This window comes from Lepidochelys kempii, chromosome 6, assembly GCF_965140285.1.
Source record: "Lepidochelys kempii isolate rLepKem1 chromosome 6, rLepKem1.hap1, whole genome shotgun sequence".
NCBI classification, from domain to species: Eukaryota; Metazoa; Chordata; order Testudines; family Cheloniidae; genus Lepidochelys; species Lepidochelys kempii.
The window spans coordinates 37,037,849-37,182,027 of record NC_136385.1 but is presented as its reverse complement, the minus strand read 5'-3'; the positions used below and the strand labels follow the sequence as shown (position 1 = coordinate 37,182,027).

The window sequence follows — 144,179 nt, the reverse complement described above, 5'->3', positions numbered from 1 at the left end:
AGCACCCGTTGGGTTGGCCATTTAAAAGGAGGGGCTGTGGTTTTTGGGTTAACGTGCAGCACAAACCCACCTAAGCCCCCTCCCCCCAGTTCTCTGGGATGATCGCTTCACCCCTCCTCCCACTGCATGACTAGTATCAGGGAAGATCCCTACCAGCCAGACGCGAACAGCTCAGCGTGAACCCACCACCACCACCACGTGACTAAAAGTGGGGATGATTTCTTTTCAGCCACAGGCAAACAGCCCAGCAGGAACAGCCACCTCTGAATGTCCCCTTAATAATGTCCCTGGAGGATTTCTGATCCATCCCTAGACACGTTAACAGACTTTTCCAGTAGCTGTACTGGCCGCGAATGCATCCCACGTCTTCAGGGCAAATTAATCATTAAACACACTTGCTTTTAAACCATGTATTATATTTACAAAAGGTACACTCACCAGAGGTGCCTTCTCCGACTTCATGGTCCGGGAGTCCGCCTTGGGAGGGTATTAGCTCCAGGGTGATAAACAGTTCCTGGCTGTCAGGGAGAACAGTTTCTCCACTTGCCTGTTGTGCACTAGCCTCCTTCTCCTCCTCCTCTTCCTTGTCCCCAAAATCCTCATCCCTGTTGCATGAGACTCCCCCCTTACAGGTGTCCATGGACAGGGGTGGGGTAGTGGTAGGGGCCCCCCCTAGAATTGTATGCAGCTCATAGAAGCGGCATGTCTGGGGCTCTGACCCAGAGTGGCCATTTGCCTCTTTGGTAGGCTTGCCTGAGCTCCTTAATTTTCATGCAGGACTGCTGCGGGTCCCTATTATAGCCTCTGTCCATCATGCCCTTGGAAATTTTTTTTCCAAATATATTGGCATTTCAACTTTTGGAATGGAGTTCTGATAGCACGGATTCGTCTCCCCATACAGCAATCAGATCCAGTTTGGTCCATGCTGGAGCTCTTTTGCGATTCTGGGACTGCATGGTCACCTGTGCTGATGAGCTCACCATGCTGGCCAAACGAAATGAAATTCAAAAATTCCTGGTCCTTTTCCTATGTACCTGGCTAGTGCATCGGAGTTGAAAGTGCTGTCCAGAGCAGTCACAATGGAGCATTCTGGGATGGCTCCCGGAGGCCAATACCATCGAATTGCATCCACACTACCCCAAATTTGACCCGGCGAGGTCTATTTCAGTGCTAATCCCCTCGTCGGGGAGGAGTACAGAAGTTGATTTTAGTGCCCTTTAAGTCAACAAAAATGGCTTTGTCATGTGGATGGGAGCAGGGTTAAATTGATCTAACTCTGCTAAATTGATCTAACTCGACCTAAACTCGTAGTGTAGACCAGGGGCTGAGTCAAAAGAAGCATATGTAAATGAACATAGCCTGACACACTTCTGCATATAAATATTTTAGTTATTATTACAAAGGCTGTTCCTCTTTGAGGGTGGAATTTACCTCTCCCCTCATCTTTGTAAGTGATCCAAACTTAGTTTTGTGCAGGGTACTGATCTCCACTCGGAATTTCAGACAGTGGTGACCAATCACCAGTCCTAACTGCACTAGGATAGACAAAGCATCTGATATGATTTGTACCAGAGCCGTTTACCCCTGCTTACTACTAGCTGGCTGTAACTGAGGCAAATACACAGTCTAAACAAGATCTGAGTGACAGGAGCAGTAAAAATGGAATTCATCCCCCCTCTAAGCTGTTACGAATTTTTTTTATAGATTGGTACCCAAACAAGAATATTAATCTAAGAGTTACTAGAATTTAAATGAGAGCAATTTGGTAAAGCTGCTAGTGATGGACAAACCTCTAAATGTTTGGAGGTTCATTTAAGATAATCACTGAAGAGTTAGAATGTGTATCTGAATCTTATCCAGGCTACCCAAAATTCACTGGCCTGTAAAACTGGGCTGAAAATCTACCCAACAATAAGTCATAACACTTTTCCCTGCTTCCTTTTGCTGATCTGATCAGATAGGAAATACCATGAACAGAGTCTTTCTTGCAGTATTACAGCTCTACTGACTCAATGAAAAAGAAAATATGATAATAAAGCAAACACTATTTTCCTCCACATATTTATTTTTTTAAAGGGAAAAGAAAACAAAAGAAAAAAATTTTCCCTGTGGGTAAGTAGAATTTTACAAGACTGATTTTTCAAATACGCTTGTTCAGGAAGGGAAGGCAAGGAAAAAAGGAAGGAGGTGTTGCATTATACATCAAGAGTATATACACTTGTTCTGAGGTCCAGAAGGAGCTGAGCGGGAGACAAGTTGAAAGTCTCTGGGTGAAGATAAAGGGCGGGGAATAAGGGTACATCATGGGAGAGGTCTACTATAGACCACGAAGTCAGGAGGAGAAAATGAATGAGACATTTCTAGAACAAGTAACAGAAATATTACCAGAACTTGTTTTGGATAATGGGGGACTTTTCCAACAGATGTCTGGGTAGTTAAAGTAATATGGCAAAACACAATTTCCAGTAATTTCTCGGAATGTATTAGGGGACAACTCTTTGTTCCAGAAAGTAGAGGAAGTAACGGGGGGGGGGGGGGAAGCCATTTTAGACTTGATTCTGACCAACAGGAAGGAATTGGTTGTGAATCAGAAGGTGGAAGGCAATTTGGGTGAAAGTGATCATGAAATGATAGATTTCATGATTCTAAGGAATGAAATCAGTAGAATAAGGACAATGGACTTAAAAAAAGCAGACTTTAACAAACTGAGAACGGTGGGTAAATGGGAAGAAAATCTCAGAGACAAAGGAGTTCAGGAGAGCTGGCAGCTTCTGAAGGAGATTAATGTTAAGGCAAAACTGCAAACTAGAAGAAAGATAGGAAGCATCGTAAGAGGCCAATATGCTCTATTAGGCTCTCTTTACCTAAAAATCAAAAAGGAATCCTAGAAAAAGTGGAAACATGGACGTATTGCTAAGGAGGAGTACAAAAGATTAGCATAAGCATGTAGGGACAAAATCAGATATACATAAGACTAAGGCACAAAATGAGTTACACCTACTATGGGACATAAAAGGCAATATTTTCTGCAAATACATTAAAAGCAAGAGAAAGATAAAGGGAAGCGTAGGTCCTCTACTTAGCAGAGAAGGAGATTTAATAACTGATGGCAGTAAGAAGGTTAAAGTGTTTACTATCTGTTTTGCTTCAGTCTTCACTAACAAGGTACTAACAAGGGGAAGCAGTGGGGGCAAAAGATCTATCTGGCTTTAAAATTAAACTCGATAAGTTTATAGAGGAGATGGTATGATGGGATAACATGGTTTTGGTAATTAAATATTCATGGTAAATAGGCCCAATGGCCTGTGATGGGATATTAGATGGGGTGGGATCTGAGTTACCCAAGAAAGAAGTTTCTGTAGTATCTGGCTGGTGAATCTTGCCCATATGCTCAGGGTTTAGCTGATCACCATATTTGGGGTCGGGAAGGAATTTTCCTCCAGGGCAGATTGGAAGAGGCCCTGGAGGTTTTTTGCCCTCCTCTGTAGCATGGGGCACGGGTCACTTGCTGGAGGATTCTCTGCTCCTTGAAGTCTTTAAACCATGATTTGAGGACTTCAATAGCTCAGACATAGGTGAGAGGTTTTTCGCAGGAGTGGGTGGGTGAAATTCTGTGGCCTGCGTTGTGCAGGAGGTCAGACTAGATGATCATAATGGTCCATTCTGACCTTAGTATCTAAGAATCTAAACAACTGAATCAAAACAAAAAAATGGAAATTCGATGAAAACTAATCATTTGTGCATCCTGTCTCTCTTTGATCTCTGCACATTGCCTCAAGCCTTTGCTCATCCATTTCCTAGGTGAAACCATCAAGAGGCAGCAAAAAAAAACCAAACAAACAACCCAGTAACTGTGTCAATTACTTCAGGCTGTTAGAGTAGGGGCAGACTGCTGCCTTGGGCAACAGAACCCCCTAGAGCCAGTCCTATCTGCAACAGCACAAAAAGGCTGCAAGCAATGCATTAACATTTTAATCTCTGTGGGTGGGGGTGGGGAGTTAAAGAAACAAACAAATTTTTAGAACCTTGAGGACATTTGTCACCAAGCCAAGCAACAAAAGATTTCCTGTGATGGACTACTCTGTGTGCCAGGGGGGAAAAGGAGTTTACTGAATGGGTTTTCATTCTCACCTGAGAAATTGTTCCTGTTTTGTCCAGCCAGAAGTCAAGATAAAGAGCAAAAAGAAGAAACAAATTTCTTCACCACGCTGCCCAGACAGCAGGGAAAAGGCTTCTATCAGCCAACATCCAAAATAAACCAAGATCCGGTTTCTTCAAACTCAGTTACACAGGACAGGCATTAGAGACAAGACACCCTCCTGCCATTCTTAGATCTCCTAATTTCCTCCAGGCTACTGATTTACATCCCCCATCTGCTTAATCATGTCCCTGCTGCCAATTAGACTTGTTAACATTGCCCCAAGGAACACCTGTTGTAATTTCTGGAGCCCAAAACCTCAGGAGACAGCTGTCCTCTATAATCTCAGCAGTATCTTGAAGGGGCTTCTGGCTGCCTGAAACAGGATTTTACTGTCTTGCTAGGTAAATATATATATATATATATATATATATATATATATATATATATATATATCTTGCTAGGTAGATATATTGCAGGGTTTCTTCATCACCACAGTTCTTTTTTGAAGTTTGTTCGGTAATCAGGTAAAATACTTTTGAAGTGTCTGGGGTGGTATGTATTTGGGGGTTTACATTTAGTCAATATCTACCCCACAAATGGAAACATACTGGCATCTATAGAGTAAGCAGGCTGCCTTAACATTTCATGGAAGACTCAACATCTGAACTGGGCTGATAGATGGTCACCATTCCAAAGGAGTCCTTGCACACCACTGAGGAAAATGTCCACATCCTTCTCTGTCGTTTATACAAGCATAAGAGTGTATGTGTGGATAACATAGAGTGACATAAGCAATTTGGAAAATATAGTCTTTCAGTGGAGTTATTTATACAGAATATGAGTTTAAAATTATATTTGTTTGAAAGAAAAAGAATGAATATGTCCAAACTTTGGAGAAGTTTCTCACTAAAATCTGAATTTCATGGCAGCCTGTTATGATAGGAAACAAACAGAAGTCCCTGATGTAAACGCTGACAAACTTTCACATTCAGATCTGGATCTAACCTTTGCAGTTCAGGTTTATCTCTATTTTGTCTGTAATTAAAAAGTGTTGTTAAGGTGTTAGAAAATGAGAAAAAGACAATTACACCAATTCTTTGTTTCATAAACATGACCTGCTCTGCCTGGCTGTATGCAAGTGGATGTCCCCACTAATTCCCTTCATTACTTTCTCTAGTGTCACAGTTAATAATGGCACTAGAGCAGTAGTTCTCAAACTTTTGTACTGGTGACCCCTTTCACATAGCAAGCCTCTGACTGCGACCCCCAAAATAAATTAAAAACACTTTTTTATATATTTAACACCATTATCAATGCTCAAGGCAAAGCGAGGTTTGGGGTGGAGGCTGACAGCTCATAACCCCCCAGGTAATAACCTCATGACCCCTGAGGGGTCCCAACCTCCAGTTTGAGAACCCCTGCACTAGTGCTTGAGTTGAAGAAAATTCTGGGCATGTTGAATCACAGCTATGTAGGGCTATGTCACCCTGAGAGTCAGCAAGTCCAGTCCCTTGTGCTGAGGCAGGACCAAGTAAATCTAGACTAGTAATACTCAGTTTTCAGTGGTTCAGGAGCCAAATTAGCAATCAGCATTACCCAAAAGAGCCACAGTAGTGTGAATGCATTTGATTCATTTACTATAATACTATATAGTCATATTTAAACAGTATGACATGGGAAATATTTAGTTTGTATTATTCTCACAGAAAAATGACTGACCACGTATTTTATGAACTATAATTGGTTAATAACATAGTAGAAGCATCCTAATTGATTAATAACTCAGATTGGTTAATAATAAATCACGCAGCATTTTAATATGTGCTGCAAAGAACCGCAGGAGACACATTAAAGAGCCACATGTGACTCAAGAACCACAGTCAGAGTATCACTGATCTAGACCATCCCTGAAAGCTGTCTGTCCAACTTATTCTTAACTTCCACTGTTAGGGATTCTAGACGCTTAACTACCCTTACAGATTCTTTCTATTTAATGTTTAGATTAGATTGTGTCAGATGATAGCAAATCACTCCAGATAATTAAATCCAAAGAAGACTGAGACAAATTAGAGAAGTGGTCTGAAATCAACAAGATTAATTTTGAGAAAGACAAATGCAAACTACTACACCTAGGAAGGAAAAATTATACATACAGCTACAATATCAATAATAACTGGCAAGGTGGTAGTACTGCTGAAAAGGAACTGGGGACTGTAGTAGATTGTTTAATAACTTGTTCCAGTATCTTTGCAGGTATCAAAGTTACATTGACTTGTCTATAATTCTCTGGATTGTTTTTGTTCCCCCTTTTAAGATAAGTAATATGTGTTCCCTTTTCTAGTTCTCTGGGACCTCTTCTGTACTCCATGAGTTCTCGGAAATAATTGCTAACTGTTCTGAGATTTCTTCAGCTAAGTATCCAAGGATGAATTTTATCAGGTGCTGCTGATTTGACTGCATCTAATTTATCTAAATTTTCTTTAACCAGTTCTTACCCAATTTTGGCTGACATTCCTTCCCCCTTGACATTATGTTGGCGTAATACATTCTGTTTCTAAGAGAAAATTTATGGTCAGACTTAAATTATAATAGTCCAATTTTATCACAAGTCACGTGAGGGGGAAGGACCTGGTATTTTGGCCTTGGAGAGCCTTTTGTCAATTATTTTTGAGAGATCAAGGTCTCAAAAACACTCTGTAAATTCATAGTGGTGTTATTAGGCCATATGTATGTCAAAAGATGTTGTTCTATTAATTTTCTCTTGGTGGTTTTTTGTTTTTGTTTTTTTTACTGATTATTTCTGGGTGTATAATATACCTATATGTAAATTGTATATATTATAACACACAAGTCTATATATGTTAAATATTTAACCTATACACTGCCATCTTCTGGACCACCACTTTTTGAAAATATTTGCTAAAGAACTCTTATAAACCATTATTGATTATGCACTTTGAAAATGATTTTTATTGTTTTTGCAAAATTAATTTGTTATGCAGGCTCTTCGATTTGACAAATGGCATATACCACCTTGGGTAGGGGAGAGAGAGAAATGACATCTTATTTTCAGAGTAAGTAATCAAACAAACAGAATTTTTGCTCTTCGCATTTTTTCCATCAGAATGTTTCCATCCATAACTGTCGCCTCCAGTCATTTTGTAAAACTTCAATAAAAGGACTTATTAGCATAAGCTAATATTTTCAAACATGGGTTAGAAGTTTAAACATGGATGTAGAGAGCCTAACTATCAGTGGCCTGATTTCCAGAAGTGCCAAGCGCCTGCAGCTCCTGTTGACTTTAAATGGTGGTGTGGAGGCTCAGCATTTCTAAATATCAGGCTCAAACCTGTTTGAGTTTGGGCACCCAAAATCGGTGGCTATTTTGTAACTTGCCCAAAGTCACACCAAGAAGAAAAAGCAGAGACAGAAACAGAACCCAGATCTCATAAAGCCCCAGCCCTAGCTATAAAATGTTTTCTCTTTCACAGCAATTTGAACTTACCTACACTATCCATGTATATTTCATATGACTCCATTTTGCTTCAGATACATCCATGCAATCACTGATGTCATTTTATATTGCATGTGTATCTGAGGATAGAACAATGCATGCTGCATTATAGGTGGGACACCTATAGTTAATGTTACCTGACACTTCCTGTTAAATTTAAACCATTTGGGCTGAAATTTTCCATGCCCTTGTGTCTTCCCCAGGATGATTTTAAGTTTCAGCTAAAACAGTTCTGCTGCTTCTCAGAATGAGATTAATGGAAAATGTTAATTTAGAAGCAAAAGCCAAGAGTGGGGAGCCAAGGGCAGGATCTGGGGTGGGGGGAGAGATATGGGAGGGGTTAGAAGTAGAGGGAAGGAGCTGGGGGCAGGAACTGGGGAAGGATTAGATCTAAACTGGAGGAGGACAATGACAGGAGCTGGGGAGGGGGGTATAGGAGCAGAAGGGGACAGGGAGAGGCTGGACAGGGGCAGGAGTGTGTATATATAATGACTAGAGAACAATGATTAGAGTCTCAACATTCCTTCGCTGCCTAGCAAATATCTGTGAAACCCACTGGCAAAGTGTGTGTCTATCCCCTCTAGCAACAGATCCACACAGAAGAGAGAGCCTTCTATTGCTACCAGTTTCTCTGTTTGCTTAAATGGTGGAAGACTGTGCTGTGGATCTAAAGATCCCTACCCTGCCACTGACACATGTGGGCATCAATATAATTACATAAGATAAAATTTTTCTTTCAATTTTTAAAAACATGTGAAAGTACATCCAAAACACAATCTTAAAAGAATGTTAAGGTTGAAAAGTCAAATCCTGTGGGGGGAAATAGCATGTGATCATGTAATTAAAGACTGTATCTATCTATAGTCATACAACAGACTTTTGAAGTCAGTAGGGGTTTCATGGATGTAAATGAGTAGAACATGACTCTGGAGTTGGTCCAATTAACACTTATACACAGGAGTAACTTCACTCACCCAAGTATCACAGTGAATTCTATGGAACCACTTACTGAGTAAGTATTTGCATGGCTGTGTCCTACTTATATTATGTCATGCTCTCTCTTAGTTTCTTGTTAAAAGCTCTTTTTATCTTCTGCCTTTTCACTCATTTTTGCTCACTAACTGAATGCCAAGGTAATGAAAATTGTGTTGCTTTACCACTTGGGTTCAAAATGTAAATTAAACCACCACTGACTTCACTAGCAAACTTGGCCCACAGACTCTCATAGGAGCTCCATCTATTTTCAGCAGAGTTTAACCCTCCACCTTGAAAAGCAGTGTTGTTCCAGTCTTATATGCACCAATTTCCAGGGATTTTAGCATTCTGCTTAATAGTGGTTCTTGCCTATTGTACAACAAAAGAGGCTTCTTTCGCAATATTAGTTTAACCTTCATTCCAACCAATAATAATGTACAAAGCTAACATGAGACAAATAAGTTGAATATTTGTTTTAACAGGCCTTACTTTATAGTTAAAATATTTTATTGTGAGAGTGAATCTCCCTGTAACTTGCAGTTAGCTAGTGTTTTTGTTTGGTGGTTTTTTGTTGTTGTTTTTGACACAGACATATTAAATGTAATGGCTTAGCTGCTGAATATATGTGATATAATGATCACGTGGAAAGATACAGGAAATCAGACTGGGAGTTGATGAGACTGCAAAGAACTGCAGGGAATTAATTAAACTCTTAGATACACTGTAAGCTTTTTCCCCCTTCCCTTTACAAACAACCTTGTGGAACTGGCTGGTAACTAGTAATCGGACAATTGTTAGAATTAAAGTAAGGCCAAAAGCATGATAAACTAGGTTGTTACAATAAGATGCTTAGAGTTCAAATACTACAGGCTTTCCTCTGGCAAAACTCACATTGACTTGAGTAGGAATTTTGACTAAGGACTGCAGAACTAGCCTATGCGGTACCATGTGTGTTATACCAGTACACCTACACTGGTTCTGTATTGTGTGAGATAAACTTGTGCTTGGAGAACTGTGATTTCTACAAATGGATGGAAGGTTTCAGAGACTGACTGACTGATGACACTAGTATAAAGCAGATAACCTTTATTTTTACTGTGAAATATACAGTACAGGTATCTGGGAATGCCTGTGAGAACTCTGATAAGATTTCCTCATGCTTCACTATCTCAATTCTCTTGATTGGTCTAGTTTTATCAAAAGTCTAGGTAAAAAAGCAAGATGGCCTGTCCTTGCTCTTTCATTTACCTGTGCATTACCTATTATGGTAGCAATGATAGTACGCACTTGTCAAGGTTCCTCCCCCACTCTGAACTCTAGGGTACAGATGTGGGGACCTGCATGAAAAACCTCCTAAGCTTATCTTTACCAGCTTAGGTCAAAACTTCCCCAAGGTAACAAATATTACCCCCGTTATCCTTGGAATGGCCGCTACCACCACCAAACTAATACTGGTTACTGGGGAAGAGCTGTTTGGACGCGTCCTTCCCCCCAAAATACTTCCCAAAACCTTGCACCCCACTTCCTGGACAAGGTTTGGTAAAAAGCCTCACCAATTTGCCTAGGTGACTACAGACCCAGACCCTTGGATCTTAAGAACAATGAACAATCCTCCCAACACTTGCACTCCCCCTTTCCTGGGAAATGTTGGATAAAAAGCCTCACCAATTTGCATAGGTGACCACAGACCCAAACCCTTGGATCTGAGAACAATGAAAAAGCATTCAGTGTTTTACAAGAAGACTTTTAATAAAAAATAGAAGTAAATAGAAATAAAGAAATCCCCCCTGTAAAATCAGGATGGTATATATCTTACAGGGTAATTAGATTCAAAAACATAGAGAACCCCTCTAGGCAAAACCTTAAGTTACAAAAAAGATACACAGACAGAAATAGTTATTCTATTCAGCACAATTCTTTTCTCAGCCATTTAAAGAAATCATAATCTAACACATACCTAGCTAGATTACTTACTAAAAGTTCTAAGACTCCATTCCTGTTCTGTCCCCGGCCAAGACGACTACAGACAGACACACAAACCCTTTGTTTCTCTCCCTCCTCCCAGCTTTTGAAAGTATCTTGTCTCCTCATTGGTCATTTTGGTCAGGTGCCAGCGAGGTTACCTTTAGCTTCTTAACCCTTTACAGGTGAGAGGAGCTTTCCCCTGGCCAGGAGGGATTTCAAAGGGTTTTACCCTTCCCTTTATATTTATGACAGCACTGTAAACAGAAAATATATGTTGGGTCTCATTCTGCAATCCCTGTGCAGGCAGAACTCCCATTGAAACAAATTGCCATGGGAACTTTGCCTGCCTAAGAGCTACAGGATTAAGTTCCTGATTTTCAAAAAGTGTATCTTGCTTCTGTCTGAATTAAAAGGCATCCAATATCCTTCTGAAGACCAGTGTTAAAACAATCACAGGCTGAGCTGTCTGCCTGCACTTTTTGGAATAACTGTATAGCCTTAGATGCTTGGCATTATAGAAACACAAACATCTTGTAATTAGATCTTCTCTCATTAATACTGGATGACTGTTTGTTTGCTTTTCCATGCTCCCACAGTATGCTATGAACTTGCCTTCAGAACCTGTTGAAGACAGAATCAAATGTGAGCACACCAGAGTACCATGAATTTGGTTAATCTAAAGTGAGTTTGAACTTTGAAGGAGATGGGCTCAGTTCTGTAAATGTCACTCCTTGATAATTAATTACTATTAAACAGATGTTCCAAGGAACTCAGTGCGTCTTGTGGTGTACGTAAGCCCTACGTAAGCTGAGTAAAAGTTGCAGAATTAGGCTCCCAGGTGCTGGCCATTCCTACTGAAGTCTGCTAAACTACAGTAAGCAGCAGCAGTATCGAAAGACCCACCTTTTGAGAGAGATCCTAATTTCATCAGCATTTGGATCCTGAAGATTGTTTCAGAACCATCTATTTATTGCATGCCTGCCATACTTATAAACATTTACATTCTACAATAATTATTCAAAAATTTCAGCTAATAGTGTTATTACATTATTTGCAACTGATGCTGTAGGATTATGTAGTCTGTGTTAAAAGGAGAGCCCACAAGGTCTTAAACCTTACCTAGTGTTCACTGTTGCATATTATGGAGTGTGGGAAGTACGGGGAAATTTGAAATCTATCTAAACTCTATTTAAAATCCATACTTCTCCAAATATTCACTCCCTATAATTATAGCTTTTTAAAAAGGAAATGATTGGTGGTAGTCTTTTAGTTTAAAATATGTTGTTTGTATTATCTCCCTAATGGTCATGAACCAAATTCTGTTTAATTTACTTATGCAAGTAGTCCCTTTTAAGTGAATAGGATCACTGGCATGAGTAAGGCAACCTGGATTGTGAGCACCCATATTCTGTATTATCTCCCCTTCTCTGTGCACCTAGGGCCTAATATATGCAGTTGCATAAATCCTTTTATACATAAGTGAAGTTAGGGATATTTCATTCAGACAGAGATGGTATTGCGCCCTTTTTGACCAGAGTGGTTCACCAGTATTCAGAGTCTTGTGGATTGTTTGCGCTGGAGGAGAAACTGATGATGGAGTCAGGTAATACTTTGATGTAATCCTATTTATTTACAAAGAATGTACAAAGAGGAGACGGTTTCTTTGCTCAAAGTTCCAGTACGCTTTCAGGCAGCATTCTACCCAAAAATGTTTCTCTTGTTTTTTACTCAGACCCATGTTCCCAATGCTTGTTCTGTTTGTCGTCTTGGTTTCTGCTGCTTTTCTCAGATTCTCAGGTGTTTCTGAGGTCTCCCCACCCGCCCACTCAACTTTGTCTTCACCCAGAACAATACCCAGTCTCCCTATATGGTGGTATGGGGCAGGAATGCAAGGATGATGTGATTGGTGGGGCACAGTTAACAGTTTTTTTTGTTTTTTTTGCGTGTGCGTGCGCTGTGGTGGCTTAATATAAAACACTTCCCTGGCTTGGATGTAAAACTCTTGATTGTGAGTTCACTCCTTCAGGGGTCCATTTAGGGATCCTGGGCAAAAATTGGGGATTGGTCCTGCTTTGAGCAGGGGGTTGGACTAGATGGCCTCCTGAGGTCCCTTCCAACCCTGATAGTCTATGATTCTATGATATAATGGCTATTCCTTTTAAAGCACTGTCAAGGGAAAGGCTATGGAGGACTGGATGGTCACATATTGAAAGACCTGAAGTGCTTTCTGTAAGGTAATGCATACACTAGACTGTGTCAAACTAGACTGAACTATAAATGTCCAAACTTGAAGAGCATACTGCTCTATATTCTTTAGCCATACAAAGAATAGATACCAGTATTTACAATCTAAATCATAGAATATCAGGGTTGGAAGGGACCTCAGGAGGTCATCTAGTCCAACCCCCTGCTCAAAGCAGGACCAATCCCCAATTTTTGCCCCAGATCCCTAAATGCCCCCCTCAAGGATTGAACTCACAACCCTGGGTTTAGCAGGCCAAAGCTCAAACCCCTGAGCTATTATGCCTCCCCCCGTGATGCTGTGATGACTAGGGAGAAAACTGTCTTTCACAAAGCTCAGTAGGTTCAGTGAAACCACGCCTAGCTCACCAAATTGTAGGATTCTGCGCAGCATAAACACTTAACCCTTCTGTAAATATTAATGCTGCTTCTGTCTCTTGTGTTTATTTGATAAACTATTGGTTTTTCAATAGCCTTTCATCTGTGAAATAACTGAGAATCAGTTCTCTATTGCAGAGAACATCTACTGTAAAAGTGTAAGAGACTGATGAGAATTAATAAGAGGATATTTCTCGTCTCCTTAATATTTACAGGTTTCAGAGTAGCAGCCATGTTAGTCTGTATTCGCACAAAGAAAAGGAGTACTTGTGGCACCTTAGAGACTAACACATTTATTTGAGCATAAGTTGCATCCGATGAAGTGAGCTGTAGCTCACGAAAGATTATGCTCAAATAAATTGGTTAGTCTCTAAGGTGCCACAAGTACTCCTTTTCTTTTTAATATTTACAGGAGATCTATCCAAATCCCATAAAGCACTCAGAGATTTTCCCTTGCAATTTCTAATTTATTACATTTTGTAATATGAATTAACTTTGTTTTGTGGAGGACTGGACAGCTTGGGTGATTAGTAATGGGAAGAAGAGCCTTTCACTCATATTGCATGTCTGAATCCAGGCTTGGAGGGTATTACTCAAAGCTTTTCAGTGGCCTATGTCAACTGAACCTGGTGATGTCAGTCCAGTCCACATCATTAAAACAGTCCTCTATCATAGCTGGCTCTAGCTGTCAACTTTTGTTCAGGCTCAGCAAAGAGGTCAAGAACTGGAGGGGCACTGGGGACTGAACTATCAACTCCTCCATAGAAGTGCTTCCTCCAACTCAGGATTGGCAGAGCAGTATGGAGAAGCTTACACAACATGTAGTGACAGTGCATCTATTCTGGGCCCAGTTCTCCATTTCGTGCATGCTCCAAGCACCACTTATTGCAGTGCTTCTGCCCTGATGCCTACAAAAATTTGTCAATGGTTAGGCAATTAGCATGCTATGACCACTGCTTAACAAGCTGATTACTTGTCTCATTGTTACCTTGTGCTCCATCACCTGTTTGTTCTAACCACCTGTTCTCTCCCATTTTATACTTGGATTGCAAGCTATTCAGGATAGGAACTGTCTTTGTTATGTGTTTGCACAGGGCTAAGCATAATGAGGCCTTGATAGATGAGTGGGGCCCCTAAACACTAAAAGGATTCAGTACTATTTTTCCAAGCTGATGAACTGTTTGACAACTCAGTTTTCAAGACACATTGAAAATATTAATATACAATGTAATATACATTCTACTAATATACAATACATCTATATTTTGCGTTTATGAAGTTGGTGAATGCAGGGTCAGGCATGGATACAATAAATGAGCAAAACAAGGATTTTTTTTGTTTTGTTGCTTAGCAATACAATATGACTCCTGCAAGCCAGCAGACAGACACTGTTAAGGGAATGGAATATAAGCTACTTAAAAACAACACAGTGCACAACCTTCTGTACTATACCAAAAAGATATAATGGAGACTACTACAGAGCAGGTAATGTCAGCAGGCCAAAATAAGTCAACTCAGTCCAGCAAAATCTATCCAGAGTGTGTGAGATGCAAAGCACATATAGTACATAATATTACGAAGTGCCTAAATCTGTTCAGTCAGTCAAATGATTACATTTTTTCTTTGTCCCTCCCCTATTAGTAGAATGGCTGCATCTCTCTGGGCCAACTGGCCTGGCTTTAATTGTTGTTTTTTAACTTTGTACAGCCCCACAGCTTGGGTGCTATATATACACAAATAAAGAAAATTAAACTGGCTGAACATTCTGGCACGTCTTTCCTTGGAAAATATTGCATCATATAATGGAATGTTCAGCTAGCATTCATTGCACTGCTGAGGGGGGAGAACTTTGGGTTGATTTTTTTTTTATTTAATATAAACTTTTTTTAATTTCACTGATGCCTTTTAATGTATTTAAGGTCTCTTCTGTTCGTGTCATCCTGGAAGAACAAAGTGTTTTTCTTCAGTGTTTAAGGGGTGTACTGGCAAGATCACAAGTCAGGATCCTACAAGCATAAATCACAGTGGTGATGTCTCCTTTTCAGAGCAGAACCTGCACTGGCCTTTTTTATTATCCCATTGTAAATAGCCTGTATTCTTGCCTGACTGGGTAGAAAGTGGGTCCAGCCAGGCAAGAATAAATGCCATTTTCATGACAGTCTGTCAGCATCACAAGCACCCTGGGCTAGTCTACTGCTGCCCTGTTTATTCCAAAGGTAAGGTCAGCAACCCTTCTCGTGCCTTTGTCCAGTCCTTCCTTAAACCACTCTTCTTTCAACACTTCCAACACTTTCAAAGTCTTCCAACACTGACCTCATCACTACCAACATCTGCTTCTGCCCGTGTCTGAACTCTTGCCTAGTGTATCGTATTTTATTAATATTCATGGAGCAGACACCTTGGGTCAGATTATTCTCAGCTGCAACAGTATAAATCCAGAGTAACTCCATAGACTTCCTGTGTGACCATGGGCAATTCACTTAATCTCTCTGTGCTTCCATTTCACATTTGTTAAATGGAAAATATTATGGCCATGTCTATACTACGGGCTCTACAAGCAGCACAACTGCAGCTATTCCACTTTAGCACCCGTAGTGTAGACTCTTTGTACATCAGTGAAAGGATGTTTCCCATCTATGTAGATGATCCACTTCCCTGAGCAGCAGTAGGTAGGTTGACAGAAGAATTCTAGTCACCTCTACTCCCTGGGTTAGTTTGACTTAAATGTGTGTTAACAGGCTGTGAATTTTTCATACCCCTGAATGACCTAACTAGGTTGATCTAAAATTTTAAAGATAGATTAGGCCTCAATCTCTTTCTCACAAGGATGTGTCTGTGGATAATTACATTCGGGCCTGATTCTCATACATACTAAGAGCAGCGTAAAGGGGCTTTACATTGGATGTAAATGTAACTTACAATGTAAAAGGACCTGGGATGTCAGGTCACTAATGTTTGTGAGTTGCTTAGATACGATAGTAATAGCAGCTATATAATTACCTACAACGATAGAAGATTAGACTAGAGTAGACCTGAGTAAGGACTCTGAGATCTAAGTCATGGTAAATATCTGAACTTGCTTTTGTGTGTTGCAGTATAAATATAATGGTAGTAGTTTTCATGCCTGTTTTACTGCACTACTTATTGCATAATATTCACTAATTTACTTATCCCTAATAGTGGGAGCATAGATGGTCCTATTATGTGTGTTGACTCATTGTAACAGTATTTACACCCACACTCAACCAGAGTCCTTAGGCCTTGCAGAGAGCACTTCATGTACCCAGAGATCTAAAAACAGGGAATGGGTGGGCTGGGGTCAAGTGCCTTGTCCCCACTCACACTTGCCACATGGAAATTCCACAGAAAAGCTAATATGACTCTAAGTTATATCAATTTTCTACACACTCACCCCTAACATAGATCCCCCAAGGCAGCTGCCGGCTGGGGAAACCCTAGTATATTGGCCCCACTGGCTCCATGTTGTCAGAAAACATGGAGGGACTGGGAACACAGAACTGGCACAAATGCACACAGCCTTTGGACAGATTGGCCTGGCCTCCTCCTGATTCTCATAGCATAAGTTCTACACATGTCTAGGGGATCTGCATGATTCAGGAGCAGACTCTCCCAAAGGGAACAATATGAGGGGAAACCTCAAAGATTTCCTCTCCTGTAGCTTTCTCCTTTGGGGCAGGGTGGTGGTGACTGGGCCCAATAACACGTTAATACAGGCAGAATCCATAGTTTTACTTCCCCTCTCCCCTACCCACCCTGTGAAATACCTCAATAAATAATATTTCTTGGGCCATTATTCTCATGACTACATGTGCCTGTGATGATTATGGGTTTCAGAGTGGTAGTCTGTATCAGCAAGAAGAACGAGGAGTACTTGTGGCATCTTAGAGACTAACAGATCTATTTGAGCATAAGCTTTTGTGGGCTAAAGCCCACTTCATCAGATGCATACAGTGGAAAATACAGTAGGAAGATATAGATAGATACAGAGAACATGAAAAAATGGGGGTTGCCATACCAACTCTAACGAGATTAATCAATTAAGGTGGGCTATTATCAGCAGGAGGAAAAAAAACTTTTGTAGTGATAATCAGGATGCCCCATTTCAAACCGTTTACAAGAAGGTGTGACATTAGCATGGGGAAATAGTTTTTAGTTTGTATAATGACTCATTCACACCCAGTCTTTATTCAAGTTGTGATACAGGAAGGCCAGGGAGTAGTGGGAGAGTGCTAGAGGGGAAATATATAAGCTCAAGGCTAATTAAGGCGTGGTTCCCTGTAGACTAGGGAAAGTGGCTGCAGGTTAACTGGAGCACCTGCAGTCAATTAAGGCCCTGTTAGGAACCTAATAAAACCCCCTGTGCCAGGCAGACAGAGAAGGAAGGAGAAAGGACTAGAGCTTGGAGGCATGGTGAGTGATTTAGAAGACCTGAGAATTGAAGTAAGGGAGACCTGTCCCCCAGCATCTAAGGACTGAGGGTAACCCCACCTAAGGGGGATGAGGGTAAGAAACCCACAGGGGTTGAGAGGGGCTGGGACTTGGACTGAGGAGCAAAACCAGACCTCTTCCTTTCTCTACCACCTTCCTGGGCTAGTAGCGGGGCCCTCGGCACCCAAGAGCAGGGGAAAAGGGTAGTATCTTAGCTCCCTGCCAAGAAAAGTGCAGGACCCATCAGACTAAAATCAATCATCTTGCCACAAAGCCTAATTTAATGGTGTCCAGTTTGCAAATTAATTCCAGTTCTGCAGATTATGGCACTGAAACACTTTAAAGATGCTTTTTAAAATTTAGCATGTTTAGAAGAAATGTTACAAGTTTTAATGCATTGTGTAACTCCTTGTATAAGTAAAATATCTCTATTCATTATTTTTGTCCTGTACAACATCACTCAGAGCTCTGCCACAAGTTACATCACAAAGGCCATGGTTGATTTGTAAAAATGTATTGAAACAACTGGTATTTACAAGTGTGTGTGTATATATTTTACTCCATGATACTCACCCTTTGTTGCCTCATGCTGAGCCATGTGAGCCATGTTTCAGGTGAATGATTCAGATTAAAGATTGAACTAGTGAAATTCAAATTCAATATAAATCTCCTATTCTCTTGCCATTAACTTGCTGAGGAGCCTGAAAAACCTGACAAAGATGACAGAATAATAAAACAATTTTAATGTCACTTTATAAGAAAAGAAAACTGTCAAACATTAATACTCCCAAAATTGCTAGTCCTTTTAAAAGCAATTTTCCTTGCAAACAGAAATATACCCTTGGTATTTTTAATCAGGGCAGTAGCTAGATGTGGACATGCTTTTAGACTTAGCCTATCACAGCAACTTGTTGTCATGATACATCAGGTATACTGCATCTGACATGGGCCAATGCTTGATGCAGCATAGGAAGGCAAAACATTTCACCACCCAGCCTCCACAGTGCACCTGGCTGGTTACATAGGGGAAGATGGTTTTTTTGCTTCTACAGCAAGCAATCTTCTCGTGCCCTGATAAAGAGAATTTACACCTAATGCAACTTTTTGATCTAGATCTTGCAACAGCAAAAATTCAGAAAGCTATTTAACTTGCTAATATCCTATGAATATATTCCCTGGATTGAATATATACTGCTGAAAATAAGTACTTTCTTATCTGGCCTAAAACTAAAAGTCAGCAAACTGAATAAGTGCCTAATTCTTACTGTGCCATAGAGAAGACACATATACACCTCCCTCCCTGATTAGATTCCATCATATTGTGCATTACTTTGTAAAGTGTTCCCCTTCTTCCTCTATTTTTCTTTGAGACCTGCTTTCAACTAAAATGCTTGCATAAATCCTTCATCTGAACATCCACACAGGCATTTCAGTGCACACTTACTCATTCTGTGTACCTGTTTGCCCATTTTGTCTGCACAAATTTTGGGATCTGTGTTCAGTCTAGAGGACAATATTTAAAAATTACAGGGGGATATCCTCTTTCATCATGTGCAAGGCACCTCTGTCCCATTCCTTGGTTTTTGATTCCTCTTTTTAAAAGTCATTTTAGTCTTAGCTGTAACAGATATGGCAATTTCCTGCAAGATCCTTGAAAAACCTTATCAAATTAAGTTTAAGTATCTTTGGACTCCACAGTATTAAATGCAAAGGTTATGCATTATTGTGGCCCTGGATGATTAAAGGACTAGACTGAATAAAGTGCAGGCAAGAATGGTCTTTTGGGACAATATGTGTAAAGTGGATTTTTTGGGAAATACATAAGGGCAGTGAATGCAAATTCCCCACCCCAGGTTATACAAATGCCCAACCTTTTGAAGCTATGACCTGAGGAGTGGGCCTTTGACTGATGATCACCTGTTACATGAGGCCGAGATCAAAGGCCCAATCTGTATAAAGGAATGACTGAACTATTCATGGTTATTCTGGTTCTGAGCTGAGTGTGTTGTAACCATAGAAAACCCCCTTTGTGGGGTTTGAAGAACTGACTCCTAACCAGAGCCCTTCTTTGAGCTGGAGGGTGATCTCTGGTAAGTTCATTGGCATGCGTATAGGCCCTTTTATTGTGTGTGAATGTTTACTCCGTCATGCTTTCACCTTAAGAATAAATGCTCGCTTATAAAGAACAGTGCGGTAACTCATCATTGCTGACAACGACATAGTACGTAGCTTTCAAAGAAAACAAAATGCAGGAGCTGGCCTCTTTAGGCAGTCTGGCTTGCTGGGAATATCACAGTATATTCAGGGAACTGTGCAGCCAGGAAAAACACAGTCAAGAGAGACACAGGTCTCTAACCAAGGGAGGTGGTTGCTGAGGAGCCTAGAATGAGCACCCTTGGTCCTTTTGAGTGAGTTCTATGCCCCTCTCATGAAACTGTATTTTTCCATATTGGTGTACTTTTGCAGACAATCACTTAATCATAAATTCTTACTGGTAGCAATTACAATTTTGTCATTTGTTAATGAATAGGTTGTAGCATCTGACAGATGGCACCTCTTAAGGCTAGATTGCATCATTCAACATCTGAAGGGTGCCAACGGAATTGCTCAAAAGTGTTTCCTCCAGGCCAACCCTGTTGCTATTAGCAATGAACCCCCTTCAGTAGCAGCAGTGAAGCAACTCTGAGGGGAGACAAGCAGCAGTGACAGCTTCTCCTCCTCTTTTACCAAAAAAAAGAAAAGAGGGGGCAGGGGGCAGAGTAGTTTGAAATATCCGTGCCAAGCTGTTTAAGATCAAGTGGTACCAACAGTAAAAAGACCATTATCTCTCTCTTTTAAAAATAGATAAAGAAAAGTAATGGGTGTAGGACTTTCTGATAGCTGTATTTTATATTTAGTAGCCAACAAACCTTTGTGGCGTGAAGTTATCTTTTTGAATTGTGTTCTGATTGAGACCATGCCTGCATAGACCACAGATACTAAACTAGTTTATTCTCCTCCTCCTTGATAGCTAAATAGACCTAAAGAAAATAACGTTCCTTGTTACTATTTGCATGGATCATGTGAAAATGATTTTAAATTATGACATAAAAATTAATTCTGTCACTACTTTAATGAACAATATATTATTTTGGAACTATCAAGCTGTTTAATTTAGCAGCTCTGATAAAGAATATTCTGGATGTGGCTTCACATCTGGAAACACAGAATTGTGCTAATGATTGTTTTTAACAGAGAAGTTTGAAGACTAGACTTAATTCTTGCTGCCAAAAACTTTTAAATCCGTGAAATAACATTTGGAATAGGTCTGGAAAATTATCCCAGCTACACAAGTAATCTAACTTCCAAAAACTGGATGGTATATGATCTTTGAAATTTTCCTGGGTGTGTAGAATAGCTCAATCATCTCTTGGGAAACATCTGTTGAATAGAAATTCCCTGGAATGAGATACAATCATGGAGGAGTCACTAATTAGTTAAATATATCGGAGCCACAAATAGCAGAACTTGAGGCACTGTAAATTTCTCAGAATTTCTGCTAAACATATTGGGAATAGGCTAGTTGGTGCCACAAGCACTCCTGTTCATATTGGGAATACGGTCAGCATGAAATCACAGCTCTGTTTAAAAGTCTTTGTGCCTGTAATCCCTGTGACAAGATACAGAAGCTGTATTTGATTTGTAGCAAGCAGAGTTAATGTTTGGCTCTGATCTCTCACACAGGTGTTGTAAACTGAAGTAATGAGGCAGGATTGGGGCCTAGAGGCCCAATCAGGTACTCCGAGGAAGCCCAGGAGATTTTATGTAAACTTGGTAATCAGAGGAGAGAGGCTTTTGGAGGAGGCAAAGCATCCAGTGCCCAGATGCTAGCAGGCAGAGGTATGACTTCAGGTAGGTTTTTCTGTTTTTGAACTACCATATGTTTGAGGAACAACATTTTCTTTCAGCTTGGACACAAAAGGCTTGATAGTGATGGAAAAAAATCTCACTTTCACAAGTTAACCTTCTCTATCAATTTGCAATCCAATTTAGAACATACCAAAGAAAAAAGGATGGAGGGGAACATATATTGTACACAGAATTCCCTTCTTTTCAATACAGAGACTATAACCCCACCCCCACATTTCTCTGAATATCTGGTTGAAAAAACCTTTTCTCTTCCTTTTTGTATGGTTGCCAAAACATACAAAACCTGGCAAGATACTAAATGTTGGTCACAGAGTAACAGCCGTGTTAGTCTGTATTCGCAAAAAGAAAAGGAGTACTTGTGGCACCTTAGAGACTAACCAATTTATTAGAGCATAAGCTTTCGTGAGCTACAGCTCACTTCAAAGCTTATGCTCTAATAAATTGGTTAGTCTCTAAGGTGCCACAAGTACTCCTTTTCTTTTTGTAAATGTTGGTCAGTCTTTTAAACCGTATCCTTCCTGAGGCTATTTTCTTTTCTGGAGTTGAGCCTCTGTGCAAAGTATCACCTGTGGAGTTTTCTGTATTTTTTAAATATGAATAGTATTGCTCCTTTCGTCAAGAAACAACAAAAGCTGAAGCAATACTTATGATAGGATAACCAGTACCAAGCCAGTTTTTCTTTTGTTCAGCTGAGCTCTGTTGTGTCTAACAAACCTGATTTGTGCTCCCTGCAAATGGCATTTGAACAGAAGGAATCCATTGTACTAGATCTCATTATAGGGATACCTTTATCCATTCTGATAAACTGCTCTTATGGAAAGAAGGGTCTTTAGCCCTTTGTTTTTAAGGGCAAAAACCTAAAAATAGGGTAACCATTTTGTAACTTTTTTAAGCGAAAGGCAACAAGCCAAGTAAACAGCAGAAACCATAGGAAATGTATCTCACAACATTAAATTAATACACAAATAGTGAAAATCTATAGTTCAGTGGTTATCACACTTTTGTACTGATAACACCTTTCAATAACAAGCATCTAGTACGAAACCCACCTACCCCCCCATATATATTTTTGAAACGTATAACACCGTTACAAATGCTGGAGACAAAGCAGAGTTTGGGGTGGAGGCTGATAGTTCATGACCTCTTCTCTCCTCCCCCCCCCCCCCCAAGTAATAACCTCTTGACCCTTTCAGGTGTCCCAACCCCCACTTTGAGAACCCCTGCTATAGTTAAAGTAGAAACATTCTTCACTCTGTGTAGTAAGATTGAAACATTGTCATCTATAAGGTCATTCATGTTGAGTATATCCAAGGAAAGATTCCTTTTTCCCCTCCACTGAACATTAAAAAACAGTATTTAAAAATAAATTTTTTTGTTGTGCACAGCTGTTTCTACTTGAAATCAGCTTCTCCAGCCTCCACTCGATTAAAGACTAATAAAATAACTGGCTCTGGAAACCATTACTTGGTGCTCCAAAACTATGTCAGCTAAAATAACATGATGTATCCCAATGGGCTTGCAGATGCAGAAAACAATGAGAGGGGGAAAATGAAAAGGTAGGACCTAAATGGGGATGGGAAATGCTGAAAAGGGAAAAGGAAGGCTTTAGAATGCCACTCTCATAAGAGCTAAATATTAATAATATGCAAACTCCAGCACTCTACCCATAAATTTTTAAAGCACTTAAAATAGCATCACCACTTGGTAGATGAGCAAGCTGGGGCACAGATAAGTGAAGTGACTTGCCCCAAATTTACTTTCAGATCAGTGGCAGAACCAGAAATAGAACTCAACTTTTCTCAGTCCCAGTCTAGTGCCTTACCTGATGGGCCACACTGCCTTGCTCTTAAGGAAACCTGATGATGATCAGTTGAGAAGTAAAGTCCCGTCATGGTTATACAACTGTTAGAAGACAGGGAACACACTGTGTGTATATACATGGCCAATTCTCATTGAGAAAAGAGGTTGATAGACTGCCCTGGGAATTAGTACTACAGTGACTGCTAAATATAGTAACAATCTGGAAGAGGAATAAGTGGTGATTTGGCTGACGACATACAACTCTTATTTAAGGAAGACAAGACTAGGGAAACCAGTGTGAGGAACTCCAGAAAGACCTTTCCAAATTGCCTAATTGGGCATAGTAAACTCAAGTCAGGACTAATATAAGTAATCTATATACACATCTAAGTTAATTACTGTAACCACTGGGTGGAGGGTAGAAGTGGAAATCTGGATGCTGTTGTGGACAGTTCTATTTTACATCTTACTCACTGCAGCGGTGGTCAAACCAGACTGTCTCCTTTCATCTGATGGGACTTTAACGTCAATCACCTGCTCCATCATCCTAAATCTTCCCCAAATACAGTTAGTTGGCAACAGCAACTTATCTTCTAAAGGAGCTAGATAAACCATCCAACTGCAGTTTTTGAAACTGCTTCACTTTACTCTGAACAATCAGGTTCCTCTTCACACCACTTTCATTTCATTTTCCGTTTGAGAACTGCTATGTTTCAGGATTCAATAAACTCAATAAATGAGTCAATGTAAATTGTATAGTATGTGTAATGTACTGTGGTCCAAATTAATCCCTGGTGTAACTCTAGTGAAGTCAGTAGTTACACAAGGGATGAATCTGGTCCTGTGTGTTCAGAGCTTAAAAGGAGAGGGATAGGGTCCTATTTACCCTCCAATATAGATATTGGTATGTAGGAAGAGGGGACAGAAGGAAAGACTATTTCCCACCATTAAATGTGTAGAGATGAGCTAAGGAGTCTGTTTGGATCTGGATTAGGTTTAACGTTAGAGGTTTGGGTATCTTATTCAAAAAAAGCCAGTGTATAGATTCAAATATGTCAGTAACAAAATTTTATGAGGCAGGTCTTCAGAGATGTCAGCCCAATTAATTGAAATCTTGCAAGGTCAGTTGTTCCCATGAGCTCTGAGCCACTTAAGCCTACATTTTAGTTGGATCTGGAAAAATAGGCTCCTTCCAGTTTTGAATTCAATCTGCAACCAACTCTAATCCCAGACCCAGGTACTCAAATATGAAACGCACAACACATGCCTAATTCCAAAATGAGAGGTTCCTGTGAAGGCCCATCTGGTCTAAAAGTTACGCCTCATAAAATCTGAATCTTATAACATTTGCAACAAAACATTTGCATTAACCACAATAACTCTACTAGTTTACAGTGCAATTAGTACAGCTCCTTGGTTTTAAAACAAATAAAAGGGGGAGACATTTTGCAGCCAATTCTCTTTTCTCTGTACAATTTATGCAAGGCAAAGGGCACAGAAACTAGACACAGTTCCCCAGCAAGAGGTTCCCCCCACTGTAAGGCAAGCCACAGCAGGCATATATAGCTAGCTCAGTCCTCCCCCTCTTACCCCAACTTGCATCCCCAGCATGGGAATGTGTTGTGGGTGGAGAAGTGTGCTGTGCTCCTGCAAGCTGCAGCTGGTGGATAGTTTTGCAGGACTGTTGCCAGCTGGCAAGGCTTAGCTGGCTCAGAACTGGCCAGAGAATCAGGTAACTATAACTATCTCCCTTTCAGGTCCTCCCTCTCGTCCTGAATGGAAACAGGACAGGAGAGAATGTGGGCCAACAATTCATAGAACTTAAATACACATCTATAGTCCTTTATTACAACTGTTAAATTTATCTTAAATTCATGAAACATAAGAAAACAGTCTTATCATTCGAGTAAATTTCATGCTGCTGAAATAAACCCAACATTGAGAAATGGAGTATTTTTAATTTGCAGAATAAATACAGTGCAAATTTCCCCACCAAGGTACCCCTAAACTACTTGGATTGAAAGAGTTCAGAAAATACACTTCAATAATAATAATAATAATTAATAATACCTAGCTTTTTTATAGCTCTTTTCATCAGTAGCTCTCCAGATCCTTTATAAAGGAGGTCAGTATGATTATTAATTTATTTTGTATGATCATAGTACCTAGGCATCCCAGAGGCGGACCAGGACCCCACTGTGCTAGGCTCTAAACAAATACAGAACAAAAAGACCTGCTCCAAACAGCTTACTACCTAAGCATAAGGCAAGAAACAACAAACAGATATAGACAAAGCAGGGAGGAGTACAAGGAACAATGAGACAATATTTGTCCTTGTGATAGGCAGTACTCTCAGCACTCCAGCCGCCTACCCATTGTCAAAATTTTTTGCAGTCTTCAGAGCAAAGTAGAACTCAGAAGAGGTCTCCGAAAGAAGATAATGTTAGTTTTGCAAATATTTACAGGGGGCTTCTTCCAAGCCTGAGAGGCAGAATGGGAGAAAGCACAAAAGTGCTTGTCTGAAAATTTAACAAGTGGGTGATGGAAGCTGATGACATAAGCTGATCAGAGGCAGCAGCTGACTTTTCAATACTGAATAAGAGATAAGTGGGTGAGGGGAGATTAAAGTTGAGCAGCTTCTCTGATGTGAGGGGAAAAAAGAGGGGAATCCCAGTGAAGGGATCCAAAAAGAGGGGTGATGTGGCCAAAGCAATGGGCTATGAAAATTCTTTGCGACAGCATTCTAAATGGAGATCTGCTATCAAAGCCAGAGAAAAGGAAGTTGCAGTAATCAGGATGAGAACTTTAGGAAAGGCTGTATCTTAGATGTTATTCAGAAATAATCTGCAAGACTTAAATGTTGGCTGGATGTGACTATGTGAAGACCTGGAGAGAGGTCCAAATTCAAGATTATGGTTATGGGCCTGAGGGACATGTAGAATGGTAGTGTTGTCCATGGGGATTGAGAAAGGAGGTAGTGAGGATGGTTTTGTGGGATTTAGATTAAGAGCTCTATTTTAGCCATGTTGAACTTGAGCTGATGGCCAGATGTCCACGAGAAAATGTCAGGGAGACAAATTGAGGGGAGGCCTATATTGCAGACCTCCAGTATAGACACTACCTATGCTGATGGGAGGGGTCAGCACAAAACCCGTTCTGCTTTAGCAAGGGCATACTCAGCGGAATTAATGTAACCCATTTAAAACTGATAAAAGAAATATTTTATACAATGCATAAACTGTGGAACTCACTGAGACATAATGTTGGGGCCAAAGGCTTAAGTCTCAGATTATTTTTTTTAATGGAAAATTATAACATTGACCATTGCATTACGTATTATGCAAACTGATGAGGGATATACACCCATGTGCATGTACCCTTGTGCTTTAGGGCATAAGTCAAGCATTAAGTGACTGAAGGTGGGGGGGGAAGGGAAAGCTTCTCCTGTGGGCAGGTACTGTGTAATTTTAAAATCGCACCTTATTTTAAATAAATTGGTCCTGGCCATTGGCAAAAACAGGATACTGAACTAAATTGCCCCAGTATAGCAATTTCTCTGATAATAAATATTATAAAAATGCTGTCACTTTAACAAGATGGTAAATCTAAGCATTCTGTGGGTCCTGTATACCAGTAGACAACATTTAATAAAGGGCCACCATTTTTCCCCCGCAAGAGTACAAACTATACTGAGGACATATATGCACTATTTTAGCCTTTAAAAAGATTAGCAAATTTAAATATTTGTATTACTATAGTTATGTTTTGGCTCAGAATATGCACTATTTTTAAACACGATTGTGGAAACGAAGAGCATACTGGTAGGCTATTGAACTGTATAGACAGAACTATGCATAAGATCTTGTGTCCTACTAATTAAAGCAGGACTGGCTCAAGTTCTACCATTAAGCAAATTAGTAAATGCCCACCTATAACAGCCCACAGTCATCCACACAAACAGTTATTGCTGTAGCATCAATACCCCTAATATTTGGTCTAGTGATTGCCTGCCCATGTGGTAAAGCTGGGCCATAGTTTGTCATTAGCCAGTGAAATAATGAGGTGGTAAGTTTTTTGCCTTCTTTGGTCTCTTAAGGCAAGTGCAACAAGCTGAAAAGCATGGCAAGCTCCTGGGTAAACAATGACATTTTGGGTTCCACGTTTTTACAAAGAACCCCACTAAAATCTCACACAATCCTGACTGTAAGATCCGAGGAATCCAGTGACTATTAGTTGCCCATATATGATAGAGAATTAAGTGGGTAGTAGCAGCAGCAGGCAATCCAGATGCTGATCTAATTTATATAGAGTTTGATTTTCAGAAGCTGACAAGATAAAGCAAAACTCTGGCTCAGACACATCTGAGCCAGATGTGACACTTGAGAAGTGTAAAGAGTTCCAATGACTACATTGAAATGTTGTTTGCAGTGTTGTAGCCATGTTTCCAGGACGAGAGAGAGACAAGGTAGGTTTAGTCAACTTTTATTGGACCAACTTCTGTTAGTGGAAGGGACAAACTTTCAAGCTTCACAAAATTATTCCTCAGTTTGGCAGAAGGTAACCAAAGTGTCTAAACCAGGGGTCGGCAACCTGGGGCACGCAAGCTGATTTTTTTTTTTTTTTTTTTTTAAACTGGCACGCTGCTGCCAGCCAGAGTCCAGGCTGCCAGCCCCGCTCAGCCCACTGCCTGCCTGGGTGAACAGAACCCCAGACCGGCAGCGGGCTGAGCGGGGCCTGCGGCCAGGACCCCGGCTGGCAGAAGCCAGCGGACAGAACCCCAGACTGGCAGTGCGCTGAGCTGCTCAGCCCGCTGACAGGCTGGGTTTCTGGCCGCCGGCCCCTTGCCAGCCGAGGTCCTGGCCATTGGCCCCACTCAGCCTGCTTCCAGCCTGGGATACCAGCCGCCGGCCCCACTTACCTCGCTGCTGGTCTAAGGTTCCAGCTGCCTGGCCCCCTGCCAGCTGGGGTCCTGGCCACCGGCCCCACTCAGCCCACTGCCAGTCTGGGGTTCTGTCAGGGGCCTCTGTAAATGTAAAATTTATTACTGGGACATACCTTAAATTAATGAAGACTTGGCATGCCACTTCTCAAAGGTTGCCGGCCCCTTGTCTTAACTATATATAAGATGGGACAGATTGTTAACCATAAGAGGTTAACACATGCTGTAGGAGACCACTTAAAACAGTGGTCACCAACTGGTCAATCGCAATCTACTGGTCAATCCTAGTGGATCTCCTAGACAATCATGATCTCCGGTGGTGCAGTGTGGCTGCCACTAAGGCAGACTCCCTGCTTACCCTGGCCCCATGCCGCTCCTGGAAGCAGCCAGTGCAGCCCCGGGGCCAGGAGGGCAGGGGGTCTCCCTCTGTGCACTGCTCTTGCCTGCAAGCACCACTCCCACAGCTTCCATTGGCCAGGAGATCTGTGGGGGCAGTGCTTGCAGAGAGGGGCAGTGCACAGAGCCACATGCCCCCTGCCTGACCCCAGGGGGTGTGTTGTTCCCTTCTGGGAGCAGTGTGGGGCTGGGATAGGCAGGGAGCCTGCCTTAGCCTCCCTGTGCCTGCTGCCCACCAGGAGCTGCCAGAGGTAAGTGCTGCCCAGAAGGATGCTGAGCCCCCTCCCAGAGCCAGCACCCCATCACTCTGCCCCAGCCCAGAGCCTCCTCCTGCACCCTAACTCCCTCCTAGAGCTTGGACCCCTCACCCCCTCCTTCACTCCAACCCACTGCCCCAAGCTCAGTCCAGAGCCCCCTTCCACACTGGGAACCCCTCAGTCCCAGTCCAGAGCCTGCATTCCCTCCTCAACCCCAACCCTCTGTCCCAGCCTGGTGAAAGTGAGTGAGGGTGGGGGAGAGTAAGCAATGGAGGGGGGGATGGAGTGAGCAGGGCGGAGCTTTGGGGAAGGGGAGGGGCCTCAGGGAAGGGGCAGGGTAGATCCTGGGGTGCCCCTAGATTCAAAAAGTGATCTTGGGTGTTAAAAGGTTGGAGACCACAGACTTAAAATGAAGTGAGCAGTTAAGGGTTAGCAGGCAGTAGGGTGTGTTATACATTGTAATGAACCATAAACCTAATGTCTCTAACTTCATAGTGTCCAACAAAGTTATGAATTTAAGTTCCCAGATTTGTCTTTTGAAGGTGTTTGTGCAGATTTCCTTTGACGTCAGGGACTGCATGGTCAGCTATGGAATGATTGCTTTGTGAAATGTGTTCATCTCTGGGTGATAGGATGTCTTTGTCATTTATCAGTTTTCTGTGTGAGTTCATTTGAGACCGGAGTGATTGTCTGGTTTCACCCACATAGTCGTGGCATTTGATGCACTGGATGAGGTACACCACATGTTGCTGTGAAAGGCATGTAGGACCCAGGGATCTTGAAAGGTGTGTTGAGGGGTATTGATCTTCATAGTAGTGGAGATATGTTTGCAGGTTTTTCATCTGTTCTGAAAAGGTTTGGTCTGTGGGTTGATGAGCTTGGTGAAGCTGGGGGGGTGTTTGAAGGTCAGAAGGCGGGGGGGTTGAAATTTTTGAACGTGCCAGACAAGCACGGATTTTTGAGACAGTACATGTTAAATGGATTTTTCTGGGGAGTGGGTAATGCCACAATACTGGTTATGCCCCCAAAAAAACCAACACCCAAAAACCAGCTTCTTGAAGCTACACCTGGAGGAGTGAGCCATTGGCTGGTTATTACTTGTTCCTGGAAACTAGAGATCAAAGGCCTGAGCTGCATAAAGAAATAGCTGATCTGTCTAGTTCTGGTTCCTGATCTGAACTTGTAACAACAAGGAAACCCAGTTGTGGGGTTTGAAGGACTGATGCTACCACAGCCTTAGGCTGTAGTAGCAGTGACCTCTGGTAAAGTTTTTTTATTCTCATTGTTTTCACTATAATGCTTTTATTTTAGGGAAACACATTCTTTCTTAGAGAGAATTGTGTGGTAACTTCAGTAACCATAGCCCCTGCAGAGAGCGAAGAACAGGCACTGGCCTTCTAGGCAAACTAACTTGCTGAGGATAGTGCAGGGAGTTGTGCTGCCTTACAACCATGGTCAGGAGGAAGTGAGAGAGGTCTCTACCCAGGATTGGTGACAGCTGGGAGCCAGAAATCTTTCAGCAGGTGCTCTTGAGGGACCACAGAGGGGGGAAATACAGATGCAGTTACCCTGAAACTGTGACGACATAAAAAGATATTCCTGAATATTCAGTGATGAGCTGGAAGGGGCTCTTGGGAGGAGGGAAGGGGGGTGCTCTCAGAAACCCCTTGTTAAAACTTCACCCCTTAACTAGAGGGAGGATTGGGTTGATTTCCCTGAGTCTTTGGAGTCACCCCTCTCTGGAAATAGCAACTCTGGGGCTCATACAATCCTTCTGAAAAGGAAATCGGTTTGTACCAAATAAGCATTTTCAAGCAAATGTCCTAAGGCAGGATGTCCCCAGAGCCCCCTAAAACATCTCCACCCCTAACCCTGTCACATTACCCAAGCTAAGACTTGTGATATGCTCTCAATGCACTAGTACATTTTTCATAAAGACGGTATAAACATTTCTAGTAAAAGTGCAAGTGCCCGATATAAATTTGTTTGTTTGCCAAATGATGATGTGTTCCTCTTTGGCTGGAAGTGAGGAGAGGACTTTTGTTTAAAGTGAAAAACAAATGAATAGATTCTTCAATCCCACAGCACAGATGTCTCCAATTCAGAGTTTATCACAGGCTCAGAAGGAAGAACTAGTGAGATCCCTTGACAGCATTTAATTGATTACAACAGCTACATGTGATGGGGCAGAGACACAAACTGGTTTTAGCAAACAAGGAGTTAAGTTCAGCTTTTCCATCACTTTGCACAGCTTAGAGGACAGCATATAACAATAGGCACTTGAGAAGCAGGGAGGGGTGGATTGTTTTTGTGAAGATAGTTCCATTTACAGAAATATCATACAGTCCCACACGTTCTGATGGCAAACACTTTTTATTCCAAGTGTATAACAATTATCAGTTGAGGAAAATAACTTGTTAATTGCAATTGTCCTGCTATTCCAGCAGATTATATTGGATAAATATTAATTGTTGGCTGTTAAATGTATGTTCATGTAGACAGAAAAATATATCTCAAGTCCTTTAATTGATGGGTTCCCCACAATCCAGTTAACTCTCACTTAAGACATTTTCACTTGTTGATGTAGCTGTCTACATTTATAGATATTTTTATAACCAATTTATTCCACTGCATTTTCTGAACTGACATATTAGATGCTACTATTGTTGTGTGTGCCTAAACTGATCTGCTGGAGACGAGTATGTGAAGGTAGAGAGTAGAGCTGAGCAAATCCCATGACAGTTTTACACTGTTCAGACTGCTTCTTGGATTTTCAGGATTTGTTAAAATTTGCATGCTACTTTTCTATTGTTTTTTCAAGGGAGTTGGAACAAATACAAGGTCTCCTCAGCTAGGAAAACACCTTTGCTGTGTATGGATTAAAGGACTACCCCCAAACAAATAGATGACCCTATACAGTACTGTACATATAATCACTGATTTTTGGTTATATACTGTTCTTTCCTTCTTTCTGGTCCTTTTTGTAATGCCTTTGTAAATGGTTTTTCTCTCCACTACCTTTTCTCCTATTTTTTTCCCCCTGGAGGTTTGTATTTTTTTGTTTTTAAATCTTCCGCTTCTGCTGTATGCCCCAGCCCCTGCCTTTCCTAAACAGAACACCAAATAAAATAATGTTCCAGTTCAAGTCAAACAGTTTAACTTCTGCTGTTAGTGGGTTTGAGATTTGACAAAGTAAATTCACTCTTCCTAGTAAAGCCTGTGTGCTTTCTTATGTGATTTTTAAATTTTCTCCCAAATTGAAATGTTTTCCTTCTTTGATACCCACAAATCTATGTAGCCCTCACAAGATTATTTTCTGTGCATTAGTGACACACGAACTTCAAATGGGATTGTTTTAATAGCAATTATAATTGCATCCACCTAAAACAAAAATCTGTCCATTTCCCTAATCTTGCAACTGTTCCATGCCCATCAATGGGGATGTACACTGACATTAGTGGGGTTCTGAATGAGTGTAAGGGTACACCCACACAACATTTTTCAGGGTCTTAGCTTCCTTGATTAGTCACCAAGTCACAATGTGCAGGTACTGAAATTGGATTTAGATTCTAGAGGACCAGACTGAAGTTTTTACTTTTGGAGTTAGCAGTCCATGTTAAAACTGTGTTTTAGATATAGGGTGAAGGAAGGATGTTGAGGCTTCTTTTAAACGTTTTTCTTTCTTTACCAAAAAAATAAAAAGGCAGTGAACCCCACCTTAAGGAACAACCCAGGTGCCAATGAACAGCAGCAGCAAGAGGAAACCATGTCACAGAGATGGCACAAAACATGGAACAAACATGATGATCACAAAGATTATAGATACTGTAGTTATAACTATTTGTTAAAGAGGCAACTTATTCCATACCCACAGAGACAACTGATGCAGAGAGGTATAGCTAGACCAGTCCTGGCCTTGGATTCTTCCAGACATTGAGTAGCTGATGTTCAGTATAAGTGACATTATGAAAAAAGATATTTAAAGGGGTGAAGATAGGGTAGTTTGGAGAAGCCTAGCTTATGATAAAGATATCAGGACCACAGATGACAGTCAAAAGGGGTAATAAAACTGATTTAACATATTGCTGATTGCCTGGAGGAAAGTGGGATAATATAGAAACCCCTTCAAGTTAAGATATGTGCTGGATACTGTACTAGTGATTGGGCTATGCAGCTCTCGGATGTGAGCAATGGTGTGCCTTCACTGTTGATTGGTGGTACTAATAAGATGGGCAATATATGTGACACTGGTATTTCAAAGCCTAATTTGTCCTGCCAACATTTTTAGCAGTACTAAAGAGGAAGGGGAAACCAACTCTCTCCAGAGATGCTCAACACCTTTCAGGCTCACCTTAATGGCACACTTCAAACACTTATGCACTTGAATAGTCTCATTCAAGTCAACGGGACTACTTATGTACACAGCTACTTACATGCATATTTGCAATGTCAGGACCTAAGAGAACAAGCACACTTTAAAAAGTAAGGATCATGCACCATGAGATGTATTGTTAGTTTATTTAGCAAATGTAGTTTTAACATTCATTGTTTACTATAATATAGAAATATTTTGTAGTGTAGTTTTCTTAAAAAAAACCCAAAAACTAACAAGGTTGATACAATGGTCTGCTAATCAACACCTGCATAATTTGCTTACAAAAATAAATAGTAGTTTCTACCCACTTCCCAACAAAGACTTATTAGAGAAAGTCAAATGATCAAGCTTCTACTTCACTTCCACTTTGGGATCCTTTGTGCCCTAACACAGTGCTGGAATAGTTGTGCTGGAATAGTTGTGCTGCAAACTCTGTAGGGGAATGTCCTGTACTTCAAAGCAAAACACAATCCCTCATTTCAATTTGGTTTCCAAAAATTTTGAGTACTGCTTTTTAACCCCAAGAACACAAATTTTTGGATCTCTTCTGTACTACAGGTCAAAACCTTCTTCTTGACAGCAGCCTGGTACCAACATTAATAATTGCTTTAATATCTTGAGCCTTGATCTCGCAATGGCCTCTGTGCACGCAGACCCTACATCCACATAGAACCCCACTGAAGTTAGTGGAGCTGTGAACAGGTGTGAAGGTCTGCCTGTGTGAATCCTATGCAAGCTCAATGTTGTTGCTGTATAGCTCCTTGGGGAAACTGCCTTTTGACACAAAACAAGTCAGGGGAAAAAATATTCCTTTACCCCTCGCCCCCCCTCCCCCCCATCATAAAGAAATCTTGACCTTCCTTGTTTTTTTGTTTTTGTTTAAAAAGACAGTCCCTACATGTGTTTACCTACATACAGCATATGTGTCTGTGCATGAAATTTATTTTTAAATAGTCTGTTCAGGTTTTTTCATATAGAATTTTGTAGATTAAACTGTTAATGCTTATTGTTATTAGAGGAAAATACCTTGGATTAATGTCGTCCTACTGAAGAGGAACACACAAAGGCTTATATCGGTGCACCACGGTAGGCCTCCCATAAATTTTTGGACAGCAATATAAGGTGTTGAGAGCCTACTGCAAGGTATGAAGAACCAGAGTTGGTTCTGGAAAATTAGAGGCTTTCAGTAAAGCCATTTGTTTGGACCTCCCAGCTGCAGGGTGCAAGAGTTAGTGTGTCACTTTCTCAGTCACTTGCCCTACACTTCTGTCATGCCAGCTAAAAAAAAGAAAGGCACAGTGGGTGATGTGTCCAGAGCTAATGTGGGTGTTTGTGGAAGTTTAGTGTTAAGGAAAACCTCTGGCATGACCCGTCCAGGACTGTGATAAAAAGGAAGATATTTTGATTCTTTTAGGAGGTTAAAGTTAGCAGTATCACCATAAAGCTCCCGTGGTAAAGGGACATGACCCATATCAGTCTAGCATTTTATTCTGTAGCTGCTAGGGATCCTGCATGACCTAGGAATCCACCTAAGGCTGCATCTGTGGCAGTATTATTTGAACTAATATACATGAGCACACTCCTATTGACTTCAACGAGAGGAGTGAGCCTTCCTATGACTGGTTTAAATGACACACCGTGCCTGACGTGGGCACTCCGTGTAGGGGTAAATTTTATTCAGTACAAATTAAAAGCCTCATCCCCATCAAAACACCAAACTGCAAGCTATAATTGTATTACGGCTTGTCTACACTACAAAATTAAGTCGATTTTAATTTAGGTTGACCTACAGCCACCGCAGTAAGTCAATTGACTGTTGGTGTTCATACTACCCTACTTCTGCCCATAGTGCACATCATAGGTGGTGGGTGAACCCTCCTGCACTTCGGGAAGGCTAGCCCACCTACTTGGCCCCTCACCCGCCAGAGCCCTGGGGGCCCCTCCCAGCCGGAGAAGCCCTGGCCAAACCACTCCAACCTCTCAGCCATGGGCTTGCCCGAGCCACCCCTGGCTGCCAGCCAGCTGAGTCATCCCTGGCCACCGGGGGCCTGTGGGCTGGCCCAAGTTGCCCCTGGCCACCAGCAGGCTTGGGGACCAGGCAGGCCAAAGCACTGGCCCAACCCTCAGGCTGGCTTGCGCTGCTCAGGGCTGCCAGCCAGACAAGCCTTGAGCTCCAGGCTGCCAGCCCAAGTTCAGCCCCTGCCGGCTTTGGGGGAGCAAGGGCGGGACCTTGGAGCAAAGCATAGGCGAGGCCATGGCCTGGGTTAGGCGAGGCCATGGCCTGGGTTAGGAGAGGCTTAGCCTCCCCGACCTATTGTACCTGCCACTGATGGTGCACATCCTCACCAAGAGCACTTGCATGACTGAAGTGGGGCATTGTGGGACACTGACAGCAGTGCAGAGCTCATAGTGGAGTAACCCACCCTCCCCAGAGTGACAGCCTGAGCTGTGAGCCAAGCAGGGCTCAATTTCACTGCTGGAAACCTACCAGCAGTGAAATTGACATTCGTGTCAGTTTCACAGCTTCCTCCTGCTAAGAGCAGCAGCCTGGGGCTCACAGCTGGAGCCATGAAACTGACAAGAATGACAACCAACAGCAGATCTAAGTAAGGCAGAGTCTATGCAGCCACTACACTACGCTGCCTTAATCACACTGAAATAAGCACTATACCTCTTGCAGAGGTGGAGTTATGTCAGTGTAGCAGGCCACTTGCTTTGGCAGAAGCAGCATTCTGGTGTAGACATTGACATGATTAGGTTGAGGTAAGCTGCCTTACATTCACTTACCTCTGTAGGGTAGACTAAGCCTTAGAAAATGATATTGTTATGGCACACATCATGAGGTGGTGCTGTTACAGTCTTCCAAGTTCGCCTTCTAGTGTGCAAGCAAATGTTTAGCTTTGGTATAGCACACGTTGTTGTTGTTGTTGTTGGTAGTTAGTTAGTTTGGGGTTATGCAAGTTCTGCATGGAAGTCAGTGGTCAAGGAAGAAATGGCTGTGTGAGCTGTGGGAGAGTTTGCTCTCTGCCTTGTCTCTGTTAGAGTTGTTCTCTGGGAACCAGGCCTTGAAGTTGGGCTATTATTCCTGGGGAAAAAAAGATTACCCTTAATGTCATCTAACCACCACTTTTCTAAAACAAGTGTATTGTGTATCCACTAGGTAGAGTACAGGAGTATACTCAGTCAATGCTGGGCACTGACCTGCAAAGCCCTTGGCCTCGACCTCTGCTACCATTTGCCAGATTGTTGAGACTAATATCAGAAAAAGGAGCAACACTATTGCTAAGCAGAGTTTACCATGCTTCACAACTTTTAACATGGTCATAGCTGTAGATGACAGTTTAGGGCTCTGTTCTTTACTTTGTGATTAGAGTATGCTCCCTCCATGATCAGGCTGCATATATAAAATATTTATTTAATCTTTAAATCTTTATAACATGCACTTTGGAACAATTCAGTAGGTAGAACTCTCCTATTACCCCCCAACTAAGACTCTCCCATAACCATCCTCATATCTACTCAAACCTGTCACTTTATTTTTGCCACCACCCTCTGAAAAGTGAGGAAAAAACAACAGTTTGAGAGAACAGCCATATTTTGAAGCATATCCTGCAAGCTGAACAATCACGGTTCTGGGCAAAAGCCTGTGACTAGATTTCCCCCAGTGTGCAGTCTGGGACTAGCATGGGCCCGCTGTGCACCCCGACTCTTCCCCCCTGCTGCTTGCTGGGAGCTGATCCAAAAAAAAAGGAAGCAATAAGATGCAACAAGCCAAAAACTAGCTAATAAGCAATTCACAAGCTAATTAAGCAAAAAACAAGCCCCATTTCTGGGTGTGGGTTTTTTTGTTTTTTGTTTTGTTTTGTTTTTTTTGAGAGTTTGGCATGTCTGATAATGATGGTTTACTGTTGACAAGACTGTACTCTAAAATAATGTGCAAAAACATATCAATTAAGAGGAGGAAAGAACTGTGATTTATACTCTAAGGAAAATCTTTCATCTGCCTAATAGCTGCATTGTGAAATGTGCATGTGCTCTCAGTCATAGCAGCAGCAAAGGTCCTTCCATGGCAAAGCATCCCACTGTGCTACCATAGCTACAACCATGTTCAAGAACGATTGTTAAACATTATAAACCATGCAAGTCAGAACCGGCCTCACGAATCATCCTCAACCATCAGTCAGGTCCATGATGCCATGCAATGGACTGAACAGCTCTACCAGCTGAACCCCTCTACTGCACCCTAGGTGGCCTCTAAGGAGCGAATGCAACCCTAGAATTGGATGCAGGGGACTAGACCCCTGCAGCCACCATGGCAAGGTCCTTCATGCAGCTGTTTTCAGGCTCAGATCACAATGTATAACCGTGTAGTGTGTAGTAACGATATGTGGGGTGTGTACGTGTGTTTTCAACCTGGTCAGAGAGACTGAGTAGTAGTATACAGTAGTAGGTAAAACGTCCCCTCCCCTTGCTCGCTGTGAGCCAGGCAGCCCGATGTAATGCACGGGGACAGCTCCTTCGCCCTCCTGAAGCAGGAGCCTGCCTGATGGGAGAAACATAAGAACAAACAGCAAAGAAGAGAGACAGGCAGGCAGCCCCCATTGAATGGGTGCGCCGCTTGCGCAACCGCCCCCTTTACACCCAGTCAGCTACGCATTCCCGTTGGCGTAAATGCCTTCGCGCATACCGGTGCTGCACTGCGGAGGTGCTGCTCCTCAACCAAGCTTTCCTTGCTCGCTCCTCCCCCATCTTTGCTCTATCCCCGCCCCCTTCCTCTGTCGTGATTGGCGGGCGTGGGCGGAGTCTCCGGCGGCGATTGGCCGTTGGTGTGCTGAGGCGGAGGTAGGTTGCGCGCAGGGTAATAAAGTTAGTGGGGCTGTCTCAGTGCGCGTTAGAAGCGGCCGCGAGTTGGATCTCTATGGAGGTGGTTGACGGAAGCTTTTGGCTGCTCCTGCTTGGGTGACTCGGAGGCTCGTCCTGCGTCGCACGCTCTCCCCCCCCCACCCCGCTCCCCGGCTCCCTTTTTCCCCCTCCCTTCTCTCGTCTCCTCCCCCCCCCCGCCCTTGGTAGCTGCCGAGATCCGGTGAAGCTGACGAGGCCCCAGGGAAGGTGAGGAAGCCGGTGCCGGCGGACAGCGTTGGGGGGTGGTGGTGGTGGTGGTGGTGGGTGGGGGGGTACTGTTGTCTAAAATGGCCGCCGCTAAAATGGCCGCCATCTTCTTTTCGCTTCCCCCTCTTTCTCCACTACAAAATGGCGGCTCCGGCCGCCGGGACCGGCTTCTCCCTGACCGGTGAGCGAAGGGCAGAGACTCGCAGCCCGTCCGGCTAGGATGAGAAGCCGTGGGGAGGTACCGGCTGCGGCGCGGCTGGGTGGGGGGGGAGCGGCGCGGGGAGCCGGTTACCGGCTCTGCCCTTGGAAGGGCGCCTCAGCCCGCTCGCGGCGGCGGGGTAAAGGGGCGGCGGAGGACTGATTTCTCCGGAGAAGGCAGTGTGGCGCCCGCGTAACCTGGGAGAAGGTGCCTGCTCCCGCCTACACCGGGGTGCAGGATGGGGGGTCCTGATCTGCCCCGGGGAGGGGCGAGTCCTTGACCCCCCGACTTGCCCGAGAGGGGGATGCGCCTTGGGGACCGTGGTCGCTCCCATAGGATCCCCTCGCTCCGCAGGAGCTTCACTTCCCGCCCCGTTTTGCGCTTCTCCCCGCCCTTTCGGGTGCCTCCCTGCGCCGGCGAAGGGGGAAGCGCTTTGTCTGGGCGGCGAGGCCCTCGCGGGCTGCGCGTAGTTCTGGGGGGGGCCGTCGCCCTGCAGAGGGCGGGCTGGGGCCTTCCTGCTTCCCTCGCCGAGAACAAAGAGCCGGCCGGGCCTGCTGCGCCTAGGAACGGGCGGCGCCCGGAGGCGGGGGCCAGGGGGGCGCTCGGGGCTCCGTGCGGCAGGGAGGGGGGGAAGTGCCTGTGTCCTGCGGGGGCGTCGCTGCTGCCGCCTGCGTTTCCCGCAGCCCTTTTGTTCGGCTGCAGCCCCCTCTTGTTCCCTTCCCTTGCCCCCAGCCCTGAGCAGCCAGGGCAGGATTAGAAGGTGTATTGCTCACGCGGAAAGGATCCCTAAAGAGTAGGAGGTAGAGCTTACCTGCCAAACCTGCATAGGAGGGAGGGGGACTTCCTCAGGGGGAAACACCTTTCATGCGCTCATTCTCCAGTGACGAGAACTATACTAGGCTCCATCATGCTTTATCTCGTCACTTAATTTTTTAAAATGGCTGAGCCAGTAGAAAAGGTTGTGGAAGGAAAATTTTGAAACACGGAATTGTTCAGGTGCTCGATCTTTTCTTTTCAGAGCAGACTACCTCCATGATGATTACTGCTCTGATTTTTCTTTTAAAGGCCACCCACATTTCCAGGCATGCTCAAACTATCTCCATCTTTGGATCTTAACCATTTGTGGGGTGAGGCAAACGGGGTTTAAAGCAGTTCTGTAGTTAAATGACTATCACATGGATTAGATATTCATGTGATCTTAAATAGGTCTGGATTAAACCCTTTATGATCTGGCACATCTGTTCACACTACGGTTTTTAGGATGCATTCCTGTTAAATTTGATATTACTGCATGGCTGTTCCTGCCAAACTTAACAATAGTACAAATAAATCTTAAATTAAGTAACCTGTAAGAAAAAGGTGCCTCTCGGACAAGAATTGAGACCGTATTTTTGGCCACAAAAGAAATGATTATGGTCGCATAATCGAGTTTTCTGAGAATGTGCCTACATTGCTTTATGTTGCTGATGTCATCAAGTGTTGCACATAAGTGAAGGAATAAACTGACTTTCAAGCTGTATTTAAGCTCTGGGGGAGTGCTTTTTAATAAAAGCCCTTGGTTAACACAAACCACATTATTTGAGTTTAATAGATGTCATCCTGCTGAAGAAAAGAACTCTGATATGAGCACAAGCGAATAATTGTAATATGATCTCTTGATTTATCGTTCTAGGTTTTTTTCCCCCCACCCTGTCAATTTATTATTCTTTTGAAGATTCTTCGTTGTCAAGCCGCCAAAGTGGAGAGTGCGATTGCAGAAGGGGGTGCTTCTCGTTTCAGGTAGGTTTTTTCCCCTCAATGACAGACTATTGTAAAATAACTCAAAAGCAAAATGTCTGGCAATATATACGTTGAACTGTCTCTCTGAGAATTTTAAGTTCGTTTCATATGCTAAGTGACAGATTAATTGTATCACTTTTAACTTCTGTTTGTGAAGGATGTATAGCTAAACTTTCAAATAAAATATACAAAAATCGTGTAGCTAGTCCTGAGCTAGAGAGAGTACTTTTGAAAAGCCTTGAATAAAGATATTTTCTTCTCTGAAACAGTGCTTCTTCAGGCGGAGGAGGTAGTAGGGGTGCACCTCAGCACTATCCCAAGACTGCCAGCAACAGGTATGTCATATTGCCATGGTGGTAAAAACATATACAGCCATAAATAAGGAGTCTGCATGCATGCAGCAATTATTGATCTCAAACCTGTAGACTTCTCTAAGACACCATGTGATTATACTTTTTGTCAGTTTTTGTTAGCTTGCTAACAGATAACACTGACAAATCTTATTCCAGTTTTGTATACAAGAGAAAAAGACATTTACGTTTTTAGTTAGACTGGCCAACTGTAGGCAATTACTAACTTATTAGTGCTAATATGATCAGATTTCATTTAACTGAAGTGAAGTAAAGGGGGTATGGAGAGGAGTTGTTGGGGATCCTAGAGAATACCCAATCCTGCAAAAGAAGTATGTGGGTCTCCATACTGTCCCCATAGGCTAAGGGCGCACCTATTGCACAACCAGTTGCAGGTTCATATCCTAAATCTAAGGTGACATTCAATGCTTCTGCTGCTTGTGACAATATTTGAGCAAAATCGTTTTTTCTCAGTTTACTTATTTATATTTTTCAATAAATATAGCGAGTTCCTGGGGAAAACCCCAGGGCAAAACGCTCAGAAATGGATTCCTTCACGAAGCACTAGACGAGATGACGACTCCGCAAATGACAAAGAACGACATGATGCAATCTTCAGGAAAGTAAGAGGGTAAGTTGGTCTGTTATTTTTAAGGTTAATATCAGTTGGCAAAATGGAGTACTAAAAATTACCTTTTTCCCCCATATTGTCTTACCAACCTGTAGTATAAGTACTTTTATACCAGTAGTTTTCAACTTGTGGTCTTCAGACCCCAAGGGGTCTGCAGACTACATCCAAGATTTCCAAAGGGGTCCACGCTTAAAAGTTGTGGGGTTTTTTGTTGTTTTTGGGGGGAGGGGTCCACAAATGTCTTATATGGTTAAAATTGAAATCCATAGCCCCTAATGGAAGGGTTAGAAGGAGGGGCAAATACATGTGCATAAACTTATGAGAGAGTATTCCTGAAGCTGGTTAGAAATTCCTGAGTAGCTGTCTTCTGTAAGGGATTGGTGGAGCAGGAGCAGTAGAAAATATGAATTGTCTGCCCTGTATCATGTAAAAAAAACTTTAAGGGGGGGGATTAAGACTGCTGTATTCTCTTTGCTACTGAGTGTATTTTTCATGTGCCCTAAAACCTACTCTAGTTGACAAACACAAAGTAAATTCTGCATTTTCCACAGTATGCATCCAATGAAGCGAACTGCAGCTCACGAAAGTTTATGCTCAAATAAATTGGTTAGTCTCTAAGGTGCCACAAGTACTCCTTTTCTTTTTACAAAGTAAATTGCTCTTGTCAGAAGTGAAAACTGGAAGAAAACCAGGAGAACTCGAATCTTAACCCCAGCTCACGTAGATTAAACTGTATGGACTATGTGAACATTTTACAAACATAACTGATTCCTCTTAACTTTTTTTTTTCCTCTAGCATACTAAATAAACTTACTCCTGAAAAGTTTGACAAGCTATGCCTTGAGCTCCTCAATGTGGGTGTAGAGTCTAAGCTCATTCTAAAAGGGATCATACTGCTGGTAAGTCAGGTGTATTTTTAAGTGCTTATTAATTTAGTATTCAATAAGAATAAGTGATTGTACTAAAACTTAAGTTTTTGCTTAAAGGATGATTGATCTTGGTTAAAGTCTCAGAATTGTTCCTGATATATAAAATAGTGATAAATAGATGACGGAATATTGCCCAAAACTTAATTTTATTACATATTGGGGGCTGTAGCTCACGAAAGCTCATGCTCAAATAAATTGGTTAGTCTCTAAGGTGCCACAAGTACTCCTTTTCTTTTAACTGGAAGAGAAGCAGCAGTCTAACTAATGAGCAATTTAATGTTTATGCATATATTAAAACAACGTTTCCTGGTAAAGTTTTCTACAGTAGTACAGGATGTGAAGATTTCTTTTAATCTGAAGCAGGCTTTTATTAGCCACAAATGCTTCTGATATTTCTATAGGTGGTCTTGGGACTCTGTTACACTTTGAGTGCCAAGTGATAGTGTAGCCTTTTTTTTTTTTTTTTTTTAAACATTGCTACTAGTAGTAGTTATACTGTGCAAAATAATTTGTACTGTGCTACCCATCTTTGTGCTCTGTGTAAATTACTTCAGTATAGTCAGGTGAACTAAAGTGGGGCTGGCAGGGACTTTGAGAGATAATCTAGTCCACAGACACACTCCATGCTGTGACTCCCCCTGGTGCAGAGGCAGAACCAAATACACTCATTCACATGAAATAAAAGATGTGTGAGCTCAGGCACAACTACTGTCTAAATCCCATAGCAATGTTGTAAGGCTGTAATAGATTCTGAGGTGGTTGGATGGGAGGGAGGAGGGTATTTTTTAACATTGGAATACCAGTGTGTTGAAGGTTACACAAGATACTCAAGTTCTCAAAGGCTATAAGAGGTTAGGAAATACCAGGAGTCCATCTGGAACAATAGCCAAATATAAGAGTGACTCTTGTAACTGTATGACTGGGTACTTTGCCCCCAAATAGACAGTTTTAAAAAGTCCCCTGTTAGTGTCCTGTTGACGATATTCACTACTTAATCCTGAAAGAGTATCTTAAAGTTTGAATTAAAATCTAATCAATTACGGTACTAGAAACATACTATTTTCTTTAGATTGTAGACAAAGCCCTCGAAGAGCCGAAGTATAGCTCCCTGTATGCTCAACTATGTCTGCGGCTGGCAGAAGATGCACCCAACTTTGATGGCCCATCAGCAGAGTGTCATCCAGGACAGAAGCAAAGCACAGTGAGTGTCTTATTCCTCTCTCTCATTGAAAATCTAAACTTTTTGCTTGTGTGGTTAATTGCATTGGTCTGAAACCTAATTATATCTTGTTTGTAGACATTCAGACGCCTCCTAATTTCTAAACTTCAAGATGAATTTGAAAACCGCACCAGAAATGTTGATAGTAAGATTAAAGCTAGTCTATATTAAATCTAGATTTTATATTTTATGTATATTTGTAAAGTATTGTTGACACACTTCTCTTTTCGTCCAGTCTATGATAAGCGTGATGGTCCCCTCCTCCCGGAGGAGGAGGAACAGAGAGCTATTGCCAAGATCAAGATGCTGGGGAACATCAAATTCATTGGAGAACTTGGCAAGCTTGATCTTATTCATGAATCTATCCTTCATAAGTGCATCAAAACAGTAAGTGTCAGGACTTCCTAAACTTGGTGTGTAACAACTTGGTAAAATAGTTCTTTACAGCTAACATTCAAGTGTGAAAAAATAAGAAGTGTGTATGTAGGAAAATTTGAATAGTTAATGACCGTGCAAAATACTTTGGGGATTTTTTGTTTTGTTTTTTTTCAAGGGGGGCAACTTTCAGTGCAGTATATAGCTTTATCGAACAGATAGAGTTCTCATCTTGGAGAATTCTCATAGATTTTAATTTGGTCCAGATATTTTGCAGAATCAGGTTCTACATAGAGAGAGGGGAGAGCATTCTGTATTTTGAATTAACCTCATAACTGTCTGCAGAAAGATCCCCCTCTTAATGGAAATAATCCCTCTTTAATGTTTTAGCTTTTGGAAAAGAAGAAGAGAGTCCAACTCAAGGATATGGGGGAGGATTTGGAGTGCCTCTGTCAGATAATGAGGACAGTGGGACCTAGACTAGACCATGCAAAAGCCAAGGTATGTCTTTCTTTCAAACTGGAGTACTAACTGATTTTTTTTTTTTAAATTTTTTGGACCCAGGTGTAATATGTTGCAATCCACTTTGAATTAGTGTTTCAGACTGAGTTCTACTATACCAAAACCTTTAAAAACTGGCTGGAAAGAACTAGATTTGGACTAAGTTCTTTATATTCAGGGAGTTCATCTACATTAATTGTGTTGCCTTTTCATCACTTCATAATTGGTGTGAACTCTGTATACTTAGTGCAGACTTGTCCTCTTTTTTTTTTTTTTTCCTCTCTCAACAGAAAGTTGGAACCTTTGTGTTTAAATCTGTGAAGGATTCATATTTTGATTGTATTTTTTATTTGAGATGGCTTCTTTCTGGAGAGGGGGAAAAAGGCAGAAATAAGTTGCTTGTTCACAATTTTCACTCTAGAAAGTCGGGGAATTATGTATTTGAATATTTTCTATCGGAGGGGTGGGGAATGATGTAGATCTGTATACTAAACACAAGCAACTAGTTACATGATGTTTCTTCTATATGTTTATGGCCTATAACTTTCCTACCCCATGTCTCTTAAGGTTGACTTGTCTTACCTTCATAGGTATTTTTAGTAGCTGGTCACTGTCAGAATGTTTATAAAGCTAAGTAGTGTTGACTTTTGCCTCAGAATGACTTGGGCAGAAGATAGTCTAGTGATTCAGCTACAGTCCAGTCCAAACCATTCCCTTAAAGGAATGGAAACAGAAGGGGAGGACAACAGCCTGTTTCTCTTTACCATTTTTAGATCATTTGAACACTGCCACATTTAAAATGTAACTTGTAATACTGACCCTGAAAAGAGAGACTATTGAGGGGGAAACTGAAACTTTAAACAACTAAGCTAAACTTGGCCTCTTTCTCCTCTTAGTCCTTAATGGATCAGTACTTTGCCCGTATGCGCTCCTTGATGTTAAGTAAGGAATTGCCAGCAAGGATTCGTTTCCTGCTGCAGGTAAGAGTGCCAGTCACTTAACAGTTTGTCCTGTGAGGTTTCTTGCCTTCTTTGTCTCTTCTCCTCTTTTCTCCCCCCCTCCCATTAAGTGTTTGCTTTTTTCCTTTAGGATACTGTGGAGTTGCGAGAACACAACTGGGTTCCTCGCAAAGCTTTTCTTGACAATGGACCAAAGACTATCAATCAAATCCGTCAAGATGCAGTAAAAGTAAGTATTCCGTGTACATTTGCACCAAATGTAATGATGTATTTATTGGTTATCTGTGGCATGTTTGCATGCAGATTCCTGGACTCTGACTAAACTCTTAATCCTAGAATCTGAATAGACTGCAAATACCTATTCTGGACTTGCAGAACTATCTATATGAATTGACTAAGCTTCTAAATCTGTCTTTGAAGGATCTGGGAGTCTTTATTCCTGCTCCTATGGCTCAAGGGATGAGAAGCGACTTTTTTCTGGAGGGACCGTTTATGCCACCCAGGATGAAACTTGACAGGGACCCACTTGGAGGGCTTGCTGATATGTTTGGACAAATGCCAGGTAAACGGAAATCCTGAAGCTGCTGTGGCAGCGGCAGCATTCTCTTGAACGTCAGGTGTGTACATGACTGTCTATGTTCTCATTCACCTTCCTATGTACAGGTAGTGGAATTGGTACTGGTCCAGGAGTTATTCAGGATAGATTTTCACCAACCATGGGACGTCATCGTTCAAATCAACTTTTCAATGGCCATGGGGGACACCTCATGCCTCCTGCTCAATCCCAGTTTGGAGATCTAGGCAAATCTTTTTTGAAAAATCAGGTAAGGAAGACTTTTGGTGGTTAGGTATATCTGGAATCTCTTTAGATTGAGACAGATGTGCAGGCTTCCAGATGGATGATGGTCATCTGTGGTGTATAAGGTTCTTACAGCTGGTAGGAGAATAAGCACTTCTTGCACACTGCGTCGTTTCTCCCCCGGCTCCCCTCTCCATCCCCCCCAGCCCCACCCCCAAAAAAAAAGAGAGAAAAGAGACTGATGCAAGGGAGACTTCTTTCTTTATTGCCAGGGAAGGTGCACATTTTAATGACTTCGAGTCAGAAGTGTGTAATGTGTCGATTTTTTTTCTTTTAAATCCATGGCCCTGGTTTTAGGGATAGAATACACTACTTTTTTTTTCCCCTCTTTCTTCCTTCCCTGGCAAATATTTTCTATTGAACTTCTAGTTCCTTTGGTACTACTACCATATTTTGTGCACCCCCGTCATCTGCACTTCTTTTCTCTCTATCTCTCTCTCTCCCTCTCTCTTCCTCTCTCTCTCTCTCTCTCTCTCTCTCTCTCTCTCTCTCTCTGAAATAGGGGCAAAGCCAGCTCTACCATAACCAGAATCAGGGACTGTTATCCCAGCAACAAGGACAGTCGAAGGATATGCCACCTCGGTTTTCTAAGAAAGGACAGCTTAATGCAGATGAGGTATATACCTACATTACTTGCAGCATTCTTAATATATTGCCCAATGATTATAGCAAGACGCGTTATTACGAGGACTAATGCTGGACCTCTGCTTCTTATCTCCTCCTCTTTTCTTCTTTGTCCCTTCTCCACTTTCACTTTAACACTCATTACCCTTGGGTGTCCAGCGTCCTGTGAGCAAGATTATGAGATATGAGGGCAATTTCTCAGGATTTTTCTTTCATAAAGCAAGGCCAATACCTCTGGCCTTTCATATAAAGGAGCTCTTCATCTGGTCACAATACAGACTCTCTTTAAAGGTCTGCTTTGGGGAGTGGTTGGCCATGATAAAATGACTGAAATGTTAATCTGAAAACTGATATGCATGTACAATAATACAAAGTTTACTCTGCATTTGACACAGTCACTGAGATGTCAACTTGCATATTTTTCCTTTAAATCTTGGCTTACCTAATAGCCATGCCTCTGTTTCCAAACCAGATCACTTTGGGTCTATATTGCAGTTATCAAAATACCAAAGCAAGGCTGAAACTAGCAATATTGTGTCTTTGATATTGTAAATCAAGACTTAAATACACAGGCACCTTATATTAACACATCTTGTTTCAAATTGGGACTTTTATCCTTCGTTCATTCTGTTGTTGGGTGTTGAAGTACACACTTGGCCTACTCCTGATTAGTTTTACTAGTGTAAATTCTGAAATCCCATTCAATACACTAGTGTAAAACTGGCATGAGATCAAGATCAGGCCTACAAAAATAAATTTGTCCTGAGTCACTACACTACATTAGCAGGGCTTGTGTGATATTCTGTTTATTTAATGACTTGCCAAGGAACTTTAGCAGTTTGATGGGCTAGGATTTGTCGTCTTACAGATAAGCCTGAGACCTGCTCAATCTTTTCTAATGAATAAGAACCAAGTGCCAAAGCTTCAGCCCCAAATAACTATGATTCCTCCCAGTGCACAACCACCACGCACTCAGACACCACCTTTGGGACAGGTAAATATCCTAATTTGATAAGTAACTATTGTTTAGCTCTGTATAAATATGTATGCAATTTAAGTGCTGACAACTATAAAGTAGCTCTTGCACATGCATCAGGATAAATCACAATCGTATATAAAAACAATGAAATGAATACAGGCTTTTCTTCTGGCTGTACTTCCAGCAAAAGATTATTTGAATAAATGTAACCAAATAAGTAATTTCTGAAACTGGCCTAACTTTATCACTTATTTTCAAGCCTCCTCAGCTTGGTCTCAAAACAAATCCACCACTTATTCAAGAGAAGCCTGCAAAGATCAGTAAAAAGCCACCACCTTCTAAGGAAGAATTGCTTAAACTCACTGTAAGTTAATGTTGTACTCTGCTCCAAACAGGAGACATGGCTGCTGCAAGAAATCAGTGGAGTTCAGATATTCATTTCTATTTCAGGAAGCTGTTGTGACTGACTATCTGAACAATGGAAATGCAAATGATGCTATCAATGGTGTGAGAGAAATGAGGGCTCCAAAGCCCTTCCTACCTGAGATGTTGAGCAAAATTATCATTCAATCCCTAGACCGATCAGATGAAGATAAAGAGAAAGCAAGTGCTTTGATCAGCTTACTCAAACAGGAAGGAATAGCCACTAGTGACAACTTCATGCAGGTACTCTGTGTTGTAGCTTTGGAGTTCTTTTTGAGTTAAAGGTTCTGTTTTTGATGCTTAGCTTCAAAAAGGTAGTCTGCTTAAAAACTGTAAGTGATTTGAATGCTGACCTTGCAAGTCCCTCTCCCAACTGTTGTGGCTTTACAACTATGTTCCTATTTCAAATGTGACAGTTTCAATGACTGTTTCCAAGATCTACAAATGAAAATGGTGAAACTGACTAGATGGTTTTCCAGTTTCTTATTTGATAGAATTCTACTTCTTTTTTTCTGTAATATCCTATAGTACAGGGGTTCTCAAACTGGGAGTCATAATTCCTCATGTCGCGAGGTGTTTGTATGGGGATTGTGAGCTATCAGCTCTGCGGGGCAGACATTTCCCAGCCCCCATTAATTTAAGTCTTTCTTCCGTCCCCCCTCCCCTCCCGTATAAGGGGGTCACACTCCAGAGGTTTGCTGTGTGAAAGGGGTCACAATACAGAAAATTTGAAAACTGCTATAGTAAATTATAGGTACTACTCCAAATAATAGACACAGTTTTCACTGGATGTATAGTTAGTGTCCTTTAGACAGAATAGACCTTGTGTGTAAGGTTCTTTCATCTTGTAGTTCCCTAGACTAATCATGTTGTTGACAATTTTAATATTCTTCCCTTTTTCTAGGCATTCCTGAATGTATTGGACCAGTGTCCCAAACTGGAGGTAGACATCCCTTTGGTGAAATCCTACTTAGCACAGTTTGCAGCCCGTGCCATTATTTCAGAACTGGTGAGCATTTCAGAACTGGCTCAACCACTGGAGAGTGGCACCCATTTCCCCCTGTTCTTGCTTTGTCTTCAGCAGTTAGCTAAGTTACAAGACCGTGAATGGCTAACTGAACTCTTCCAACAAAGCAAAGTCAACATGCAGAAGATGTTGCCAGGTAAGCAATCAAAAATACTTGTGACACGATATTAATCATTTTATCTTGCAACTTCTGTAAAGTGCACGAAAATGCCATGAAACGTTCTTGGAGGGGGATAAGGTATTTTAATAAATAACTTTGTCATATAGCAGAATTTCTTGTATTGATCAGGTTTTTTCTACCCCACTGATTTATTTGATGTCGTATCAATGCTATTCTTCAAGTTGTCTATATGGATGCCTGAGATGAGGATGTGTGCCTGCCATTGCATTCTTAATTGGAGTTTGTTTGGTTTTGTTGGCTAGTAGTGCCATCAAGTTCATAAGTGGGAGCTGACAGACATGCTATTTTGAAAGATCAGCCTTATCAGGGGCCTTCCCCAGGTAGATCTTTTTGCCATGCCTTCCAACTTAAAATGCCAGTTTTCTCAGAGCAGAGTGTGAAAGATACACAGTTGTGACTCCCTGGAAGATGGTCTTCTGGCACATTGGTCCCTTATATGCCTTCCCTCCAATTTCACTGATCCATAAAGCCCTGCTCAAAGAGAAAGCCATGATCGCTTTCATAACCACAGTGTGGCCAAGATGAATGTGGTTCCTGACCCATCTGGTCTGCTTCTGTACCTTCTTGTAATGACTGATCTTCTGGCTCTGTAGTAGGGCTCCATAACCTGCCCCAGTTTATCATCCAGCTTCTCAGGCCTAGAGCAGGAATGTTCTTCTGAAGTTCAGTTGGTTCTGTGTGTGTAGATGCCAGGGGAGAATCGGTAGAAGATACATAATGTTGAGTGTACCAGATCTAGAAGTACTTCTGCTCTTGCAAGTCCTTTTAAATAGTAGGAAATCTTATCTTCAGCTTTTGTACTAATCCTGAAATTGATGGGCTTGTTCCTGAGCTCTGTCAAGGTTCATTTATCTGCCATTATAGCTTTCCATCTGCCACTCAGAAAAACCCCTTATCTTTGCATATCCTGCAGCAAGATTCCTTAAGGGCTTCCTTAATCTGTTCCTTCCAGTGTAGGACCACAACTTACCCTGGAACTTCAGCTTAATGCTTAACACAGTAAGAGGATCTCCCTTCAAACACAGGACAACCTGCTGACTGCTTCATCCATTCTTCAACACTTCGTTCCTTGTGGCAGTCGCCTAAGCCAGAAGGGATGGGGAGCTGGAAGCCTTCATGGCTGACCCACCATATGCTGTGTTTTCTGGTCAAAAGTTACGTTACAGGCCTACCACACTTGTTCCATGAAGTGTCACTGGACTGCCACATCCATCAGGACATTCATTTGTCTTCCCTAGACAAGTGGAACTTAGATAAGGTTCAGAGACCAGTCTTCATACATTGGATATAAAATGGGCCCTGGGTTTCTGTCCTTACCAAAGTAAGTCCTTCAAAGGGCTTTCCCTAGACTCTGCCCTTCGGAGGGGTCACTCAGTCTCCTCTCAGACTGAAATGATTGTGGCGGTGCATTTTGCTTTCTGGGATGAACCCCCTCAAGTCACTGCTTACTCCATGAGAGCTCATCTAATTCCATTGCCCTCCTTAAGAAGGTGCCCATCAAGGACACTTGCAAGTCAGTCACCTGATACTCCCTTAATACATATTCATAGCATTATGCCTTATTCCATGCCTTCAGAGCAGACACAGCCTTTGAAGCTGGTCTATACTCTCTATGGGATCCCCCTCCTAAACACCCTCCTCCACATTAAAGAATTGCTTGGGACTTTTATGTAGTACACCCTGTGACAGGGCTGGGCCAGATGGCTATAGGAGAGTAATAGAAGGTAGATATATTAGCCCCAGGCTAAGTAGGTCCCTTTCCCTGGGTAAGGTAACAGGGAAGGTTCCAGAACCATCAGGAACCTTCTGGAGACTATTAAGACAGGCTGATTAGAACACCTGCAGCCAATCAAGAAGCTGCTAGAATCAATTAAGGCAGGCTAATCGGGGCACCTGGGTTTTAAAAAGGAGCTCACTTCAGTTTGTGGTGTGCATGTGAGGAGCTGGGAGCAAGAGGCGCTAGGAGCTGAGAGTGAGAACACGGACTGTAGGAGGATTGAGGTGTACAAGCATTATCAGACACCAGGAGGAAGGTCCTATGGTGAGGATAAAGAAGGCGTTGGGAGGAGGCCATGGGGAAGTAGCCCAGGGAGTTGTAGCTGTCGCACAGCTGTTCCAGGAGGCACTCTAGGCAGCTTCATTCCACAGGGCCCTGGGCTGGAACCCGGAGTAAAGGGCAGGCCTGGGTTCCCCCCCAAATCCTCCCCAACTCCTGGTCAGACACAGGAGGACTCGACCTGGACTGTGAATTCAGGAAACACAGCCAAGCTGAGGGCTGCCGTGAAGCTCCAAGGCGAGCAAATCCGCCAATAAGCACAAGACCCACCAAGGTAGAGTGGGAGCTTTGTCACAACTCGTAGGGACAATAACTCCAAGGAGAGGTTACTTAACTTAGATCCATAGACTTTAAGGCCAGAAGGGACCATCATGATCCTGTAATCCAGTGGTTCTCAAACTTTTGAATTGGTGACCCCTTTCACACAGCAAGACGCTGAGTGCGAGACACACACACCCCAAAAAAACACAACGCTACTATAAATGCTGGAGACAGTCTGGTTTGAGGGTGAAGGCTGACAGCTCATGACTCTTCTTTTTTATTTTTTTTTCTTCCTCCTCCTCCTTCTCCACCCACGCACACTCACCGCAACCCCCAGTTTGAGAACCCGTCCTCTAATCTGCCTTGCACATTACAGGCCACAGAACATTGACCACCCACTCCTTTTTAATAGACCTGTAACATCTAGCTATGTTACTGAAGTTCTCAAATCATGATTTTTAAAGACATGAAGTTACAGAGAATCCACCGTTTACACTAGTTTAAACCTACTCCTATAGTAATTGGCATTCTTCCTGATGTCTTAGCCCTATGTGTTTTTTGCCATTACCTCCCTTCCCATTTGCTTTGGAGTCTTACTGTGCTGTGAGATTCTGAAGGAACTGGAGTGTCCTAGTTTGCTCCTCATACCAGAGCACAAGGAGGCATACAGTGCAGGTGCAGACCCATAGGCACTATTAGTAGAAAAATCTTCTAGTCTGTATGGGCATGTGTACATCCTTGCCTGGAGCACCCATTGTGGCAAAACATCATGAACTCAGTTACTGTGCAATTGTAAGTAACCTCTCCTTTTCAGCTAAGCTGGTTTGGTCCATCGTTTAACTTCAAAAGTTGTCTTAGTTATTCAGAATTTTCATTCAATTTGTCTTAGAAATTGATCAGAATAAGGATCGTATGCTGGAGATCTTGGAAGGGAAAGGACTGAGTTTCTTGTTCCCACTTCTGAAACTGGAGAAGGAACTGTTGAAGCAAATAAAGTTGGATCCATCCCCTCAAGCCATCTATAAATGGATTAAAGACAACATTTCACCCAAACTTCATGTAGATAAGGGATTTGTGAATATTTTGATGACCAGGTGAGCTGATAGGTTTGCTCTGAATTAATGTCATACTTGTTAGTAGTTCAAACATGGACTTGTGCTCACTAATGTCTTATGAAATATCCACATAGCAGGAATAAAGTGTACCCTGCAGAAGAAGGATATAGAGACAAGATCTTACACAAGTAGGGGGTTCATAACAGCTTGTTTTTAATACTGTTTAAAGCACTCCAGAAGGAAAGAATGCTCTAAAGAGCAAATCCTGACCTTGTCCTCAAATCCTTCAGTGCCCTAACAGCAGAGTCCAAGGAAATAGATTAGGATTCCTTGCATCTGAAGATGAACAGGCCCACAAATAACTTGTTTGTCTACTCATTGAGTACTTTCCCAGATAGGACCTTGTTGGTCTTCGGGTTTAATGTGAGTTTTAAGCAGTTGAAAGTGGAAAATATTGATAGTGAATTTAACTAACTGACAAAAGTGCTTGTTTGTACAGCTACTTCAATGATGTGAAAGTAATTCACTAGTCTTCTATGAAAACATTTTGAAATTGTATCTAACTTTTATTTCCAGTTTCTTGCAGTATATTTCAAGTGAAGTAAGCCCGCCTAATGACGAACCAGATTCTTCATCTGCTCCTTCTAAAGAGCAGTTAGAACAGGAAAAACAACTGCTTCTTTCCTTCAAGCCAGTAATGCAGAAGTTTCTTCATGACCATGTTGATCTACAAGTGAGTGCTCTGTATGCACTTCAGGTGCACTGCTACAACAACAACTTTCCAAAAGGTATGGATAATGTATTTACATATTTCCCTCAAATACAGTAGCAAATTGGCAAAGTATGAATCCAGTGCCATCCATGTTATGAAGTGTTTAGTAAACCTGTCTGTCAAAGGGCAGTCTATAATAATTGCAGCCTCTGCTACTTTTATAACTAGGATGTGCTTAAAGTTTACCACCTGGGTGCAACAGTATACTTACCTAAATGAAACTTCATTTAATGTGCAATTGTCAGCCTTGTGTAGAGCTTTCTACAGCTGGGGAAACTGCTTCTGAGGAAAGCAATATGCCTAATATTGCATTGGTTTACCTGGCCTGTTTTTTATAGGCATGTTACTGCGCTTTTTTGTTCATTTCTACGACATGGAAATTATTGAAGAGGAAGCCTTTTTGGCATGGAAAGAGGATATTACTCAAGAGTTTCCAGGGAAGGGCAAAGCTTTATTCCAGGTAAAACTGTATAATGGAGCAGAAATTGTAAAAATCTTTTTTCAGTATATATCTGCCTACGTCCATTGTGCTGATGAGATCAGGGAAGCCTATTGTAAAAATATTAAGTACTTGGCTTAATTTAGAAATGCTCTTATGTGGCATTTATTTGGGCTGGGGAAGGGAATCTGAGGCAGGATAAAGGAGCACTGCCCCCCACTGTACTCCACACAGTAAAGGGACAAAGGTCCATGACCTGTATGCTAGCCAAAGGAAATGCTTTCTATGCTAGTATTTTAGGGGAAAGCCACCTGAATGAGATGTAGAAATTTGTAGGGTGCGCGCGCACAGTCTGCTCGTTATGCTTCTGAAATTGCATTGATATGATTGCAGGTAAACCAGTGGCTAACCTGGCTGGAAACTGCTGAAGAAGAAGAATCTGAAGAAGAAGCTGACTAAAGAACCAGCCAAAGCCTTAAATTTGTGCAAACACTGTTGCTATGATGTAACTGCATTTGACCTAACCACTGCGAAAATTCATTCCGCTGTAATGTTTCACAATATTTAAAGCAGAAGCGTGTCAATAGGATATTTTTCTGCATAAGGTTTTTGTAGTATGTCTTAATCATAGTCTACCATGAAATATTTTAGAGTATCTTTAATGTTTAGATAACAGTGTATTAGCAGCATGCAATAATTACATCATAAGTTCTCAAGCAGAAGCAGTCTATTGCAAGGGTTTTCTTTGCTGCCAGTTATTATAGGCTGTTAAGTTAGAAAACTGAATAGCAACACTGAATACTGTAGAAATGCACTTTGCTCAGTGTAATACTTGAGTCGTTGCAATATTTGATTATCCATTTGGTTGTTACAGAGAATCCTTAACTGTAATCGATGGTTGTTGCCGTAATAGTATATTGCCTGTAATTCTACCTCTAGTAATGGGCTTTATGTGCTAGATTTTAATATCCTTGAGCCTGGGCAAGTGCACAAGTCTTTTTAAAAGAAACATGGTTTACTTGCACAAAAACTGATCAGTTTGGAAAGGTGGTTAAATGCCCTTGGAAGTGGTTTTTGTGGGTGTGAAACATAAAATAGTGAGAAATTGAATTGGTCCCTCTTATTATAGTATTGAAATTAAGTCTACTTAATTTATCAAGACATGTTCATGCCCTGATTTTATATACTTGTATCTATCAATAAACATTGTGATACTTGACTTGTTTCTGAATGTCTCCCGGTAGAAGAGCTTTGACTGTCAAAGGTTAATTGGATTCCTTAAAAACATTTCATCCAAATGGAGTGAAGTTAAAGTATAGAGGTGGTAATATACTGATGAGGTAGAGCTGAGGCCTTGCTAAATGATGGAAGTTGCACTATTAGAAGTTAAATTTGTGTGTTTAAATCAACTTTTTTTAACAGTGTCTACAAGGGAGTTTGAGTGACTGTCTAAACATTATTCCCAATTGATTTAAGTTAAACTGCAAAATGTCACCCTTACATTATGTCTACTGATGGGTTAGGGCCAGTTTAACTTTCAGATTGCACTGGTTTTTACTAAGTGTTAATTTCATAATATGTAGACACTGTTAAATGGATTTTTTTAAAAGATGAGATACAAGGGAGTGGGGGAGTGAAGAAATTCTAATCACAGAGCAAGTTTTATTCATTCCTGAGATCTGGGTGACTGCATTTTGTAGGGGTGTGGTTGCTTGTACCTTCCTGTGAAGTGTCTCATACTGGTTACACATGAGGACTAGATGAACCACTGCCCTGACCCAGCATGACAATGGTGTGTTCCACAAGCAATTTAAAACTTAGGATTTCCTCACCTGAAGGACAAGCTATTGCTTTCTACTAGAACAGAGAAATCGTATTGATAAGCTTGCAAACACACTTTTTATAGAACTCTTTTAATGAAACGTTGATGGACGGAGAAGTTTATATAAGCACTAAATTGCTACATTTTCTGGTAGATGAGAACTTAAGGAAAGCAAGATATAATGGACTAAAAGTGTTCAAGACTGCTGTCTAAATGTCACTGCTACTGAATTAGGTTGCTCAGACATAGCTCATCCCATGAGTAGGTATATTTTTAGGTTGGTACACAGGGTGCAGTTCTCACAAGGGTTAGAAGCATGCTCAGTGTATCCTTTTAAATGGGGGGTGGAGGGTGGCTGGCTTCAAGTAGTGCAACATAGTCTGCAAGCTGGTATTGAAAATAGCTCTTGCCAGAGTATGTGTGTTTCACCATACATAAATCCTTAATTCTTTTTACCTTTGTCTAGCAACTAAAGCAACATAATATAGGTTAGATACAGGGCAAGTGGAGGTGCCAGGACACATTGTAGTATGGATAATGAGCAGTACACAGGGATAACATTTTAACTTGTGTAAAGCTTAATCAGTAAAATCTTTTAACTATACGCCTTTATTGAGGCCTTCTCCAAATGTAGCTATTTACTCCCCATCCTAGCAGTCAGAGCAGAAAGTGAGCAACATCAACTGTAGTTTCCTCTTCAATTGGCTACAACCTTGAGCTGCTTAATGATATTAAACTATCACTGCAGGCTCAAAATCTACTAAATGTTTTCAACAGTTGCACATCTCATTACTAGTTTGCCCCGAGTGAAATGTATATGATCTGCTTTACCAGTATTTGTTTTAATGGTGAAAGTGCACTTACAGACAGAATCAACTTATACTTCAGTCAGGTTTACTATAAGCTTGCTGTTCTGAGGGTATGTGTACACTACGAAATTGTCATTTATAGAAGTTGGTTTTGTAGAAAGCATTTTTATACAGACAATTTTGTGTGTGTCCCCCACACAAATACTCTAAGTGCATGGAGTCGGTGGAGGGTGTCCATAGTGCCAAGGCAACTGTCGACTTACGGAGTGTTGCACTGAGGGTAGCTGTTCTGCCGTCTCCGCCGCCCATTTGAATTCTGGGTAGAAATCCCAGAGCCTGATGGGACTAAAACATAGTTGCGGGTGGTTCTGGGTACATATCGTCAGGCCCCCCTTCCCTCCCTCCTGTGAAAAAGCAAGGGCAGATAATCGTTTTCTGCCTTTTTTCTTGAGTAACGCGTGCAGACACCATATCACGGCAAGCATGGAGCGTTCAGCTAACCATCACCGTATGTCTCCTGGGCGCTGGCAGACGCGGTACTGCATTGCTACACAGCAGCAATTTATTGCCTTTTGGCAACAGACAGTGCAGTATGACTGGTAGCAGTCATCAATGTAGTCCTGGGTGCTCTTAACCGACCTCGATGAGGTCAGGGGTGCATGGGCAAACATGGGAGTGACTCAGGCAAGTCATTTCTCTTTTAAGTTTCATCTCATGGCGATTGAGTCCTACTGGCAGTGCATTATCTTTTAATCTACAGCCTGCAGAAGATGAGGGCCAGCAGTCATACTGCACCGTCTTCGGCCAAGCACCCAGGAGATGACTATGGCTAGCGGTCGTACTGCACGGTCTGCTGCCAGCAAAATGTATAAAGATAGATGAAGTAGCTCAAAACAAATAGACCAGATTTGTTCTGTATTCATTTTCTCCTCCCTCCATCTGTGAAATCAATGGCCTGCTAAACCCAGTTTTGAGTTCTATCCTTGAGGGGGCCATTCTGTTTCTCGCAAAGCCACCCCCTTTGTTGATTTTAATTCCCTGTAAGCTAACCCTGTAAGCCGTGTCGTCAATTGCCCCTCCCTCCGTCAGGGCAACGGCAGACAATCGTTCTGCACCTTGTTTTTTTGTGTAGACGTCATACCTCAGCAAGCATGGAGCTTGCTCAGATCACTTTTGCAATTAGGAGCACATTAAACACCACATGCATTATCCAGCAGTATATGCAGCACCAGAACCTGGCAAAGCGAAACCGGACAAGTAGGCAACGTCAGTGCAGTGACCAGAGTGATGAGGACATGGACACAGACTTCTCTCAAAGCATGGGCCCTGCCAATGCATGCATCATGGTGCTAATGGGGCAGGTTCATGCTGTGGAACACCGATTCTGGGCTCGGGAAACAAGCACAGACTGGTGGGACGGCATAGTGTTGCAGGTTTGGGACGATTCCCAGTGGCTGTGAAACTTTTGCATGCGTAAGGGCACTTTCATGGAACTTTGTGACTTGCTTTCCCCTGCCCTGAGGCGCATGAATACCAAGATGAGAGCAGCCCTCACAGTTAAGAAGCGAGTGGCAATAGTCCCGTGGAAGCGTGCAACGCCAGACAGCTACCGGTCAGTTGGGAATCAATTTGGAGTGGGCAAATCTACTGTGGGGGCTGCTGTGACTCAAGTAGCCAACACAATCAAAGATCTGCTGATATCAAGGGTAGTGACCCTGGGAAATGTGCAGGTCATCGTGGATGGCTTTGCTGCAATGGGGTTCCCTAACTGTGATGGGGCCATAGACGGAACCCATATCCCTATCTTGGCACCGGAGCACCAAGCTGCCGAGTACATAAACCGCAAGGGGTACTTTTCAATAGTACTGCAAGCACTGGTGGATCACAAGGGACGTTTCACCAACATCAACGTGGGATGGCCTGGAAAGGTACATGATGCTCGCATCTTCAGGAACTCTGGTCTGTTTCAAAAGCTGCAGGAAGGGACTTTATTCCCAGACCAGAAAATAACTGTTGGGGGGTGTTGAAATGCCTATAGTTATCCTTGGGGACCCAGCCTACCCCTTAATGCCATGGCTCATGAAGCTGTACACGGGCAGCCTGGACCGTAGCCAGGAGCTGTTCAACTACATGCTGAGCAAGTGCAGAATGGTGGTAGTATGTGCGTTTGGACGTTTAAAAGCACGCTGGTGCAGTTTACTGACTCAGCCCTCAGTGAAACCAACATTCCCATTGTTATTACTGTTTGCTGTGCACTCCACAATATCTGAGAGTAAGGGGGAGACGTTTATGGCAGGGTGGAAGGCTGAGGCAAATCGCTTGGCTGCTGGTTACACGTAGCCAGACACCAGGATGGTTAGAAGAGCACAGAAGGGTGCAGTGCGCATCAGAGAAGCTTTGAAAACCAGTTTCATGACTGGTCAGGCTACGGTGTGAAAGTTCTGTTTGTTTCTCTTTGATGAAAACCCCCGCCCCTTGGTTCACTCTACTTCCCTACAAGTTAACCACCCTCCTCTCCTCCCTTTGATCACCGCTTGCAGAGGCAATAAAGTCATTGTTGCTTTACACTCATCCATTCTTTATTAATTCATCACACAAATAGGGGGATAACTACCAAGGTAGCCCAGGAGGGGTGGTGGAGGAAAGAAGGACAAGGCCACACAGCACTTTAAAAGTTTAAAACTTTAAAATTTATTGAATGCCAGCCTTCTGTTGCTTGGGCAATCCTCTGGGGTGGAGTGGCTGGGTGGCCGGAGGCCCCCCCCCACCGCGTTCTTGGGCGTCTGGGTGAGGAGGCTATGGAACTTGGGGAGGAGGGCAGTTGGTTACACAGGGGCTGTAGCAGCGGTCTGTGCTCTTGCTCTCTTCCCTGCAGCTCAACCGTACTCTTGAGCAATTAGTTTGATCCTCCAGCAGCCTCAGCATTGAATCCTCCCTCCTCTCATCACGCTGCCGCCACCTTTCAGCTTCAGCCTTCTCTTCAGCCTGCCCCTTACTCTATTCAGCCCACCACCTCTCCTCCCGGTCATTTTGTGCTTTCCTGCACTCTGACATTGTCTGCCTCCACGCATTCGTCTGTGCTCTGTCAGTGAGGGAGGACAGCATGAGCTCATAGAACATTTCATCTCAAGTGTGTTTTTTTTGCCTTCTGATCTTGGCTAGCCTCTGGGAAGGAGAAGATCCTGTGATCCTTGAAACACATGCAGCTGGTGGAGGAAAAAAAAGGGACAGTGGTATTTAAAAAGACACATTTTATAGAACAATGGGTACACTTTCACGGTAAACCTTGCTGTTAACATTACATACATAGCACACGTGCTTTCATTCCAAGGTCACATTTTGCCTCCTCCCACCACGTGGCTAGCCCCTCCCCGTGGCTAACAGCGGGGAATATTTCTTTTCAGCCACAGGCAAACAGCCCAGCAGGAATGGGCACCTCTGAATGTCTCCTTAAGAAAAGCACCCTATTTCAGTCAGGTGACCATGAATGCTGTCACTCTCCTGAGGATAACACAGAGCGATAAAAAACGGATGTTGTTTGAACGCCAGCAAACATACACTGCAATGCTTTGTTGTACAATGATTCCCAAGTACGTATTACTGGCCTGGAGTGGTAAAGTGTCCTACCATGGTGGACAGAATAAGGCTGCCCCCCCCAGAAACCTTTTGCAAAGGCTTTGGGAGTACATCCAGGAGAGCTGCGAATGCCAGGGCAAATTAATCATTAAACATGTTTGCTTTTAAACCATGTATAGTACTTTAAAAGGTGTACACACCAGAGGTCCCTTCTCCGCCTGGCGGGTCCGGGAGGCAGCCTTGGGTGGGTTTGGAGGGTACTGGCTCCAGGTCCAGGGTGAGAAACAGTTCCTGGCTGTCGGGAAAACCGGTTTCTCAGCTTGCTTGCTGTGAGCTATCTACATCATCATCTTTCTCATCCCCAAAACCTGCTTCTGTGTTGCCTCCATCTCCATTGAAGGAGTCAAACAACACGGCTGGGGTAGTGATGGCTGAACCCCCTAAAATGGCATGCAGCTAATTATAGAAGCGGCATGTTTTGGGCTCTGACCCGGAGTGGCTGTTCGCCTCTCTGGATTTCTGGTCGGCTTGCCTCAGCTCCTTAAGTTTCACGCGGCATTGCTTCGGGTCCCTGTTATGGCCTCTGTCCTTCATGCCCTGGGAGATTTTGACGAATGTTTTGGCATTTCGAAAACTGGAACGTAGTTCTGATCGCACGGACTCCTCTCTCCATACAGCGATCAGATCCCTTACCTCCCATTCGGTCCATGCTGGAGCTCTTTTGCGATTCTGGGACTCCGTCATGGTCACCTCTGCTGATGAGCTCTGCATGGTCACCTGCAGCTTGCCACGCTGGCCAAACTGGAAATTGAAATTCAAAAGTTTGCAGGCCTTTTCCTGTCTACCTGGCCAGTACATGTGCGTTGAGAGTGCTGTCCAGAGTGGTCACAATAGAGCACTCCGGGATAGCTCCCGCCGGCCAATACCGTCTAATTGTGTCCACAGTATCCCAAATTCGACCCAGCAAGGCCGATTTCAGCTCTAATCCTCTTGTTGTGGGTGGAGTAAGGAAATCGATTTTAAGAGCCCTTTAAGTCGAAAAAAGGGCTTCGTCGTGTGGATGGGTGCAGGGTTAAATCGATTTAACGCTGCTAAATTCTATCTCAACTCCTAGTGTAGACCAGGGCTAAGTAACATCCCTTTCCTGATGTCTGTGCAGCTGTACATAAGTTGAAGCAGATACTGTTCATCCTATACTGAAGATTGAGGCAGGGAGAAAGATGTCATCTAGGTCAGTGGCAGACAACTAATTCAAGATGGTGACTCAGATGTGGGAACAACTAGTTCCTTAGCATTAAAGGAGTGTTTAAAAAAAAATTACCCTCAGATTATTCCCCTTCTACAGGGCTCCCTCTTCTTACACAAGGCGTTTGTCTCTGGCTTGCAGTAGTAATAGAAGATATATCAATCATTGATTGACTGGGGAACAGTTACTCTTAATTTCAGGAAGGCATCTTTTTATCTGAACTGTTCCTACATAAATGGTGCCCTGGTGCAGGAGCGTGGGTCCTAAATACTACTGCAATACTAGTTCCTTTTTGAAAATTCCCCAGTTTGAGCTGTCTTCTCATGTAGCTAATGGGCAGTTTTTAGACCTGTTTCCCAAACTTCACAGCATAAGGAAAAATTCCACTACACACATTTTTCCCTGTCCTGTGCTGCAGCATGGGGCAGATTGTAGTGAAGGCATTAAAGCATCAGATTTCTACTCCTCCCAATTTGGGACATCTAGAATAAGTATGAATGAAGCACCAAAGACAATTACAGTAACAGTGTCTGGCAGGAGAGGAGTCACCTGATACACCAGCTGAACCACACACAAACTGAGCCTAGAATGGCATTATGGGACCCTGCAAAGGGCCTTCTTCCTTACATCCTCTGGCCCCAACTTCCACTGATTACAATGCATCTCAGCAGTCAGTGCTCTTCTTCAAATAGGACTAAGAGAATGAAGAACAATCAATGGAAGAATTACAGTGACTCAGCCTTTCCAACCACGCCCTTGTTCAGATATGGACTGTTCTCAATTCAAGCTGCCTTCTGCTTTCCTGTGGGATGTAGCCAGGTAGAAGGAGGCCGTTATCTGCTTAGCTTCAGCAGACAATTTTTCAGAGGTTTGGGACCCAAACTCAGAGTTCCTTGTGATCCCTCCACCAAAGACCACCTTCCACAAAAGGTACAAGTCTCCCTAAGAATCTGGAATGAATTAATAGTTGGAAAGAGTATGATAGCTCTGAGCAGCCAAAACTCCTCCTACTTCAAATTTCCTGGGCAGCATGAGGATTTGTCCATGCTAGAGATTAATCAGTGGAATAATAAAAATTTATTCTTTGCATATGTGTCAGCATAGTTCATGCTGTAGGTGTGAATCTAAGTTTAGAATCTTTTGCATAGCCATGTCTGTTAAAACCCAGGATGGGCCTTGTGCTCCTGGGCAAGGACAGACTCTCCCTCAGTTCTCTCTTACTGCCCACAGCAGCAAGGTAGAACCTGGCCTGTGCCCGATTTACTCAGTCTTTGGTCTAAGCTTTAGACTTAGATGAAGAGTATTTTTTCACAAGTAATAAATTTCTAAATTCTTCATTTTAATTGGCAATTCCAAAATATAAAAATAGAAAAAAACCTCAGACAACCAATGAAAATTAGACTCCAAGCTCTCTGCCCTTTGTGTGATACCCAGTTGCCCCTGATAGACTGGCGTAACAAATGTCTCTGCTGCCTGGGGGAAGCTCAGGTCCCCAATAAATGCTCTGTCTGTTGCTCTTTCTCCAAAACATTTTGCATCTGATATGGAGCTTCACCACAAATGTTGCTCCAACAGCCTGTCACATCTGTATCAGAAGTAGGACCTTAAGTCCAAAGACAACAGTCACAGCCTTCCTGCTCCAGGTATGATAGCAGAGCATAAACATAAGCATAAGTGAAAAGAGACAGAGAAGCTTTGGACCTGGTGCTGACATCAACATCGAGAGCCCTGCCGACTGAGAAGCGATTCCAGGTTTTAAGCATCCGCCTTCACCGTCCCAGCACTGATTTAGGAACCAACACTACTATTAGCACTGTCTTCACCAACATCAAACCTGACAGCACCACTATTCTGAGAGGTGGAGTTCTTCCAGTCTCTGGACCCTCCTCTGTTGGTTCTACCAGATAACATCTCCAGAGAGACCAGAATGATATCCTAGAGGATGCCCTGAGGGTGCCCAGTACCAGATTCCCAGACAAGACTGGCAACGGATGGGTCATGCACAACCTGTCCAATACCAGTACAACCTGCCCCCAAGGCCATATTGGCCATACTGGGGCTTGCCATCCCACCAATCCTGGAGCCGTGCCCTATCACATTTCCACAAGGAAGAGGAGATCCTGGTCCTTGTCAGCATTAGTAATGAGAGCTCCCTTGACAAAACTGGAATGGCTGAGCAAGCTTTGGCAGATCAGGCCAGGAGACACTCCAGCTTCCTTCTCTCAAAGAATCCTCTTTCTCCCCTGACAAGGCCATTGCCCCAGCTCTGGTGCCAACCATGGACTATTTTCAGGCATTCTAGAAACTTTTGTCCAAATGCAGATATCTTGGATATCAAAACTACAGTCATCCAAGGGGGCATCCATAAACTGTTTGACATTTTTGAGTTCCTTGGAGCACACCTGAATTGCCTGCACATCAGCAGGGGCTTGATAGATCCTGCAAGAAGGGCCTTTGGCACACTAGGGTTTCATGCCCCCAACTTTGAAACAGGTAGAGAAGAGGTTCCAAATCTCACCCAATGGGTTATTTTAAGCAAATTCTGTACGCATCCTACATGGTGATCACTTGTTTGCAGTCCAAGACATAACAAGGTCCACCCAAAGAATCCCAAAGGACAAGGATCTGAAGAAACTTGACCTTTTCATCAGAAAAACATACTCTTCAGACTACTGCAGTTTTGCATTGCAAATTACTAAGCACTGTTCATGAAGTACAGCTTCCTTGTGTGGGAAAGAGAGCAACCCCCTTCTTCTCCAGACTGACCCAGTACTTCAGAGGAACTGAAGGATAATCACAGCAAAGGCAGCATTATAGGCAGCCATGGGTGAGTCAGACACTGCCACCCAGTCCATGGCCACAGATATCCTGATGCTCGGGGCATCTTTGCTGCAGGCAGCAGGCACCCCTTGGATGTCCAAGCAACCATCAGATATCTGCCTTTCGAGGGAATGGATCTGTTTAGCTTTAGGACAGATGAGGTATTCTACTCATTAAGACTCCAGGCTATGTTAAGATACCTCAGGATCTATATCCCCATGTCATACCAGAAATCATTCTGGTACCAGCCCCCTCCAAGGCATAGAACATCATCCTTCATCCAGACCAGTTACTGTGAGTACTTGCTGTCCTGTTTTGTGGTGCAGTTCAGACCAGTGAGAGGTTGTGTCACTGCTTGTTGTGTAACACCAAGTGACTCAGAATGCTCTGCTGCTGTAGCTCCATGTCTGGACACTCCCAGCCAGCATATAAGCATGCACTGAATGTCTGTGTTAAGCAGCCTTATTTCAGCATCTCTAACTCCAGCAGCCTGCTTGTTACTCCACAACCATACTCTGTTCTCCATTAACCTTGGTTACAACTAGCTAAGTGACCCCCAACACACACCCAGTCCCAAAGGTCTCCAAAACCATCTTCCCTGAAATGTCTAGCCTCCTGGTACATTCAGAGACGTAATAAGGGCTGTTGCTCCTTTAAAGAGGCAAAAGCACAGCAGCTTGTTCCTTTAACGGGAGTTAATAATCACTTCAAGTCAAAGCCAGTATTGGATTGATTTTTAGAGGAAAAAAAAGTAAAAAGTGTATTTAATCAAAAAAGAGTTTTAAGTGAGTTCAAGTACGAGCGATAAAGTCAGCAATGGTTATAAACAAAAGTGAAAGCACACCTCTAAAACTCTGACTTACTCTAGCAAGATACAGTCTTTGCTGAAGATGGTTTTTCTCACGCAGTCTTCTGTCCAGCTTTTTACTGGCTTGCCTAGCAAGGACCTGGCAAGCACAGATCAAATCGCCTGTTTTCTTTGTCTCCTTGTGATAGGGTGTATGAACTCACACTGGGGAAGTAAGGGTTAAGGAGGAGCTCTGGGCCCAGAAAGCCTCACCCACCACCCCTGCTGGGCATGCTTACAGTGAAGGCTGAGCTCAGAAGGGACCAGTTTAGCTCAGTCTGGTGGATGGAGCAGGAGAGCAGTTGTGTGTTGCAGGTTCCTGCTAAGGAGCCACAAAGGCCCCACACAGCTGGGCCCAGTGCTCAACGCCTAGCCGCCACAAGCCTCTCAGCAATGCAGATGGAAACAAAGAGCTGCAACTGCAAGAGAAAAGTCCTTCGGAGCATAGATAGAACTCTAGAAGGGACTCAGAGGTGAACCACTGACCACCAACAGAGGACCAGAAGCCGGGGTAGGAAGTGGCCCAGGCTGCAGGTGTAGGAGCACCCGCTCCCCTAAGCTGCACGTTTTGGTTTAACTGCTTCAATGGGTCCTGTGTTGGAACGTGGTGGAGCAGGGAGGGCCTGGGTTTCTCTACCCTCAGCCATTGACTCTCGCCATTGGGCGGTACAGGCACTGACATTAGCTGCTAGGCAAAGCAGCTACTGATTCTTGCCAGGGGGCGATCCAGCTATTGGATCTTACCACTGGGCGACACAGCCATTGACTGTCGCCGCGAGGCACCATAACCCAGAGTATTGCCACCAGGCAGGCAGTGCTGCTGGAACCAGACCTGAACCCCAGTGAGACATGGTGGAGAATGTGGGTAACTGGACCACCAACTGAATGATCCTAAAGAGGCCATGGTTACAGAAAAGCTGTTGAAATGGAGAACGACCAACATCAGGCAATTCATCAACATTAAGGGCAGATACTGCAACAGATTGCGGCCCAGCAACAACAGCAAGTGGCAAATAGCAACAGCAGCTAACTTGGGAGCTGGCGGCCCGGCACCAGGCACAAAAAGCACACCTGGTCCAGCTGGTGGCAATACTATTATAGCCCTTTTGCGCATCTGGTGTCTGGACCTATAGGAGATGCCCTACCTACCAGGCTGACCATCTGGCTCACTAAAAAGGACCCCGAGATGACCCCAAAGCCTTCCTTGTCACCTTCGAACGGGTGGCCACCGTGGCACGATGACCACCGGAACATTGGGCTATCTTTATAGCCGCACACCTGACCGGCCCTGCGCAAGCAGCTGATCAGAGCTTGGACCCCACTGAAGCACTAGACTACACTAAGGTAAAAGCAGCCATATTCAACTCCCTAGATATCAGCCCCGAGACATTCTGCCAAAGGTTTCACAAAGAGAGAGACCCACCCAGAGCCCGGTCCCAGGTAGTGGCCTAGCGTCTGAAGGATCAGTGTTGGTGCTGGTTAGACCCAGGAAAACAGACTGGGGCGCAGGTGGTGGAAGTTATCATATTAGAACAGTTCATCCAGATTCTCCCAGCTGGGGTGAAGCGTCATCAGCTGTCAAAACCGGATAGAGGCCGTGACACTAATGGAGAATTACGTGTCCACCCAGAGGCCAGTCTCACCAACACGGAGGGCAGGGGCCCCTGGAAGCAAGATTTCGACCCCTAGAGGGGACCAGGGAAGGACAGAAGGCTGAGGACAACTAAACCAGCCGTCACCTTGGGAGATACTCCTGGCTGCAGGGAGAAACCTAACCGCAGAGGTGGAGTGGAGAGGGGTGTCTCAGCAGGAAGGCTGGGTCACTGAGGACTCAAGTAGAGGCAAGGAGTCCCTGGGGAAGATGCCCTTGGGGTGCTACTCAGTTTCAGAGTGGGAGCCTTGCAACCTAGCTGGACCAAGTGAGGGTACCATGATGGGCCCTTTTGGACCATTTTAGGGGACTTAGCTCAGGGAGGGCTGCAGGACATTGGGGACATTTTGGATTGTGTATCCCAGAAGGGGTGGGATTGTTTTGCACATGGACAGAGTGTGATTTGGCCAGAGGGCTGAGTCACCAAAGACCCTGACAAGCGCAGCAGCCAACAGTGGGCACCGTGAGCAGGGGGAATTGAAAAAACTTCAGGTATGCATATGCTCGACAAGGGGTGCTTAGGACAGGTGAATGCACCCCATTACAAGGGCTTAATGAGCAATATGTGCTTGCTAACTTTAAAAAAAAAAATCTGAATGCTTGAGTATCCAGAACTGAGCATATGCAGTAGAAAATTCCACTAAGCTCTTAGGTGTGTGCTTCTAACAGATTGCTATAAGAATTTATAAGCACATCTGCTGCTGAAGCAAGGAAGTGCAAGATCAAGAGGCTTGTACATCATGCAGAATACTAACGGTAGACTTTTCCTAAAAACAAACCAATAAACTGCAGACAAATTAAATACAAATAATAATAATGTTACTGCAATGATAAAGTTGTGAATGAAGCGCTGAAAGTTCAGGAAATAAGGTTTTCTCCACAAAAATAACTTGGCCATCTTGCCCTGTTAGCAGTATTTCCAATTCCTTGTTAAAAGTATTTTTTCATTTGTTGTTCCTTTAATAAAGTGTAGCTTATTATATTGGATGGGAAACAGAGCTGAGTTAATGCTACACAAGAAATTTCACCTTTTGGATTCTCCTGACTTTTGAGTGCTTAAGTTTGCAAATTGAATGTCCTTTTACCATTCGGGTTTTTAATTTGCATTTAATTATATATTACTTTTAATCTGAAGATTTATTGGCTTTAAAAATGCAGCATGCTTTATTCAGCTTTGGCTATTCTGAAACTCTAGGGTAGCCGAATTTAAATCAATGTGAGTTTGGTCATTGAATTCAGTAGGTCAAGATTTCATCCTAATCTCTAGCTATAAATGCATTTCTTTTGGCACTGTTTGAATTTTTGCCTGCAAATCTAAAACTTGTTTCAATTTTCTCTATTTGATTATTTTTTTAGACATGAGTCACCTATTTCTAAATATGATTTATCTGAAAGATTGCAAAATACCATGCACTTTCAATCTCAAGCCAAGTCCTGGAACAGCAGGAACTGGTGCTATGGAACAGATAAGTACTTCCCTTCCTAGCCAGAAAAGTAATGTTACCTGTGTGATAAAATACAGATGACAGCAGTTTAGGACTTCACAGGGTAAGCCTTCTTAAATTACATAGAACTTAACTATAACACAGTGAATATACTGACATTATAACTGGCAAATATTACCTTAAAATAGAACCTAAAATCAGATTTTTTTTTCTTCTAAAATAATACATATGGGGGCAGGGGGTGTATACGGTATGGTTGAAACTGAATCAACATGTTGAGCCTTGGATTAAGTTTTCATGGAGGATGTGTATTAAATACAGCACAGTCATGGCAGACATAAAGTTTTAATTTTTGTGTGAGAGGAAGAGGAAACTTGCCTTCTATATACTATATTCTAGTGACTACCTTAGGTTCAAGTACTCCGTCACAATGATTTATATATCTAGAGCCCGGCAAATCTGTGTAGAGCCGCTTTACGTCTGCGGATATCCGTGGACCACATTTGCAGATCATGGATCAGATGCAGATACAGATTTGCAGATACAAATCCAATCAGGGCTCTACACATAACCCAAACAACTTCCATTTCAGTAAGTTGAAATTGAGCAATAATAAAGAAATTTTCTTTAAACAAAGAACAACTAGGGGCTGGATTCACAAAGAGGATCTAAATGTTGCAACACCCAACTTTTAAATGCTTAGCCTCCCCAGGTTGAATGCACTAACCCTGAGTTAGGCACCCAAGCTCTTTATACAATGCAGGGGGAGACTTGTGTGACAAAGAGTGAGATTCACAAAAGCCAGCATGTTGAGCCACCTAAACTAGCCAATAGCGGATGTCAAGGAGAGGAGTGCATCTAAACCCAGGCCGGAGTGAGGCATTTATCTCCATTTGGGATTCACAGACATGAACTCTCCTGGAGGCAGGCACCAAAGCCATTTCTTGTGAGAAAGGTGACCCTGCATGCCTAACTTCACACCAAACAGCCGGAGGAGCTCACCTCCCTTATAACCTCTAGCCCACTGGTCAGGCACTCCCTGGGGATGTGGGAAACTCTGGTTCAATTCCCTCCTCCACTGGAGGAAGAAAAGGGATTTGAAGATGGGTCTCGCCCTCTCTCAGGAGAGTGCCCTAACCACTGGAACATTCTCACAGGCCCAGTGCTGATGCTGTTCCAGTGTGTATTAAATATGCAAGAGACATTGAGGGAACCTCACATCAGAATAGCTTACAGAACAGGAGGTAGGACACTTATTTGATAGGTGGGAAGACTCCCTTATCAGAATGAGGGCACGGGGGGCGGGAATTGTACCAGCTGATCCTACATCCTGGGTGAGCACCCTAACCGTGTGGGGGAAGGGGCGATGTAAAGTCCTCCCCTGCTGTCTTGTGTGGAGTTAGGTGTGCTCTGAACACAGAGTCACCTATTGCATTGGGCCTGTAGAAATAGGAGGTGGGGCAATGCCTAGTTTGAGGGTCCTTCGGGGCTTGGGTGAGAGAATGGTGTCCTGGCACCTGCCTGAGGCAGCAGTGTGCACCTGCAGAGGCAGAATCTTAGGCAGGGAGGGGACTTTTACAACAAAAATTCAGGTGCCTGGGGAATTTAGGCACCTCCACAGCTGAGCAGGGGTTTTGTGAATGCTAGTGGTGCCTAATAGTTGGACTTTGGGGCCTAAATCCCATTGTGAATCTGATTCTAGATGTTTTTCTAGTTATGAAAATGAAAAATAGGATGTGATGTGGTGGTCTGTCCCTTTAAGGCCCCTTGAGAAGGGGCAGGTGTTCCCTGTATAGGCAGGCTGTTAAAGGTTGGAGACCAGGTATGGCAAGTAGCAAGAAAAGCCCAAAAAGACACAGGAAAAGCCTATCGAAGGCTGGAAAGAAGAGACGGCTGGAATGGTTGTGGTGGTTCCACAACAGTCCACTGGAGTAGCTGTGGTGAGTGTGCACGGGGATTGGTGTGAACTGTGGTTTGGGAGCCTATGGGCTGTTTACAATGTGCAGGGTAATAATCCAGCCCCACATAGGGTAAGTCTTGACATTTAAGAATGTGCACTAGTGTCTTTTAAGGAACCTGAGGGGGGAAACTGAGGCAGGTGCACCTGTCATGCTGCAGAGCTACCACTAAAGGGAACACTCCAGCAGGTGCAATCCTTGCTATGTGGATTTGTGGGGAAGCTATTTTTCTAGTATATAGTGTCCTCTATTGCTTTTCCTCTAGAAGAACCCAGTTTTCCTCTAGAAGAGCTCCAGTGTACCTACATACACATATAAAAATCACTCCAACCACTTCGTGATGGAAAATATAACCATTTAACAGAACAGAGCATCATTACCCAACAGTTCACCTGAGAAAATGAAAAATCTAGCCCTTAGTGCTTCATCCAAAGCCTATTGTGCCAACAGAAAGACTGCCCTTAATGTCAGTGGGCTCTGGTTCAGGGCCTGAGTGCTGGGAATGAATGCCCTAAAGGAAAGAGGGAAGGTTTGTCCATTCTCTCATTTCTAGATGATGTGCTACAAAAGCATACTGTGATGCAAAATGCCAGGGCACTGAAGATCTATTGATAGAAGTGATCACTCTTTGAGATTTACTTTACTGATTAAAATTAGCTGGAGTGAGCAGAGCTTAAAAAAAAAAGTGAATGAGTTAATTCTGGGAAAGACACAGATAAACATTTTGCCTCTAGAATAGAAAAACTAACACATTCAAAATAAATTTCTGAGCAATAAGTCAAGCACACATGCAGGGATGTTTTACATTAGCTGGTGATTGCTGGCTTCTTGAAATATCTCCATGGGCAACATTTAATTACTACTGCCTTTTTAAATCAAAATAACATCAATATCTTTAGAACAGTTGCTTAAACTAAATACCAGTATAATTGTTTGTCATGTATTCATCGACGTTGTGGATCTAATTTTTAAGCCAATAACCTTAAATTAATAAAAAGAAAAGGAGTACTTGTGGCACCTTAGAGACTAACCAATTTATTTGAGCATGAGCTTTCGTGAGCTACAGATGAAGTGAGCTGTAGCTCACGAAAGCTCATGCTCAAATAAATTGGTTAGTCTCTAAGGTGCCACAAGTACTCCTTTTCTTTTTGCGAATACAGACTAACACGGCTGTTACTCTGAAACCTTAAATTAATAAGATCTCAATCTTGAGTAAGTAGGGAATTTGAATCTGTATTATTTCGAAGTATTTTCTGGTTGATTATAAATAATTATTAAAGCCTTTTTGGTAAATTCGTGGTACTAAAGCTGCTTTCCTCAGTGTGACTTTCTTTCAGCGTGGTCAGGGCTGTAAGTCACCTTGTTACCCACTACCTATGTGAGAGAGAGACTTGCTGGTGTTAAATTGGTGTAGCTACCTGTCACCCCAGTCTGTTAGCCATCCAAACAATCTGCTCAGCTCTGCCAGCCTTTATTCCTCCTTGTAGTAATACTTGGTGTGCCCCAGCACCTCAGAACTGTCTACCTATAGTGCCCAGCCCATCAGTGGCCACTTAGAGTAATTACCAAGTCCGCTGTCTCCAAAGAGACACTGTATGCACCCACTTGCTTGATTCAACTGAGGATGCACATTTAATATCACAGCACTGAGACGAATTTAAAATAAAAAGAGAATGTTTATTAACAAAGAACAGAGATTCAAAAATGTAATGAGCAAGGATAAAAAGAACAGATTACAAGTAAAGCAAAAAAAAAAAAAAAAACACTTCTACAAGACTAGAACAAAACTTGAGTAAGTTAATCTTATCTAAAGCAGTTTCTCACCTAAAACCTTTTCTGCAGAGCTTGCTAGTTTCCAGTCATGCCAGGATCCAGACTTTCATTATTGCCCTACATGCTATGAGGGGTTTCCTCAGTAAATGGATAACAAAGGGGTTCTTTTTCCTTCCTCTTATAGCCCAGTAACCTTTAAAATGTATCCTTTTGAAGTGCCCCCAGATAACATTCTCTGCCCTGTTGTTTGTTCTCTGGTGTGTTGGCACAGTGTTGAGTTCACATTCCCTTGTCAGCCTGTTTTTGCTGTTGAACCTACATGCAAATGGGGCTTCCTTCCTATCAGCTTCACCATGCTGAATTTACATTTGAGACACAAGGTGGTGAGGTAACTTCTTTTATTGGACCAATTTCTGTTGGTGATAGAAACAAGCTGAGGCTCAGTTACTACAGAAAATTCTTTCCTGGGTATCTGGCTGGTGAATCTTGCCCATATCCTCAGGGTTTAGCTGATCGCCATGTTTGGGGTTGGGAGGGAATTTTCCTCCAGGGCAGATTGGAAGAGGCCCTGGAGGTTTTTCGCCTTCCTCTGTAGCATGGGGCATGGGTCACTTGCTGGAGGATTCTCTGCTCCTTGAAGTCTTTAAACCATGATTTGAGGACTTCAGTAGCTCAGACATAGGTGAGAGGTTTTTCGCAGGAGTGGGTGGGTGAGTTTCTGTGGCCTGTGCTGTGCAGGAGGTCGGACTAGATGATCATAATGGTCCCTTCGGACCTTAATATCTATGAATCTATGAAAAAGCTTCCATGAACCCTTTTTCAGGTCTGAGAAACGTACTGGGAGTGTCAGAGCTAAAGACAAGGTGGAATAGATTATTCAGCATAAGTAGCTAACACACATTGTAAGAGACCATTCTAGGTAAAGTGGCCAGTTAACCGCTCTGCAGTCATAAGACAAAGAAGGGATCTTAGTGGGTTACTCATTGTTATAATAAGTCATAAATATAGTGTCTTTATTAGGATCACGTTTAAGTAGGTTAAGGTGTATATCCTAAACTTTCTCCTCAGACCATTTTTTGTGGTATCTGAGTGCCTGGCTGTAGGTAACAGATTTCTTGGTGTGTTTGGGGTGATTACTTGGATTGTGAAAGTAGGTATTGTGATCTGAAGGTTTTTTGTATATAATTGTTTGCAGGGTTCCACGTCGAAGCATGGTGTCCAGGAAGTTGATCCTGGTCCATGAGTGTTCTAAAGCGAGTTTGACGGATGGGTGATTGTTGAAGTTGTAGAAGAACTCTATGAGGGAGATTAGATCATCTGTCCAGGGGATGAAAGTATTACATTTACATTTGACAGAGAGATAACTACCTTCCCTCCTGTCTGGAAGAAAACTTATTTCTTCCTTTGGTTACAGACTTTAAACTTAATATCAGTAGATATACATAATTCCTCACATAGTGTTAATACAAACATAACACAATAATATAATTCATTAGTGTGTCACTGACTTCCATTTAATACCTCACAAGATGCTTTTTGGAAATAGTATGAAAACAATATGTTAGTTGTACTGAGTTAGTCACGCCTGATAGGAGTTGCTGACAGAACAGTGAATGAACCCTTTGCCAGTTGACACTGAGAGGCTCTTACGGTCACACCTGGGTCTTTTCCCATCTTGTGTAAAATGCTATATTTGCTTGTAACCCTCTCTTCTCTTCTCTTCATCTTCAGCAGGAATTCAGAAATATTCAACAAACTTCTTTCTTTTTCTGGCAGGCATTTTCTCTTATAGGTCAATGGGGCAAAGTGCACTCAGCTGCTCTTGTCCAGGGCTTGAGCTTGGTGCAACAATTTTATACAATATCCTAGAAAGCAAAAGAAAAATATTAGTATATACTTAACTTGGGGCCAGAGGCAAAGTCCACTGAAGTCAATACATTGACTTTAATGGCACCTGGATCAGGCCCTTGATGAATCTTACTGGTAGAGGCTTAACATTTGAATGGATTGAATGCCAAGAATTGAAAAGAAAATATCTTAGTATGGATTTGAGACTTGTATGCAATATTTTTTCTGCCCACAAGGGAAGGCAAAGGAAAGTGCACTTTTCCTAAGGCAACTGGGGCAACTAAGGCAACTGTAGTTCTTCCCTGAGTTCAGATTCATATTACGTGTTGCTTATACAGATTATTTTTAACATATACTTTATTACTTAGTGCTTTGGATGGGACCCAACTAATATAGGAAAAAATATTAGCCTCATTAGTATATCATTAGGAATACTCTAACAAAAACAGGCCTCAGACTGTGTGATGCTACGGCTGAATCAGAATCATTAGGTTAGAAGGAATCCCTCGTGAGTCATGTAATCTGCCCCCTACATCGTGGAAGAATTGAGTTCACCATTTCTAAATCATCCCTAAGAGATGAGTGTCTAGTCCAACCTTGAGTGTGGCTAGTGATGTAGATCCTTCATTCTTGATTATTTTTATGAAACATCATGAGTGTGCTTTGGCTTTAATAAAGTCTATAAATCTGATATTATGAGATTAGTGAAATGTTATTTTTAATCAGTTGACTAGGCAACCAAGACAACAAAATTACATTTGACATAAATATAGGGTGAAAGTGGGGAAAGCAATTGACTATTTGACAGTGATTTTGATCTTTGAACATTTTTAAGTTTATAACTAAAACAAAATGTAGTATTTTGACAACCTATATTTAGCTTTTATTTATGTTGGCAGTGAGATAGCTAAAGTATTTGCATTGTGAAGCATTCTCAGAGTTTTATTGGTACCTGAGCAGCTGTCCAAAGCACTAAATCTAAAAATAAAAGGAACTATTTAGAATAACTATGTGGATGGGGGGGAGGTGCCTTTAAAGAATGCAGTTCAAATTGAAAATCGTTGTTTGTTACCTTCTGGTAGCTCTAAAGAGGCACTCTAGAAATGAGGGCATGGGACTAACTGCAGAGTTTGAAGCCTGCCCTGCTGTCTTTTTTTGAATCTTATGTAACTCTCAAATGAGACATAAGGAAGAGGCTCAAGAGTCTATGGAGTTAAATCTGAAATACACTTCAGGGTTTGATTTGTGTTACCATGGTGTGGTGCGGCGGTGCCCCACCCCCATGCCAGACTGGGCTACAACAGGCCAGAGCGGCTGCACAAGGCAGCAGCCAATCACAGAGGGCCTGTTAGAGAGCCAATCAGGGCCAGTATTACAGCCAGCCAATCAGGGCTAGGCTGGGCCCTATATAAAGGCTGCCCAGGAAGGGAGCAGGTGGTCTCTCCTAGGCTTTCAGAGGGTGAAGGTCTGTCTCCAGGGGCAGAGGTGAACTTTTGCCTGGTACCTGCTGGGCTACAAGCCCTGAGAAAAGGGGCTGAAGGGGAAACTGCCCAGGGAGAGAGAGAGAGAGACAGACAGACAAAGGGAGAGAAGAAGGGCGGGCAGGCAGGCAGGCAGGAAGACTGCTGCCAAAGGGTCCCTGGGTTGGGACTCAGAGTAGAGAGCGGGCCTGGGTCCCCCCCTTGCACTTCCACCTGGCCGTTAGGAGTGGCCATCATGGACTGCACCAGACCCCTGCCAAAAGGGGTTAGACTTTGGGGTGTGGTTGGCCATTGTGGCTGGGGTGAAGAGAAGGACTGCTGATAACACCAAACTCCCAGAAGGGGGTGAGACCGGAGCAGTGGGCACTGCCGGGGAGCAGTGTCCTGAAGAGGATGCCGCAAGCTGGGAGCAATGCAGGTCGAGATGCCAATCTAGGGCAAGAAATGGACGGGACACCACTGGCAGAGGGCGCTCTGCATGAACTGAGCTAATTCCTAGAGTGAACAGCGGGAGGTGCTGTGGTGGTGAGTCCCAACCCTGTCACGCATTGCAATTACCAACTTATCTTAAAGATGAACTGTAGAACTAAAATCAACATTGAGGCTAGTCCAGAGGTAACTGCTAGATGTCTCCACTAACTAGATTAGGTAAGTGGGTGGTTAGTTGGAGAAGGAGGCATTTGGCACGTAAATAACGTTAATTAACCTTCTCAGAAATTCTATTTAGCATCTGAAGTTCCCTTGCTCTTTTGGGTTTGCTAGCAATATCCCAGCATGGATCTAATTGGGGGTGTGGCACTAGTAGCACTGGAAGATCAGCAGCCTTTCACAGAGGCCAACCCTGCAGGCTTTTAGCACCCTTTAAGAACCTGTGGTTAAACGCAATTACTCCTGCAGCTGGGCTGAGCACCAGTTCACTTTGCCCATGGTTGACGCCCACGGTTAACAATGGGTAATAGTGTAGACAAAGCCTAAAGGGTGTGGATGCTAGTTAAGGTGACCAGGTGTCTTGATTTTTTTTTAGGGACAGTCCCGATTCTTGGGCCTTTTTCTTATTTAGGGTCCTATTACCCTCCACCCCCTTTCCTGATTTTTCACATTTGCTGTCTGGTCACCCTAATGCTAGTTCTAGTTTTAACTCAAATCAGAGTTGGAGGGACACAAACTTTCATGTGTGTCAGTAAGATCTTTGGTAAGTTAAAGGCTGTGAGGATACATTTTAGTAATAGGATAATTTGGTACTGAACTTGTTGGGGCCAAGGAGGCAGAATTTCAGTGGACGGTTTAACAAACCAGTTTAATCATTCTGTGACTCCATCTTCAGCAAGATCTTTGAAGCCATTGATTCTATTGACTTTTTTTTTAAATCTCGCTCCTTTCACCTACTCATTAGCCAGGCCAAACTCCCTTTATTAACACCCAGTTACTCTGGGCCAGATCCTGTGGCACAAAACCAGCTTAGCTGATTACCAAAAGCTCTCCACTCCCCCAGTATAAGGAAATTTTCAGATAGCATGGAGCCACAGCAGTGGTTTCTATGCCACCCTTTCTCCTTGCTACCAATGTATGGTTGGAGAAAGGCGAGTAGTTGGGACATCCTGGCAACTGACTGTTGTTACAGCCCTGAGTAACATTGGTAATCAGTGAAGCCTTTACACAACCCTAATCCATAGGCGTGGGAACTAGGGATGTAGGAGGTGTTGTAGCACCCCTGCCTAGGCCTCCACTCCCCAGCCCGAGGCTTGGTTCCCAGCTGCTGGCGCTGTTCCCCAGCTGCTGGCTTTGCTCCTGGGGCCCCATGCCCAGGACTCTGCTCCCCAGCCCTGCACCCGGGCTCAGGTTCTGGCTACCGGCCCCACTTCCCACCCACTGGCCCTATGCCCAGAACCCCGCATCCAGCTCCCTGCTCCTGGCTCCGTGCCCACCCCCAGCCTTTGCCCCATTACCCCATCCGGTCTCTCCTCCCCACCCCATCCCTATCCTGGAGACATGGCTGCGGCGGTGGGGGGTGTGTGGACAGGGGTAAGGGGGCTGGCTTCAGCACCCCCACTATTAAAAGGGTTCCAGCACCACTGCTCTAATCCATGCTGGGTAGGAGCCCAGTACCCAGCCAGTTGAAAAATGGGTTACACATGCAGCATTTTTGCAATACTGCCCTCCTCCACCATTGCTGAGCTGCATGAATACTCCTTGGCCACAGCTCAGGATCAGACCCTTGGTTTTCTTCCTCACACCATTTCTGCCTCATACTAATTGGAGGATGAGGTCTTGAAAGACTAAAGTGCTTAAAGTCTCCTGAAATCAATGGAAACTGAGAGCACTCAGCATCCTGCAGGATCAGCTCTAGAGTTTGGGAATGATGAATCTAGATGGCTTGAACTGTGATTGAGGAACAGCTAAGTGCTGCCTTCTGTCGAACACTAGCTATCTTTCCTTATTCATTAGAAAAATAAAAACGAGAAGCACAGAATAACCCTAAGATTACCCTGTCTGTACTGTTTCTCAGCCACTAGTATAAAACATAAAGCATAAATCCATTGCACAAGAATGCATTCATGGTTTTAGACACTGCACTGACTTCATTTTTGTACATTTCCAAATGACAGCACATCCATGTAGACTTCATACACTACCTGTCAGCACTCCTTGCTTTTCATTCATTTTCTGCAGCAGGAGTTGAACAACAGGGTTGCTCTCCTTCCTGAAACAGGTGTAAGATTAGAAAGCCAGGCCAGCTCTGAAATTGTGCTTCCGTTTTTCTTGCCAAAAATCTAGTCTTCCATTGATGTGTATGCTATTTAAATAAATATTTTATACTCAATTTTGAATTTTCCAGTTTTCAGGCAGAAAGCAGTGTAATGAATAACAGCAGATGAAGATTAGATGAGAATTATTGCCAATCACACTGCTGGCAAATTTCCTTAGGATAGCTAAAAATATGAGTACCCTGCCCATGCAAATGAAGCTCTTTGGCTCACTGTATCCCATGACAATATGGTATCTACAATAGATCAGGTACCCAGAGGAGTCATACAGGATGTAATTAGATCCCTTCCAGGAGATTTGAAAATACACTTAATTTAACCCTATTGCATATAATTTGACTAATATATATGGGGAAATATGCTGCTAAATCAATTCTAACTCTGTATAGTTTGATCTAGGCATTTACATTCTGAATACATTAACTTCACAGATTATTAATGTGTTAAACTGCCATTATGATTCAGTTATAACATGACATCATACACATGTGTGTGTGTCTGGTAAATTAATTCACAGCTGCCTCTTTAGAAAAGGAGTTGAAATCCCCAGAGGAGTAAACAGAGCTAGCAAGCTGAATAGACCAGCCATGTGTTGTTTCTAACTTAGCAGCACAAAAAGGGGGAAGCGCTGAATGCCTTACTTTTACTCTTTCAAGATATTTCTTGATTTTACTTTCTCCTAGCAAATCAACCAGACAAATGTCATCTGCTCATTCATTATTTTAAATGTGCACTGTGCCTTCTGACTTTTCATTTCAGATCACTATGAAAAGAACCAATTCCTCCCTGACATTTACATAGCCACCCGCAAAACAGCAGATATTCATTTCATCCTTAAATATTAAGATATTGGTGCAGCAGAGAACTGACTCAAAGCTCAAGACTGTTGTCAAGGTTCCTTCCCCACTCTGAACTCTAGGGTACAGATGTGGGGACCCACATGAAAGACCCCCTTAAGCTTATTCTTACCAGCTTAGGTTAAAAACTTCCCCAAGGTACAAACTTTGCCTTGGCCTTGAACCCTATGTTGCCACCACCAAGCGTTTTAAACAAAGAACAGGGAAAGAGACCCCTTGGAAACTTCTTCCACCCAAAATATCCCCCCAAGCCCTACATCCCCTTTCCTGGGGGAAGGCTTGATTAAAAATCCTCACCAATTTGTACAGGTGAACACCGACTCAAACCCTTGGATCTTAAGAACAATGAAAAATCAATCAGGTTCTTAAAAGAAGAATTTTAATTAAAGAAAAGGTAAAAATCACCTCTGTAAAATCAGGATGGAAAATACTTTACAGGGTATTCAGATTCAAAACACAGGTTCCCTCTCTAGGCAAAACCTTAAAGTTACAGAAAACAGGAATAAACCTCCCTCTTAACGCAGGGAAAACTCACATAAAACAAAAGATAAACCTTGCCTGGCTTACCTATACTGGTTGCAATTTTGGAGACTTGGATTAGGATGGGTTGGAGAAGATGGATTTCTGTCTGGCCTCTGTCCCAAGAGAGAACAAACATGTAAACAAAGAGCACAAACAAAAGCCTTTCCCCCCCCCAAGATTTGAAAACATCTTGTTCCTTTATTGGTCCTTTGGGTCAGATGCCAGCCAAGTTAACTGAGCTTCCTAACCCTTTACAGATAATGGGATGTTGCCCTGTGACCAGGAGGGATTTTACAGCACCGTATACAGAAAGGTGGTTACCCTTCCCTTTATGTTTATGACAACTGTCTATTAACTAACGTCATACAAAGGAAACACAAAAATTAAAATAGAGCCTCTAAGTAGTCAAGCAGTAACAGAAGTCACTTTTGGAGAAGCACAGACTGACAGGAGCAACATCAAATACCAAGGGAACTAATTCACATTAACTCTCCTCCCCACCCCCCAAAGTTAGTAAAGACCTGAATAGATGGATGTTAAATCTTGCACTTTTGCTGGCTAACCATCTAAGGATGGTGCAGTGGTTAGGGCACTCTCCTGGGCCCTGAATTAAATTCCCTGCTCCACCAAAGGCTTTGGTTATGAACACACTACAGTTGATGTCTGTATAAGTTATGTCGCTCGGGGTGTGAATAAGCCACCCCCCGAACAACATAAATTATACTGACTTAAGCGCCAGTGTGGACAGAGCTATGTCAGTGGAAGAGCTGCTCCCACCAACATAGCTACTGCTGCTTGCAGGAGCCGGAGTAATTAAGTCAATGGGAGAGCTCACTCCCGTCAGCGTAATCTGTCTGTACTTGCACTGCTATAAGCTCTGCAGTGTAGCTATAGTCTTCCTGTGTAGCCTTGGGCAAGTCACCTCATCTGTAGCTTCACATTAAAAATTGTGATGGGGGCCATATATAAATATAGATTATATAGATAGTATTGCAGAATTTCAGTATTAAACTGAAGCCCAAAGGGCACAATGAAGACTGTTAAAAGACTCAACATCTGGAAAGTCCTCAGCTGGTACAAACTATGCAGGTCCATTGATTTCAACCTATGTGGAATTATAGCAGCTGAGGATCTGGCCACATTCTGTAAAACAATGCAGTATTAAACAAGTTATATTGGAGTCTATTGCCCTATCAATGGGCCAGATTCTGAGATCTTGACTGAGTTTTAACTGAATCCTCACTGAGGCAAACTGCAGCTGACTTCAATAGGAATTTGCTGGAGAAAGGGCCAAGTGGAAACTCAGTAAGGACCTCAAAAATGGGCCCAGTAGGCAGAGCATTTAAAGTCGTCATAGTTCCGCCTGGCAGACCCTCTCTGTCTTTCCTGCTAACTAAGGCAAACCTCTGTAAATCAAGTCTTGTTTTTCCCCCTCACCATTCTTTTTATTACTTATGCAATAGACACACCATATCTCATTCAAACCATATAACTTAAATGTAGCTAAAACGCCCACATCTTTGACATCATGTATGTTTCAGTTTAGGATCTGATCACACTTTCTCCATTGTACATATAGAATCATGCTTGATAAAAATTACACATAGGCTAATGAAAGAGATAGTTAGCTTATCAAGAAGCACAGTCAGTTATGCAATAAAATACAGGAGCAACCCGGAAGAACACTATCATAACACCTTAATTGTGAGTGATTTATTCAGTATCTTGGAGATTCATCTATATCCCTGCACTATTTTCACAGTATACGATGCGCTTTAGAATGGCTTAGTGGGTATTTTAGTCTCTGTGCCTGCATTGGGCCCTATCAATGGGGCTCTGTGAGTACAGGAGTCCACCACTCATTGTAGGATTGTGGCGTTAGTGAAGAGGGCTTCACTGGAATACAAACAGTACCAATCTGAAGCTATTTATCACAGAACTCCTTAAGGTTCTATCTTGATTTCTCAGAATGCTAATTTGTTGGTCACTTTCACCAATGCACAAGAAATTTTTTAATTTAACCTGGCACTGGGGGAGCTAAAAGAAGATTGCTGTTGATGCTGCTGAAACAGCCTAAAAATGCACTTCAAAAAATTTAAATATAACAATTAAAGTCCTAAAAAGAACAAATATACAAGCCATAGGTGGCTGGGGGAAGGAAGAGTGTAGCGGTGGGTACTGACCTGATCCTGAAAAGATTCCCTTTGATTTCAATGGGAGTTTGATCAGGCCTCACATGAATTTCCTGATCCTGTCCAGGTTGTCTTGTATGCAAAGCTACATCTTCAATGGGAAATTAATTCCATTAGCTAAGAAGGATGCAGAAGGTAATTGTGATGGGCTGGATCCCCTGGGATGTCACCCTGGTGTGCTGGGACACCACTGAGTCAGACTATTCTGCCAGCCTGGTCCCCCTCTTACCTAGTATTGCTGGGCTAGGCTCCCTAGCCTTTTCCAGCCAAGCACACAGGCAGAGCCACACCCAACTGCACAGAGAGACAGAGATCCACTCTGGAAAGGCTCAGTTTGAGGGGCTTGCCACAGCACCCAGATGTCCACCCTCCCCCCGCCCCCTTGGAGGACAGACCCAAAATTGACATATGCCTTTTCCCTCAGTGTGGAGGAGGGTATATACAACTTCTTGCTCCCCCCCCCCCCGTTAGAAATCACAAACTGGGTTATATTATAAACCAGAAATGTATTAACTGTAACAGGTGCATTTTAAGTAGTTAAGGAGGTAGCAGACCAAGGCAGATTACTAAGAAAATAAAATGGAGTACACAAACTAAACTTAATATACTAAAAGAAACTGGTTACATATAATGTGGTTCTAATAATCATCTTCACAGGCCAGATGCCCTTCCAGCCTGGGTCCAGTTCTTTCTCCTAGTTCAGTCTTAGTTGTTTCCAGCAGTCATTTTGGGTGGGGTAGCAGGGGAGGAGACCTGATGAGCTGGATTACCTCACTCGCAATCCTTAAATAGGATTTGCATAAGGTGGGAGTCTTTTGTTTCCTAGTTTGACCCCCACTAGTTTCTCCTGGAAAAGTACAGAATTCCTGATGGGTTCCAGTATCAGGTAACATGGTCACATGCCTCTGTAGGGCCCCTTTTGCCATTCTTCACAGGCTTACCCACAGGTTCACAGGAAGACTAAGCTCTTTTACAGTCCATTGTCTCTTGCTGATGGGCCATCAGCACTGTCAGGCTTTTTCACTGTTGTACCTTAAGTGGTAGCAGTAGGCATCCCCCAAAGTAGCATTGTTGAAATACAGAAATGATACATGCATACAAATAGAATAATCATAGTCAGTAAATTATGACCTTTCCAATAATAACTTTTGTAAGGTATCTTGCATAAAGCATGTTAGGTGTGTCATATTCCTGCCACAAGCATATTTTCATAAAGAACATGGAGTATAATGAAAAGGAGGACTTGGGGCACCTTAGAGACTAACCAATTTATTTGAGCATGAGCTTTCGTGAGCTACAGCTATAATGTCAGTGTGTGGTTTTTGGGAGGGGGGTGAGAGGGTGAGAGAACCTGGATTTGTGCAGGAAATGGCCCAACTTTATTATCATGCACATTGTGTAAAGAGTTGTCACTTTGGATGGGCTATCACCAGCAGGAGAGTGAATTTGTGTGGGGGGGGTGGAGGGTGAGAAAACCTGGATTTGTGCTGGAAATGGCCCAACTGATGATCACTTTAGATAAGCTATTACCAGCTGGACAGTGGGGTGGGAGGAGGTATTTTTTCATATTCTCTGTGTATATATAAAGTCTGCTGCAGTTTCCACGGTATGCATCCGATGAAGTGAGCTGTAGCTCACGAAAGCTCATGCTCAAATAAATTGGTCAGTCTCTAAGGTGCCACAAGTCCTCCTTTTCTTTTTGCAAGCTACTGTAATGGTTAAGTTTGTGGCACTGAAATAAAACATCTGTCATGGAGCCAGCTCAGCACACACAGGGCACAACTGCACTATAGACAGAATTGTGTGCGAGCACAGCTGTCTGCCACAGTTAGGGATATCCATGGTTTAACACTTTATTTAGTGCTAAGGTGGATGGAAAAACAGTCCTACAACTATGTTGAGAAACAATATTATATTGCCTATTACGCTTCCCCACCATGTTATAACATGGATGCTCCTATAACTCTAGGTGCATATGAGAGAGTTCAGAGAGTGCAAACACTATTTTTCATGCTAAGGAACATACAGCTACACTCAGTTTCAAACTAGGTTTATTGAATCAATTTAAAAAACTTATTTTAAACATAGGTTTCAGAGTAACAGCCGTGTTAGTCTGTATTCGCAAAAAGAAAAGGAGTACTTGTGGCACCTTAGAGGCTAACCAATTTATTTGAGCATAAGCTTTCGTGAGCTACAGCTCACTTCATCGGATGCATACTGTGGAAAGTGTAGAAGATCTCTTTATACACACAAAGCATGAAAAAATACCTCTCCCCCCCCCCACCCCACTCTCCTGCTGGTAATAGCTTATCTAAAGTGATCACTCTCCTTACAATGTGCATGATAATCAAGGTGGGCCATTTCCAGCACAAATCCAGGGTTTAACAAGAACGTCTGGGGGGTGGGGGGGTGGCGTAGGAAAAAACAAGGGGAAATAGGTTACCTTACATAATGACTTAGCCACTCCCAGTCTCTATTCAAGCCTAAGTTAATTGTATCCAATTTGCAAATGAATTCCAATTCAGTTTCTTGCTGGAGTCTGGATTTGAAGTTTTTTTTTGTTGTAATATTGCAACTTTCATGTCTTTAATCGCATGACCAGAGATTGAAGTGTTCTCTGACTGGTTTATGAATGTTATAATTCTTGACATCTGATTTGTGTCCATTTATTCTTTTACATAGAGACTGTCCAGTTTGACCAATGTACATGGAAGAGGGGCATATATCACATTGGTGGATGTGCAGGTGAACGAGCCTCTGATAGTGTGGCTGATGTTATTAGGCCCTGTGATGGTGTCCCCTGAATAGATATGTGGGCACAGTTGGCAACAGGCTTTGCAAGGATAGGTTCCTGGGTTAGTGGTTCTGTTGTGTGGTATGTGGTTGCTGGTGAGTATTTGCTTCAGGTTGGGGGGCTGTCTGTAGGCAAGGACTGGCCTGTCTCCCAAGATTTGTGAGTGTTGGGTCATCCTTCAGGATAGGTTGTAGATCCTTAATAATGCTTTGGAGGGGTTTTAGTTGGGGGCTGCAGGTGACGGCTAGTGGTGTTCTGTTATTTTCTTTGTTAGGCCTGTCCTGTAGTAGGTGGACACTGCTGGCTCTATCAATCTGTTTCTTCACTTCCGCAGGTGGGTATTGTAGTTGTAAGAATGCTTGATAGAGATCTTGTAGGTGTTTGTCTCTGTCTGAGGGGTTGGAGCAAATGCGGTTGTATCGCAGAGCTTGGCTGTAGACAATGGATTGTGTGGTGTGGTCAGGGTGAAAGCTGGAGGCATGTAGGTAGGAATAGCGGTCAGTAGGTTTCCGGTATAGGATGGCGGTTATGAGACCATCGTTTAGCACTGTAGTGTCCAGGAAGTGGATCTCTTGTGTGGACTGGACCAGGCTGAGGTTGATGGTGGGATGGAAATTGTTGAAATCATGGTGGAATTCCTCAAGGGCTTCTTTTCCATGGGTCCAGATGATGAAAATGTCATCAATATAGCGCAAGTAGAGTAGGGGCGTTAGGGGACGAGAGCTGAGGAAGCATTGTTCTAAGTCAGCCATAAAAATGTTGGCATACTGTCAGGCCATGCGGGTACCCATAGCAGTGCCGCTGATCTGAAGGTATACATTGTCCCCAAATGTAAAATAGCTATGGGTAAGGACAAAGTCAAAGTTCAGCCACCAGGTTAGCCGTGACATTATCAGGGATAGTGTTCTTGATGGCTTGTAGTCCATCTTTGTGTGGAATGTTGGTGTAGAGGGCTTCTACATCCATAGTGGCCAGGATGGTGTTATCAGGAAGATCACCGATGGATTGTAGTTTCCTCAGGAAGTCAGTGGTGTCTCAAAGGTAGCTAGGAGTGCTGGTACCGTAAGGTCTGAGGAGGGAGTCTACAGTGATCTTCCTGATAACACCATCCTGGCCACTATGTAGAAGCCCCTCTGCCATGTACATTGGTCAAACTGGACAGTCTCTACGTAAAAGAATAAATGGACACAAATCAGATATCAAGAATTATAACATTCATAAACGAGTTGGAGAACACTTCAATCTCTCTGGTCACGCGATTACAGACATGAAAGTTGCAATATTACAACAAAAAAACTTCAAATCCAGACTCCAGCAAGAAATTGAATTGGAATTCATTTGCAAATTGGATACAATTAACTTAGGTTACCTTGCATAATGACTTAGGCTTGAATAGAGACTGGGAATGGCTATTTCCCCTTGTTTTTTCCTACCCTCCCCCCCAGAAGGGTTTTTTCTTGTTAAACCCTGGATTTGTGCTGGAAATGGCCCACCTTGATTATCATACACATTGTAAGGAGAGTGATCACTTTAAGCTATTACCAGCAGGAGAGTGGGGTGGGGGGGTGGTATTTTTTCATGCTTTGTGTGTATAAAAAGATCTTCTACACTTTCCACAGTATGCATCCGATGAAGTGAGCTGTAGCTCACGAAAGCTTATGCTCAAATAAATTGGTTAGCCTCTAAGGTGCCACAAGTACTCCTTTTATTTTAAACATAGTTCCAGGTTGAACGGTCTAAACCTAATTTAGTTGGCCAGTCTGGATGGGTTAGTTATCAGTTTTATAACCAGTATTCTAGCCAAGCTTTAAACTCTGGTCTAAGTTTAAAATATTAAGAGACCATGCCCTACCCTGATTTCTACACTAGCCAGCCCAACTGACCTTTCCTTCAGCATCTCATTGAGTGATTCTGTTCCTCTCCCTTTTTTCTCTTTTGGTGTTCTCCATTCATGCTCTCTATACCTCAACTTCATACCAAAGAACCCAACTCTATTTCTCTCCTTCCCCTGCAACCCCTTCTGACCATTCGTGCATCTCTTCTTGGCTATTCCACTGCCACTTAAAACTCTCTCTCCATAACTGAGTTGCTTCATAATCCCACTTCCTCCACTCTCTCACTGTTGAACTCCATAATCTTTCCTACCACCTCCCATGTGCCTCCCAATCTTTTCTCGTTCTTGCTCCCTTCATCTCCTCCTCCTACCAGCTTCATGCTTTCATGTGATCTTGGAAGACTCCCCAACTTCTTGTCTGCCAACCGCTTCCTGTCTTTGCTTTCAGAGATTCATACATTTTAAGACCAGAAGGGAGTATTATGACCATCTAGTGTGACCTTCTGCCTAATGCCGCTAAAGGTTTCTAAAACATCCATTGAGCACACAGAAAAGATTTTTTTAAAATAATCTTTTCTAAGACCCATGGTATTTGATTGTATATTGTATACCTATGGTATACTAACTTATTTTATCTGTTTTGAGTTCTCCTCTTAGGACCTCAGGAACATTGTATGTGTTCATCCATAACTCACATTCTTTCCTCTTCTCTTCTGTCACATTCCAGTAAACATTTCCCCCTTTTGGCCTCTTACTTAGGCATGGTAGCTTTCTGTAAAGCCTCTTCAGCTGCTGCCTCTCCATCTTTGAGATACTTCTCTGGAAAACCAAAAGGAAATAAACAATATAGTCATTTTCAGAATAACCATAAAGGCACATCTGTGTTATAAAATAACCAGTGCTTTCCCAATGTACTAGCCTGTAAAATTGCTATATATTTTTTCTTTTTTTACTCTCCCTCATATTTTCAGAGACTATAGTATTGCCAACCCCAAGCTTTCAAAAATCATGTGTCTGGCTGAAAAATCTTTACATTTAAAAAAAGTAATAAATGTTGGCTTCTTCTCTTCACATTTTCCAGCTTCTCTCTGGAACCACAAGGGCTAGGAGCTTGCTCTTTAAAAAACTAAAGCTGAGATTCTCATGCAAACCCTTGATTCCAGCAGCTGGGGCTTTAGGGAAAAACACCAAATATCTTCAGACTCATGATAAAATCACAAGAGCTGGCCACACTCAAGCCATGAAATTGAGTCATGGTTCTCCTCTATGTACAATAGTGTAAACTAGGAGTAACTCCAGTGAAGTAAACAGTCACACTGGTGTAAGTGGGAGGAGAATCGGGTCCTCAGCCTTCAAGATACATCCAATACAAAGGTAAAAGGTATAAGAGAACTCATTTTTCTTAAATTTAGAACTTTCCTTCATTTCTTCTTTCAGCTGGTGCTTAATTTAATTCCCTTCATGCTTCAGATGTCTATCTTCTTTTATGCTGATTTCTCTCACCATAGTTATTCTGTCTACCTTCATTGTGCTTTTAACTATAATGGCAAAGAAAGCTCCCTTTTATCATCTAAAATTCCAGATGGGGGTTTGATGGCAGGTTATGGAGAAGAAATTTAGCTGTCAGTGACAAGTGCTGTTAAAATAAATAAATAAAATAAACTTTACAAATAATAACTAAAACAAAGAAGAAAATTCTCAAAGTATCATAAGAATGGCCATACTGTGTCAGCTTCTGGCAGTCGAGCATGGGGTTGTGTCCCTGACCACCATGGCAAATAGCTATTGATGGACCTGTCCTCCAGGAACTTATAACTGGGTTCAAAAAAGAATTTGATACTTCTGGCCTTCACAACATCCCATTGGAATGAGTTCTACAGGTTGACTGTGTTGCATGAAGTATTTCCTTATGTTTGTTTTAAACCCACTGCCTATTAATTTCATCGGATGACCCCTAGTTCTTATGTGAAGGGGGAAAATAACACTTTCTCCACACCGTTCATGATTTTATAAACCTCAGTCCTATTCCCCCTTAGCTGTCTCTTTTCTAAACTGAACAGTTCCAGTCTTTCAAATCTTTCCTCATATGGAAGAAGGTCCATATCCCTAAACACTTTTGTTACCCTTCTCTGTACTTTTTCCAATTCTAATACTTTTTTTTTTTGATGGGGCAACCAGAATTGCATGTGGTATTCAAGGTGTGGGCATACCATGGATTTATATGGTTGCTGCACTGATCAACATTGAATTTCATGTACCATTTTGTAGCTCACCCTTAACACCTTTCCCAGGCCTGAAGAACTCTACATGGCACAAAAGCTTCTCTCACCAACAGAAGTTGGTTCAATAAAAGATATTCCCTCACCCACCTTAAAAAGAAAAGGGAGTACTTGTGGCACCTTAGAGACTAACCAATTTATTTGAGCATAAGCTTTCGTGAGCTACATGGCATACTGTGGAAAGTTTAGAAGATCTTATTATATACACACAAAGCATGAAAAAATACCTCTTTCCACCCCACTCTCCTGCTGGTAATAGCTTATCTAAAGTGATTACTCTTCATACAATGTGTATGATGATCAAGTTGGGCCATTTCCAGCACAAATCCAAATTGGATACAATTAACTTGGGCTTGAATAGAGACTGGGAATGGCTTAGTCATTATGCAAGGTAGCCTATTTCCCCTTGTTTTTTCCTACCCCCCCCCCACGTTCTTGTTAAACCCTGAATTTGTGCTGGAAATGGCCCACCTTGATTATCATACACATTGTAAGGAGAGTGATCACTTCAGATAAGCTATTACTAGCAGGAGAGTGGGGTGGGAGGAGGTATTTTTTCATGCTTTGTGTGTATATAATATCTTCTAAACTTTCCACAGTATGCATCTGATGAAGTGAGCTGTAGCTCACGAAAGCTTATGCTCAAATAAATTGGTTAGTCTCTAAGGTGCCACAAGTACTCCTTTTCTTTTTGCGAATACAGACTAACACGGCTGTTACTCTGAAACCTCACCCACCTTGTCTCTCTAATTTTGTTGCCCAGTCACCCAGTTTTGTGAGATCTTTGGTAGTCAGCTTTGCACTTAACTATCTTGAGTAATTTTGTATCTGCAAATTTTGCCACCTCCAGTATTCATCCCCTCTTCCAAATCATTTATGAATCTGTTGAACAGTGCACGTCCCAGTACAGATCCTTGCGGAACCCTATTTATCAGAGGCAACATGTAATTCTTGATTTGGGGGGGGGGAGGCACAATTTAAAGGTTCTGAGGGGGCACATGGCCACCCCACGTGTCACCTCTGGGCCCTTTCCCATGCTCCCCGTGCCTCCCAAACCTGCACCACCTTGCCCCCTCTCCTCTTACAGCTCTTTCCCCACTTACTTCTCCCATCACCTCTTGCTGTGGGCACAGCGTGGGCCTGAGCAGGCCCCAGCTACCTACTGCCAAGCAGTGGTAACATATGGCAAACAGGGGCTTGTCCAAACCAAATCTATTGTGGTTCTCATTCAACCATTAACACATGCAGTATTTGATCCTGGGACAGTAGGTGTCCCTGATGACTTATGTAATAGATCAGCTGCTCTTAGCATCCACAGTTCTCTGAAACAAAGTATCCTTGATATGACACTTGTACCCTTCTCTTCAGCTGCAGCATTTCATCTTTTAAATAACATTCTCACCTCCTTTTGCTCTCAACATTGCTGCTCTTGGGCTTGAACTTCCACAAGGTATTTCTCTGCCTCCACTTGGGTCAGCAACAGTTGCCTTCTGCTGAGATGCATGTAATTTCTGCTTCAGCTGCAAGGGATCCCAAAGGTGATATAAACAGTTCTACAACCAGGACTCAAAAACAACTGAAAAACCTGAAGAGAAAACATCCCACTGACAATTGTTCGAGCAAGGTGCCTTTTCAAGGGAACTCCAAAGGAAGCATCTCAACTGAAATTCTGCTGCAACAGGGGTTTTCATGCCATGCCCCATATTCAGCCACTTGGCAACTGGCTTTCCCCAGATACAACCCAGAATCCTTTGCACCAATTCTCTTTGCAGTGCTTCAAAAGGAAGACTCTGGTCTGCAGAGCTTCACAGAAAGAATCAATACACTGGTTTATGGCAGCCTTAAAATTTCTCACTCAGTCACTTACCAGGGCAAATTACAATCATTTTAGGACCAGTAAAATATATCTTATTATCAAGTTAAAGGGTGCATGCTTAGAAAACTAGATACCTTAGAAACACAGCAAGTAGATAAATATATTAGATTTATTGTATATGTCTGCACTGGTCTCTTTTCAGGACAATTGTTGCAAAGCTGGTTTGGTTGGCCTTAGCATCTGGGAACCTAATGCAAATTACTGCAAATTTGCTTCAGTGGAATTCTAGAAATATCCTGAAACGGGAGTTCAGCTTATTACCCCCCTGGTTCTTCTAACAAGGGCTGGTTTTGCACTGAGGTGGATTGTTGATCTCCACAGGACTACAGTGGAAGCATACAGGATGTAATACGTTAATTTCAGTTTGGGATCTGAGCCTGTAGGTCAGGGAGAGTTGCCTCCCAGAGTTCCAATATAAATCCTCACATCCCTGAGGTTCAGATTTGAGGTTCTAGACAGCTCTAATCCAAGGGAGAGAAGGGGTAAAACAGATTTCAACAGGGGAAACAAATTCAACAGTCTAGGTGGAAGATGCTAACACAAGTTATGTTGCAACCCCAGGATTTTATATAGTGTAAAGAGTGTACACCCTAAATGCTAAGGGTTACCCACCTTTGGAGTCCAGCTCAACAGTAATTTTAGGTTTCACCATAGAATAAATATTGATTGCTGTAAAATTCAGAATCATGTTTTTCAGAGGCAAGGAGAGGGAACTTCTTTCTTGTATTAAAAGAAATACACCCATTTTCTCTGATTACATAGAGGTCCCCACTGTGAACTTTAGTGATGAATATTATGACTAGTGATGTCAGGAAGGATAAGATTCAACGTTTTGGCAGCATGCTGTCCTTCAGGACTGCTGCCTAACTTGGGCAGAAAAGGTGTAGGGAGAAACAAGGGAAAATAATAAGGGAAGGTTATGTAAAAAGCCTGTGGATAAACAATTAGTAGACAAATGCAGCTTTGCTATGACCAGATATAGGGCTGAATTGGCAAGAATTTGAAAGGGTACATAATTTGTTTAAAAACCAGAGCAGTTTTATCTGCTATGCTGTATAATTATGTCCATATATTTCTGGAGGCCTCAAATAAATTAACAAACAAAAGAAACTGAAATATTGTGCAGATGAAGAACTGAGTTCTGTAACCCCTACTCTGCTGAGTAATACTTACTCACACTGGTACCCTGATTGTGAGCAGTGGGACTACCCCCAGGGATAACTACTGCTCAACATAAGAGTTGCAAAGTCAGGTCTTAGATTAATAATCATAATATTTATTATTTACATTGCCCCAACCAGAGCAGTACACCATTGTGTGAGGCACTCTAGCTACACACAGTAAATGCCAGTCTCTGCCCCCAAAGAACCTGTTGGCCAAAGACAACCAGATGTAACACATGAATGAACCGAACCAAACCAATGCACAGGGGGTGAGAATACAAAAATAACAGGATGTTTTTTAGCACAGGCTAGCATTGTGCACAATTCTAAGACAATCAGCAGCAGTAATCCCTATAATCCTGATCTGCTACTAGACATTACAGGGGTTACAAGAGATGTCTGCATCTATATAAATATTTAATAGATAAGGTGCTAGTAGGTGGTGCCCAAGAATATACAGCCTAGTTCCTGGGTTTTGTAGGATTAATACTATTTTTTGATGTGCACTCTGCAAATGGCTTCCTTTGTGCAAATCTTTACATTAACTCTTAACAGCAGGATCAAGGCCTAAATGACACATCCGTGAGAAGGAAAATGATGAGGAGGCAATAATTCATTTAAATTCAAGTCCTCATAGTATATTTGAAATAAGTCACTCACCTTTTGGAAAAATAAATGGTACCTTTTCTATAAGCCTCCAAGCCAGATGTGCTGGGTTTTTAAATTTAGTTAAACATGTGTTTGTCTTCAGGGTTTATTTCAGCACCAAGCCCTCTGATCAATTAGTTAATCCCTTTTTCCTTTTGAAAGGCATGTTTTCCAAACTTGAAAGCAGCTTTGAAATAAAATCCGCTTTGCCACAAGTCTCCCCTGCACTCAAGGGGCTGCATGTGCCATCCTCAGGGTCCAAACAACCTAGTTAATGCTTTGCCATCTTGCCACGGGTATAGCAGAGATTTTATCTTACAAGAAAAAGAAAAGGTGGTTTTAGTCATTTCTCTGAGCCAACTGCTTCACCTACAAACTGACATAAGCACAGGAAATGCACAGAGGTTCCTGGAGCAAATGTAGGTGAACTCTCTCATGTTGTCTTTGTCTCTGCTGATACAAATATCACTGTCTTGTTTTGCAGTTCATTCGCCTTTAGTGGTTTGTAATTTGTGATTTGATTGAAAACATAAGGGTCTGGAGACTCTCCTGCTGGTCCAGCTCCAGTGTGTGAGTGTAAAGGGGTAAGATATTGGCTGTATCTGGCCAGCAGAGAATTTCCCCCGACCGCATGGAGGAGCTTTCAATTGCTGTAAAGCCAGTGTAGCCAGCTCCTAAGCCACCTCTTTCCAGTCCTGACACAGGGGGTTGGAGGAAGTGGGGCCAGAGTGATGAGTTACTCTTGATGGTTCCTTGAGGCTTTCTGCCAGCTGATGTAGATTACAGTAGTGCTTAGACTGCTCTAATATGTGCTGTGGTTGGAGTTGAACATGGTAGAGAATCAGATCCGTAGAGCTGGCCTCTTTACAGGCTGCCTACCTCTCCAGTGTTAAGTATACCTCGGCACAGGAAAGAATCTGACCCAGGGTTATTTTTTTAAATTAAAGCACTTGGAATATGTTGTAGGCACTGACATACTCCTCTTCTCTGATAGGCAAGAGCTGGATGAATTTCCAGGCTAGGAACAGGAGAAAGCTAGTGTTCATCCTATTTGCTTGGAAAAACCTGGTCATGTGGTGGTTGTTATAGCGTCCTCCTTTAGATACATTTCTAAAGAGGCAGCTTGTGATTTCTAGATGGAGATGGTCTAAAATCTTTTCTGGGAAAATCCAATGTGACAATATGCAAAAACGTAGCAAATAAAAGGGTGGTTTTTCCACAACAGATTGGGGCCAGTCTCTCTTCAATGCTCCACTGACCAGTCAAATTGGAGCCTAATATGAGAATGAAAAATAAGCTAATCTCATAATTCATAGCTGCACATTTGGGAAATTGATTTTCTCATTTGCATAGGGCAGAAATCTCCTGAAAAGAGCTGTTCTCATGAGACTTTGCCCTATGGTGGTGGAAATCTCACAAAACTTCCACCATTCAAGATGGGAGAAACCTCTTGATTGCAGCCTGGATGTTGGAACTAAAGTCTCACAACAGCAGCTTGCAAGATTTCAGTTCTGTCAACTCAAAACCTAGTCCTTCTCCCAGTACAGGAAGCTATAAATGATCAATTCCTACCCTAAAATTAATCCAGAACTAATCAACATCCTCTCTGTCCATATCATTCTTTTTTCTCCCATGTGGAACTTCAATGCTTATCCATTCATCACTCATTTTCTTTTTATCTTCATTCCCTGATTGTATTCACATTTCATGGGAGTACACCTCTCACTCCAGGACATGCATTGTGCATCTTGGTTTAGAACCAATACCCAAAATCCTCAGCTGCTGGAATGCAAGGAGGAAGCATTCTGGAAGGGTGATATTCAGAGTATCAATCCCTGTGCATCCCTTAATTTCCAAAACCAAGCTGACTTGGGATCCCAAATACCTTGTACTGGCCCACTGCACAGGGCAGAATTTCACCCTAAATGCTAAGGGTTACCAACTTTGTTATATGCTGACCATAGGCGTTCTGAGGCAAGCTGGACTGGAAATGCTGACCCTTCATCCCATAAAGTAATATTGAAGAGAGGAGGAAAGGCCTTCTCCACTGACAGCCCATGACTCAGGGCTATTCCCCACACCAGTGTTCATTTCTGTCTTCCTTCCATGTGGGTTCCATGATATGTGTTGTCTCTTTACTTATATGTGCTGGGAGGGCCTTGGTGGGGGTGAAGCAAATAGTGGATTTTTCTCCTCACCTAAATATGATCACTTACAGTTTGGCCCTGTTCTTTTCCTATTTATAAGAGCTCTTCAGTGTATACATCACATTGTGCTAGGCCTCCAGAGGCCTCTGAGTACAGGGATGACTCAAATAAATATTCTCACTTTATTTTACATGTGTTTCAGCTGGGTGAGACAAAGTGGCAGAAATATTTAATCCCTAAAGTCAAAACTTGTTATGGAATCAGAAGAACCATCTACATCACTGTAACAAATGTATGGGAAGTCACTGAAAGTAAGTAACTTACAAGTTACTTACTGAAAAATAAATGAATGACAATCAAACATACCTGGCTGTTTTAGCAAACACTATAGAAGTATGTGATCATCTGTTATCCTCAAGGGTTGTGAAACTAACCAGAGCCTGTATTGCAACTGTGCAGAGGACCTGGAATCAATTGTCTAAAGGAGGCAGCAGTTAAAGAGCAAAGCTATCATGTTGCAATTTATTTATAATAGGAATGGGATGGTTGGGGACAACTGCACTTGGTGCCTGGGCCTAAGACTGGCTATGGCTAACAAAGCCTTGGGCTTCAACTTTGGGGTTAATGACCAGATGGGGAATTTGGCAATATAGATTTGATTCTGCAAGTTGCTAAGAAGTCTGCCCCCAATCTACTACTAAAGAACAGGTGTAACACTATTGGTTTCAAGTTTAAAATTGAACACATGGCTGAATTGGGGCCAGAATACTCAGTACCATAAGGGATCAATCCTATAGTTGGCCAAATCTGTACTTTTATGCTCTTGTAAATTCTCAACTGAAAGCATAGCCTGCTCTCAGTAGAGCTAAATAAATATTATAGAAGGGAAACACTGTTTCTGAACACTAGCCTATATCTAGAGAACAGCAAAATAATTCTCACAGTATTATTTATTTGTATTATGGCAACTAGACACCTAAGAAAATATGTGAATGTTTAGTTTGGAGCTTTTGGAACAAAAATGAGAAATCCCCCCCAAGAGTTAAATCCATATATACTAAAACCAACGTGAATGCCACACTTCTACCTCCGGCCAAAGATCCAAACACTTTACCCACCTGGGATTGAATTTTCTCAACCCATTGAGAAAATGGTTGGCTCAGATATCCTGTACATTCTGGAAAGTGCATTATAGATTTGCATAATTTTCTAGTTTAACAGTGAGATTTGACTGAATTTCAAAACGTTGCCCTTTTCCCACTTTTGAAGGTGTTTTTGTTAGTGTTTTGTCTCAAATTTCTCTTATCTAATTCCATTTAGCAAGCACTAAATGTGAGTAGGATTTGTGAAATCAGGCCCTCAGTGCAGATCCATCATCAGTTTAGGACACCATGTACAGCTTTTCAGAATCAATGTGTTTGGATCAAACAGCATACAAAAAGAGCGTCAGCATACTATGGTTATCCGAAAGATTAAGGATAAAATCCTGGCCCATTGAATCAGTGGGAGTTTTGCCATTGGCTGCAGTGGTACCACAGTTTCACCTTAAGTGCATCAGACCCAGGGTTGCTCTGGGAGACTACACAGGCTCCAAGGATTTCCATAGGCCCATCCTGCAAACCTTCATCCATGCAAGTGGTCCTTACATGAAGTGCCCTGCGGAAGTCACAGGACACTGCAGGTTTGCAGGATAGGGCTTGTGTATTTCTAATAATACAATTGTATTAATTTCTTTTCTTCTTTTAAGTTAAGCTATTTCAAATGTAAAGCTACACCAATCTTCCAACCCACCACTCTTGATTAGAGGGGAAAGAGCGAGAGAGACTGTGGAATCCCATTCATGCATGTCTTGGGATAGGCTGCTATTATTATTTAAGCAGCAATACCTGGCACTTTACACAGAAAGGAGCTTGCACTGTAGTTCAGACACAGCTAGGAGCTGGTTTGAATGGAAGGAATCCTTGTACCTTGGTTGGTCATATTCTGAATTTGCAGATTTCCCAGGCTTTTGCTGAAAGAAGAGGACCTGATGTGGTGATTTAGTGGCTGGGAATGGCTGAGTAGGCTAGAGTTTAATTTGGGTGGGTTGGGGGAGTTCTAATTATGAATATTGATCCAATCTCTCTTTTTATGTTCTTATAAATACATTTTGTGCCTGCTGCAACAGCAGTGGTTGGACATATTTTCAATAAATCTAAATAAATTTAATAGAATATAAACATGATATCAGAGCAATACTATAATTCTGTAACAGCAAAATAAACATTTTCTCATATTATTTTGTACTAGAAGCCCCAACCAAGACAGTCTGCACTGTTCTAGGCTCTGTACAAACTCAGTGAGACAGTACCTGTTCCAAATAGCTTACAATCTAAATAGACCAGACAAACGGAGAAAGGGGAAAGTGAGGCACAGAGCAGGAGAAGTGACTAAGACTATATACGTTAATCAGCACATGGGGATTCTGGGAATAAACCCAGATGTCCAGACTTGCAATTCAATTCCTTATCCACTAACCCATGCTGCCTCACATGCCACTTAAATGCAGCAGCTATAAAAATCTACACTAATTTATTTTTCATCTATAAAAACCAATGGAAACACTTGCATCAGTCAGGTTGGAACTAGTGAATGAACAACCTGCAAGAGCAAGTATGGATTTGAAAACAAGTACTAGGGATTGTAGATGTCTCAAGCTAAAAAAGTCAAATATTGTAGCATGCTACTGACCTTCCTTTTTCACACAAGCTCACCTTGCAGTTGGCTAATGTGGGCAATGGATCCTTCTTGGATTACAGCACTGATTGGGCAGAACTAGACCAACTGGCCTCATTCCATGGCAGATTAGCATGGCAGTTGAGAGAAATGGTAGACACGTGGGTTTTTCAGTAGGCCCATCCAGGCTTAATTTTCCAGCCACTGATAGTGCTGCTGTTTGTACAAGAGCTGCCCTTGCTAACTGACCCCATCCTTTAGCAGAGATGTTCTTGTTAGGGAGCTGGTTGCCTGAGGTCTCCGTATGATGATGTCTTCTGCAACATAATGGAGGAGTCTTCCTGTAAAATATATTATACTTTGCCTCACTTATGAATGTTACTCCCAGGTTTTAGAGGTGGATAGATCAATAACTTTTGCTTATGCAGCAAAAATACCTTTTCTTAGGCACTCTTTAAAGACGATGAAATTGAAATGCTGGTGGACAAAATGAGATGGCTGTTTGGACATAAATTATTAAATGTTATGTGATCCCAAAGCAAAATAAACAGAAATACAAGCTCCAGCCTGGAAACATGAACAGGCAAATGGGGGATTTTATTAGGAGGCATTAGATAATTAAGTGGCAAGAACTAGAGATATTAAAATCATCATTTTGTCACCTGTCTGTACACTGAAGAGTTTCACCCTCCTCCCAGTCCCTGCACTTTAGTTTATGCGGCTATTGAATACAAACATTAACAAAATACAAGGTTTATAACCACCTAATGCCTGTGATTTGAATCTAGAGATGAACCTGCTACTCACTGCACAGATGGACTATGATGGCTGCATACCTTTCAGTATCCTGATCTGTGGCCTTGTTTCAGTAAAGCACCCCCATTCAAGACAGCACTCAAGCATATGCTTAACAATGGGATTAAGCATACATAAGTGCCTTCCTGAATCAGGCCTGTAGTGCTGCTATTTGCTGGCCTACCTGTACAAACTAGGGCTGTTCAATAATTAAAAATAATTGCACTGTTAAACAATAGAATACCATTTATTTAAATTTTTGGATGTTTTCCACATTTTCAAATATATTGATTTCAATAACAATACAAAGTGTAGAGTGCTTACTTTATATTTGATTATACATATTTGCGCTGTAAAAAAACCAAGACTGTATTTTTCAATTCACCTAATACAAGTTCTGTAGTGCAATCTCTATCACAAAAGTTGAACTTACAAAAGTAGAATTATGTACAAAAACCTTCATTCAAAAATAAAACAATGTAAAACTTTAGAGCCTACAAGTCTACTCAGTCCTATTCCTTGTTAAGCCAATCATTCAAACAAGTTTGTTTACATTTGCAGGAGATAATGCTGCCCACTTCTTGTTCAAAATGTCACCTGAAAGTGAGAACAGGTGTTCGCATGGCACTGTGGTAGCCAGCATCACAAGATATTTAGATGCCAGATGCGCTAAAGATTCATGTGTCCCTTCATGCTTCAACCACCATTCCAGAGGACATGCATCCATGCTGATGTTAGGTTCCGCTCGATAACAATCCAAAGCAGTGTGGACTGATGCATGTTCATTTTCATCATCTGAGTCCAATGCCACCAGCAGAATGTTGATTTTCCTTTTTGGTGTTTTGGGTTCTGTAGTTTCTACATCAGAGCATTGCTCTTTTAAAACTTCTGAAAGCGTACTCCACACCTCATCCCTCTCAGATTTTGGAAGGCACTTCAGATTCTTAAGCTTTGGATCGAGTGCTGTAGCTATCTTTGGAAGTCTCACATTGGTACCTTCTTTGTGTTTTGTCAAATCTGCAGCGAAAGTGTTCTTAAAATGAACAGCATATGCTGAGTCATCATTCGAGACTGCTATAACATGAAATATATGGCAGAATGCAGGTAAAATAGAGCCAGAGAAATACAATTCTCCCACAAGGAGTTCAGTCACAAATGTCAACACTTCTTTTAATGAGCATCATCGATATGGAAGCATGTCCTCTGGAATGGTAGCCAAAGCATGAAGGGGCATACAAATGTTAGCATATCTGGCACGTAGATACCTTACAATGCTGGCTACAAAAGTGCCATGCAAATGCCTGTTCTCATTTTCTGGTGACATTGTAAATAAGTAGTGGGCAGCATTATCTCCTGTGAATGTAAACAAACTTGTTTCTCTTAGCAATTGGCTGAACGAGAAGTAGGACTGAGTGGACTTGTAGGCTCTAAAGTTTTGCATTGTTTTGTTTTTTGAGTGCAGTTTTGTAACAAATCTACATGTGTAAATTGCACTTTCATGATAGAGATTGCACTACAATACTTGAGGTTAATTGAAAAATCTTTTACAGTGCAAATATTTAATAAACTGAGCATTGTACACTTAGTATTGTGTTAACAAATCAATATTTGAAAATAGAGAAAAACAAATATTAAATTTCAATTGATATTCTATTGTTTAACCGGGTGATTGTGATTGATTTTGAGTTAATTGCATGAGTTAATTGCAATTAACCAACAACCCTAGTACAAACCTATCTTAGCTCTGGTGTACCCAAGCTCATCCACATGGGTTCCCACAAAACTGAGCCAGCAGTGAATTTGGCTCTAACTATACAACGCTCTCAAAAGAAGAGTTGATTATATGTAGGCTTGGAAGGATTGGATTTTTATCGGTAAACAAGTTTATACACACACAAATTTTAAATACTAATAACCTAAGTTTACAGTGTCAAAGAAAGAAAAATGCTGCTTGAGAACTTAGTTTGATTTAAGGATATTCACTTTGTACATTTTGGAATGTGATGTTGAAAATTAGTGTTTTGATGGTTATAAAGCTAACTTCTTGAATCTCAACATTTGCTGTTCTTAAATGATTATCTACCTCCTATAATTTCCCACAAGGGTGAAAAGTTAAAATTTATAAAAATTGGAAAAGCTTAAAACCCATAATTTTGTGCAACTGAAAATTTAATTCAATAAATATGGAAAAAATGCTTAAATAGAAACATTGATATTACCTGTCAACATTGTAAGTTAATTCTGCCAAGCCTAGTTGTTTGTTGGGAAGTCTGAACTAGTTACTTAAGGGACTAGCTAGTCAGAGGTCTTGTCTAGCCTGAGAAATGTATATTGTGTTAGAATATGACTAAGTTATGGTAACTGACACGTTGAATATAACAGACTACCTACAGAGAGTGCTAAGTTGCATTTAACATTGGGTTAGTTGTAACAGCTCCTCAGGGTTGCATCTAATGTAACCTAATTGCCTTGTGAAGAGAAGCCCAGAGGAAGGATTTGAGAGAGGCTGAGACATGGGATTTATTTTTTTAAACCTCATTAATGTTACAATTAAGTAAACATTTTCTGCATTTCCTTTCCCTTCAATTTATGACTACTAAATTCTTAACATGCAGGCAGCTGCTTTCTCAGTCATTCCAACCTCCGCGCGCCCCAATCTCCTCCACTCCTGCCCCTGCCACAAAAAAAGTATATTTACCTTAAACTGCTACTTAAACTTTTTCATGCTGTGCACCAATTCTCAGGACAGAGATCTTCTCTTGGACTTCTATTTCTCAGCCACCGTACCCATTCCAAATCACCACTTCCCATGCAGCAACTGCTGTCTTTGGTTATATCATAAGATATTAGGAAAGTGATATTGAGAGACTGTGAGGAGTGACTATTTGGGTATCTATGGTTATTATTTCTTCTTCTCATGCTGGAGGAGAAATGTTCATATCAATTTTTTTTCTTGCTAAATACAGCTCCAGTACTCTTTCCAGGCAACTTTGGAGTTTAGTACTGGTTTTCCATGTGTTTCCTACTGCCATCTACAAATTTGATCAGTACAGGTTCCACAAACCCAGGGCAATGCCATCTCAGGGAAGACCAGGCAGATCCCTTGCTGTAGGTCACATGAGGCAAAGAACCTGCAGCGGGAAGTGCAGGACAGCTTCACTTGAGATCAGAGGGGGCTCTTTTCCCCAGTATAGTCTGAGCACACTTCGACATGGAACAGCATATGCAGCTATCCCCTGTGACAGTCTTTAGATCCATTCTCTCCCATGGAACACGGTATTGCTGAATGTATGCTAAGCCAGAGAGACCCAAAGCCAAGGCTCAGGGCAGAAGACGCACCTCAAAAGTTGCATACCCACCAGGTGCATGTTTTCTACTTGAACTGCAGAAGGGGCTCACAGAACTAGACCTCCTACCTTCAGGTACGTTAAGCCCCTGACTTGGCACTAGGTACCATATCATCCACTGGATGCAGAAGTTACTTGTAATTGAGGAGTGCTGATAAATTCCTTCAAAGGATGGAAGACAATTTGCACATATCACACTTCGGCAGGGTGGAGACAGCCTCTTTTAGCGCTAAAACTTAGTCATTCAGGGGTGTGAAAGAAAACCCCCTCTGATCAACAACAATTTTAGGGCTGCAAAGTGCCAGTATAGACAGCCCTCTAGTGCTGGGAGCTGTGCTCCCAGCGATAAAGCCACCACTGTTCAGGGGGGTGGTTTGTTTTTTTTAAATCACCGGGAGAGCTCTCCCCCGGTGATAAAGTGTCTCTACAGTGCCTACATCACAGCACGGCCGCAGCGGCACTGTAACACGGGCAGTGTAGACACACCCTTAGAAAAAAGGAGTCATGGGGATTCTCAAACCCATAACTGTTGGTAGGAATTTAGGGGCTGTCTCTCTGTATTAAGCAACCCCCCCCATCCACATCAAAGTTAAGTATGAACATCCCACAGCATCTGCTTCTTCTGCTCCAAGCTGAATATTCACACATTCTTCCCCCTCACAAGTTCAGTTCTGAAGACCCTTTTAGAAGGATGCAGCCAACAGAAAATAGTAATTTAGGCTTTTTTTTAGCCACTCATGACTAAAATACAGCTTAATTTTACACAACATTTGTATGCTGCACTAAACATGTAAATTAACGTGTGTATGCTTTTCATGTTAAGAATGCTTATTCACTTTTATGAAACATAGAGGTAGCTCTATATGAGACAAGATGCACATTAAGGCAAAGATTTTTAAAGACAAAAGCTGAATAAAGTTTAGGTCCACATTTAGGCACCAAAACGTGGGGCCTGGTTTTTGAGAGTGCTGAGCATCTAGCAGTCAATAGGAGCTGCTGGGTGCTCAGCATTAATCAAAAGCAGGTTACTTAGCCCTGGTCTACACTAGGACTTTAGGTCGAATTTAGCAGCGTTAAATCGATGTAAACCTGCACCGGTCCACACAATGAAGCCCTTTATTTCGACTTAAAGGGCTCTTAAAATCGATTTCCTTACTCTACCCCTGACAAGTGGATTAGCACTTAAATCAACGTTGCCGGCTCGAATTTGGGGTACTGTGGACACAATTCGATGGTATTGGCCTCCGGGAGCTATCCCAGAGTGCTCCATTATGACCGCTCTGGACAGCACTCTCAACTCAGATGCACTGGCCAGGTAGACAGGAAAAGAACCGCGAACTTTTGAATCTCATTTCCTGTTTGGCCAGCGTGGCAAGCTGCAGGTGACCATGCAGAGCTCATCAGCACAGGTGACCATGATGGAGTCCCAGAATCGCAAAAGAGCTCCAGCATGGACCGAACGGAAGGTACGGGATCTGATCGCTGTTTGGGGAGAGGAATCCGTGCCATCAGAACTCCGTTCCAGTTTTCGAAATGCCAAAACCTTTGTCAAAATCTCCCAGGGCATGAAGGACAGAGGCCATAACAGGGACCCGAAGCAGTGCCGCGTGAAACTGAAGGAGCTGAGGCAAGCCTACCAGAAAACCAGAGGCGAACAGCCGCTCTGGGTCAGAGCCCCAAACATGCCACTTCTATGATGAGCTGCATGACATTTTAGGGGGTTCAGCCACCACTACCCCAGCCGTGTTGTTTGACTCCTTCAATGGAGATGGAGGCAATACGGAAGCAGGTTTTGGGGACGAGGAAGAAGATGAGGAGGAGGAGGAGGTTGTAGATAGCTCACAGCAAGCAAGCGGAGAAACCGGTTTTCCCGACAGCCAGGAACTGTTTCTCACCCTGGACCTGGAGCCGGTACCCCCCGAACCCACCCAAGGCTGCCTCCTGGACCCAGCAGGTGGAGAAGGGACCTCTGGTGAGTGTACCTTTTAAAATACTATACATGGTTTAAAAGCAAGCATGTGAAAGGATTACTTTGCCCTGGCATTTGCGGTTCTCCTAGATGTAGTCCTAAAGCCTTTGCAAAAGGTTTCTGGGGAGGGCAGCCTTATTGCGTCCTTCATGGTAGGACACTTTACCGCTCCAGGCCAGTAACACGTACTCGGAAATCATTGTAGAACAAAGCATTGCAGTGTATGTTTGCTGGCATTCAAACAACATCCGTTCTTTATCTCTCTGTGTTATCCTCAGGAGAGTGAGATATAATTCATGGTCACCTGGTTGAAATAGAGTGCTTTTCTTCAGGGGACACTCAGAGGAGCCCATTTCTGCTGGGCTGTTTGCCTGTGGCTAAACAGAAATGTTCCCCGCTGTTAGCCGCAGGGAGGGGGGAAGGTTGAGGGGTTAGTCACGCGGTGGGAGGAGGCAAAATGCGACCTTGTAACGAAAGCACATGTGCTATGTATGTAATGTTAACAGCAAGGATTACCCTGAAAGAGTGTAGCCTCTGTTTTATAAAATGTGTCTTTTTAAATACCGCTGTCCCTTTTTTTTTCTCCACCAGCTGCATGTGTTTCAATGATCACAGGATCTTCTCCTTCCCAGAGGCTTGTGAAGCTTAGAAAGAAAAAAAAAAAACGCACTCGCGATGAAATGTTCTCCGAGCTCATGCTGTCTTCCCACACTGACAGAGCACAGACGAATGCGTGGAGGTAAATAATGTCAGAGTGCAGGAAAGCACAAAATGACCGGGAGGAGAGGTCGCGGGCTGAAGACAGGGCTGAAGCTCAAATGTGGCGGCAGCGTGATGAGAGGAGGCAGGATTCAAAGCTGAGGCTGCTGCAGGACCAAACCAGTACGCTCCAGTGTATGGTTGAGCTGCAGCAAAGGCAGCTGGAGCACAGACTGCCACTGCAGCCCCTCTGTAACCAAGAGTACGGTTGAGCTGCAGGGAAGAGAGCAAGAGCACAGACCGCTGCTACAGCCCCTGTGTAACCAACTGCCCTCCTCCCCAAGTTCCATAGCCTCCACACCCAGACGCCCAAGAACGCGGTGGGGGGGCCTCCGGACAACCAGCCACTCCACCACAGAGGATTGCCCAAAAAAAAGAAGGCTGTCATTCAATAAATTTTAAAGTTGTAAACTTTTAAAGTGCTATGTGGCATTTTCCTTCCCTCCTCCACCACCCCTCCTGGGCTACCTTGGTAGTCGTCCCCCTATTTGTGTGATGAATGAATAAAGAATGCATGAATGTGAAGCAACAATGACTTTATTGCCTCTGCAAGCAGTGATTGAAGGGAGGAGGGGAGGGTGGTTAGCTTACAGGGAAGTAGAGTGAACCAAGGGGCGGGGGGTTTCATCAAGGAGAAACAAACAGAACTTTCACACCGTAGCCTGGCCAGTCATGAAACTGGTTTTCAAAGCTTCTCTGATGCGTACCGCGCCCTCCTGTGCTCTTCTAACAGCCCTGGTGTCTGGCTGCACGTAACCAGCAGCCAGGCGATTTGCCTCAACCTCCCACCCCGCCATAAACGTCTCCCCCTTACTCTCACAGATATTGTGGAGCACACAGCAAGCAGTAATAACAGTGGGAATATTAGTTTCCCTGTGATCTAAGCGAGTCAGTAAACTGCGCCAGCGCGCCTTTAAACGTCCAAATGCACATTCTACCACCATTCTGCACTTGCTCAGCCTGTAGTTGAATAGCTCCTGACTACTGTCCAGGCTGCCTGTGTACGGCTTCATGAGCCATGGCATTAAGGGGTAGGCTGGGTCCCCAAGCATACATATAGGCATTTCAACATCCCCAACAGTTATTTTCTGGTCTGGGAATAAAGTCCCTTCCTGCAGCTTTTGAAACAAACCAGAGTTCCTGAAGATGTGAGCATCATGCACCTTTCCCGGCCATCCCACGTTGATGTTGGTGAAACGTCCCTTGTGATCCACCAGAGCTTGCAGCACTATCAAAAAGTACCCCTTGCGGTTTATGTACTCGCCGGCTTGGTGCTCCGGTGCCAAGATAGGGATATGGGCTCCGTCTATAGCCCCACCACAGTTAGGGAATCCCATTGCAGCAAAGCCATCCACTATGACCTGCACATTTCCCAGGGTCACTACCCTTGATATCAGCAGATCTTTGATTGCATGGGCTACTTGCATCACAGCAGCCCCCACAGTAGATTTGCCCACTCCAAATTGATTCCCAACTGACCGGTAGCTGTCTGGCGTTGCAAGCTTCCACAGGGCTATCGCCACTCGCTTCTCAACTGTGAGGGCTGCTCTCATCTTGGTATTCATGCACCTCAGGGCAGGGGAAAGCAAGTCACAAAGTTCCATGGAAGTGCCCTTACGCATGCAAAAGTTTCGCAGTCACTGGGAATCATCCCAGACCTGCAACACTATGCGGTCCCACCAGTCTGTGCTTGTTTCCCAAGCCCAGAATCGGCGTTCCACAGCATGAATCTGCCACATTAGCACCATGATGCATGCATTGGCAGGGCCCATGCTTTCAGAGAAATCTGTGTCCATGTCCTGATCACTCACGTGACTGCGCTGACGTCGCCTCCTCACCCGGTATCGCTCTGCCAGGTTCTGGTGCCGCATATACTGCTGGATAATGCGTGTGGTGTTTAATGTGCTCCTAATTGCAAAAGTGAGCTGAGCGGCCTCCATGCTTGCCTTGGTATGGCGTCCGCACAGAAAAAAGGCGCGGAATGATTGTCTGCCGTTGCTCTGACGGAGGGAGGGGCGACTGACAACACGGCTTACAGGGTTGGCTTCAGGGAGCTAAAATCAACAAAGGGGGTGTCTTTACATCAAGGAGTATTTCAGGCAGGACTTCACGGAGGGTTCCAATAAGAAATGGTGCACCTAAGTTATCATTCTTATTGGAACAAGGAGGTTAGCCTGGCCTCTGATTGATACATGGCTAGATTTACCTCGCTGCACCTTCTCTGTGAGTGACTGCAGTGTGACCTAGAGGAATGAGTCCCCTAGACAGGGGAGGAGGCAAATGAGTACAAAACAAATCTGGTCTATTTCTTGTTTTGACCCACTCCATCTATCTTTTACATCTTTGGCTGGCAGCAGACGGTGCAGAAGGACTGCATGCCATCCACATCTCATGGGTGCTCGGCAGAAGATGGTACAGTATGACTGCTAGCAGTCCGTATCGCCTGCCCACTCACCATAAGACGGTTCAATAGGACTGACTGCAGGACTAAAGAGAATGACCTGGTCAAGTCACTCCAAATTTAGTCCCTGCGCCCATGTCTGCCCAGGCGCTCCCAGCCGACGTGGCCAGGAGCACCTCGGACATGACGATGACGGCTACCAGTCGTACTGTACCGTCTGCTACCACAAGGCAAGGGGTTGCTGCTACTGTGTAGCAATGCCATACCGCGTCTGCCAGCACCCAGGAGACATAGGGTGACGGTTACCTGAGCGGGCTCCATGCTTGCCGTGGTATGGCGTCTGCACAGGTAACTCAGGAAAAAAGGCGCGAAACAATTGTCTGCCCTTGCTTTCACGGAGGGAGGGAGGGAACGGGGGCCTGACGATATGTACCCAGAACCACCCGCGACAATGTTTTAGCCCCATCAGGCATTGGGATCTCAACCCAGAATTCCAATGGGCAGCGGAGACTGCGGGAACTGTGGGATAGCTACCCACAGTGCAATGCTCCGGAAGTCGACTCTAGCCTCGGTACTGTGGAAGCGCTCCGCCGAGTTAATGCACTTAGAGCATTTTCTGTGGGGACACGCACACTCGAATATATAAAACCGATTTCTAAAAAACCGACTTCTATAAATTCAACCTTATTCCGTAGTGTAGACATACCCTTATAGTTAGGTGCCTAAATATTGGTTTAGGAGCTGAAGTCTACACATACAGGTTTCTGAAAATCTAGGCATGAGACAGCATTTCCTGACATGTGGGGCATAATGGGCTAGGCGGGCCTCAAATATTTTCCAGAGTCTCAGCTGTACTTTTAAAAGTTTTTTTTTTGATATGGCTGCAAACAAAACATTCAAAACATTCAAAACATTAAGTATACCACCTCCTACCAGTACTGCTAGGCAAACTTCTCTGGCTCCTGTGAGCTGGGCCCATACACAGATAAGCGGAATACACAGCTGCATCTGCTTGAAGAACTGAAGACTATCTGCTGCAGTATGCAAAGAACCTGAAACAACAGCCTTGAGAGTTAAGGACTTCCCCATTCATTACAATGGGTGCTAACTCAGATGCCAAGTTATATTAATGCTGGCATTTAAAGTAGTTCAAAGCATGAAAGGGAGTAATTGTATTCTATACAGGTTTTTATACTACACGTCACCATTGTATCTGAGAGCCTTCCAGCAGTGCATTAAGCAAAGTCACTACTAATGTTTCACTTGTTTGTTCTCTCATCCTCCCCAAAGGAATAATGTGCAGTGGAGTATCTTGTTTGGGTGGTTTTTCTTTTTCTTACACATACACACGCACACACACCTCTGTTGCTATATATTAGAGAAGGCAAAAATCAAAAGTTGCCTTGCACTTGGAGCAGAAAGGGGTAAGGGTCTGTGATGGCCCTTAGTTCTTGGAGTTCATTTCACAGTCTGACAGCCTCCTGAGGAAACGCTGTCTCCAGCATGGACGACCTTTACTCTTATTGTTGAGCGTTCCATTGTGCCAGAGGAGCATAATTGTCTATTAGCCCTGGTCTACACTTGGACTTTAGGTTGAATTTAGCAGCATTAAATCAATGTAAACCTGCACCCGATCCACACGATGAAGCCCTTTATTTCGACTTAAAGGGCTCTTAAAATCGATTTCCTTACTCCACCCCCGCCAAGTGGATTAGCGCTTAAATCGGCCTTGCCGGCTCGAATTTGGGATACTGTGGACACAATTTGACGGTATTGGCCTCCGGGAGCAATCCCAGAGTGCTCCATTGTGACTGCTCTGGACAGCACACTCAACTCAGATGCACTGGCCAGGTAGACAGGAAAAGAACCGCGAACTTTTGAATCTCATTTCCTGTTTGGCCAGCGTGGCAAGCTGCAGGTGACCATGCAGAGCTCATCAGCACAGGTGACCATGATGGAGTCCCAGAATCGCAAAAGAGCTCCAGCATGGACCCAACGGGAGGTATGGGATCTGATCGCTGTTTGGGGAGAGGAATCCGTGCTATCAGAACTCCGTTCCAGTTTTCGAAATGCCAAAACCTTTGTCAAAATCTCCCAGGGCATGAAGGACAGAGGCCATAACAGGGACCCGAAGCAGTGCTGCGTGAAACTGAAGGAGCTGAGGCAAGCCTACCAGAAAACCAGGGAGGCGAATGGCCGCTCCGGGTCAGAGCCCCAAACATGCCGCTTCTATGATGAGCTGCATGACATTTTAGGGGGTTCAGCCACCACTACCCCAGCCGTGTTGTTTGACTCCTTCAATGGAGTTGGAGGCAATACGGAAGCAGGTTTTGGGAACGAAGAAGAAGATGATGAGGAGGAGGAGGTTGTAGATAGCTCACAGCAAGCAAGCGGAGAAACCGGTTTTCCCGACAGCCAGGAACTGTTTCTCACCTTGGACCTGGAGCCAGTACCCCCCGAACCCACCCAAGGCTGCCTCCTGGACCCAGCAGGCGGAGAAGGGACCTCTGGTGAGTGTACCTTTTAAAATACTGTACATGGTTTAAAAGCAAGCATGTGAAAGGATTACTTTGCCCTTGCATTCGCGGTTCTCCTAGATGTACTCCCAAAGCCTTTGCAAAAGGTTTCTGGGGAGGGCAGCCTTATTGCGTCCTTCATGGTAGGACACTTTACCGCTCCAGGCCAGTAACACGTACTCGGGAATCATTGTAGAACAAAGAATTGCAGTGTATGTTTGCTGGCATTTAAACAACATTCGTTCTTTATCTCTCTGTGTTATCCTCAGGAGAGAGATATAATTCATGGTCACCTGGTTGAAATAGAGTGCTTTTCTTCAGGGGATACTCAGAGGAGCCCATTCCTGCTGGGCTGTTTGCCTGTGGCTAAACAGAAATGTTCCCCGCTGTTAGCCACAGGGAGGGGGGAAGGTTGAGGGGGTAGCCATGCGGTGTGGGGGAGGCAAAATGCAACCTTGTAACGAAAGCATATGTGTTATGTATGTAATGTTAACAGCAAGGTTTACCCTGAAAGAGTGTAGCCACTGTTTTATAAAATGTGTCTTTTTAAATACCGCTGTCCCTTTTTTTTCTCCACCAGCTGCATGTGTTTCAATGATCACAGGATCTTCTCCTTCCCAGAGGCTAGTGAAGCTTAGAAAGAAAAAAAACACTTGCGCTGACATGTTCTCCGAGCTCATGCTGTCCTCCCACACTGACAGAGCACAGACGAATGCGTGGAGGCAAATAATGTCAGTGCAGAAAAGCACAAAATGACCGGGAGGAGAGGTGGCGGGCTGAAGAGAGTAAGTGGCGGGCTGAAGACAGGGCTGAAGCTCAAATGTGGCGGCAGCGTGATGAGAGGAGGCAGGATTCAAAGCTGAGGCTGCTGCAGGACCAAACCAGTACGCTCCAGTGTATGGTTGAGCTGCAGCAAAGGCAGCTGGAGCACAGACTACCACTACAGCCCCTGTGTAACGGACCACCCTCCTCCTCAAGTTCCGTAGCCTCCACTCCCAGATGCCCAAAAACACGGTGGGGGGGCCTCCGGCCAACCAGCCACTCCACCACACAGGATTGCCCAAAAAAAAGAAGGCTGTCATTCAATAAATTTTAAAGTTGTAAACTTTTAAAGTGCTGTGCTTAAAGTGCTGTGTGGCATTTTCCTTCCCTCCTCCACCCCCCCCCCCCCCCCCGGGCTACCTTGGTAGTCATCCCCCTATTTGTGTGATGAATGAATAAAGAATGCATGAATGTAAAGCAACAATGACTTTATTGCCTCTGCAAGCGGTGATTGAAGGGAGGAGGGGCAGGTGGTTAGCTTACAGGGAAGTAGCGTGAACCAAGGGGTGGGGGGTTTCATCAAGGAGAAACAAACAGAACTTTCACACCGTAGTCTGGCCAGTCATGAAACTGGTTTTCAAAGCTTCTCTGATGCGTACTGCGCCCTCCTGTGCTCTTCTAACCGCCCTGGTGTCTGGCCAGGCGATTTGCCTCAACCTCCCACTCTGCCATAAACGTCTCCCCCTTACTCTCACAGATATTGTGGAGCACACAGCAAGCAGTAATAACAGTGGGAACATTGGTTTCCCTGTGATCTAAGCGAGTCATTAACTGCGCCAGCGCGCCTTTAAGCATCCAAATGCACATTCTACCACCATTCTGCACTTGCTCAGCCTGTAGTTGAACAGCTCCTGACTACTGTCCACAGCTGCCTGTGTACAGCTTCATGAGCCATGGCATTAAGGGGTAGGCTGGGTCCCCAAGGATACATATAGGCATTTCAACATCCCCAACAGTTATTTTCTGGTCTGGGAATAAAGTCCCTTCCTGCAGCTTTTGAAACAGACCAGAGTTCCTGAAGATGCGAGCGTCATGTACCTTTCCTGGCCATCCCACATTGATGTTGGTGAAACGTCCCTTGTGATCCACCAGAGCTTGCAGCACTATCAAAAATACCCCTTGCGGTTTATGTACTCGGCGGCTTGGTGCTCCGGTGCCAAGATAGGGATATGGGTTCTGTCTATGGCCCCACCACAATTAGGGAATCCCATTGCAGCAAAGCCATCCACTATGACCTGCACATTTCCCAGGGTCACTACCCTTGATATCAGCAGATCTTTGATTGCATGGGCTACTTGCATCACAGCAGCCCCCACAGTAGATTTGCCCACTCCAAATTGATTCCCAACTGACCGGTAGCTGTCTGGCGTTGCAAGCTTCCACAGGGCTATCGCCACTCGCTTCTCAACTGTGAGGGCTGCTCTCATCTTGGTATTCATGCTCCTCAGGGAAGGGGAAAGCAAGTCACAAAGTTCCATGAAAGTGCCCTTACGCATGCGAAAGTTTCGCAGCCGTTGGGAATCGGCCCAGACCTGCAACACTATGCGGTCCCACCAGCCTGTGCTTGTTTCCCGAGCTCAGAATCGGTGTTCCACAGCATGAACCTGCCCCATTAGCACCATGATGCATGCAGTGGCAGGGCCCAGGCTTTCAGAGAAATCTGTGTCCATGTCCTGATCACTCACATGACCACGTTGATGTCACCTACTCGCCCGGTATCGCTTTGCCAGGTTCTGGTGCTGCATATACTGCTGGATAATGCGTGTGGTGTTTAATGTGCTCCTAATTGCCAAAGTGAGCTGAGCAGCCTCCATGCTTGCCTTGGTATGGCATCCGCACAGAAAAAAGGCGCGGAATGATTGTCTGCCATTGCTCTGACGGAGGGAGAGGCAACTGACGACAGGGCTTACAGGGTTAGCTTCAGGCAGCTAAAAATCAACAAAGGGGGTGTCTTTACATCAAGGAGTATTTCAGGCAGGACTTCATGGAGGGTTCCAATAAGAAATGGTGCACCTAAGTTATCATTCTTATTGGAACAAGGAGGTTAGCCTGGCCTCTGATTGATACATGGCTAGATTTACCTCGCTGCACCTTCTCTGTGAGTGACTGCAGTGTGACCTAGAAGAATGAGTTCCCTAGACAGGGGAGGGGGGGGAAGCAAATGAATACAGAACAAATCTTGTCTATTTCTTGTTTTGATCCACTCCATCTATCTTTTACATCTTTGGCTGGCAGCAGACGGTGCAGAAGGACTGCATGCCATCCACATCTGATGGCTGCTCAGCAGAAGATGGTACAGTCCGACTGCTAGCCCTCCTCATCTCTTGCCTGCCTGGAAGAAGATGGTACAGTACGACTGCTAGCAATCTGTATCACCTGCCTGCTCACCATAAGACGGTTCAATAGGACTGACTGCAGGACTAAAGAGAATGATCTGGTCAAGTCACTCCAAATTTAGTCCCTGCGCCCATGTCTGTCTAGGCGCTCCCAGCCGACTTCGCCAGGAGCACCTGGGACGTGACGATGATGGCTACCAGTCGTACTGTACCGTCTGCTGCCACAAGGCAAGGGGTTGCTGCTACTGTGTAGCAATGCCGTACCGCGTCTGCCAGCACCCAGGAGACATAGGGTGACTGTTACCTGAGCAGGCTCCATGCTTGCCGTGGTATGGCGTCTGCACAGGTAACTCAGGAAAAAAGGCGCGAAACGATTGTCTGCCCTTGCTTTCACGGAGGGAGGGAGGGAACGGGGGCCTGATGATATGTACCCAGAACCACCCGCGACAATGTTTTAGCCCTATCAGGCATTGGGATCTCAACCCAGAATTCCAATGGGCAGCGGAGACTGCGGGAACTGTGGGATAGTTATCCAGAGTGCAATGCTCCGGAAGTCGACTCTAGCCTCGGTACTGTGGAAGCACTCCGCCGAGTTAATGCACTTAGAGCATTTTCTGTGGGGAGACACACACTCAAATATATAAAACCGATTTCTAAAAAACCAACTTCTATAAATTCGACCTTATTCCGTAGCGTAGACATACCCTTAGAGTCTTCAGAAGATGTTTTAGATATCCTAGACACAGGCCCTAGAGAACTCTGAAGATAAGGGCCAAGACCTTAAACTTGACTTGAGATTCTATAGGAAGCCAGTAGAGTGTAGAGGACAGGTCTGATGTATTTGCAGTAACCTGTGTGGCTGAGGAGCCATGCTGCAGCATTCTATATTAGATGGAGTTTCCCAAGTGCTGAAGACTTTATACCCAGGTATACTGCATTGCTGTAATCCAGGTGAGAGATGACAAAGGCATGAATAACTGAGACCAGGTCTTAGTCCAACAGACTAAGATGGTAGAAAGTGTTACTTGGTGATGTTATGTGAGAGCTCTGCGTCGGTGAAGAATGCATGAGTACTCCAACACTATGGACTGAATTGACAAATTGTGAGTGTCCATCTTCAACCAAGACTGCACTGTGGCTGCAACGTCTTCCAAATACTGTCCTCTGCCCACCAGCATCACCCATCTTCCTCAAGTTCTACTTCAGCCAGCTGGTTTTCATCCAAGCACTGGGCCACCTTGGTAGTGGTAGTGGTATTGTATGTGGTGAAGGATAGGTAGGGCAGTGTATCATCTGCATATTGCTGGCATTTTAGTCAGTGTCATATGACCAGTTCACCTAGTGGCTGTGTGTAGATGTTGAAAAGGACCAGAGAGAACGGATCCTTGTGGAACAACGTAAATGAGGAGTCTAGTGGTGGAGGTGCAGTTTCCCATCACTACTTGTTTGGAACATCCATCCAGGAAGGACTCAAATCATTTTAGTACATTACTCTGGACCCATCACCTCCCTCAGGCGATAGTCTCCTATTATGAGGTTCTATACAACATACATTGAGCGAGTGCTCATTTTGGATAGGCCTTTAATACATGGTGAGGTTAGGGAATCAAATTGGTTTCCTTTCCCAACGGATAGCTCAGCTCTCAAGTTTGGGAAACATTACCCCAACAACTAGAGCAGCAGATTGAAAAGTCTGGTTTTGGTGTCTACATATAGTCTACCAATTTTGTTTGTTACATGGTACACAGTACTAGATTGAGGGGGTTTAAAACTCTTGAACGTGGAGCCATCTATTAGAAATTAAAAATGAACTTAAATGTCTGATTGCTGGCAAACTTAATTTTCTTTGACATCTGAACTTCAAGATTTTCGGCTGCCACCATCATAATAGATTGAAGTTTGTTTGTTTTGTTACTATTGGGTACAGGGGATAGTTTTTGGTTTGTTTTTTTTTAAAAGATGAAGTAAAATAGATCACTCCAGAACAGATGGTAGTAATTACTTTTTATTATTGCAACAATGGCAGATCTCTTCATTCTACCACATAAGAATACAGAAAGTTTTCTACAACTTAATATATTTGCATTTTATCTACATACCTGTAATGTTATTTCATAAACTTTTGTTTAAACCTGCATCTTGGTTGCTTTTTATTTATTTTTTTAAATTGGTATATCAGGAAAACAAGCAGGCACAAGAAGGAAAACTTTTCAAAACTTAGGAGTTGCATCACAGTAAACTTATCCTTTAACAGAAGGTTAAAAAAAACATCACCATTGATCTCTATTCAGAATGACACAAAGAAATAAATATCCAAAGTTCTTTGTACCATTCAATAAGATCTCATGAAGATTGGCCTGTACCTTTTTTGCATGTAGAAACATGGAACAAATACACCACAGTTTTAACCAACTCTTTGAACTTGGGTGTTTTTGTTCTGCAGCATTTACATACACCCCATCCTCACTGTGTGAGTTTACCATTCACTGTACAGCATCTGTGATCGTCAGCTATGTTAGTTTCAGTGTAAGAACACACCATATACACCAACACAGAGAAATATTCATTAATGCCCAGTAATGTACAGCTTGATAGAACAAAATCATATGAAACAAGTTTCACAACAGTTTTACTAAAACTTTTAAGTTTTGTTTTAAATCAGTTTTCAAATATAAAAATTGGATTTTCCTCCTCATAACTGAAGTATATTTAAAAAACAATTTTAAAAAAATGGCTGTAATTTAAATCTAATCGCTATCATCTGATCCACCTTCTGATCCATGTTCAGACCCCTCAATGTTGGATGCCTCTGGTTCAGATTCATTGCCAGACTCTCTGCCAGAGCCTTCATTGTCAGATCCTCTATCAGAATCTCTGTCTGAATCACCACTGCGAGAAGCTGGACGAGATTCATTCTCTGAGCCACCCGAGTGACGACTTCCTGATTGTACAGAGTGGCTTCTCCCAGACTGCACAGACTCATTGTCAGACTGTTCTGAATCTGACAGTCTCTTCTTTCTGGCTGACCTGTCACTGTCCGAATCCTCATCAGATGGATGAGCACTGGATCTCCGTGGACTGACTACCTCACTACCAGACTTGTTTCCGTTATCTGAATCGCTGTCAGACATGATGCGTTTATTGCGCGGCTGCTCAGTGTCATCAGAATCACTGTTGCTGTTCCTGGCATTTCTGTTTTTAAAAAAAGCAGTAGAATCAATTATTAAAGCTGCAAGTATTGGCTTACTATGATCAAGCAAGAATCCTGGATTTCACTGAGATGTTGACACTCGCACTAAGAAGGAAGAGGAGAAAAGGACACTCAAATAATTCAGAGAGGAAGATGGTATCTTGTATCACAGTGGAGTACTCACTATCTTCCCAAGTGCAGTGGTTCCCAGTTTGGCTATGAAAAAGGGTATTTGTCAAATCTGTGTGGATCACAAAGGAAATACAGTAGAGAATGAAAGGTGAAACACAAAGAACTCATTCAGACTAACATGATACATCAGTTATACATCACTGAAGCAGCAAGTCAGGACTAAGAGAAGTGGGGGGGTTCCAATCTCAGAAATACCAAAGGAGACATGAGTATATGCTTTGACTGAGTGTTTTTTAGACCTCAAAAATACACACTTTCTGGGCACAGTATTTCAAAGTACTGACTGCTGAATTTTTGGCCATGTAACAATAATTAGTTTGTTAATTTGAGGAGTGTCAACCCTACAGTTATGTCAATTTAGATTTGGGAATATATACTTAGTTTTATTTTAATCATTATCTTCAGGCATGAGTTTGCAACCTGAGGTACTGGATGTCAAGGGGTCATGACCTGCCCTTTACATATTGCTTATTTAGAGAATGGTGTCAGTTAACTGGGGGGGGGTTGTCCCAAAATGGAAAAGGTCGAAAGCCAATCTCAGAGCTTTTTCCATCAGGCAGAAGTCAACATTTGACTTTCAAAATGTACAAAAATCAAAGGTTCATACCCATCATCAGCAATTTTGAGTTTATCCTCATCAGAAGAATCTTCACTAGATGAAATTATGGCTTTTGATTTGATCTTTCCCTTCATTGAAGGAGGCAGACGTTCTGGCTTGGCCTGTATGGAAAAATATACAAAGTAATATTGCTTGTTCACTGGAGTAAAACTGATATCAATAACAGAGCTTAAAGTACAGCTGTTCTAACATAACAGATGGATGCAGAAAACTAGACTCATTTCAAACAGCTATTTGTAAATCCGGTCAGAATTTATGTTCTGATTTAAAAATGGAAGTGGAGAGCTTCAGCAGCATCCCTGTAGCTACTGCTATATTAGGAGACATAAAAGAAGGGGAAAGAATGATACGTTTGCTGCAGGAAGTATTTTACATGCTTTCCCCTTCAGCAAATGTCACTTTACTGAATGCGGTCGCACTGTAATCTTCCAAATGTAAACAGGAACTATCAAGGCATTACACTTTTAAACTTACAGCCTTTTTCCTCTCTGCTTTGGGTGGACGTCGTTTTTTAGGTCTTGGGCCATTTTCGTTTTCTTCATCATCGGTTCCATCATCTCCTTTCTGGGGTCTTAAACACAAAAATTAAGTCAGAATTAATATTTAATTCCTGAACAAACAGTGTATTATTTCCAACAGTGTCAAACGATCAATTGTTAACCCTACATTTCTTGTATTATAGTAATATGAACAGTTAGCATTTTGCTAACATTTACGGTTTATAACGGATGTGTATGGCCATTTACAACTGGGAACTTCCTTTTTTAAAAGAAAGTTCGGGGGAAAAAGCAAATCTACTTGGTTTTATTCTAACATCATTTGCAGGCTCCTGTGTAAGGTATACTCTAAACAGATACTACAGAGTTACAAAAAGAATTTAAAAGATTTAAACTTAGTTACCTCCTCCTCTTTTTCTTCTTCCTCTCGCCATCTTCTTCTTCACCATCTTGTTCGCTACCACTGCCTTTCCTCCTCTTTTTCTTTCTGGACACAGGCAGATCTTCGTCACTCTCATCATTGACAAATTCATCAAATTCTCCTCCTTTTCTGGAACGCTGCAATAAATTAAAAACGCATACCATACCAGATTTGTAATCTGAAAACCAATCGGTCAACATATGGAGAATATAAGACTTTTCACCTTAATGCCTCGACTGTCCCATTATCTGTACAGATTTAGCACTAAAACTGATTCTTCAGAATGATTATTATAATATATAATTCCACCTGCTGCTGCTATTTGTTGGATAAAGTATTTATTTTCTGTACTGTACTCTTGGAGCAATATCTTGAATTTACCTTCCATCCCAAAGGTGTCTGCATGTCATTGATGAGCACTCTGTACAGCCTCACTAAATGTCAGGTGCTGATTAATGCCAGTCTTAACTCTGGTCACAGAGTAACTCTAAATTATAGAAAAGTGTGGAAAAAACTCTATTCTGTACCCTTCCACCACCACGTTTCTTCTCCTTCGATCCTTCTACTTCTCCAGTGAACATCAAAATATTCTTGGTCTTCTCCACATATTGGGCTCGTTGTTCCAGAAGTTTCTTTTGTTCTTCTTTCTCTCGGAGGCGTTTTTCTTCCTGAAAGAATCAGAACAAACTGACCATTATCAGGACCCTGCACTGGAGGCATGGAGAAGCAGCTGCTGCTAGTGTAGTTCATAGATCACACAGGGACCATGGATGGCTTGTGCTAGAATCTCACATCTTGTGGGGGTGAATTCTGTTCTCCTAAACACCATTTTCACTCATCCTTCCCCAAAGCCTGAATGAACGGGCTCTGTAGAGGAAACCATTTCACTCCTTTTTACATACCCATACATTTTCAGTCCCCTCTCTGTTAAGTGCTCATTTACTCCCTGAACAGTTTCTAGGTATCAACACAGAGCTATGGTGGCAAGGATACCCATTTAAAAAAACTACACACACAGAGTACTACAGGGAATATAAACCTGTTCTTTAAGCAGTTTTTGGCGGAGCAACTCCTTTTCTTGCTCTTGCTTGGCACGCAGTTCTCTCTCTTCTTCATCCTGCTTGCGTGCACGAGCCACATGATATTGAGCTTGACTCAGTAAATCAGAGCATTGCCTATAACATTCAATGTTTTCAATTAAAGGAAAGTAAGTTTCTAGGCACATCGTACATGCTAGAAGGAGAAACAGTTATAAAAAGAACACATCACAATACTAAAGTTGTGCGTACCACTGAACAAAATACAAGCGATCTGAAGTAACATAACTGAAGTGTTTAAATAATTCTACACACCACATAATTATTTGTCCTTTTAAAATCCATTACAGTGATATGACTTTTACTTCAGTTTATTCATTCATCCATTTTCTGAGACACATGGATTTTCTAGCTAGCTTTTTTAATTTAAGCCTGAAGAACATGTTTCCACACAGAATGCTACTCAAAGCTGTCTTATCTGTTAAAAAGTTTAGCTACTTCGGTAAGAAAAAATCCTTAACATAAAGAGGAAGAGTCTTAAACTCTCAGCTGTGCAGCTCCACAAATACCCCTTACAAAAGCACCTTGTATTTAAACAGCTGTAATTAATTAACCTAATCCAAAAATATAGTGAGAAGCTAAGACTATGTTCAGGGCCCAGATCTTTTAACTGATTTAGGACTAAATCTCAGTCAACATGATTTAGGCACATTAGAGCCCAAATTCCATCAACTGTCAATGGGATTTAGGCTCTCAGTGCCCTAAATCACATTTGAAAATGAGATTTAGGCTCCTAACTAAATCAGATATGGCAACGCTGAGTGCAGCCCTGTCTAAATGCCTTTAAAAATCTGGGCCTAAGTGCTCAAACATCAGGAAATAAAGTAGGAAGTGGTCTCAGTTCAACCCCCTGTAAGCTAATGTTCATTATGAAGTTACCTTTAATATTATGTTCACAAATAGTTTCTCAAATACAATGCAAAATATTTTTCTGCCCACAATTTTAGACATACCTGTAACTTATATTGGTACTGCAGTCTGCACATGACAATTTGTGAAAAGCCTGAATTTGTAAGATGTACAATGAATAAAGCTGAGTTTTTCAATGTGCACCTTCAAGATATATGTTTACTGCACACCTAAGCTAGATGTACTCATATGCACAGTACTATATTATTTAACTTGGAGCACTGGTAAAAACAGCTAAGAAACTGCATCCGAAGTACTGTGATTGCATGAACTCATTTTGAAGTCCTAACTACACTTCAAATAACTGGTTTCACTAAAGCACTCAAAATCTTCTCAGTGAAAGCTAGTTAGCTGCCAGATTTCATCTTTCTGATCCCAAGCCCCCTTAAAAAAGAAAAAAGGGCAAAGAAATTATTTTTAAGGGGAAAAATGTTTGCCATTAAAAAAACCCACAACTCATTTTCACAATGTTTTGCTCAACCTTACGAATAAATATTCCACCAGAGGGCAGACACCAGGCCTGGAGCGTTCTAGCCTCTCAGCAGTAAATTTTGGAAAATTATGAGCAACTGAAAAAATGGAATTCTGATGGAAATGCTCACAGCACCTTATCTATAGTTATCACTATTCCCCCATGATAACAAACCGACAACTTAGTTTAGTTCTGGAAAATACTGTTTTAATCAGAAAAAAAAGGAGTAATTTTTACCTGGCTTCAGTAGCAGCAAGAGCCAAATCAAATCTCATTTTATCTCCTACTTTACTTAAATAACTGAAGTATCTGGAGGGAAAATGAAAAACAAAAGCAGATTGATATAGTGACATTTCACCTTATATTCCCCGTTTTGTTTTACTTTAACACTCACCTAAACCAAAAGCGAACGTGTCACTGCAAAATTTCACAATACTACCGATATGACACGCGGGTTTCTATATCTGTACACTGTGCTTGGGCCTTCTAGTACAAAAGAAGGCTACTACATTGACATTTAAGTCTGATATCCCTAAAATAAACATTCTTAAAATGATCACTACAATTATTATTGCTCTTTTCCACCTTTAATCCAAAAAGTTCATAAAACACTTTACAGGCTTTCTGTAGGGATTGAGTCACTCAGCATGTAGGAATGTTTGAAGTGGAACATGGCAGTCTTATAATGCTGCTGACACTTTCAAATTGTTTACAATAAGTATGAAAAAAAGAAACTTCACCAAATTGAAACTACTGGGAAAATGTAGGTAAATAGAAATTTGGCTGTGATAACTCAGGTGAACACCCTAACTATTGCAAAAAAATGAGATAGCATCTTTTCAGCACCGTTGACTTGGTTCTATTCTGTTTTAAAGTACTCAAACAGAACCACATCTAACAATCAAGTCTTAGATCTTCTTAATTTAAAAATTAATTCTTAGAATTCCTGTTACTAGAGGGTCAAATCCAAATTCTCCATTTGCTTCTATACTGGAGGCAGGCCTAGTTTCTAGACACAGCTGTCCTATGTACTGTAATTCTCACACAGCAAGAAACTGAAGTCTCAGAAATAAAGAGCTCTGTTGGAGACTGCCTTGAAAATCATCATCTCTCCTCCGTTACAGATCAGTCTTGCCTTAGCTTTCCCAGGAACCTCAGTATCTGCTTCTGCTGCACCTGCCTAACCCAGTCCTGCTACGCTGCCATTTGTAGCCTCTGGTGATGACATCAAAAGACTCCGGAGGGAGTCTTTGAAACCCTGCTCCACCGGTGCCTGACTACGTATGTTGTTGGACTAGTCACGCTTATGTGTTTTCCATTCTACTTCGGACTGTGGTGACCATTGAAACTGCAGTGAGAAAGGGAGGAAATAGAAAAAATATTTTTTCCTGCTAGAACTCTGCCCTGGCCAAATTTACATTTTCTCGACAGAAGCACGGATCTCAGAAGAAGCAGGAACACAGGTAAGCAAGGATAGATCCAGAGACCTTTAGAGGCTTTGAGGTCTATAGGTATAGCTTCTGGAAGGCATGCAATAGAGACTTTCCAACCCCCTCAAAAGTAACTTCTCAATCTGCAAGCAAGGATTTGTCTAGGTTTACTTGGTCCTGCCTCAGCATAGAGGGCTGGGCTAACCTTCATGACTTGGGAGGTTCCTTCCAGCCCTACCTTTCTATGACTGAAAGGATTTCTATAGTAGAACTTTTTTTCCTGTGCTAGACTGACCTAGCATTCTACTGCAAAGAAAAAAACAACAACTTTTTTTCATATGAGATACAAGATTCAGATTCCACCCTCAAGTTTATCCTGACAGACATTCAGCAGCAAAAGTGAAATGTGTTGGAACTCTGAATTCCCCCAGTCTGGGGCATCAACTCCACTTAAAAAAAAAAAAATCTGGCAGTAATACTTTAGTGAGTACAACTCAAGCAGGATAATTTAAATTCCACATCAATTCTGACAAAACTCAGTCATGTAATGCAAGCCATTTTCCTCAAGACAAGAGATTACAGACTTCTCTTACAGGATTTCTAAATGGAAATTTGTTTAACTAGATTTTTGTATTACAGCAGGCAGTACAATTTTGAAGTGATTGCTTGTATAAATAAAAGGGCTTTGTTTTTGTTTTTTAATTTGTGAGCAAAATAATTAGAAGCCTTTATCCTGAGGAAGTGTTTTGGTCAATACTAGGAGCACGATATTTCTGGGCATGAATGAGGAAATAGGGCAAAAGGGCTCAGACAAAGCAAGTTCCTGCTATAACATAAGTCTGAAAAGAAACACCTACTAGGCAACTTTGTCTCGCATTTCAGAGTTGTGCTTAAGTATATAAAGCAAGTGACAGCAACATCAGCCTGGATGCACAGGCTGTTTTTGGAAGTATATCAGAATCCCTCATGCCAATATGACTGGCTGACCTTCCTCCAGTTGGTCTGACTCGGCAAACTGGATAGCAATTGATTAGTAACTATGAATGAGATTAGAATTAGAGATGTCAAGTGGCAAAACGAAGCCAGGACTAGTAAAAAAGTACTCAATTTGTAACATTGGTCGATACCTGTAACCAAATCACTCTGCTAAACCTAGGGTTGGGAGTTCAATCCTTGAGGGGGCCATTTAGGGATCTGGGGCAAAAATTGGGATTGGTCCTGCTTTGAGCAGGGGGTTGGACTAGATGATCTCCTGAGGTCCCTTCCAACCCTGATATTCTGTGATTCTATGATCTACACAAGCTTCAGTTACAGAAGTGAGAACAAGTCACTCTGATAGGTATACAGCTTAAGAGTGAAGAATCGCACTGTGGTTTGTTCAAGCAAACAAAAAAGTAACAAAGTTGGCCTGCCACACAGTGTTTTGGAATTTAAGGTAAACTACTTCTTGAGATCTGTGACTGAAGTAGGTTGGCAGGTAACCAGGATATAAAACAAATTACTTCAAGATTTTACAACCAAAGTCTGCATCAGGAAAGTGGGCAGGAAGAAAAGAAAGCTGTGGAAGGCCAGCATTAATTACCAAGGGACAGAAATAAGCCTTAATTTCTGTGGTACATTCAACTCAATATGCTCACAAGTGCTGACAGTTTGATTAATCTAATTACACTCAGTTCTCTTTTTACAAACTATTTTTTTATAACTCGAAGTCTGATTAAGAGACCTTGAACAAACTCATGAAATGGCTCTAAAGCTGGTAGTTTTTTTTATTTTCACAATTTCTGTGAATAAGTATTTATTCATTTTCAGTTAGTGAATAGCAGTTTGATGGATTTCCTCGCCCCCTTCAATTGTGATCTTCTCCCACCAGAATGAATTACATAAGGCAGAGACAGCAAAAACAGAACTTCTTTGGAGATTAACTCATTAGCTTATCAGGACATACAACACCAAAACAAAGAAAACTGGATTTGGAGCAAAGATTGGCAGGGCTCCATTTTTTTCAAGCTTAAGCTCTCTATATCTAATGTTTATCCACTAGGAATGTTGAGAGATGTATCTTTTTTTAAAAAAAAAACAAAAAACTCAAGATTTTTACAGAAGACACTTTCACTCATACCAAAATTGGAATTTTAGATCCACATTGAGTATTTTCTAGAAGAAAGTATTTTCTTTAATGACAGCTAGGTAAAACATACTACAGCAATTAAAAAGGGGGCATAAAAACTTTGTTACTGCATAATTGTTACCTGTGGGCTAACTCCAGTTCTTTCACAGCATTTAGTACTTCCTTCAGGTTACTTTTTTCATCTTTCAGGACAGAGGTGGCTAGCCTCTGTAGCACTAGTGCCACATTAAACATAAGGACTGTATCACTGGGTGCTACATGTCTAGCCTGTGAATGAAATGGACATCTTTTAAATCACAGAAGTTATCAATGACATATGGATGGTAATCAATTATTTCAACCCCAGACTATAGTATTTAAAGAGATGTACAAATAAATGTACATTAATAACCCAAGGATATGAAACACCATGTACTAAAGAATAAAATTACTTTAAAAACTGCAATATACATACATATTTTTACCTTCAGCAAAGTCTGTTTGCATTCCTGTAATTTGCCACATTTGAAGAGTGCTCGGGCCAAGTACAACAATACTTCAGTATTCTGATGCTTATAGAACTTTCTGAGGCAGTTTTCATACTGAAATGCAGAGATCAAATTACTAAAAAAAGAGATAGCGGAGTTTTAAGAACTCTTGTAGCAGTTTTGCCTTGCAGACAAGTCCAAGTAACTTGGGTTCTATTCATGAAATATATTTACTTCATGGATTTTTTTTTTGGGGGGGGGGGGGGGGATAATTACACTGTGTTGTATGGCTCTTTTCCACTTTATCATATACCATTCTGAGTTTCCAGTTATTGTAAAAACTCGCAGGTCCCTCAGGACTCCTGCAAGTCCTTAGCTTAATACAATAGGATCCTATGCATTTTGGAATGGACAACATTGTAAGCACGTACCATTCGTTTACAGCAGTGGTTCTCTGGAGGTATACAGAGATCTTCCGGGTGTACATCAACCCATCTAGATATTTGCTTGGTTTTACAACAGGCTACATAAAAAGCACTAGTAAAGTGAGTACTAACTAAAATTTCATACAATGGCTTGTTTTAGACTGCTCCATATACTATATGCCGAAATGTAAGTACAGTATTTATATTCCAATAATTTTATTTTATGGTAAAAATGAGAAAGTAAGCAATTTTCCAGTAATAGTGTGCTGTGACACTTTTGTATTTTTACATCTGACTTTGTAAGCAAGTAGTTTTTAAGTGAGGTGAAACTTAGGGTACACAACAAATCAGAATCCTGAAAGGGGTACAGTAGTCTGGAAAGGTTGAGAATCACTGGTTTACAAAGTAACCAAGGTAGGGGTACAAATTGTGCAAGAAAAAGAACTGTTGTAATAAGCATGTTTATTTAAATTATGAAATTTGAAATTTCCATTTTCTCTCTATTCATGTGTATGTATTGCTACCATAACCTGAAATATATTCGATGTACCTCTTTCACCCCATCCCCTTCACTATAATTTCTGAGGAAAAAGAATAGTCAGTTTTAATAAATACCTATCAAGTTAGTTCTATCCAGCTAACTCAATATTCTTTGAGTCAGTAACTTATCTAAGTGTTGCTGAAGTGTAATGCAGGTACAATCAGCCTACAACTGGGCTTCATGCTGTGTTTAGGGTTTTATTCTCAGTTTCCACTGGTCATTACCACCCTTTCTTGACTAGTGGCAGGCTGTCACATACCATGCCGTTTCTCTTTTTCCCCCTGCATCCAAAAGTTATGCAGTTTTTCCTTGCTGTTTTTTTTTTTTATTGAGAAGCCTTGCATCATTTCTGATAATTTATGGGAAAATCATTTGATTTGAACTTCCTCACATTTCAAACACTGGAGTAGAAAGTGTCTCAATCTCTATTAAATTGGCAGGAAGCACTACCCTCTGGGGTTGGACTGTGCTTTGTCTCCCAATTTCCTCTTGTAGTTTATGGCCAAGGATTCTATATTTGGTGAGAAAGCTACCTTAGCTTTGCAATTTTCTGTAGAGAGTCAGCTACTGCAATAATTTTGTGGCTGTAGTAGTCTAAGTTGTTATATTTGATTTGTTCTTCCATATATGCCAATACTGGTGCTCTCTTAGCGTGTTGTTCATTTTTAGTTCTGGGTGGAATTGTTTGTGTTGGCAAGCCCACAGAGGATAATGCACTTCTATTTGGGTACGATCTTTTGATCTCCCTATGCTTTGCAGTGGAGGAACTTTTTGCTGTGCTGCTCTTAAGTTTAGCGTTCTTTTCTGCATATCAGAAAGATATGGGTAAGTGACCCCCCAGTTTGTCCCTGGAGTTCTAGTGCTCGTAAAATATCTGCAAAAATGTTGAAGTAAAGTTTCTATTAAGATTTTTGTCCCAAACAGTGCAATTGGCTGTTACAATAGGCTTGCAACTTCACTTTCATATTGTATAATTTGACTCCTATTGCTATCAAATAGTTATATCAGTAGTTTCAATGGAGGATTGTATTTAGTAGGTTTTTTATGGCATTATCTATGAAACCATATGGCATCGCTGTTTCTTGTAATGCTTTTGTAGCCATTCTGAAGCTCCTGGGTGTGTTTATCCTAAGGCCCATGTACACACAATTTAAGGAGGGTTCTATTTCCATGTCTCTAATAATGTTTTAGTTTGTTTTGAGCTTTTCTCCAAAATGTCATTCAGTTGAGTTTTGCTTGTTTTTGTTATTTTAAGTTTGACTTGTAGGGCACATGTTTTAGAGTAGCAGTTTTCTAGTGGATGGATGTTTCTTTGGAAACAATTTTGTATAGGCCATAGTTTACCGGATCCCCAGTTTACAATAGGCATTTTATCTCTTAATTATTTAGTATGATTTTTGGGTTTGTGGATTCGGCCAAAAGAGTTGGTAGGATCAACTGTGTGTGTGTTGAAAGGGGGGTGATGAAATTATAAAAGTTTTCTTGATAGTTTTGAAAGTGTGTGTTATATACATGTTAGTAGTCACATTCTGTGCCATGATTATAAAACTGTGCCATGAAGGAAAGACAGCAAACTGTACTTATCTACTTCAGTAATGTTCTCTTATAAATGACATTAAGTGACTGTTGACTGAACTACACACAATCAAAAATGCCTCCTAGTAGAACAAAAGCTCTTATTTATATCTTAACTCTACTTAGGACAGCATAGAAGATAAAATGTACAAGTTGATAGATCCTTTGTTACTCTTGTCCACAGTTGGCAGTTCACGTCTAAATCTAGACATAGCCTGGCCGCTAAAAGGACTTCTATTCTATTTTGAATAGGACCATAATTTGTTAAAACAGAATATTATTCACAATATCTGAAGCTGCCAGCAACGACCTCTAGCTATTCCTTTGCTACCTCATTTCAATATTTTAAATGGTTCAGCTTATAGAGGTTACCATCTGCACAGCACTGATGTACTGCTTCTGTTCTACGTAGATGTGCGCCAAATTCAGCCACACATCACTGATATCTGCTGTTGCCTCTCTCACTTGGGCAAAAACATCACGAGCCTCACGGAAATATCCTTTGTGTGCCAATACAGCTCCTAAAGGGAAAGTTAAACGTACAGTGTAAGCTTCCAGGTTTAAATACTATCAAAGTTCCCAGAATGTTAACAGAAAATTGAGACTATTAACTGCATGATATAGCAAGACATTCCTCCTGAGATCAGTAATGTATAGCCCCTGAAAAAAAACCAAAAATGATGCTTGAAATGCTCTGTAGATTATATACTAAGAGAGCTAAATCCAAGAACCACCACTGGTAAACTACTAAAGGGAATTCAGGTGTAATAATCACCTATGCCATTAGCAGCATACAAATTCTTTGGATCATTTCTAAGTACTTGCTTGTAGATTGCTAGTGCACGATCTTGATGACGCTTTTCCTACAAACATGAGTAAGAAAAAGATCAATCAATCATTCATTCATCTGTTTGGTGACGCAGTGCACCTAATATTTTTACAGCTGATGAACTTGCCATACATACAACGTAAAATACTTCCGCCAGGGAGGTCAAAGGTTAATGGCATACCAATTCACTTCAACAGGTGTGAAATTTACCTTCTCTCTATCCCTGGTGGGCTGATGCAAAGTTTGCAACCAGACATTACCAAGAGCCAGCATGGAGTAAGTGTCATTTTGCGTGGATGGTTGTTTCAATATCCTTTCAAATTTCTTCTGTCCTGGACCCCATTCTTGTTTAGCCAAGTGAAGATTACCAATTAAAGACCAAGCATCTGGATGGTCCTGAAACAAACTCCATTGTAAGTAACTTAAGGACTGTTTTCACCTATCTGTGCTAGACATCTAAATACAAGCCTTAATCATTGTATTATTACACATGTATTATATGGAAATAAATTACATTTTTATATACAGAAAACAGAGCAGAGGAAGTTAACTAAAAGAAAGGACTACTTTGGATACCTTGCATATATTCATTAAAAAAAGACAGGAATCCAGAGAATCTCATTTGAAATTTTTGTTCTAAATTAAATATTTAAGAGTCTCACTAACCTGATTTATCTGAAGTGCTTCTTTAAACCAATCAGAAGCCTCATAAAAATTGCCTTTATCTCTAGCCATAGCTCCTAAGCGCAAATAGCCTAAAAACAGAAAATGATTTTACATAATCCGCTCAAACAGAATAAATTAGGCCAGGCAAGGATTTCACAAACTGTCTTTTTTCTGATATGTTTAGGATATCAAGCACCTAAAGATATTCTATATTTGTATTTCTATATATGGACACACACATGGATTTTTATTTTAATGCTGGAGAATATCTTTTGAGTTGGAAAGCTTATGCTATCTCTGACTATATCTTTGTAAGTGTTAATTAAAATGGTTAAAATTTGAAAACAATTTGATTTGACTTATGATCTATGCACCGAATAGAAGAAAGGAGGATACATCAGTTACACAAGACAAATTGCTCAGCCTCCTGAAGTCTGTTATAAAACAAAAATCTCAAATAATACAAAGGGGCAGATGAGGGCCTCAAAACAAAAATCTTTCAGTTTGAAGAGGATTATTGAACCAAAATAGAAGAATTTCTTACAGTCAACATAGTTAGGATGTTCCCTTAATATGTTTTTATATAGCTTTTCTGCTTCATGGAATTCACACATTGCCTCATATAGTCTGGCAAGATTATAAGATGTTGTTACTGAGATAGCATTGTAGTAATGCTCATCATGTTCAGCTTCTGCCTTAGCACGATCCAGAGATGCCAAAAAGTATTTCTAAGGACAAAATAAAAAGAGAGCAAGGAGAGAGGAACAGAATGCTTAGATGATTAAATAATTTAAAATCAGATTTGGATAATTTCTTAAAATTAGGTTATTTAAAAAGTAGTAATGTGGTTTAGTACCTTTGCTTCACCTAGGTTTCCAAGCCTAAAATGGAGAGCACCCACATTATTCAAAATCTCTGGTGGGACATCAGCCTGCACTTTCTCCTGAAGGATGCGTGTTGCTGTTCCATAGGCTGAGAGGGCACCCTGTGCAATTGTAAGATTGAAAATGTGGGAAGGAAGTAGCGGGATGAGTTCCATGCATCACTTTGTAACTTAAACCAAGTGTATGTATTACACAATGTCTCCATTTTACAGCATTAATACCTGTATGTCAGTCTGCTCAAGGATTTGCGCTAGTTCAATCCACGCTTCTACGTCATCTGGATACTGTTCTGTGACTTTCTTCAAGTGACCCTGAGAAAAAACAAACATTACTTATGCACTCAAAAGAAAAATATAAACTGTCAAAAAAGGCAGCAGATTTTGTTTTTCTACTTGTTTAGGCTTGAAAGCAGAAACATCTCTTCTGTAAAGATGTAAAACCTCAAATGTACGCATATGACTGACCATGTCAGGCAACAAAGCCAACCTAGTTCATCATCACTTAACTCAACAACATGTATTCCGCACCCCACCCCATTTAGTAAGATATGGGGGAAGCCTTTAGGGTTCTAAATATTCAGGAAGAATACAAACTTCTTCAAAACTACCACATTCAAATAATTGAGAAATTAGCAGACTGATTTGCCATGAAACTTATTTTTAGATCAGTTCCGATGTTATGCTTGTCGGTGTTCATTAAAGCTCAGCTCTGGGAAACGTCTGTGTTCCCTACCAAAAGGGGGGTCTGTCAGGATAGAGGTATTATATACTGTTAAATTACTGATCAGTAAACGAAACCATGTTACCACACTGCCATTCAAAATTTGAAGGAAAAGCAGTGCTGAGTAAATACAAAGAAAATCAGTACGAAGAGATCTAAGCAGCAGAAAGAATAAACAGACAATTTTTTTTAAAAATGTTGTACTAGTATGTGACAATGTCCTTTTAGAATGTTAAAGTGGGAGGATAAGAACATTCCCAGAAATGTGATAGTCAAGTTGTCATTTACAGGCAAATCACCTTTTTTGTGCAGAGGAAAAAAAGTGTTTTTCCATATGCAACAGAAAGCAGAATGGTTTTGTTAGCTTTGGTTAACAGGTCTCTTAGTGTGGTCCCACTTTTGTTCAGATGGCATTACCTTCTCTGCAGTTAATAACATCTGCCATTCGGAAAAGTGATTGACCTACTATCACACCCCCACTTCTATTTTCACAGCAAAGTAAACCTGATTTTTAGCGATATCATAACTCAGATTTTCAGGGACAAATTTTTCCCTTGGATGCATGAATGAGGTATCAGCTGGAGTGACATACATTCAAGGTCATCAAACAGGTAACATGGAGATCCAAATTCAGCAAATAAATATTTGAACATACTTTTGCAATATCTCGTTTGTCTTGGTCTTCTGAAGCAGCATAAAGAGATCCAAGGATTTTCATAGTCTCATAATTGTTAGGGTAGGCTTTCAAAACTTTTTCAAAGCATTGTGATGCATTCTCTTTGTCCCCCCGATAAATGTACATTTGACCCAATCCAAAAAATGGTAATACAAAAGAGGATGAGGCAAACTGTGTGGCTTGGTAGTAGTACTGGAAAGCTTGGTCATAATCTTCCTAATTTAAAAGAAACAAGGAGAAAAAAAAAGCAGATGGATTATTTTCTTAGAGTTTTGTTTAGTTTTTTAAAGATGTTGAATACATTTGAATATTACAACATTCTGAATGTAATCTAGAAGAGGATTTTTAAAAATTCATTCTACCTGTACATGAAAAGACCGGGCCAGCTGGTAGCAACTCTCTGCCTGCATAGCTTCAACTTCTGTATTATGGAAAGCATGGAGAGCCAAGTGCTGGACTTTACCATAATCCTGAAAGATGAAAATAAAACTCACTTTGAAAAATCCCAACCCATTTACAGTCAAGTATATACATTTCTGAAACATCAGGCCTGGACTGATTAATGCAGACAAACATAAGCAGTAGCATTTGGTAAGTTAACATCAGTAGATTTAGTTTTACAACGTACTGTTCTTTTCTCTACACCCCAGTTTTAAAAGTAGCAGAAAAGAAATGTTTTCAGGAAACGTAAGTAGGTTTAAATTAAGAAAAAAGCGTGCGCTCTTTCTTGGCAGTTTTGAGAAAAAAAACAAGGGATTTAAAAGCTGAAATTTTACATTTGTCTACCTATATTAAAAAAATGTACTTTTACCCTTTGGCCTTATGAAAGTCACACAATGGGTAAAACTTATTCTTTTAACAGCTGTACTTTAATACCTTTCAAAATGCAGGATTTAAAATGATTTTTGGAAGCCAGAAGCAGTAATGAGTTTGACACTGGAGCGGTTACTGTTCAGAAAGTTATGGAATTTTCCATTCATGTATTTTCTTACCTTTTTGAAGAAGAAGTGATTAGCCAAGTGGTTCAGCACCATTGGGTTACTGGGATCAATTGTGTAAGCTCTAGAAAGGAGTTGAACACCATTTTTGATAGAATCAGCCTAAATGAAATAATAGATATTAGCACTATATTTCAACATATTTCCTCAATATAACATCTTCAGAGCTATTCTTCTCACAAGTCCCAGGAACTGTGGCTCAGAAGAGCCTTCCCATTGATGGCAAGCAGCAGCATCAGGACAATCCAACCAGAACCTCTTTACTCCCCCCAGATTCACAACAGAGAGTACCCCTTTGACAGGGCACCAAGGCCTTTCATGGGTGGTGGAAAGAGGACCAGGACTTCCTGAGGTGGAGATATTTTCCATCTGTTGTTTGCCCCTACCTCCTCCTCACAGATCTTCTCATGGCTGGACTTCCTCTGCCCGCTATGGTACCTTCCCTCACACTCAACTCCCTTGTTCCTATTTACCGACCCACCCACCACCAACATTCCCTTTCATCCCCACTCTGGCCACAACTACTAAAAGAAGAAACACCATGTGTGCTCATCCTCACCTTGATTATTTTGCTAATATGTTGTATCCCTTTCCCCACCCTATACGTTTCTCTCTCTAACGCGCAAGCTCTGGCCATGTGTTCCTATGCCTTTGTACAGCAACTAGCACACTGGAGCTCCAATCTCAACTAGGGACTTTGAGCACTACTACACTACAAAATATTCGATAAGCATTTGCTTTTTATAATCTGCCTTTTAAAAAATGAACATGAAATCATTCCCTTCCAAAGGGATCTCTTAATTTGCAATAATTTAGTTTTCCTGAGTACAAACCCAAACTTTACTGCAAGTCAGAACCCATGACAAGTACAGTAACTTGCAAGCTGGCACAAATGTGAAATTGTCACAGGGAAGAAATCTTCTCTCTAATTCTATTTTCTGCTTTGCCATTGACTCAATGTGTAATTTCTGGCAACTCATTTAGCATCTACATCTCAGTTTATCCATCATAAAAAGGGTAAAATACCTAACAAGGATTAATTAATGTTCATGAAGTGCTTTCAGACAATCAGATGGAAGGTGCAATAGAAGTGAAAGTGTTTTACAGTCCAAAATACATTGGTCCTTTCCAAAGCTATCATAGCAATATCCCTGTGAATTTAGTTTAATGAATCATTTATGATCTCAGATTTTAGAACTTTTTGGTTTGGTTCTATAATTTTAACAGTGTAAATTCTCTCATTTCCATATATGTTTGTTTATACTGTAGATAAAGTTAAACATGCAAGTGCAGGTTTGAATGGATGCAAAAGGAAAATCCATACAGAAATAGAATTAGTATTTGTATTTTCAACGCACTCTACGAGGCTACATCTTGATTTATATGAAAGCTAGAAACAATGCAGAAGGTGATCACCTGTTTGGTAAGTAGGGTGTCCAATAGAGAGCAAGGCCTGGTCTACACTCAAAAAGTTCTATTGGCATAATTATGTTGGCAAAGGGTGTAATTTTTACTGATGCTGTTATTTGGGTAAAAGCCCTTGTGTAGATGCACGTATACCACTTTAGCTCATTTTGCTTTGCCAAAATGGAATAACCAGTACATGCAGTTATACCAGTGTAAAGGTGCATCAACACAGGAGGGTTTTGCCAGTGTGATTAAAGTGGCAAACCTTTTAATGTGGACAAGGTCCATGTGACACCTGTGCTCCTGACTGGTTACATGAGAACTTCAGACAGACGTTCAGGTGTTGGTTTGGACTTATGAAGTCTGAATGGCCTGGGATCAGGCCACCTGAGAGACTGCCTTTCTTACCAAGACACTCTGCTACAACTGCAATCAGTGGAGACACTGACAGTAGATTACTCCTTGATACAATGATGAGGGGGCTACTGGTATAGCATTCTCCCTGAAGTGCCCTTCTACACCAGACCAATTTTACTTGAGATTTGCAGACTTTCAGAGTTTGCTAAAGGACTTGTTTTTAATGCCCAGCCTTTGAAGAGGGTAAGGGAAGAATGCAGCACTGGCCAATGTGTTGCAGTGTTATCTGTATTTGGAGGTGCTGCTTATTGAAAGTGGTGAACTGATTAAAGTTCCAGAATTAAGAACAAATTTCAAACCATTAGAAACGTACTCAGACCACGTACATGGGCACAGTTTATTATTCTATGTAAAATATATTTTACACACACATTTAACACACCGCTATAGTTTTTAATTCATATCACTTAGTGTACATATCACTTATCAAACACAGGCGGCTCTAAGAAGTACACGAGAGATTAGCATTATTTAATTTGCACTCATCATAACTATTCAGAATTGCAATACCATCAACATCAGTGATGTTGATTAAAGTGATTCAGTGATATATAGATATATAAAATAAAAAAAAAATAATTTCAGACTGCTGTGAGGCTCATTGTTTAACTAGAAACCCAATACAGCACTTCACATTCTCCCCATCACACCCACCTCTTTGTTATTGAGTTCTAGAACAGCCAATCCAACCAAAGCCCCTACACATTTCGAATTGAGCTCCAGAGCCCTGCTGAATGCCAGACGAGCTTTTTCCAACTTGTTCAGTTTCACGAAGCAATGGCCCATGCCTAATCGAACCTCAGCTAGAAAACAAAAGCAAGTCATTCAGAATGTCAAAAATCAAAACTTTTTACATGTATGTTTTTTACTTTAGACAGTGAACTGATACAGGATTGATATCTTTATTACTTGATTCACACTGTATTTAGAGACGGTTATAAACAAGGCCCTGTGCTCAGTGGCAAACCTGACATTAATAGTGTGGTAAGGCCCCTGATTTCTACTATTTTACAGTGGAGCAGGCTTATACTTCTGAAGTAGTTTCAGATAATTTTTTTAATTAAATGAAATATGAAAGATTAGTGCAGTCAATGGAACATTTATGCTTAATATCACTTTTAATCTATTCCTAATAATTTAATTTTCAGTGTGGTGCAGAATGACATTTAGAAAGAACAGTATTACAGAACTGTCAGTCAGGAAAGCTGGAGGTTATCAGAAAGGGGATAGTTTTGGTACCTCGGCAAGGGTATGAGATGGTTTGGGATTGTGGGATAAGCAATTAAGCTAGGTATTTCTTCTAAAATGATTAGCAGTGAAAGGGTTAACAAAGGCTGCTTAAATCATCATCCATTGATATCAAAGTTCTTACACTGTTCAACATCAAGGGAGCAGTTCACACTACAGACATTGTTTTAGGCTGTCTACAGATTCAGGAATAAACAGCCACATTTGTTTACATTAAGTGCACATATAGAAGTTTTCCTTGTAAGTAGTAGAAACTTTCTTAAAAAAAAGAAAAAAAACACACCACACAAAAAACCCAACTTCAATTTCTGAGCACAATTCTGCAGCAAGGAGTGGATTCTGAAGCTAATCCACAGCTAAAAAAAAAAAAAATCACGGATTACACGTGGCCCTAATTATAACTCATGTTTAGGACAGAAAATGGCCAAGTAGTTTATGTAGGTGTACCCCACATTTCAGTGTTTGAAAACACTTATTCCTCTATTAAAGGAATGTGTGACACCCTCTTCAAGTACTTCCTTAATTTCTAAACACTGCACATATAACTTCTGCTGCCTCTGGTGGTTTCCGCAGAATTTTAGTAATAAAAATCCCATACGATACAAAAATATCTGATGAGCTGATGGTTCACTGTATCATTTGACACATCTTAGATAAATTTGACACATACATAGTTTGTTTTGTTCAGAATTTTGTGATGTCTCCATTTACCTCTGTCTAACTTCATATTCAAAAAGCTTAGAGCTAGTTTCTGTAATCCTTTTTGGACAAGAGGATTGATTTGGACATCCCTTTGGTACTTTCTGTACTTCTTTAATGGCTTTTTAAAAATCTATTGGTGAGAAATGCATGAACTTGGCCTACTTAAGGTATGTCTACTCTTTGAACAGGAAGCATATTTCCTAGTTCAAGGAAATACCTGCACCAGCTCCCTGGAGCAAGTATACTAAAAATGGGGCGTAGTCACTTTGATGTGAGCCACTGGTCACCCTGAGTACATACTTGTCTGAGATGCTAGGCACATACTTGAGGTAGCTGGCCTCTCCCATTGGCATAGCTATGCTCTTTTTGATATGCTAGCTCAAATCATAGCCAGCGAGATTATGGCCAACACTCAGAAGATATCCACCCCAAACTTATTAATTTGATCCTCACCCAGACCAATTTTACATTCAACACCACACACTTCAACCAAACCATGGGAACAGACACTGGTAGTAGCATGGCTCCTCAATATGCCAGCCTTTTCATAGGACACCAAGCAGAAGAATTTCTGGACAAATGCACCATGAAACCAGTGATATATTGGAGATACATCAATGATATTTTCATCTTCAGGGCAAAGGACCTAGACTTCCTCACATTTCCACCACAACTTCAACCATCCCCACCCATCCATCCAACTCCCTCTAGAACACTCCCGCACCAGCGTCAACTTCTTGGACACCAAAATCAGCTTCAACAATGGAACCCTACAGACAACTATACACAGTAAACCCACAGACTGCACTTATTTTCACAGATCCAGTAACCACCCCAAACACACCAAGAAATCTTATCTACAGCCAGGCACTCAAATTCTTCTCAGAGCATATTCTGTGACAAGTCTGGGATATACACTTTAACATATTTAAGACTTCCTTCATCAAACAAGGACACTCCACCAGAGAAATACATCACATCATAGAACAGGTCACCCAAATACCCCAAAAGAACCTGCTTCAATACAGGAAAAAAACCTCCTCCAACCACATACCTCTACTTATCACCTTCTACTCCACACTGAAACCCCTATGGGGTATCATAAAACAATCACAACCCATACTCAATGGAGACATCCTGAAAAAAAAATCTTTCCCAAGCCACCTCTTCTGGCCTTCAAACAACCCACCAATCTCACTATCAGAAGCAAGCTCCTCACAAACACACGAGCTCAAGGTGACGCCAGACCCTACCACAACAACAGAGGCAAAACCTGTACACATATCCACACTGCTATGATGACCAATACCCACCCACACCTTTCAAGATACATGGATCCTACACATGCCTATCACACGTGTACCTCATCCAGTGCACTAAATGCCCCAATAACGTGTTAACTAGTTATGCTAAACAATCTGTTCTGCATTATATTTAGCTGTGATACTGAGTACCTTTCTCAGACCTGAAGAAGAGCTCTGTGTAACTCCAAAGCTTGTCTCTTTCACCAACAGAAATTGGTTCAATAAAACAAAATTACCTCTCACCCACCTTGTCTCTCTAATATCCTGGGACCAACATGGCTACAACAATACGGCAGACATACTCTTAGTCATTTACTCAGTTAGCAGCTATTACAGAGCCAGCAGAAAGCAGATCTGTCCTACAAGAATAAGAATTTCATTTGTGACTGCATGGATTGGAAAAAAGGAATTATAATAAAGCCCATTTTCTAACTGCAGGAATTAAAAGGACCAGTTTTAGGTTTAAACAACTTAGTAAGATCGCTTCAGTAGCAAAGATTTTCTACGCCTTACCTGGACAACCTGGGTTGGTTCGTAGTGCTTTCTTGTAGTAGGCAAGGGCTCCTCTATAATCTTTCTTGTTGAATGAAATGCATGCTTTACCTGTTACAACAAGCAAGTTACAGAAGTTGCTATAGGTTTGCCATTCTGACTTTTTCCAATTGTTAGTGCCAGAATAAATGGAATTAGTAAAGACTTGCATGCTGTCAGGAACATTCATTTAATTATAACTGCTTTGTGTGTCTTGATGCCGAGCCTACAAGTGTCAAGTATCTCAGAAAATACAATTAATAAAGGGCAACAGCAAGCATAAATGTAAGGTTTTTAAATCATTTTAAAATAACTTTCATTTTCTTTTCTTGGTTAGGAAGTTTGGATGAAAATTGCCCTAAGCTTCACTCTAGAATACTGATTGAAGGTGTTACTGCTTGCTGACTCTTCACTACTGAAAGTGTTCTGACCACATTGAGAGACCACAGCACCGCTAGTGTCAGCAGGAAAAGACTGGTAAGTAAGGTGGACTGTCCTAGGTGACTGGTCCCTTTTAGAGTAAAGGGTCTGCCCCACCTGTGCCTCACTCAGCTCTCCTCCCCAAATGTGACAAATCAGGTAGGTCATGTGACTAAATCAGTCACAGGCCTAGGAATAAAAGAGAAATCTCCAGAGAGCCAAAGGAGGAGGGAGTGAGCAGACAGCCTGAAGGAGACATATCTGCCTAGTGAAAGTATAACTGTGCACCTGCCTGTTGGCTCTTCAGCCTACTGACCTTTCACAGCCCTGGGGGAAGGATAGGATTAAAAGAGGCCCACTCAGAAGCTGAGTGGTGCAGCCAGCCTTTGTTATCAGCACAGACCCTAGGAGGGCTGTGAGACTCCTGACCTATGGAGGGGTAGCCTATGGGAACACACATACAGAAGCCTAGCAGAAGGGCTGTAGGAACCCTGAATCAAGAGGAACAAGGACTTGATTTCAGGGGGTAAAAACTAAATTGATACACTATAAGAGACATATTAAACATACATGACCGCACAGAGGAATCTCAATTTAAAATATTTTGACCTGGGAGTTACTTCTTATAAGAGCCAAAAGGGAAAGAAAAGGTAGCACATCTGCAGAATCAAGCGTGCTACAAGGGGGCATCCTGAGGGTATACATGGACATAACTGTATGCTAATGCCTGTGTGGTTGTTGATAATATCTCCACCACCATAGCTTTCCTTTCTGCAGGAACTTCCTGAATCCATCTCAGGCTCTTAAATGCGTATTACCCCAAGACAGAGATCTCCCTTCTTTATTGCAAGGCCCATCTATGTCTCTCCTTACGAGAACCGGGACAGATTATGAACATGCATTTTCTACAAGTCCTAAATAGAGATGGAGACACTGGGTTTTTGCAGAGATATTCACAAAATTCTTACCAAGGAGGGCTGGAATATTATTTGGAGACTGGTTGAGCACAAAATGAAACTGTGCATCAGCCTGGTCCATTTTATCACCCTCCAGCAGACAGAAGCAGGCTCTTCCCAACAAGTGATTCTAGAGGAGAAACAGATTTCTAAGATATTATTCTTTGCATTTTTATACAAATACTAGGATTTTGTATTTGGGTCTTTCTTAAAAAAGTTATAAAAATCAGACTAAAGAAAAGAGTGCTAATGTACTACTTCAAACCTCATTTTGGTATTTTATGATGAATTTCATTCTCCTGCATCAAAGCCTGTGCAATACCAATGGGGAGACTGTAGGTTCCCACAACTAATTTCTACAAATCACGTACCACCAAAGTAGGAAGGTATATCGAACAAAATGTTTCAGCCAACAACAACAAAAAAAGAATACAGAGGCATAGTTACATCAAGAAGCTTGAGCTAGGACCACTTTTATTCTGGGCAGTGCTACACAAGTGCCAATTTAATCCAAATGTTTGTGAAATCAGTAGTGTAACACACACTAATGAGGTTATAAGGGCCTGCTCAGTGGCTACCTTCCCTTTAGGGTACAATAATTAGGTATCTGCTTCCTTTCAAAAAATGTACTTTGAATCAGAGTTGGAGTATGGATACTATAACAAAGTTACAAACTAAGTTTAATGACACAGTTTATAGCTATGATTCTATGTATAAATGGACAATTTTTTTTTTTTTACCTGATCATACATGATAATTTTGTCAGCCATAGTATACAGCAGGGTAGCTTGTGTAATGAGCTCCTTCTTGTTGTCTTTATTCTTTTCCTTCCGTGCCTGCTGTACATAGTATGCTGCCAGAGTATCCAAGCAGGTCATCTGATCTTTTTCATGGTCTCTATAATCCAAGTTACCATCTATTCGTGCAGCTTCCAACAGTTTCACAAAATCTTCTGTTTTTCCTTGTTTGTAATATTCCAACTATAAAAGCAAACATTTTAATACTACTTTTATAGCTATTCCACCATATTTTTTTTCCAGTTAAACCACAGATTTTCACTTACATTCTAATGTAACATGTTTCAATATAGCTCCATGAGTACTTTTTTCTTAGTACAAAATCTTTCCACTGATGAATTACATACACAAATACAGCAGTTGTTAGAGCAGGTGCTCTGCTGTTCACAATCATTCATTCATACAAACACACATGAAAAATTATTCAAAGATTAAATTGTTGGACAGTACACAAGTGATCAGCTGTGCCTGTCCAAAAGAGCACTGGGATCCTTAAGTGTTCAACTGGACAATCAGAGACTAAGCAAAACAAAAAAAGTCAGTTTGAAGCCTGTCTGCAATGTAACACGCCTGAGACTGCAGAACCTACTAGTAGTGTACGGTAGTCAGAAGAGGGTGAGCATCCTCATGTAGGACTTCAACCCCACCAGCTTCTGGTACAGAAGTGAGCATCCTACCAGTCAGGCTGCAATCATGCCAATGTAATTCATTACTCTCTCTAATGGAAACATACTTTTGGAAAACACCTTTGGAAACTGAGCCAAAGCATACAGAAGTTGAACTTTACAAGGAAAATGTTCAGACCATTTAATCCTAAAGTTCTATGTTGTTGATTCTTTTCACAGTCAGTCTTTTATGGCAATTTTTCCTCCATTCACTCTTTTCTTATTTATTAAAGCACTCCCATGGGAACTGTTCAGATCTCCCTTCCAGCCAGCATAAACTTGATAGGATAGTTCAGTGAATATTGCTAGCACTGATCTTGCCTCATTGTGATGCATAGCCTAGGTAGTGACGTCTATGTTAATAAATTAAGAGGGATTTTTTATAAGCACAATCAAAGAGACAATTTTATTTTTCTTCAGTCACCAATGTATTTTTTCCACTATATTTGAACATCAGGACAATGTTTTTTACTTGGAAAAAACAAAGTTAAAACAAAATTAATGAAGTGTGCAATTTTTAAATATAGTAATAGAAGCAGCCAAAAATGGTATCAATTCATTACAAACCTCAAGTTGTAGAGCCTCTACCGATATTTGCAATATCAAAATTGATGTGAGAAATATCAGTGATCTAGAAGAATAATTTAATTTCTTCTGCTAACAAATGCAATAAGTAGAAATTATTTGCATAAATACTGACCGCTAAAGCAATCCATATATGCAGCTGAGTATGTTCCTGTTTCAGGATACTTATAACTTCATCCCCCTCCGGTAACTGATCGAAGTCAAGCTCAATGACCTAAAAGCAACAATAATATTCATAGTAAGTGTTAACTCATGTTATCAATTTTTTAAAAGTTCCATTTAAAGTCTATATTTACAATATTTATAATAGAAACTCAACAGAAACCCTAATCCTCACTCTCTCCAGCATGCCAGAAATTAGATTAGACAACCTGGAGACTGGATTTTCCACTTGAAGAGGTTCTCCAATAAGACCATCCCCCGAATAACATAGAAAGTAAGTATCTATGGGGTTGGGAGCAAATACTGCCCTCAGAGCACAAATGGCCACGGCCACAGAGATCAGCAGAAACTGGACATATTTCAGAGAGCAGAATATAATCCATTTTTTGCAGTCTGTGGGCAAAAGGAGAAAAGAATAAATCTGTCCTATCATTTATACAGCACTGACAATGTGCTCAGCAATGTAAATGACATAAAATGAGTCTCTCTCAAAGAGGTTATGATCCAGAAAACACACATATGGAACGAAGGTTGGTCCAGCGGATAAAGTGCTAGCCTGAGACTCAGGGAAATCCAGGCTCAATTCCCTTCTATAAAACATAGGATTACTGTGTGACCCTAGGTAAGTCATTAGTGTCTTTGTGCCTCAATTCCCCATCTGTAAAATAGGGCTAATTAATATATCCCTAAAAAGAAAAGGAGTACTTGTGGCACCTTAGAGACCAACCAATTTATTTGAGCATAAGCTTTCGTGAGCTACAGCTCACTTCATCACAGGAGTAATGTGAGATTGTGAGGCACTCAGATACTATGCAGCGAGGACCATACAAGTACCTAAAACAGAGAGCAAAACCTTTACTGAGCAGAAAATTGAGGCTGTAATCCACAATCCACTCTATACAGATATAATTAAATTGTAGAAACTGGATTTTGAGCTGGATATTGGGTACTGCAGTACCACTAACTGTAAATAAGAAGATAATGCCACATAAGACATGGCAATAACCCACACATGGATGCAAAAGAACAATAATATTTTGCAATTCAATAGCACTTTTCATTGACAAATACAGTAGATCTCTACTTTACAGCTACGGACACAGAGATTACATGATTTCCCCAAGGTCACAATGTAAATCAGTTGAAGAGCTGGAGATAGAACCTTTGTTTTTTATTCACAGTCCAGCCTCTATCAATGAGCCATGCGGTCCCCAGCATTACTTAGCTGCCTTACTAACTGAGATAAATGCTTTGTACCATACATACATTGATTTTAAGGCTAGAAGGAACTATTATGATAACTGAGTCTGACTTCCTTCTTAAACACAGGCATAAAACCGAACCAGTAACTTCTGCATCAAGCCCATAACTTCTTTCTGAACTATAGCAACTCTTAGAAAAGACAACCAGACTTGATTTTAAAGATCATAAGTGATGAAGAATCCACCACATCCCTGGGTAAACTGTTCCAGTGATTATACTCACTGTCATGAATACATATCTTGCTTCAGCTTCCAACCACTGGATCTTGTTATGCTTTTTTTGCTAAATTAAAGTATTTTGTTCCAACTGCTGAACTACAGGAAAATAAAGTCATTTCTGATAATCTTCCAGTGTGTGTGTGGTGGTAGGAAGTGAGCAAATAAGGGTATAGGGGAAAAACTGCACATTGTACTCTTACTGCAGTCCCTGGAGATTAATCCACAGACCAGCCTCCCAGATGGAAAGAAAAGTAAGTTTGTCTCATGTCACAAAAAAAGATGGCCCTCATTTCAAAGAGCAGTACTAAGATCACTTATCCTTGTGGAAAACCACAGTGAAAGCAATTAATTTTGGGGGGGGGGGCGATTAATACTTATGATTATACACATACATTACCTACAGAAAGCAAAACATACTGCCAAATTGGTGTCAAGTTTCAAACAAAGTAACAGCTAATTGTAGTGAAAGATTTTTTTTAAACAAGTACGTGAAAGTAGTATCTAGTAACAGAATATAACTGCTTCACCAGTTTAAGGATTCGTCTTCATACAAGTTTTGAACCAATATCAGTTTTAAATTTGATTTAGTTATACTGGTGTAAACACCTGTGCAGCACTCTTAAATCTATATATCCCTATTGTCAGTTTAGTTTATGTTGGCAAGGAACCCATGTAACCCAACTTGATATAAATCAGCTTTAAACTGAATTAGGAGTGTCCACACAGGGTTTTCCACCGATTTAAGCTGACTTTAAAACACACTTTTAGCTAACCTGACGTGACACAGAATTAGACAACATTAAGTTTAACTATGCCACGCTACAGCTGGACAGCACATGGGCAAATGAAAGTTACTAGTCGTCAGAGGAGTTCAGACTAAAGCCCTTAGTGGCTTTGTAAGAGGCTTCCACTTTTATGATTGAAGGTTATTATTGGGGGAACTAGGCCACCACTCTCTTCCTTGTGGTGCCTGCGTGAAAACAACCAGCACAACGTGCAGCCCCGGGGCCTCGGCCGGCCGCATTTCCTAACAGCTGCTTTTCCTCCCTATGAAAACCGGCCAGGGACAACCCCGCTGCCCACCAAGGGGGGAGCAACAGGCCCGGGGGAGGGGGGGGGGGAAGCGACAGGCCCGGGGGGGAGTATTCAGCGGAGCGAGGACGACTCACAAGGCCCGTGTGTGTGTGTGTGTGTGGGGGGGGGAGTCAGAGTTATGAGGCCATCACACACTTCTCACACACACGCTCACGCTCCCCGGGGCCAGCTCATGGCTGCGGGGCGGGGGACACCCCGCACAGCGCCAGGGGTCACCAGGGGGAAAGAACCAGGCCCGAGGCCGCCGCGTCCGCCTCACCTCGTCAGTGTCCCGGAGGGGGATCTCGATCGAGCCGCGTGACATGGTGCTGCCGGCGCTGGCCCCCGCCGGGCCGCTTCAGCCCAGCGCTGCTGCCGCTGCCGCTGCTGCGAGCTCCCGGGCGGCCGGCAGCCTCCGTCTCGCTCCCCGCCCGTCGCCTCGCGCACCCAACCCCCGTCACAAACACGCCCTCTGACCCCGGAACGGCTCGGGCGGGAACGGCCCACCTTCAGCCCGCCTCCCCTGAGGCCCCGCCCCCGCCACTCCAGCCGCCGGCCGGCACCGAGCCGCCTCGCGCACAACCCGGTGACACCGAACCACGCCCCCCTCGCCCCGGCCCGGGGCACCCGCCATTGCCCCGCGAGCCGCCCACGCGGGTCCGAGCCGCCCCGTGACCAGCAGCAGCGCCCGCGCGGGGAGGCCACGGTAATGGGGGTGTCGCCCCCTGGCTCCTCGACGGGGCCTGGCCACGTTGGGAAACGGCATCGTGGTCAGCAGCCTGGCTTAGCGCCGGGGGCGGGCCGCCGTGTGGGAACCCGTGTCAGTCGCCGCCGCCGCCGCTGGGTGCCCGACCCTGCCAGGCCCGGGCTCCGGCGGGAACGGCTGCCGGGGCGGAAGGTTCATGTGTTCGCGGGGGGCGGCGGTAATTCGTCTCCAGCAGGAAGTGCCCTTGGTGTCGACTCGGTTGTAGTGACCTGCAAGTGCGTTGGTAGCGCTTATTTCCCCCAGGCACCCAGTGTCAGGGCGCGCCCGCCGAAGCGCTTCTTTTGGCCTCTGTCAGCTGCGTCCCCACTAGGAGGGTTTGCTGCTGGCAGAGCGGTTACGTGTGTTGTGTTATAGCACAACCTCTATGCAGCCGATGAAGGGAGCTGTAGCTCACGAAAGCTCATGCTCAAATAAATTGGTTAGTCTCTAAGGTGCCACAAGTCCTCCTTTTCTTTTTGCGAATACAGACTAACACGCCTGCTACTCTGAAGCACAACCTCTATGTGCCTCTTTAAGGGCATGTTCCTTTAACCCTTTCTCATGTAATTAGCATGGAGACACACAAGTAGACTGTTACTCGCTTGAGTAAGGCCTGATTATGTGATTAATGGTTGCAGGAGTTAGCCCTAAATTAGGCCCTGATTCTGCAGCTGACTGCACAGCAGACTCCCGTGCAGCACCCCATTAACTTCAAGACCCTGATGAGTTTGTGTAGATAGGCTCCCATTCAAGTCCTCAAAGAATCTCTTTTTTTTTAATCAAGATCTAATAAAGTATTCAACAACCTATTCCTATCATTGGGGGCAATAATTTGCCAATAGAAATGTTTATTCTTTGACGATATAAGTG

At 42.3% G+C, this 144,179-nt stretch overlaps 2 protein-coding genes, 2 long non-coding RNA genes and 1 other non-coding gene across 7 annotated transcripts; 4 read left to right on the top strand and 1 right to left on the bottom strand.

Moving 5' to 3' along the window:
• The first annotated feature begins 38,653 nt into the window (after positions 1-38,653).
• On the top strand, positions 38,654-55,285 carry EIF4G2 (eukaryotic translation initiation factor 4 gamma 2). 2 transcript variants are annotated; one of them, XM_073347595.2, is made up of 22 exons: positions 38,654-38,686; positions 40,320-40,426; positions 40,696-40,761; positions 41,282-41,407; positions 42,204-42,306; positions 43,406-43,537; positions 43,634-43,700; positions 43,791-43,942; positions 44,321-44,431; positions 45,328-45,411; positions 45,521-45,619; positions 45,811-45,952; positions 46,054-46,214; positions 46,752-46,865; positions 47,742-47,867; positions 48,112-48,216; positions 48,303-48,518; positions 49,180-49,438; positions 52,690-52,894; positions 53,432-53,643; positions 53,966-54,087; positions 54,460-55,285. In XM_073347595.2, the coding sequence occupies exons 1-22, from the start codon at positions 38,669-38,671 to the stop codon at positions 54,523-54,525; spliced, it is 2,793 nt and encodes a 930-aa protein (XP_073203696.1). In that variant the 5' UTR covers positions 38,654-38,668; the 3' UTR covers positions 54,526-55,285. The 2 variants fall into 2 exon arrangements, with proteins under 2 accessions (XP_073203696.1, XP_073203697.1); XM_073347596.2 differs by lacking the exon at positions 46,752-46,865.
• Positions 46,902-47,067, top strand: LOC140913967 (small nucleolar RNA SNORD97). Its single transcript, XR_012159727.1, has one exon. It is a non-coding gene; the product is annotated as a small nucleolar RNA SNORD97 (small nucleolar RNA).
• Positions 55,286-75,435: 20,150 nt separating the features above from the next.
• LOC140912702 (uncharacterized) lies at positions 75,436-136,996 on the top strand. The gene is made up of 4 exons (XR_012159353.2): positions 75,436-75,867; positions 94,622-94,730; positions 132,085-132,238; positions 136,762-136,996. It is a non-coding gene; the product is annotated as an uncharacterized LOC140912702 (long non-coding RNA).
• CTR9 (CTR9 component of Paf1/RNA polymerase II complex) lies at positions 114,072-143,043 on the bottom strand. Of its 2 annotated transcripts, XM_073347592.2 has the most exons (25): positions 142,845-143,043; positions 139,963-140,061; positions 138,541-138,780; positions 137,813-137,930; positions 136,407-136,496; positions 133,294-133,442; positions 130,810-130,917; positions 130,180-130,287; positions 129,797-130,033; positions 128,643-128,732; positions 128,394-128,522; positions 128,082-128,265; positions 127,538-127,626; positions 127,082-127,267; positions 126,818-126,905; positions 126,415-126,563; positions 123,499-123,615; positions 123,156-123,301; positions 119,714-119,785; positions 118,038-118,173; positions 117,526-117,666; positions 116,981-117,135; positions 116,555-116,651; positions 116,069-116,181; positions 114,072-115,271 (listed from the first exon to the last, which is right to left on the bottom strand). In XM_073347592.2, exons 1-25 carry the CDS (start codon positions 142,887-142,889, stop codon positions 114,827-114,829), a joined length of 3,531 nt encoding a protein of 1,176 aa, XP_073203693.1. In that variant the 5' UTR covers positions 142,890-143,043; the 3' UTR covers positions 114,072-114,826. The 2 variants fall into 2 exon arrangements, with proteins under 2 accessions (XP_073203693.1, XP_073203695.1); XM_073347594.2 differs by lacking the exon at positions 119,714-119,785.
• Positions 139,848-141,597, top strand: LOC140912701 (uncharacterized). The gene is made up of 3 exons (XR_012159352.2): positions 139,848-140,085; positions 140,194-140,283; positions 141,339-141,597. It is a non-coding gene; the product is annotated as an uncharacterized LOC140912701 (long non-coding RNA).
• Positions 143,044-144,179: the final 1,136 nt, after the last annotated feature.

Coding starts and splice junctions, on each gene's coding strand:
- EIF4G2 (XM_073347595.2), top strand. Junction 40,762..41,281: donor CCCAAGACTGCCAGCAACAG/GTATGTCATATT, acceptor CAATAAATATAG/CGAGTTCCTGGGGAAAACCC. Junction 48,217..48,302: donor AAGAATTGCTTAAACTCACT/GTAAGTTAATGT, acceptor TTTCTATTTCAG/GAAGCTGTTGTGACTGACTA.
- CTR9 (XM_073347592.2), bottom strand. CDS start 142,889: ATGTCACGCGGCTCGATCGAGATCCCCCTCCGGGACACTGACGAG. Junction 123,616..126,414: donor ACATCAGTGCTGTGCAGATG/GTAACCTCTATA, acceptor TCTGCATTTCAG/TATGAAAACTGCCTCAGAAA. Junction 119,786..123,155: donor GAACTGGAGTTAGCCCACAG/GTAACAATTATG, acceptor TTTTCCCTCCAG/ATACTTCAGTTATTTAAGTA.